Source organism: Ascaphus truei, chromosome 3, assembly GCF_040206685.1.
Source record: "Ascaphus truei isolate aAscTru1 chromosome 3, aAscTru1.hap1, whole genome shotgun sequence".
Classification (NCBI taxonomy): Eukaryota; Metazoa; Chordata; class Amphibia; order Anura; family Ascaphidae; genus Ascaphus; species Ascaphus truei.
The window spans coordinates 421,587,382-421,731,560 of record NC_134485.1 but is presented as its reverse complement, the minus strand read 5'-3'; the positions used below and the strand labels follow the sequence as shown (position 1 = coordinate 421,731,560).

Below are 144,179 nucleotides of genomic sequence, written 5' to 3'. Positions count from 1 at the left end.
AAACCTGATGCAGGCCAGTGCCTGTCTTTAGCATCCAGCTCTCTTCGCTGGAATGAGGGGAGAGGGGAGAACTGATCCAGCCTGCCCTTTCTTACACTCTGTTAATTAAGGTGTGGTACTCTCTGTAGTAAAAATTAGATGTATTCCTCCTATCTCCATCAATTACTGATGTAACAGTAACAGAAACAACCAGCCATCATGTTATTATTTGCAGCACAGTCTATTTATAACAGCTTTCAGATGCCAGGTTTCTGCTGCATAGAGATCAGTGAATCTTCCCCCATTCCTTCAGAGAATCAGACATTATTGACAGGGGGAAATACTGAAGTAGATTGAAACCCGGCACAGCCGTGAGTTACAGGGGGCACCTTAGACCTGAGCCAGCAGTGCAGATGGGGGAGCAATAGGGGAAGCAAAGGATTCTTTGGGGGTATTTGCCACCCCTGCTGTCCCCATAAAACTCCCGGGTTTGAAAGTTTTACAAAAAACATCACCAAGAGGTAAACACATTTGGAACAAAAATAAATATCAGCTACAGAAATCAGAATGTGGTTTGTTATTTAATCTGTTTGTCTCTGAGAAAAAATCAGCCACATACAGTAATATTTAGTGTGATCGTTTCAGGCCTCATTGACAGTAAAGTATAATGTTAAAGTTAAAGTATGCTCACTTACTGATACTGCAAATGCTCACTTCAGAATAACTAGTGCAGAGTAGTCCAGCTGTTCTCCTTGTAATATGTTTCTATTATGGGTTATATACCATTGCATTGTTATCCCTACTGGTGTTTTTTGTTTGCCAATCACAACTTGTTAATAAATTGAATTTATTTTTAGAGAGCCCTCTTTTAGGAATGGTGTACAACGGGAATACGAGTCTCTGTACAGATCAGAAGTTGCAGAATATGTGTAAATAAAATGATAATGATGTGTTACTATAACGCTTATGCTCACCACAAATCTGGACCAGACCGCGGGGCTGAGGTGGGGATGTGAAAACACCGACCGTAGACCACGAAGCCGGGTCCGGGTTGCATAGTCCATAGTCGTGCGTAGCCGGGTCAGGATTGGAGAAGACAGAGTAGTCCATAGGCAAGCCGGGGTCAAGGCAGGCGGCACAGGAGTGAAGGTCGAGGTCAAAGGCAAAAATTTGGTAACAGGAAAACTTCAGCGTAGGTGCTGCAACGTGGTGGGTACAGGAACAGGGTGGAAGGGAGGCCACGGGAAAAGCAGGAGAGCAGACACGCCACAGGAAACACTGAGGAGCAGTGTAGCTGCTTCAGCGCGGCGAAGGCTGTCAGAAGCTAGGAGAGTAGCACCGGGGGTACTGAGCAGGAAGGCCTTAGGATGCAGGAGAAATGTAGACACGCCACAGGAAACACTGAGGAACAGTGTAGCTGCTTCAGCGCGGCGATGGCAAAGTCTGTCAGGAACTAGGAGAAGAGGACAAGGCACTAGAAGGCCAAGTCAGTCCAAAAAGAGCTCCTTGTGGCAAGCACAGTTACTTGGAAAAAGTATTATGTTCAGCAACTTCCTGGGGGAAAGGGCACCAGCTAAATAGCACTGGCAGCCAATTGGACCATAGCTGCATAGGAGGCTGCAACAGGCAGGTTGCAGAGTAACACCAAGAGCAGGTGATTCTGATTGCAGGTTCAGGGAGCGATTTGTATGGAAGCTCTAAAGCACTGTAAGAATGAGTTCCAGCCAAACCCAGGAGCGGATCCCTTATCGTTATGTAGCATCCTGCTAGAATGTCCGTTTACCCTTCATGTTAGTCCTGGCAGTGCCGGGGTTAAGTCCTCACAAGTCTCAGACGTGTGTTAGTCCCAATAATGTTATTATTAGGTTGCACTTTCTGGGCACATGTTTGGCATTGTGCTAGTTCTAGAAGTTGCTAGATGGTTACATGGTATGACTAGTTGCAACAATTAATCTGCCCAGACACTGGGGAAGAGTGTTGGCCACGCCGGGTACAAAAGGTAGGTATCCGTCAATTTGAATCCAGACCCCCAGGGAAGACCTGACCCCATGGGGGAGGGATATCCCCACAACACCAGGGAAGACCCCAGACTCCAAATACCATCAGGAGGTCTCAAGGCTCTCCTAGCCAGTAAACATCTTTTATTTGTGTAGCTGAGCCCCCTCTTACTTGTGGTGCAGGAGGGAAGCTGCCAGGGTGATTGGAGCCGCCGGAGTTCCGCAGTAGACCCGGAGTGAGGGGGCCGCTATCTTAGGTGATCGCGCATGCACAGTGCAAGTTTAGATGTGCATGCGCAGTGTAAGTTACGGTGGCCAACTTAGGTGGCTGGATACAGGACTGTGGGACTACACGTCCCAGAATCCTCTAGTAGGAAGGAGATAGCTTTGGCGGGAAGAGAGACTGTGAGACTGTGAGGGGGGCAGCAAGGGAAGAGGACGTAAGTAAGCCCCTGGACTAGACCAGAACTTTACCCCAAGGCCCCGATCCCTACTAAAAGTAGTGTTGTAGGGAAGGCCCTAGATAGGGACCCTCCCTCAGAGATTCCTAACCCAAGTCACCACACCGGATGGACGTCACATGGCGACGTGCATTTTGTGGTCTAAGACTAGGCCACAGGCCACATCATAGACATTAGGCAAAACACTCCAGCTGGAGCTTGCCTCTCAAGGCGGATCGGGATATGGTGTGAGGGAAACATTGCAGACACTGCATCGTGGGACCACGGATGCGGCCCTGCTAATAGAAGATCTCCACAATTCCCTGGTAGTAGCAAACAAGAAGAGAGATGTTGATGTGAAGCACAGCCACGAATTCCAACTCAGCATGAGACCGGAAAGAATAATACAGATGAACACTCCAATCTTGCAACAGGTCAGGTTTATTGCAGGGTGGTGCAGCAAAAATAGGACTACACGAACGCACCTACACGTTTCATGCACGAGGCACTTTATCAACGTCACATCCGGTTGACGCAGGGCTGTGGGCGAAGTGCTGTAAGGGGGATCTCCGGCTGCCAGGACTTCATAACCCCGACTTGCACAGACTGGATGCTGAACACAGGATTCTACGAGTTTCGTCGGTACGACTTCTTCAGGAATTTATATAGCGCCATTAATGTACATAGCGCTTCACAGTAGTAATACATGTGGTAATCAAATAAATAACAGATCATGGGAAGAAGTGCTTTAGACATAAACGTAACATTAAGGAAGAGGAGTCCCTGCCCCGAGGAGCTTACAGTCTAATTGGTAGGTAGGGAGAACGTACAGAGACAGTAGGAGGGAGTTCTGGTTAGTGCGTCTGCAGGGGGCCAAGCTTTATGTATCATGTGTTCAGAATATTCACAGTGCTATTCATATGCTTCTTTAAGCAAATGTGTCTTAAGTTGGGTCTTAAAGGTGGATAGAGAGGGTGCTAGTCGGGTACAGAAGGGAAGGGCATTCCAGAGGTGTGGGGCAGTCAGTGAAAAAGGTTAAAGGCGGGAGAGGGCTTTAGATACAAAGGGGGTAGAAGAAGACATCCTTGAGCAGAACGCAAGTGTCGGGATGGTGCATAACGAGAAATTAGGGCTGAGATGTAAGGAGGGGCAGAAGAGTGTAAATCTTTAAAAGTGAGGAGAAGATTGGAGTGTGAGATGCGGGATTTGATCGGAAGCCAGGAGAGGGATTTCATGAGGGGAGATGCTGAGACAGATCTAGGAAAGAGTAGAGTGATTCTGGCAGCAGCATTTAGGATAGATTGTAGGGGAGACAGGTGAGAGGCAGGAAGGCCGGACAGCAGGAGGTTACAGTAATCAAGACGGGAGAGAATGAGGGCCTGAGTCAGAGTTTTAGCAGTCGAGCAACAGAGGAAAGGGCGTATCTTTGTTATATTGTGGAGGAAAAAGCGACAAGTTTTAGAAATGTTTTGAATGTGAGGGGCGAATGTGAGGGGCGAATGTGAGAGAGGAGTCGAGTGTGACCCCTAGGCAGCGTGCTTTGGCTACTGGGTGAATGATGGTAGTTCCAACAGTAATGTGGAAGGAGGTAGTAGGGCCAGGTTTGGGAGGAAGTATGAGGAGCTCTGTTTTAGCCATGTTGAGTTTAAGGCAGCGGAGGGCCATCCAGGATGATATAGCAGAGAGACATTCAGAAACTTTGGTTTGTACAGCAGGTGTAAGGTCGGGTGTTGAAAAGTATATTTGTGTGTCGTCAGCATAGAGATGATATTTAAACCCAAAAGATGTTATTAGGTCACCTAGAGAGAGTGTGTACAGAGAAAAGAGAAGAGGTCCCAGGACAGAGCCCTGGGGTACCCCCACAGAGAGATCAATAGAGGAGGAGGAGGTGTTAGCAGAAGAGACACTGAAAGTACGATGGGAGAGGTAGGATGAGATCCAGGATAGAGCTTTGTTCCGAATACCAAGAGTATGCAGAATATGAAGGAGAAGAGGGTGGTCCACTGTGTCAAATGCTGCAGAGAGGTCGAGTAATATGAGCAGAGTGTAATGACCTCTGTCTTTGGCAGCATGGAGGTCGTCAGTTATTTTAGTGAGGGCTGTTTCCGTGGAGTGAGCAGTGCGGAAGCCAGATTGTAGAGGGTCTAGGAGAGAATAGGTGTTGAGATAATGGAGCAAGCGAGAGAATACAAGACGTTCAAGGAGTTTAGAGGCAAAAGGCAGGAGGGAGACAGGTCGATAGTTAGAAAGACAGGTAGGGTCTAGCTTGCTGTTTTTGAGTAATGCTATGACTGTTGCATGTTTGAAGGAGGATGGAAAGGTTCCAGAGCAGAGGGAGGAGTTAAAAATGTGTGTGAGCATAGGGATTATAGTAGAAGCAGGAGGTTTTAGGAGATGGGAGGGAATGGGGTCAAGAGGGAAAGTGGTAGAGGGAGAAGAGGCAATCAACAGCGACACATCCTCCTCTGAAACAGTGGAAAAAGAGTCAAGGAAGGCAGGAGGAGAGTTAGGAAGAGGTGTAGGATGAGAGGAAGAAACAGAGGGGATGTTCTGACGTATGGATTACACCTTTTCCTTAAAATAGTCAGCAAAGTCCTGAGCAGAGATGGAGGAAGGAGAGGTAGCTGAGGGTGGTTTGAGTAGCGTATCAAAGACAGAGAACAGTCGGCGTGGGTTAGACTTGTGCATGTTGATTAGTGCAGAAAAGTAGGCTTGTTTAGCTTGCGAGAGGGCAGAGTTGAAACAGGATAGCATAAATTTGTACTGAAGGAAGTCTGCGAGAGTGTGAGACTTCCTCCAGAGGCGTTCAGAGGAACGAGTGGAGGAACGCAGCATGCGTGTGTGGGAATTTAGCCAGGGTCTAGGGTTAGAAGGGCGAGTGTGGCAGAGAGAAAGTGGGGCATGTAGATCAAGAGACGAGGACAAGACAGAGTTGTAGTTCCTGACCAGGTTGTCGGGGTCTGTAGCAGAGCTGAGAGAGGAGAGGGAGGTGCATAAAGTGGACTCAAAGTCAGGTAAGTGAATAGAGCGCAGGTTTCTGCAGAACCGGGGGGTAGGTGGAGAAGGGGAGAAGCGAGATAGAGAGAATGAGATGAGATGATGGTCAGAGAGAGGAAAAGGGGAAATGGAGAAATCGGAGAGAGACGTTCTTAGTGAAAACCAGGTCTAAGTAGTGGCCATCCTTGTGGGTGCTGGCTGCAGTCCACTGTTGAAGGCCAAAAGAAGAGGTTAGAGAAAGAAAGCGGGAAGCCCAAGGGAGAGAGGGGTCATCAATGTGGCAATTGAAGTCCCCAAGGAGAAGAACAGGGGAGTCTGGAGGAGAGGAAGAAAGAGAGCCAGGATTCAAAGTGAGAGAGAAAGGCAGAAGGGGGATGAGTAAAGGTAGGTGGCGATAGATGACCGCCACATGGACAGGGAGAGGAGAGAAAATCTGGACAGTGTGAGCCTCAAAGGATTGAAAAGCAAGAGAGGGAGGAATAGGAAGGGTTCGGTAACGACAGAGAGAGGAGAGCAGGAGCCCCACGCCTCCACCCCTGCCATCAGTGCGCGGAGTGTGGGAGAAGGAAAGGCCACCATAGGAGAGGGCAGCTTCCAGAGCAGAGTCAGACTGAGTGAGCCAGGTCTCAGTTATAGCAAATAGGAGCAGAGAGTGAGAGAGAAAAAAGTCATGTACAGAGAGGAACTTGTTAGAAAGGAAGCGAGCATTCCAAAGGGCACAGGAGAAAGGGAGAGAGGAGGGAGGGTGGCAGGGGATGGGTATGAGGTTGGAGGGGTTGACACCAGAAGGAGTAGAGGTTGCAATTGACAGGCAAGGACGAGCGCAGGTAGGAATAAGAAAGGGACCAGGATTGGGAGAGATATCCCCAGAAGCAAGGAGGAGAAGAATTGATAGAAAGAGGATGTGTGAGGATGATTTGTAGGGGTGTTTTTTAGTGCAGGGGATATAGCTGTGTGGTGTCAGAGGACGCAGGTAAGATAGGAGTTCATGTGAACAGAGAAATGGTGAAGGAAGGAGAGGTGGAGATATATGAATAGAGTTTGAGACATACTGAGGCTGGTAAAAAGAAGTGCAATATTTGAGAAGAAGTGAAGTCACAGCAAATATAAATGGTAAAGGCAGCATCACAGCAGTAATGATGCAGTCTGGTATAGATGATATCCTCCTTTCCAGCGTAGTTCAAATGCAGGAATCAGGGCCAGTTGGGGGTGTCCACTTCTTCCTCATTTCTTTTTAACTTCGTTTTAAACTTGAGTTGTTCAGTAGTCATGCCACTTATAATGGGCCACTTTGAATATGGGCTGCAGCCAGACTAGCTGTTCTGACTGGGTTTATATAGGCCTAAAAAGGCACCTGATAGTGTGGTTCTGTCTGCTTAATTAGCACATCTGAGGACATTCAAACAGATGGTTTTCTACACAGGGTGTTCCCTGCCTAGGTGGCAACACTTAATTTGATTAGGGGTAGACAGAAAACAACATTCAAATATGGTTTTTACCTAGCATTGTCACTTGCATATACTATATAATACACACAGCAAAGGCTTCAATGAGAGGATTTAGAGATGGTTTTTACCTGAGGAGAGAAGAAGGATAAGATCCATTAGGGTAAGAGTTCCTTCCTTTTAAACTTGAGTTGTTCAGTAGTCATGCCACTTATAATGGGCCTCTTGGAATATGGGCCACTTGGAATATGGGCTGTATTCCAAATGTTTGATGTCCATTGGGCTAGCATTGAACTGACATACAACTTAAAACTATCTGTTTATTAAAGTGTACAGTATGAACCACGGCTCCCACATCTCTAGGAATACGAAGAATAAGCAAGTCTGTTACCGTCTGCAATGGCTCCAAGCGCGGGAGGCCTCTGCATGCGCACCAGCTGCCATAACGGCCTCTTCTGCCAACAGTGACGTCACTTCCAGGACTGCACTTCCATCTCCATCAAGGCCATTTACTCCAAGAGAAATTTTCACTTGGCCAGCATACATGTTTCACTTCAAATACAGTGTATAGTAACATACTGTACAGTGCAAGTATCAATAACACCTCTGTGAACCGTTATTTGGAACATGATTCCGATGTGGAAACCTGATGGCGGTTCACATCAGATTGTGATGATACCATGGGAAAAAAATCTATTAACCATTGGTGCTTAAACACCCTTTGTGTGTGGGGTTTCAGCCAATACCTTGACCCCTTTTAGCATCCAGTGCGCACTAATGCACAAATAAGGTGCTCCTATAACAATTCAACTCGCAAAAGGGGGATTTTCTTGAAGTCAAAAGACTGTGAAAGTCAGTGACATTTTCCTCAGCAGCGTATCATAGAAAAAAAGAAAAACAACATAGCACAGATCCACTAAGAAACTAAAACGAATAAAACACATAAAAACGGACACCTGGAGGGCCTCTCACAGATTACTTCATTCTTTTGCGCTTTTCAACACATTAAAACCTGGTTAGTGCTATTGCAACTTCATCTGCTAGTGTCAGTTAGCAACACGCGCTCCATTTTACCAGTAGTGATATTGTGAGGTTGCACGACATCTCGTCAGTCTTTGAGGAATGGCAGAATATGGTGCTCGAGCTTCGGTTGCCTACTCGGTTGCTAGAGAAGCAGAAGAACTGAAATGAACCTTAACAGGGACAATCCTTATACACACTGGGTTGAAAATAGGAATATATAGAATCTTATTTTCAGTGTTTGTTAGTGCTGTGGCCACAACATGTTGGTATTTATTTAAATGAACCACGGCCACTTTGATGGAGACATCAAAAAACAACCATTTCAAGAGGTTTCCACTCCCAGCAGGGATGAGCTTATCATTTTAAGTGATTATGATATGGGCAATCAGCAAGATGACTATGATGGTATGTAAATGTAACAGTGTTTCCCTCAGGGCCCTTCTGATCCTGACCCCTATGTGAGAAACTGCCCCAGTTACATGTTAGTGTAGTGTGGTGCACCTGCTGGCTCACAGGACTCCTGAGTCTCCCGCTCGTTGGTAGTGGGGATTTCACCATGACAGGCGTATGAGGTAGTGCTGAGTTCTACTCACAGTTGGTACAGCGCCTCCATCCCTTCCAGATCCCCACGATAGCAAGAAGGGTCTATTGAACAAGGGCATCTTTTTTTGTATCACTTTTTTTTTATTGAGAACAACATACATCCAAATGATAACGACAATGGCATCTTTAATTGCAAGGTATGGCAGACTGCCCATCATAGCGGCCGACACTTAGCCGCACATTATCATGTTATCCATCTCCAGGATGGTTCCTTCTGTTCTCTAATCAAGTTGTCTTTCCACCTCTCCCCGAAGGGAGACCACCAGCTGTGCCAGAGCCCTGGACACAGTGTGTAATCTGCTTGTCACTTTGCCACGTGCCTCTCTGTCAGACAGACTTGAACTGCTGCAGACACTTGACCCAGCCTTGACACAGCAGCAACCAACCACACTACTTTTGGGAGTGCTGTGCAATATTTTTTTTTTTATTTTATTTTATTTTTTTCCCCTCTTAACTCTGTGCTGTTAATTGACCAAATGGAACAATCTGATTTATTGGGGCGGGGGGAGGGTCATGTGACTGTTTTAGATGTATAAAACACAGATTCCCCTTGCATTGGCAAGGTAGCATTGGCATCTTAAGAGTGATGCATTTAAAGTGATCATTTTAAGTGACAATAATAGTTAGACTATAGTTTGACTAGAGGTGACTGGAGACTGCATCCTTTCTACAAACTCTCTTATTCAAGGCAACAAACGGTGAGCTTATAATGACCACACTATGACCCCATGCGTGCTAACCTGCATATTTAACATCCCACCCCTTTACAACTTCTTTCACTGCAGCCTCTCCCAAAACTGACTGCACAAAACACTGAAACCCTGAATTGACTCTAGCATTGCAATGCAGCAAAACACTTGACAAGGAACAGGCCCACCCCTGCTGTTTAGTCTGCACACACTCACTTTGCTCACAACAGCTCCATGCAGCACTGCCTACCTCTGGCATAATGAACCTGCTATGTATTTTAACATTTTTCTTTCTCCTGGCCTCATGGAGATGTTACTCCCTCTATCCACTACAAACTCCTCCATCCTGGCCCACACCCAACATCACCATACACCCTGGACTACTCAAAAGCCTTGCACTATCTACTGAATGTTGGTGGAGAACCCTAAAAACCAGCACACCAACCACTGCTCACTCTAATGGCAAACACCACAAATTTACAACTTGCAAACCACTACCCACATTTCTACTCATACTATTACTCTCCTTAGCAGGTGATATTGAACCTAACCCAGGTCCTCCCATTTCTGCTCTGTCCCATGCCCCTGAGAATTCCACCTTTAAATTCCAAAAAGGGCTATCTGTCGCCCATATAAACATCCGGAGCATGCTGCCCAAACTGGACGAACTAAGTGCATGGTGCCTTATGCATAAACCCAAAGCCATCGTTCTTACAGAAATATGGCTAACCCCTAAAACCCCTGACGCAAATATCGCCATTCAGGGATACTCCATTTCTAGGAGAGATAGGTCAAAGAGAGGAGGAGTGTTATTTTATATTGCAGACACATTACAATTTACACTGTTAAATTGCCCCCCAAGCCCACCCTCTTTTGAAATTCTAGTTGGCAAAATCTGCCTCCCCTTTTCTAAGCCCATCTTGCTCGCTGGCGTCTACCGCCCCCCTAAAGCCCTCTACAATCCCTGACTGATATCACCCAGTTTCTTGGCTCCATTTCCTCTCTGAATGAGAAGAGTGAGCTGCTAGTTCTTGGGGATTTCAACTTCAATTGGCTTGACCCTAAAAACCACAAAATCCAGATACAACTCAAGTCACTTAACCTATCACAACTCATTTCCCTACCCACACGGACAAACCTGAAATCGCATAACCATTCCTTGCTAGAATGGATTCTCTCCTCAAACCCCAGCAGAATCCAATCCTCTGGCATCCTTTCTGATATTTTCAGTGACCATGCAATAGTGTACTGTGTAAGAAAAATTAAACCTCCCCATTCAAGCCCTAGAGTTCTCCTCATCAGAACATTTAAGAACTTTAACCCACAACAGTTTCTGGATGACCTTACCAACTGCCCATGGCACAGAATCGATTTAATTCCCGACCCTGACTCTGCGCTCGACTATTTCCAATCCGAGTTCTTAAAACTCTGCGATACCCATGCTCCACTACGCAAAATAAGGGTACGGGGGGCCCACCTTCCATGGGTTACACCTGACCTTATTGCACTCTACCAGCTCAGTGATACCTTGTGGAAAAGCTACAAAGTAACTGGCACTACCAAGGATCTCAATCACTACAGATGCATGCGGAATATGTGCACAAGGCAAATAAGGCACGCAAAAGCACAATATTACTCTGACAATCTCCACCAAAATACATCAAACCCAGCTAACTTCTGGAAGGTTATCAACAATATATTCCAGCCTCCTAACCATCAACAACCAAGTAATATCACTAAGGGGGATATTACTCTGACAAACCCCACTGACATTGCAAATGCATTCAATGATTACTTTGTGGGGTGTGCCACTAACTTATTAGCGAAACGCAGCACAAACCCCAAACATGAATCTCATCCTGGGAGTATCCCTACAGTCCCACCCCTTCCCAACACTGCCCACAATTTTCCCCAGTATCTGAAAAGGAGATTACACAAGCGCTCCTCAAACTAAAACTAAGCAGCCAATGCGGACCTGACTTACTACAATCTAGGTTCCTACGACTTGGTGCCCCAGCCATTGCCAAACCAATTGCTTCCATAGTCAACTCTATCCTGTCTGCAGGCCATATCCCTAAGACCTGGAAAACTGCCAGAGTTGTCCCAATCTTCAAAAGTGGGGACAAAAACACTGTCTCAAACTACAGGCCAATCTCACTCCTCCCAATTCTATCCAAAGTCATGGAAAAATGTGTCCACTCCCAATTAAGCGATTTCTACACCAAGACAAATTTCCCTAGCCAATTCCAATCTGGCTTTCGTCCCAAACACTCCACCGTAACTACCCTGCTAAAAGTTTGCAATGAAATCCAGTGGGGAATGGAACGGGGACAACTCACTGGTGCAGTATTCCTAGATTTTGCAAAGGCTTTTGACACAGTTGATCATGCTATCCTGCTTAACAAACTCCAGAGCTCTGGAATAGGGAAGCATGCTTTAAACTGGTTTCAGTCCTACCTATCAGGTAGATCCCAACATGTGTCCATCTCAGGCTCTAACTCGAACCCCCTGGATATCACTTGTGGTGTCCCGCAAGGCTCTGTTCTGGGGCCCCTACTCTTCTCAGTGTTCATTAATGATCTTCCCACAGCTTGTATGGAAGCCTCAATACACATGTATGCAGACGACACAATCCTATATGCACACAGCCATAGCTTCTCTGACCTTCAATACATACTTCAGTCTGACTTTTTGAGACTCGAAAACTGGATTTCCCAAAACAAACTGTTTCTAAACACTGACAAGACTGTAACAATGGTATTTGGGACCAAGACTAAATTTGTAAAGCTTCCAGCGACTGAGCTCCAGATTAGAACCAATGCCAACACCACCCTAACTCCTGTCACTAGTTTTAAATACCTGGGCTTATGGTTTGACTCCCACTTAACATTCGGGATGCACACTGATACCCTGACATCCAAAGCCTATGCAAAACTACTATAGGTGTACTTTACAGGAACAAATCCTCCCTACGTCTCCTGGTCAGAAAGCGTATCGCACAGAAGATGCTAATGCAAATGATCGACTATGGAGACATAGTATATGGCTTGGCACCCCAAACCCACCTTGGCAAACTTGACACCCTCTACAATTCAATTTGTCGTTTTGTTCTCCAATGCAACTACAACACACATCACTGCGAAATGCTCAAAGAACTAGATTGGTCATCACTAGAGTCTAGGTGCAAAGTTCACCTTTCCTGTCTTTCCTTTAAATTCTTCATGGGCAAGCTCCCCAGCTACCTGAACAAGCTCCTCACCCCTACCACTTGCAGCACTCATCACCTGAGATCAGACTCCAAAAGACTGTTCATGGTCCCAAGGCTCAACAAAGTATCCGGTCGTTCCTCCTTCTCCTACCGAGCACCCCATAACTGGAACAACCTACCAGAGACTCTCATATCCACCACCAGTTTAAGTTCTTTCAAATCTAAGGCTGTCTCCCACTTTAATCTTGTCTGTAACTGTTTCATGCACCCATAATATATATTTCTTTAACTGTGCACACAATGTCTTGTATATAATGTATACCCTGTTCATTTATGGAACTGTATTTGTAACCATGTATTATTTGTCTTAACTCTGTACCCAGGACATACTTGAAAACGAGAGGTAAATCTCAATGTATTACTTCCTGGTAAAATATTTTATAAATAAATAAATAAATAAATATAGGCTCCAGAAAGACCCACCTCTGTGTCACTAACAGAGGACACAGAGCATGCTGTCACTTCCTTTGCTACATATGACACATCACAGGGTTTGAGGGCAAACCTCCATGATGACTACTGGCAACCCTGCCTTCTTACCAGGGATTACTGCCAGAAAGAGAGAGATATGTACACCAATTTTACACATGGCTACAATCTCCCCCTGGTGGAATCCAACGACCCCGCTTGGGACCTAAATTTGCGGAACCTTCCTTCAGAAGCAACTGCAAAACGTAACAAATATACATTAGTACACATAATTACAGGAATACATCTTCCCATATGAACATAATCATATAGACCAATTTGGCATACAGCAGTACAGCAGTACAGCTTGAACTACTCCATAGGAGAATTTGAAACCTCAATAGTAATGCCTGGGATCAGGCTTTCTAACCTCCCTCCCATTAGCATCCTGCACTGATATGCTGTAACATCTAGGCTGCCCATTCTCTGGCCTGTACTCCATTTTGTGCATGTATATGTTGCGCCCAACACTCCATACCCTCCTAAGGTAACAGATCCTCTCCTCCGTCCTATGCTCCACATGGCTCGACTTAGACTTAATGTAGTCCTCTATAGTCTCTCGCAATCAAGTATCCCTATTATCCTCTATCTTCTGCATAAGAGGTTCGGATACATAAGGATATTCTAGGCCATGGGACCGTTTGTAGCGTGCAACTATGGCCCTTTCAGCCCTGCTGATTCTGATTAGCTTTTTATTTCCTGCCCTGCCTGGCAGTACCCATGATATTGACTCTTCAGGGGAAATCACATCGTATAAAATAGAGGAACCCCTTGGAGTGACTAAGCCCCTCTGAATTTCATGCCACCGTCTAACTACTTCTTCATGGCGTTCCTCGTCAGAGTATTCGCCCACACCCCACCAGTGGTCAACTACATCTCCTCTTATCAATATGAATCAAGTATGATCAAGCCAGGCTTCGTACCCCTCAAACATGGGAGCCCACCACTTGGTACTCTGCTCTACAGCCTGCTCTCTCACTGATACAGCTATTTCACTTTCCTCGGGCTCTCCCCCAGAAGAGACACCTGACGTGCCAGTGGATCTAGAGGCCGACCCAATACGTTTAGGCCTACCCCTCACATTAGTATTACAATCAGTAGAACTCATTCTTGAAGACATCCCAGACGGAATCATTTCCCTCCCCGAACCCTCATCAAAGGTAAAACATTCCCCCCAGTCCAGAGCTGACCCAGTCCGTTCCTCAGATGTGTCCCGGGACTCACCAGACCACCCTTGGCTAGATAGGGACCCGGATGACGACGTGACAGGGGCAGGGGTTTGGGCAGTGGCCGGGGCAGGGCAAAGGGGGAAGTGTGCTGGCGATGCGGTACTACGATCCGCAATTTGGCAATGCCCCGGCCGGTGCCAGGGCTGGGCAGATCAGGCTCACCCATCTTCTGTTTTCCCAGGCTCCGCATGGCCTGCTGGTACCTGCCCATCTCTTCTTCTGACAGCCCGGTGCTGCACGGTGGTCGTAGTGATGCTGGTTGCTTCCAGCCGGCTCCGCTGTGTCCGCCGGAAGTGACGTCATCGATCTCGCGGGATGAGGCGGAATCTTGGGTGGGGTCCCCCACCAGAACTTCTTCCTTCAGTTCAATGTCCAGCGCCGGATGTGATGGTTCGCTCCGCAGCTCCGCAGCTCCGCAGCTCCGCTTGGGCCTTGGCTGGGCCTTCCTTCTCCGCTGCCTCCATCGGAGCCGGTGGGAGGTAAGAGGGTATCTCGCCACTCCGCTGGCTTGCGATGAGGTCCTCTTCTCTTTCACGCTGGGAGTCGCCACGCCCGTGGGACTCATCGGCTGCTCCGGCCGTATCAGCGCAGGTTGTCGCAGTACATCTGGGCTCACCCGCTCCACATCACAAGTAAGTGGCTTGACTTGCTTTTCAGCACCGCTGTAGTGGCCCGCCGGTAGGCGCATCACCACCGATGTCGAGCTTGCTTGCTCCTCGTCCGACGAGGCAGACTCGGATGCCGGCAAGGGTACTTCCGCAGGGGACCGACAGCGAGGTTCCGGGTTCTCGCTGCGGTTGCAGGCCCCAGTCTCACTCTTTCCAGGCACCAACAGGGATCCCCATTCTCCGGGATCGGCCTTCTCCTGTTTTACTCTGGGTGAGGCTCCAGCCGTCAGCTTGGCTGTCTCTCCTCCCGCCTCCGCGGCGTGCCCAGGCACAAACGACTCCACGGCCCATAGGTAGTGTATGCCGCATTGTGGCCATCGCGCCGTGGTGCTGGCTTCTCCGCCGGGTAACCTGCATTGCATGCACAGGCACCACAGAGTTTCTTTTCCACCCGCCTGTACTACCAGGAAGCCTCCTGGCAATAGGTAGGGGTGTACGGCAATGTCCATTTCCCTCTTGGTTACACTGGTTAAGGGAGACACTCGGCACAGCAGTCTCTCCTGTTCACCAGCTCCTCGCAACTGAGGGGCAGGAAGCACACCTATAGCTCCTCCCTCAGTCAGCTCCGTTCGCCATTGGCAGATGCACGGACCCCTCCCCCTGGTGGATATCAGAGGAGGGTCCCACAGATTCACATGTTGACTCAGAGTCGGCTCTGAGCCTGTCACAGTCCAGGAGTGCGCGGCCACAGCTTTCGCGCCACTTTCCCCAGCAGGGTGGGGTTCTCTCTTTCGCGCCTCTCCCGGCCAATTTCTTGCAACAGCACTGTTTGCAAAATTTTCTTCTTCACACAGCCCACGCGGTCTCCCAGGGAAGCGAGAGCCGCCATTTTGGATCACGCTGCAATCCACATTAGCAGCAGGGGTTACTTGTTTGGTGATCACCGTCTGGCAATAAGATACTCCATTCTTTTCACACATGATAGCAATGTCCTCAACACTTTCCCCCAGGGTGGCACCCCGGGCTCCTAGGCAGGACAAAAACAGTGCAGCCACTGCTTTAGCACCACTCCACAGTAGACTAGCAAAAGTCCCTTCTGTATGTGGTACCTCTGTGGTACACACTCCACGTGCGCTCTCTCCGTCAGGCGCGAGCCGCCATCTTGGACTCTCCGCACCGCAGTCGCCATTTTTATACTTTGATTTCGATCACATATGGTGCTCCTCTCTGCTGGGCAGCCGCCATTTCGATGCAATAAAGAATGCCAGTGCACCTCTCCTCTACATGTATCTCATGTGTGTCTTACTTATGTATGCACTTCCTCAGGCTTGGCCAACTCTCTCACTGCATGCTGTCACGATCCTCCAGTATGTGCTCTGTGGTAAGTAGTCTGGTTACTGGCTAGAGTACTCTGGCGTTCCCATGCAGTACTAGGGCGTCCACCTACTCTTGGCTACACCTAGCGCAGACCCTCTCAGGAATTCCCTTCCCATGTTAACCAGGCTATCCCATCAGGCATCCTACGACTAGCTGCCTCAAGGTGACTAGAACAGCTATAGCCCACTTTACTCCATTCAAGGCCCTAGGGTGTACTTTGCGAGCGGGCCATCATGCTCCTGACTATCCTTAGGTCCCGTCCCATCCACAGCACGTCCTGGCAGCATACATCTCCTGTTTCCCAGTTAGCCCAGCAAAAGCCTGTCCTGATTATCTCAGCAGCGCCTCGGTTGTTAGAAGTAACCAGCTTATAGGATGTAATACGTTGTCTCAGGGATGGCAGGATACTCCCGGCGGGGAAAAGGAGAGGACACAGGAAAGGTGTAATACACTTTATACAGAACAATAAATAAAAAAAATAGCAAACACTTACAGTACAATTCAGCAAGTAAATGTGATCAGTCAGACCCCCAAGGTCAGGTTGTAGAAGGCTCAGTCCAGGAGAACCCATATTATCAGTGCGCTCCTTGTTCCTATTAAAACGCGTAGTTGCCGTTCCCCCTGGAAAAATGAAACTTTCAATTTAAAGGTACAGTATTTGATCTTGAGCTAAGAAAATTTTTCGCCTGCAGCGCATTCCTTTTATTTTTTTTTCCATGTGCTACGCTAAAAATATTTAAGGGGTTCCATTCTGTCGTCCAAAAAAAATATGAAAGGGTTTCACAACTACATTTAATTGGGAAACACTGCCCTATATAAAATACCCAAAAGTGGATTTCAGCAGTATTATTTTGCCCAAAAATGTTCTCTGATAGTTCCCAATGACTGTATATTTATTCAAAAAGTCTGCTGAATATTTTTATAAGGAGAGTTTGATATATAGTATAACCGTGAGAAAAAAAAAAGGGAAGGTGAGGTGAATGGGGGAAGGGGAACAAAGAAAACAAAAAAAGTGGGTCACAACGGGGGAGTATAGAGGGTGTTTGCCTAGAGTGAGGAGCAGGCTCGTGGTTCGTGTGTCCTATTAACTAAGGACTGTCTGGTTTGCACTACTCCTGATTTGCCTTCTCTCTCTGGTGTTCTCAGTTGTTGCTAGTTCACTAATACATTGTAGCTGTTTGCATGTAGTTTGTCCCTGAATAGATCTATACAAAAGTTAAACTGTGGATTTATTTTGCCAATTAGTTTAGGGATATTGTATGTGTATTTAATTAGAATATCACTTAGAATTTGTGGAGGGTCTTCTATTGTTTTTACTTAGGGTCAGTTCTGTTGTTGTGGGTTCTGGGGCTAGGGAAGTACCCTATTGTCCCCTTGGGACTGAGGGGAACGGGCCTGACGAAGGGACAAGTCCCGAAACGTTGCCCCCCTATATTCCCCCGTTGTGACCAACTTTTTTTGTTTTCTTTGTTCCCCTTCCACCATTCACCTCACCTTCCCTTCGTTGTCCCATCCTACTTTTCCTTTATCCCTTATCCTCCTGTACATCCCACGTATGGCCCTACCTATATGTTATCTGTTTTCCTAGTGTGGCGTTGTCAGTTGTTTGACTTATTTGTGCACTGATTACATTTTCAAATTGGTTATATACCAGTGACTTAGTATTTATTATTAGGATGTGCTGGATTTTCTTCAGTACTTTATTGTGTTTGAGAGGGATTGGGCCCTCTCTAGTCCGTGGCACCCGGCTTTGTGTATATTTATCAACTTTGTGTGAGTGCTGTCTATTACGTTTGTCTATAATGTGAATATTCGAGAGGAATGATGGGGGTCACCCCATAGAGAGCAAACCTCTAGATGGGGGAGGAAGCCTTGGAGAAATTCTGAACCAAAAACTGGAGGGACGGTTTCTGTTATAGATGTGGGGAAGAAGGAAACTATGCAAGTCATTGCCAGAAAAGAGAGAATCTACCTGAAGTGGTGAAGCAGTTTATCTTCTCTCGTTCTACTTTGGGAAACGACTTCAGAACCCAATGAAAGAGCATACCAGTCCCTGGGTGCAGAAAGGCTTAGTTCGAATGGCACCAGCAAGAGATCATCCTACCTCACATTTACCCCTTGGACTACTGAGCCCATCAGCACGAGTGAAGGTGAAGAATGAGGGACAAGCATGCAACGTACTCCTGGATAGTGGATCACAGGTATCCATTATTTTTAAACCCTGATAAGATCGGTACCTAAAACATTTGCCATTTAAACCTCTGGACGGCTTGGTTGTTTGGGGCCTCAGTGATGCCATCTATCCTTATCTATGGTATGTAGTGGTGAAGCAAAAAAATAACTGGAGTAGAAGGATCATTGATGGTGGCGGCCCTCATATGCCCTGAAGCCAGCAGCAAGGAAGAAACTAGAGCCATAATTGGCATGAATGCTAATATTTTTGGACAACTAGTAGAATGGTGCCAGACCATTGGGGGAACGATTATGGCTGGACATCCATCCCTTGTGTTTGAAGGCATACCTTCAAAGGCCTGCAGCCAATGCTCCTAAGCAGATATGCTTTTAAGTAGAAATGTTTAAAGTAGATATGAAGTTTAAAAAGGAAGTTCAAAAAGAAGTGGAAAAGTGGACAACACCTACTGCTTCTGATTCCTGCTTTTGATCTACGTTGGAAAGGAGGATATCATCTATCCCAGACTGCACATTTCAACACTTAACTATTGCTGTGATGCCACCTTTATTTTTTATATTTGCTGTAACCTCACTTATTTTCAAATTATGCACTTCCTTCCACCAGTCTCCTTATGTCTCTAACTCTATTCATATATCTCCATCTCTCCTTTCGTCCCCACTTCTCAGTTCACATGAACTCCTTTCTTACCTGTGCCCTCTGACACCACACAGCTATACACCCTGCACTAAAACACAGCCCTACAAATCAGCCTCACACATCCTCTTTCTATCCATGCTTCTCCTCCTTGCTTCTGGGGATATCTCTCCCAATCCTGGTCCCTGCCTTATTTCTACTTGCTCCCGTCCTCGCCTTCCACATGCAACTTCTACTCCTTCTGGTGTTAACCCCTCCAACCTCAAACCCATCCCCTGCCACCCTCCCTCCTCTCTCCCATTCTCCTGTGCCCTTTGGAATGCTCGCTCCCTTTCCAACAAATTCCTCTCTGTGCATGACTTCTTTCTCTCTCACTTCCTGCTTCTCTTTGCTATAACTGAGACCTGGCTCACTCAGTCTGACTCTGCTCTGGAAGCTGCCCTCTCCTATGGTGGCCTTTCCTTCTCCCACACTCCACGCCCTGATGGCAGATGTGGAGGCGTGGGGCTCCTGCTCTCCACTCTCTGCCGTTACCGAACTCTTCCTATTCCCCCCTATCTTGCTTTTCCCTCGTTTGAGGTTCACACTGTCCAGATCTTCTCTCCTCTCCCTGTCCACGTGGTGGTCATCTATCGCCCACCTACCTCTACTCATCCCCCTTCTGCCTTTCTCTCTCACTTTGAATCCTGGCTCTCTTTCTTTCTCTCCTCAGAATCCCCTGTTCTTCTCCTTGGGGACTTCAATTGCCACATTGATGACCCCTCTCTCCCTTGGGCTTCCCACTTTCTTTCTCTAACCTCTTCAACAGTGCACTGCAGCCAGCACCCACAAAGATGGCCACTACTTAGACCTGGTTTTCACTAAAAACTTCTCTCTGTCCGATTTCTCCATTTCCCCTTTTCCTCTCTGACCATCACCTCATCTCATTCTCTCTATCTCGCTTCTCCCCTTCTCCACCTCCGTCTACCCCCTGGTTTTGCAGAAACCTGCGCTCTATTCACTTACCTGACTTTGGGTCCACTTTACGCTCCTCCCTCTCCTCTCTCAGCTCTGCTACAGACCCTGACAACCTGGTCAGGAACTACAACTCTGCCTTGTCCTCCTCTCTTGATCTACATGCCTCGCTTTCTCTCTGCCACACTCGCCCTTCTAAACCTAGACCCTGGTTAAATTCCCACACGCACATGCTGCGTTCCTCCACTCGTTCCTCTGAACGCCTCTGGAGGAAATCTCATACTCTCGCAGACTTCCTTCACTTCAAATTTATGCTATCCTGTTTCAACTCTGCCGTCTCGCAAGCTAAATGTAGTCATGCCTAACAATGCTTACAGTCATCTCTCTTGATGGCAGCAAAACCTGGTAAGTTACAGGAATGCCAGAAGTAATCATGGAGGTTTGCCCTCACGCCCTGGTGAGGTGCCCTGTGTATGGATGGGAGTGGCTACATGTTCTGAGTCCATTATTAGTGACCTCAGAGATGTGCCTGCCCCCTGAGGTATATAAGGCACTGCACTGCCTAAAGTTAGTGTGGAAGGTTGCAGAGTGTGGTTGCTGCTAGTTGATGGTGCAAGGTGAAGCAGCAAGTTAAAGGGGCCCACTAGTGGAGTAACTAGTGGCACCAAGTTATATCAAGCCAGAGAAGGCCAACTGTGTCGAGGGACCTGGCACAGGGGTGATCTCCCTACGGGGAGAGGGAATCCCACTCCATTGGGAGGGCGTACCTTTTAAAGGGAATCACGGAAGAATGTGCGGCTGAGACCATGATTGTGAGGGTCAGCTGGCCCTTATCACCACGCACAATAAATATGGCTTGTTTATCAAGAACCCCATGGTGTGAGTCTGCAATTACTCTCCTGGGGCCCTCACCACCAATAAGGAGTTCCTCATCAGGACCATCTACCTGCATCTGCATAGATCCTGATGAGGTGGAGGTGCTGCACATGATGTAAGTAGGACTCGTCATCCACTACCTCAGATACCTGTCTAACTTGACATCCCCCAATACCATCAAGCGGGAGACTCAGAAGTCCTGTTGCCTACAGGTGCACCACCATACACAGACATGTAACGGGGCTGGATAGACCACAGGGGCCAATGTAAGATTGGGTGGGTCAGACCAGACACGAACAGGCGTTACATAAACAAGCCTACTTTTCTTCACTAATCAACATGCACAAGTCTAACCCACGACGACTGTTCTCTGTCTTTGATACTCTACTCAAACCACCCTCAGCTGCCTCCCCTTCCTCCATCTCCGCTCAGGACTTTGCTGATAATTTAAAGGAAAAGGTGGAATCCATATGTCAGAACATCCCCTCTGTTTCTTCCTCCCATCCTACACCTCTTCCTAACTCTCCTCCTGCCTTCCTTGACTCTTTTTCCACTGTCTCAGAGGAGGATGTGTCGCTGTTGATTGCCTCTTCTCCCTCTACAACTTGCCCTCTTGACCCCATTCCCTCCCATCTCCTAAAACCTCTTGCTCCTACTATAATCCCTACGCTCACACACATTTTTAACTCCTCCCTCTGCTCTGGAACCTTTCCATCCTCCTTCAAACATGCAATAGTCATACCATTACTCAAAAACAGCAAGCTTAACCCTACCTGTCTTTCTAACTATCGACCTGTCTCCCTCCTGCCTTTTGCCTCTAAACTCCTTGAACGTCTTGTATTCTCTCGCTTGCTCTATTTTCTCAACACCTATTCTCTCCTAGACCCTCTACAATCTGGCTTCCGCACTGCTCACTCCACGGAAACAGCCCTCACTAAAATAACTGACGACCTCCATGCTGCCAAAGACAGAGGTCATTACACTCTGCTCATATTACTCGACCTCTCTGCAGCATTTGACACCGTGGACCACCCTCTTCTCCTTCACATTCTCCATACTTTTGGCATTCGGAACAAAGCTCTATCCTGGATCTCATCCTACCTCTCCCATCGTACTTTCAGTGTCTCTTCTGCTAACACCTCCTCCTCCTCTATTGATCCCTCTGTGGGGGTACCCCAGGGCTCTGTCCTGGGACCTCTCCTCTTTTCTCTGTATACACTCTCTCTAGGTGACCTAATAACATCTTTTGGGTAATTATCACCTCTATGCTGACGATACACAAATATACTTTTCAACACCCGACCTTACACCTGCTGTACAAACCAAAGTTTCTGAATGTCTCTCTGCTATATCATCCTGGATGGCCCTCCGCCGCCTTAAACTCAACATGGCTAAAACAGAGCTCCTCATACTTCCTCCCAAACCTGGCCCTACTACCTCCTTCCACATTACTGTTGGAACTACCATCATTCACCCAGTAGCCCAAGCACGCTGCCTAGGGGTCACACTCGACTCCTCTCTCACATTCGCCCCTCACATTCAAAACATTTCTAAAACCTGTCGCTTTTTCCTCCGCAATATAACTAAGATACACCCTTTCCTCTGTTGCTCGACTGCTAAAACTCTGACTCAGGCCCTCATTCTCTCCCATCTCGATTACTGTAACCTTCTGCTGTCCGGCCTTCCTGCCTCTCACCTGTCTCCCCTACAATCTATCCTAAACGCTGCTGCCAGAATCACTCTACTCTTTCCTAGATCTGTCTCAGCATCTCCCCTCCTGAAATCCCTCTCCTGGCTTCCAATCAAATCCCGCATCTCACACTCCATTCTTCTCCTCACTTTTAAAGCTTTACACTCTTCCGCCCCTCCTTACATCTCAGCCTTAATTTCTCGTTATGCACCATCCCGACTCTTGCGTTCTTCTCAAGGATGTCTTCTTTCTACGCCCTTTGTATCTAAAGCCCGCTCCCGCCTTAAACCTTTTTCACTGACTGCCCCACACCTCTGGAATGCCCTTCCCTTCAGTACCCGACTAGCACCCTCTCTATCCACCTTTAACACCCACCTTAAGACACACTTGCTTAAAGAAGCATATGAATAGCACTGTGGATATTCTGAACATATGATACATAAAGCTTGGCCCCCTGCAGACGCACTTACCAGAACTCCCTCCTACTGTCTCTGTACGTTCTCCCGACCTACCAATTAGACTGTAAGCTCCTCGGGGCAGGGACTCCTCTTCCTTAATGTTACTTTTATGTCTAAAGCACTTATTCTCATGATCTGTTATTTATATTATCTGTTGTTTATTTGATTACCACTTGTATTACTACTGTGAAGCGCTATGTACATTAATGGCGCTATATATAAATAAAGACATACAATACAATACATACCAGCAGATGGAGAAAAAAAAACAGGGCTCAGAGAGAGGAGCCCTTGTAGGAGGTTATGTGGGCAGGACCCTATTCTGTGCAAGTGCCCCCCAACAACTAATAGACTATAACTGGAAAAGTGACACTCTGGTGAAATATATAGAAGGGACCACTGTCATGATAGATGATCCACCCCATGGGAAATACCCTGGCAGCTATTTGTAAAGGCCAGGGTGCTTTCCATACAGACAGAGAAAATAGACACACTAGAACTACAAGATAGAAATGAGAACACCCATGATGTGGGGATACGAAGAGGTATGGTGGTGGCTCACCTGAATAATGACGAGGTGATGAGCCCCGCACAAACGAGAAAATCCCATAGGGATAGATTGACCCCAGCTATGTTCATTTTTGGAGACAGTCCTGCTCCAGAACACTGGAAGAAATGGCTGCAAGAGAAGATGGCTCGTAGGCAAGAGGTTTTCTCCACTCAAGAGTGGTATGTAGGAAAAACCCATGGATAGGAACACTGGATCCAGCTTCATGATGCTCGCCCTTTCAGGGAAAGGTCATAGAGACTGGCCCCAGCTGATGTGGAAGATCTGAGACGACATCTACAGGACCTAATTGGGGACGACAGAATCTCAGAATCCCAGAGTCCATATGCATCACCCATAGTGGTGGCCCAGAAGAAAAATGGGGTGAGGAAAGAATGCTTATTGACTACCACACGCTGAACAAAAGGACCATTCCAGATTTATATACCATGCCATGTATAGAGGATGCATTGGATTGTCTTACTGGAATGGTTTTTCAGTCTTGGACCTCCGCAGTGGATATTACTAACTCGATCTGCAACTAGGATAAAGAAAAGGCCGCTTTTATATGTCCATTAGGGCTCTATCAATACTGCAAGAGCATACCCCAAGGAGCGTCAGGGGTCCCAAGTACTTTCCAAAGACTGATGGAACGTGTTGTTTGGGATATGAATCTATTAGAGGTATTGATATATCTGCATGACCTACTACTGTTTGGAAAGACCTTGGAAGAACACGAGGCAGCCTGATGAAGTTACTAGATCGGCTAAGCAAGAGACGATTACAATTCTTACTGGACAAATGTCAGTTCTACTGGACGTCTGTCACATATGTGGGGCACATTATGTCTAAAAAAGGAGTGGCTACCGACCCCTCTAAATTAGAGGCCATTTCCTGGCCTAAGCCCAAACAACTGACCGAATTGCGATCCTTTCTGGGGCTCTGCGGATATTACAGACAGTTCATTTATTACTTTAAAAAGGAGGCGGCCATGTTGATACCAGATCTGCACGGACCAGTGGTCTATCAGGTTCAATCGGGGATGACAGGGTGTGCACGTGGCAGCAGGGGCAGAGCGTTACAGTCCGGACGTGATCGACAGTTCAAGCACCATCAAAGAGGACCTTCCAAGGCTGTAAAGCACCCTTTTCAAAAGTACAGGCCTGCAACAGTTCGTACACAACGAGCTCCCACGGTGTGTCGGCACCATCACAAGCCAACATAGTAAGGATTGGGTGGATAATACACCACTGACACTGACTCACACCGCGCAGCGTCATTGGGGAATGTTATGTAACCCTTCTATGGTACCCCACCCGACATGAGATTGGGGGTACATTCCTTCTGGTCACTCTGAGTGGTCTGGGTGCTGAGACCTGCTGGTAAACAGGAGGGCTGAGTGCTCCGCGGTGTTGTGGGGAGAGCCTAGGACAGGGACAGGAGGTGTGGTATGGGACAGGTTACCTTGTTCTCTCATGGTGTACAGCGCCTCCAGCCAGCAGGGATCCCCTGGGGTCTCCAGAGGAGAGACCCCCACTGACACTCAATTCTCCATACACAGGAACAGGGACACACACAGCAGCCTCTTTTCTCTTGGTTCTTTATTCAGCATGGATGTGCAGACAGCAGACAGCAGACAGCATGGTGTAATCTCTGCCTTTCTGCTCAAGGCAGCTTAAATTCCCCCCCTCCTTGCTCAGGTGAGGCAAGAGGGGGAGACATTTTCTTGGCTTCTGATCTCTCTCAGCTCTTTCTCTAGACTAACTAATCCCTAATTGAATTTGGGAATATGTCTCCATTTGAATATCCTCAGGGAGTGTCTCTAGCTTTGAATCATTACAACTCAAAGCTGGATACCGATTGGCTCACACACACATCAGGGGGTGTTCCAACCCATATCCACCCTTTGGATTAACACATTCAAATGTTGCTTAGGCCTGCCCCTGAATATTGCTACATACTCAGAGCTGAAATGCAAAACAGACCAACTGAAGGAATTAACCTTTCCACTGCCTGTTCTAACTGGACTGACAGAGGAAAAGCCCAGAAGTATACATAGCTGCCGAAGGCCAGGCTATAGTTATATTGCATACTGTTTGTAGTGATCCTCGGCTGAGTTACGGAGGACATGGACGGTGATGAGGACGGCCTTCTTCGTGGCAGCCTGCAGGAGTGAGTGCAAGTTTTATTTATTTTATTTCTGCAGCTTAATGTTTTATTTTAAATGGGCAAATGCACTATTATCCATATCTGGATAATAGTAATTTTGCACATTACTGTACTGTATCTGTTATGGGGGAGGGGGTGTATTTATTTCCCATTTTTTTTTTTAACACACACGATTGGTAATGCAGGCCAGTGGGGACCTCCGGACTCCTGCTGGGACCACTCGAGGGCCCCCGCCGGCCTATAGAAACATTCCTATGCTTTAAAACAAAAAAAAATGTAATGTATGTTAGGGGGTATATAAGGGTTGTTGGGAGCACAGGGGGTGGGTAGCACATATTGCAAGGTTTATTGGGTGCAATTTCCACCAATAAAGCTGCTATTGGCCCTTCATTGCATTAGTGGATAGCCGCTAAGGTAATGAAGCTGCTTTAATGTATTTTTTTCTTTTTAATAGTGTGCAGGAGCAGGGGGTCTCATGAGCTGAACCGCTTTGATATCAGGCTCAGGGACGCCCTGCTTCCCAAGTTACAAGCCTCGGATGCCAGTGTCGCCGCCATTTTTAAAGCGTCAGCGTCACGACACGGGACATTTAAATAATGGAGGCGATACCGGCACCCCATATCTGGGCTTGTAACTCGGGAAGCAGGGGGTCCCCGAGGATGAAATAAATGCGGTTCATCTCGGGAGATCCCCTGATCCCGCACACTATTAATAAAAATGACATTAATGCAGGTTCATTACCATAGCGGATAGCCGCTACGGTAATGAATTATTTTTTATAGATGTGTGTTTTCATACTAGTGTACATGAGCAGGGGATCTCCTGAGCTGGACCGCATTGGTTTCAGCCTCAGGGGCCCCCTACTTCATGACTCGGGCCCCGTTATGGGGTGCCAGTATCCTCCTGCAGGATTTAAATCCCCCGGTCACGTGACGCAAGAGATTTAAAAGCACAGAGGATACCGGCACCCCATAACGGAGCCTGTATCTCATGAAGTAGGGGGCCCCTGAGGCTGAAACCAATACGGTTCAGCTCAGGAGACCCCCTGCATATGTACACTAGTATTAAATGTATATGTATACAGTACGATCGGCTGTAAGAGCCGTGCATGGAGACGCTTCACTTAGTGAATCCCGCGTCTGGCTTCATTTTTTAATCGTGGGATTACAAATTTCCCAATCGGCCGCAAAAGCTCACTGCTTAGAGAATCGCCCCCACAGTGTGGTACAGAACATGAACAGCGAATTTATAGTGACTGAAATCTGTCCTCGGCAAAGAAAAAACAAATTGTTTCTTTCTTTCACTTATTTGCTAGCAATACATATCGCTACAAGAAAAAGGATGTTTACAAACAGCTTACACAGTACTGTATGGGATATAGATTTTACCCACATCACCAATTGATACCTGTAATGTTTGCCTTGCCTATTCACCAATATACTCATGATGTACAGTGCGTACATTTTAATGATGTGTTTAAAATAACTAATGTAGGTTTTGTGCCAAGGCTGCGCTTACAGCGCCGCCGTCACGTGCGCTTATAGTAGAAGTGACGCGACGGAGCGACGGATTGGTCGCGAACGTGGAAGTCAAGTCAATTTGATTTTTTCCCAGTGACCCCCAGCGTGACGTCACCATCGCCGGCACGAAGCGCAGCCTTATAGTCACCAGTCAATTGAACAACTGCTGCACTAATTGACACACTCTTCTTTTTAATGAGCTCTCATTAAGGGATGTGTATTTTGACTGGCAAAGTTAGCTTTGCTAATTAGTTTGCTCATTTGTGGTCAGGCTTCTTTACCCTGTATAACGTGATGCAAGTCATTAAGAATCACAGCTTTGAAATATAAAGGCAGTTAGTATTGCTGTTGACAATTTTTAGTCTTACACTGTGTGTCTACTTATTTCTTACTTTGCCCCAAATAATACGCAAGCCAAATTTCTTATAGATTTGTACCCCTGGGATCCAGGTTATAAGCACAGCATTTACTGCTAACACATCACGGATATTTCTGAAAAAGTTTAGAGACGTCCCATATGACTACCACTAATGAGCCAAGAACCTACTACCTATTTGTATCTCTTGAGCGATAACTACCCAGGGACATGACTGTTCTGATAATGACCCACAAAGGATGGCAATCTACGCAATACACTTATAATATATCCAGTACAAAGAATAGCTTGCAAAACGTGGTCCCTTTGGGAGAAACAGATGCTGAGTCATAGCATTTCACTTTGGGACAACATTATGCCCTTGCATGGCATTTATCTATGCTTAATATGTAAATACCTAGAGTTGATGGAACAAACGCTCTTATTTATTAAGTATCAATTAAATCTCTGATTTGTATGCTACTCTTAATAGATGTACAGGCATCTGCTTGGTACCCAGTGACAATATTGGTAGACTACTTACAGTAGGCTACTTTTACAGCACCTTCATTTTAATTCTTCTCCTAGATATTCACCTCATTCTTTGGATGGGAGATACGTATTAATCCACAGTTCTTTAGTTAGAATTTGGATTTAGAGATGTCTATTGTTGATACAGGTAGCTACTGAACCACAACTTCTTGTGCTCTGGTATATGGATTCATTCAGTGGAGTTTCGGATACTTTATCTGAGATCCTGGCATGATACCTTTCCTTCAGCTGAGATTATTTGTCCTTGTAATAAATACCAAAAGATTTCCTGAAATAGGTCCAGCAGAAGAAAGTGCAGAGCATAAGGAAACATGCTCTACCAAATAATTCACTTAGCTGTAGACCACCCTAAATTTTTTTACATTTATTTGGCAAAATTAACCATACATCACTGTTGTGTAATTATAAACAGTAACTAAAACTTGAGAGTAGGGTATTTGGGCTAACAGAACTGTACAAGATCTCACAGAAGATCAAGGTAATTAAATAAAGGTTATCACCACTATTGAGCTGAAGGAGGTATAATCATCCTTAATACAGTAGGAGCGTATAAATTCCACAAAAATGGCCATAGAGCTGTGTGTGTCCGAGCCAGTGGTCGAGAGGGCTGATGCTGATAGTTCAGATTACTGGTTGTTGCTTCAGGTATAGAGATAAGTGAATACTGGCCACAATGTAGCTATCTGCAGTGCATTTGCAAGTCAAGTAATAATAAAGCCTCCGTGGTAAGTGAGGGTCACACACTCCCGCTGAGTATAGATGGATAAAGGCAGAGAGTCGGACGCTCAAACCGAAGCAGGAATAACAGGAAGCAGGAATAACACAGCTGAGGAGAGACCTGCTCTATCCACTGTTGTCTAATATACCCCACATGTTAAAACCCTACAGCTCAAAATGTAGCCCACCAACCATTACAGACCCATAACAGCGTTTTTTTTTAAAGGGAACTCTTTGCCATTGTGACCGAAATACATAGTCATACATAGTAGCAGGTCCCGAAACGCGTCAGAGTTACCATGTACTCTGTTTGACCACCTAATAAATTATTTTATTACCTGAAACTGGTTTGCAGCCCCCACTGTTTGCACGGCTGTGCTCCGCCATTGGACCCCATGGGACTACTCTTTCTCCATATACTTCTGGCGTGACGCACGCACTTATCAAAGACCGAGCTGCTATTCAAGTGAGTTCCTCACATTGACTGTTTATTATGGCATGTACCTTTGTTTTACTGGGGGTGTATACAGGACCTTTATGGTGTATATATAGAGATCTGTGTTATCCATCCAGCATCATTAGTACACTCCTATGTTTATATCATCCAAGTGAGTCTCCTATAGCATTCATATATGCTCTGGTGTCTTGGTTATATACCACTACTGAGTACTCATATATGCTCCTAGGACAGCTGAGCCCTGAATATTGGGATCATATCCCTCATCTACAACCTACATAGTCATACATAGTAGCGCTCTGGCTACTGTCACAGCCAAGTATGCAAAAGAGCAGATAAATGGTTGAGTAAATTTATAGTAAAAGGGGTCAAATCCAGGTGTGGCTTGGTTCTGCTTTGCTTCCTCTCTGATGGTGATCTACGGGGCTATCCGTCCTCCTAGACAATGAAGGGGGCCGGACACCGGTGGGGACGAGTGGCAGCACCCCACACCACCACCATCCAAGGGGCGAGGAAGAGGAAAGCGGGCGGTGCCGCTGGGAGGGATTGTGCTGTGGCCATTGTATTTTTGCCGCGAAGTCCTCCAGGATCACTGAGGTTTCGGTCGTCCCCCACCTCTCCAGAGTGGGCACTCCGCTGAAAAGAGGAGCAGAGCAGGCCCTACTCCGGCTCAAGATGCTGCTGGAGGACCGTGGTCTGATGGGCTGGCCGGCCCATGCTCATCAGCCCCAGCCACATGCCTCAAGATGGCTGCCGCCTGCACACGTCAAGTGAGGAGTAAAGGAGCCCAAGGGAGATGTGGCTGGCAATGGACAGGACAACTGCCTAAATGAGGTACTGTGACCACAGGGGAGCTACTACATGAGTCAAACAAAATAACTACATAACTCATTGCATCAACTAAATCTGCCCAAAAGTTAAATAAAACAAAATAGATACGCAAGGCAGCAGCAGAACTGTAGAGAATGCCCACTACAAAAAAAAAAAAAAAAGGCTGCAGCAGCTGAAAACACACTCCAGATATTCCGGCGGCTGGAGGTAGGGCCCAAGCACACGATACTGGCTTCAGGGAGAGCTGAAAGAGTTATCCCAGCTCTCCCCCTACGGCAGACGCAGAACTCCTGATCGCGACGGCCATTTAAAAAAAATTAAATTGCGATCCCGGTTATAACGCGGTCATATTGGGTGGACCCAGAGGACCGCGTTATAACGGGTTCAGCTGTATTATGAGAAATGTAATAAGATGGACAGACTGTTAGCCAATCAATCGGTTAAAGCAGAAACCGAGCCAATATAATATCAGCAACATTGGGAAGCAGGATGGACTAGTGTCACAGGACTGAAAAGTTATTAAAAAAGAGAGTTTAGACTATTTTATGAGAAATTATACAATATAGAAGTCGTGCAAAGTAGGACAAGGGAACATACAGGAAGACAGATTTATTTATGAAGGATATTCAAACTAAAACAATTACACCCGAGGCGAGAGAAACTTGATGCGGTTATAATGGGGGATGAGATAGAAAAAGTGGTGAAAAGTTCAGGCTCTGACGGACTACCACATATATACTATAAAACCTTTGCTAACTCTTTTATAGCGCACATTGTGAGTATGTTTAACACTTTAAGAGACTCTGGAAACCTATCCCAATACATGTCGGAAGCTCATATAACGGTTATTTCTTAACCAGATAAGGACCAATTAAATTGTGCAAGCTATCGCCCAATATCTCGTATAAAGGTAGATGTCAAAATTCTTGCAAAAATGATGGCGAACAGACAATGAATATTTGCTGGATCTGGTGAAGGGTGATCAATCCGGATTTATACCAAAAAGGGAAGCCACGGATAAGACTAGACGAATTATAAATATACTGAACCAGATTAATAAAACAGACTCCAGCCATGATATTATCTATAGATCCAAAAAAGTTATTCGATAAAGTGCAATGGAATTGTATGTTTAAAATGCTGGAACATATAGGAACGGGGGATATGTTTAGGTAGTATATAAAGGCATTATATAGTAATCCATCGGCAAAGGTCAAGGTAAATGGACAGGTCTCGACCTCATTTTAAATATTTAATGGTACGAGACAGGGATGCCCTCTGTCCCCATTGATTTTTGCACTAATAATGGCGCCATTAGCAGAATCAATAAAGATTCATCCAGATGTTGTGGGAGTTAAAATAGGTGAGAAAGAACATAGATCGCATTATATGCGGACGATGTTCTTCTGATAATAGCAAAACCTCTGGTGTTGTTGCCAAATATAATGAATGTTCTGGTCAGATATAGTTTAGCATCTAATTTTAAAATCAATTTAACAAAAACGGAGGCCCTAAATATAAATCTTCCAGCAGGGTTGGGGGCCCAAGTTAAAGAAAACTTCCCTTTCGAGTGGAAGAATAAGAGTATAAAATATCTAGGTACAAACACAACACCAAAAGTAGAAGATCTGTTCCAGGCCAATTATACTTCATTAGCAAAAACAATAGAAAACGATTTAAAAAGGTGGAATAAGAGTATTCTCTCGTGAATAGGTAGAATTAATTGTATTAAAAGGAATATATTGCAGAGGCTTATGTACGTGGTTCCAGATTATTCCAGTGAAAGTTCCCAAGCAGTATATTAGTATGCTTCAAAGTAAAATTAATACATTTATTTGGGAATTTAAAAAGCCAAGGACCAATACTAAAACATTGATGGCTACCAAACATCAAGAAATACTATATCTCGCTACACAAGTGAATGCCCTTTTTGAGTGGTTTCACTGTACTAAAAATAAACTTTGGGTGGAAATAGAAAATTATTGCAAATAGATAGATACAAATAAGGCCCCATGGCTTAGGAAGACAGATCGCCCTAGAGGTCTTTATGAGCACCCCACTATTGACACAGCACTATGTGCATGGGACAAAATTTTTAAAGATGAGAGAATCTCCATGTTCCCAGCCCCTCTAACCCCAATATGTGGGAACCCCGATTTCCCCTCAGGGCTCGACTCCAGGATATTTTAAAAATTGAGTCAAGTGGGTGTAGTTAGGCTGGGAGATCTGATGGATACGGGTAAGACCAGATGTTTTAAGCACTTTCAGGACCAGTTCAAATTTAAAGAAGGGGAGAGATGGCAATATATACAAATTTAACATTATATGAACGGAAAACAAAACAAAAACACATTAAGGGTGCTGAACCCTTTTGAAACAGTGCTGGTCTTGCGGGGTCCACGCGGGCACAATATATCGTACATCTATAGAACATTACTAGAAATTAATATTGAATCTAAACCAGGGTTTGTACTAGCTAGGGGAAAAAGCTGGGTAGGGAGAACTCTGCACTCGAATGGACACAGATGTGGGGTATTGCCAGCTCTTCCTCGATATCAATGAATATTCTCGAAAATATATATAAGATAATGTACAGGTGGTATTACACACCACAAAAACTGAAAGAATGCTACCCAGGAACTTCCAATAAGTGCTGGAGAGGTTGTGAGGAGGTGGGAACTATGCTTCATATCTGGTGGGAATGTAAAATAATAGAGCGGTTTTGGGATATGATATTAGAGCAGATTTGTAATATTACTAAGATTAGAATCCCAAAAGACCCGAGTATTACACTGCTAAACAGAGAAGGGGGTCAAGGGGCACAGCATTAGGAAATCTAAGGTAGGTAAACAGAGAACTAAGATCATAAACAGATAAGTATCTCTATAAATACAGAGCACAGAGCAAAAAAACAATATTAAAAGGAAGATAGAGAGCAAGATAGACCATGATTATAAGCTATAATGGGAGCGAGGTAACGAGACTGTGAAAGTGATAGACTGTCTAGGAACCTGACCAGTACACCAATATATTAAACATCAAGATAACCAATGTTACTGGAGACTGACACATACACACATAATAAAGGCCAGAGTGGTACATGTAAGGGGCTTTTATTAGAGACAGCGATAATTGTGACAGTCATAGTTGAAGACTTTTGCTGCCGGGTGGCTTCCGTCTGCCATGGTGAGGCCCTCGTCAAGGATCAGGTAATCCAGAAGCCAGGGCACATCTAATGAAAGCTTCTGTGGGTCACCAGCTCTCGAGCCAAGTGGGTCAGCCAGCTATAAATTACACTCACCCACTAATAACTTGTCTCACATTGGCCTGTATATAGCCAAGACCTTCTCCAGAAGATTTGCAGGCATGATTCATTGTGACTTGCGCAGTATCCACTGGTAAAAGCCTTGAACAGGTGAAAATAAAAATACATAAATAAGTAAACCGCTACTAGACCCGTACCAGGGAGGTGTTGAAACTGGACTTAAATTACGCAATTCGTATCCTTCCCATTTCTTAGAGGGAATTATTAAAGGGGGAACATTTGGGTGTATCTATTATTTCATCTGGAACTAAACACAAAAACTTTTGTTATATGATTAATCACTGGTTTCTCGGTCTCTTTACCCTGGGAAGCAGAGTAATATCACCACAGAACCCTTCTAAGTCATTTATCCATTATTATAGGCTAAAGCTGGTAAATTTTAACCAATAAGTAATGGCCCGGAATTTTTGGCAGCTTGCCAAGTTTTTCAGCCAATCAGCTTTCAGTTCTCAATCACAGAGAGTGAAATTTGCTCTTAGACAAGGGAGGTGATTGGACAGAATGCAGCAGCAAGGCACTGACTCCTCCCCCACCCTGCCTACAGAGAGCTCCACACAGGAGAGTGAGGAGAAAGGTGTGTGTGTCTGTGTGTGTAATCGGGGTCAGCAGAGATTTTTATTAGTGTGTGTGTGTGTCTTCTGTTAGTGTGTGTTTTGCGGGTGTAGAGGGGGCAGCAGTCTTGTTGGTGTAGAGGGGGAGCTGCAGTGTGTGTCTTCAGTGTGTGTTTTGTGGGTGGAGGAGTACAGAGTGTTGTGTGTGTGTGTCTGCAGTGTGAGTTTTGTGGGTGTAGAGAGGGCTGTAGTGTGTTTTGTGGGTGGCGGAGGGGTGCAGAGTGTTGTGTGTGTGTGTGGGGGGGGGGGGAGTTTACATGGGGGCTGCAGTGGGTGTAGAGGGTGGCTGCTGGTGTGTGTTTTATGGATATAGAGGGGGCAGCAGTCTGTTTTGTCGGTGTGTGTGTCTGCAGTGTGTTTTGTGGGTGTAGAGGGGGGGGGCTGCAGTGTGTGTGTGTGTGTGTGTTTGTCAATGGATGATGGAGGAGGGCTGCAGTGTTTTTTGGTGTGTGTGTGTCTGTGGGTGTAGAGGGGGTGCTGCTGTCTGTGTTTTGTGAGTGTAGAGGGTGGAGGAGGGCTGCAGTGTGTTTGTGGGTGTAAAGGAGGGGGGCTGCACAGTGTGTAGGGGGGGCTGCACAGTGTGTAGGGGGGACTGCAGAGTGTGTGTGTGTGTGTATATATATATATATATATATATATATATATATATATATATATATATATAAAGTGACAGTGTGTGCTCATTTGCATGTCATTTCCCAGAATCCCTTGCTGCAGTGGAAGTGCTGTATGCTGGGTGATAATGGTGAAAGGTGGGGTTGCAGACCTGCCAAAGACATGCAGATGAGCATACATTTGTATTTGCATATATATATATATTTTTATATATATATATATATATATATATATATATATATATATATAAAACGGGTATTCCCTTTAGTCTGACCCACCCAATCTCATATTGGCCCGTGTGGTCTAACCAGCCCCCATTACATGGTTGTGTCTGGTGGTGCACCTGTAGGCAACAGGACTCCTGAGTCTCCCGCATGATGGTATTCGGGGAAATGTCAGTCCAGACATGCAGCTGAGGTAGTGTGTGCGAGTCCTACCTATATCACGTGCAGCGCCTCCACCTCATCAGGATCTATGCGTCCGCTGGGAGAGGGTCCTGATGAGGAACTCCTTCTTGGTGGTGCCTACCACTGTAGAGTAACTTCACTCACACAGTGGAGGTATCATTGAACAAGACATCTTTATTGTTGCTTGGTGGGTAAGCTGCCCTTTACAGCCAGCTGTCTTAGCCGCACATATTGCTTTGCTGTCCCTTTGACAGGTACGCCCTCCCAATGGAGTGGGATCCCCTCTCCCCGTAGGGAGATCACCCCTGTGCCAGGTCCCTGGACACAGTGTGGCTCTCATTCAGCTTGCCGTAGAAATGGACCACTAGTTACGGCACTAGTGGTTCCTTTCTTCCTAATACACTCCAACTACTCAGCAACCACTAACTTTGGGCAGTGCTGTGCCTTATATACTTCAGGAGCTGTCACAGCTCTGATGTCCCCAACTGTGGACTCAGAGCATGTAGCCACTCCCACCCAAACATAGGGCATCTCACCAGGGTGTGAGGGCAAACCTCCATGATTACTGCTGGCATCCCTGTACTTACCAGGTTTACTGCCAGCAGAGGAGACAACGTCAGACCATTTTACATGGCTACAATCTCCCCCTGGTGAATCCCCACCATCCCGGCTGGGACCTAAATTTGGTGTACCTTTTTCCAGGAAGCACTGTAAAATGGAACACATAATTAATCAAAACAACATTTATGTTTTCATAATTATTAACATGTAGCGCTCACTGACCAGCAGAGGGCGCTCAAGGTTAGAAACAGACCTCACTATACTGTCTCCTAATAATAGTGGCGATGGTCTGGTTTCTTCACCTCCCTACCTGCCATGTCGGTCACGGTGATGCTATATTCCCGGGGTAAGCCACTCTCGGGTCTATATACAGCCTTGTGCATGTATATGCTGCGCCCGATGCTCCATACTCGCATTAGCTGAGAGATTCTCTCTTCTGCTCTGCACCCAGTACTTGTACCCCTTTTATTGATCATGTGCAGCTCTATGTCTTCTCTGAGCCACCTATCCCGGTGATCCTCTATCTCCTGCATGAGGAGTTTGGGGACATAGGGGTACTCTAGCCCATGTGAGTTTTGTACAATGGCCCTTTCTGCTCGACTGGCCCTTATTAGCTTAGTATTTTACGCTCTCCCTGGCAACACCCATGACAGGGGTTCGTCCGGTTCCACCGGATCCTCAAATCCATTGGGCCACAATGGCTCTATTAGCCCTCGACTAATATTGTACCACCGTTCCTGTATGGCTTTCAACCGCTCCTCCTCGGTAAATTCTCCCTTGGCCCACAAATAGTCCACCACCCCAGCTCGATCCAAGATGAACTGGGTCCTATCTAGCCAGGCTTCATACCCCTCAAATAAGGGGGCCCACCACCGGTCTCCCTAATCTCTTCCAGAGCTGACTCCACTGACTCCCTCTTCGGGTTCCCCCCAGGAGGACACCCCGGATGTCCCGCCAGACCGGGACTGAGATCCTACCTTCTTGGGCCTACTCTCCAAAGTGACACTTACGACACTCAAACCGTCACTAGACGCGGACACTTGCCGCGAATACCTTCCCCCTATCGAACCCTCATAGGAGGTACCACAGTCCAAGCTCCCTTCAGTCCGTTCATCCGACGTGACCCGGGAACCCCCTGACATGCCTAAGCTCGACGAGGAGCCGAAAGAAAAGGTGGCTGGGGCTGGGGCTTTAACTAGGGCCTTGGGTTTAACTAGGGCCGGGGATTGGGCATAGGGCCGAACAGTTGGTATCCACGGGGCTACGACCCGCTCTTCACCGCTACCTGGTCCGGTACCACCGCAGGGGCTCTCCGCTTCTCCGGTCTCACTGCTCTGCAGCTTCCACGTCGATCTCCCGCTCCTTTTCAACTCAGGCGATTGGCTGACACTGCTCGAACGAAGAGGCGCCGTCATCTCCCAATCCTTTCCGCTCTGCCCACCGGAAACGACGTCCTGACACGCACGTGTCTCGCCGCCATCTTGGGTTGGGTCCCAAAGCGGGACCTCTTCCTCCACGACTACATCCGGCAACGACTTTTTCCGCTTTGGCACCGCTTGGGCCTTGCTCTGTCCCTCCTCCGCCGTTGCCACCCTCGGAACCTGGTAATAGCAGGGGCTCTGCTTACCGTTCCTTGGTGTTGGGGTGGATCTGCCGCCATCGGAACCGCTGGTCACCACGGCCGTTGGACTTCGCCTCTCGGGCTGTCGCTGCACGGGCGACACTCTGCTCCGCTCACTTCCGACACAGGTGAGTGGCACTTGTTTAATCGTACTGCTACTGTGGCTCACCGATGGTGGGGCCGTCAATGCAGTAGAGCTCGCTGTTTCCTCATTCGAGGACTCCAACATCGCGTTAGGGCGCGGCATTCCGCTCGGTGATCGACGGTGAGCCCCCCTTTTATCACTGCGTCGGTGGTCAGTTTTCTCGTCTGGCTCGGGTTTGATAGTCGGGACCGATCCCTTTTCTCCGGGATCAGCAGACTCCCTCTAGAGCGCGCCGGGGAGTTCCGCAGCCAGCATGGCAATATCTCCCGCGGTCTCCACTGCCTGGACCAGCACGAATGTCGGCATTGGCCACAGGTATTGCAGGCCACATTGTGCACATCGCGCTGTAGAGCTCACAGCACCGCCTGGCAGGCGACACTGCAGGCACAGGCACGCCACTGTCTTTATACCCGCTACTCGTAGTATCAGGAAGCCTCCTGGAGCCGAGTAGGGATGGGTAGATATCAATGACCCTTCTTCGGATTTGCAGGCCATAGTCACTAGTGGAGGCACTATCACTAGTGGTCTATTCAGCTTGCTGGCTCCTCGCAACTGAAGTGCAGGGGCTGGTTTGCCAACCCCTTCCCCAGCTAACTCCATCCGCATCCGCCACAACCGGAAACCACTCCCCCTGGTGGAAACTGGAGGGAGGTTCCTCGATTTAATCTCATGTCCCAGCACAGGGGCTGAGTTAGTCATAGTCCAGTTGGGCGCGGCTCCAACTTTCGCACCATACTCCCCATCAGGGTGAGGTTTCCTCGTTGGCGCCACTCCTGGCCAATTCTCTGCACGTTTAGAATTTGCAATATTTTCTGCAACTGGCCCACGCGGTCTCCTAGGGAAGCGGGAAGCGCCATTTTGGATTGAAAATTCATCTCTGGTCATCAAATGAGGTAGCTTTTAACTGTTTGTACGTCGAATGACAATCCAGTCCATTATGTTCCTCATAACTCACAACAATGTCCTCTTCACTGTCCTCAGGGTTACTACCCCAAGGTCCTAAGCAGGACCAACACGATGCAATCATAGCTTTCGCACCATTCCATAACAGGCTCACATAAGTCTCTTCGGTAGCTTGTTCTTCCAGCAGGCTCACACAAGTCTCCTCTGTAGCTTGCCCTTCACCCGCACACATGCCATGTGCGCTCTCTCCTTCGACCTCCATCCGCCATATTGGACCTTCCGCACCGCGTGGATCCTCCATTCTTGCGGTCGCCATTCGGCCACTATATATAGGGTTATTGTACATGGAGCTCCTCTCTGCGGGGCAGCTGCCACACCAATACAATAAAAATGCCTTGTGCACCACCTTGTGTACCTAATGTAGATCTGACTCGTGTTTGCACTACCTCAGGCTAGGCTCACTCTTTCTGTGTCTGCTGTATCTCCTTCCTCCCAGTCTGTGCTCCCTACAGTGAGTGGTCTGGAATAGACTAGAATACTCTGGCTCTTCCATGCAGTACTTGCGGCGTCTACCTAATGTTGGCTAGCCTAGCGCAGACCCTCTCCAGGATTGCTGAACTACGTTTCCAGTTTATCCCTTTAGGCATCTTACCACTAGCACTACCTCAAGGGACTAGGACAGCTATAGCCTGGCTCCAGCCCTACTAACTCCTTGCATAATCCCAGGGCGTACGTGCGGCCTGCAGCTCCCCTGACTAACCCTGGCTCCGTCCCACGCAACACAATGTGGCAGCAGACACTCTCCCTGTTTCCCAGTGTGCCTAGCAAAAGCCTGTCCTGTTGACAGGTATCTCAGCAGTGCCTCCAACTGTAACGGGTATTTCCTTTAGTCTGACCCACTCAATCTCATATTGGCCCATGTGGTCTAACCAGCTCCCATTACATGGTCGTGTCTGGTGGTGCACCTGTAGGCAACAGGACTCCTGAGTCTCCCGCATGATGGTATTCGGGGAAATGTCAGTCCAGACATGCAGCTGAGGTAGTGTGTGCGAGTCCTACCTATATCACGTGCAGCGCCTCCACCTCATCAGGATCTATGCATCCGCAGGGAGAGGGTCCTGATGAGGAACTCCTTCTTGGTGGTGCCTACCACTGTAGAGTAACTTCACTCACACAGTGGAGGTATCATTGAACAAGACATCTTTATTGTTGCTTGGTGGGTAAGCTGCCCTTTACAGCCAGCTGTCTTAGCCGCACATATTGCTTTGCTGTCCCTTTGACAGGTACGCCCTCCCAATGGAGTGGGATCCCCTCTCCCCGTAGGGAGATCACCCCTGTGCCAGGTCCCTGGACACAGTGTGGCTCTCATTCAGCTTGCCGTAGAAATGGACCACTAGTTACGGCACTAGTGGTTTCTTTCTTCCCAATGCACTCCAACTACTCAGCAACCACTAACTTTGGGCAGTGCTGTGCCTTATATACTTCAGGAGCTGTCACAGATCTGATGTCACTAACTGTGGACTCAGAGCATGTAGCCACTCCCACCCATACATAGGGCACCTCACCAGGGTGAGAGGGCAAACCTCCATGATTACTGCTGGCATCCCTGTACTTACCAGGTTTAATGCCAGCAGAGGAGACAACGGCAGACCATTTTACATGCATGGCTACATATATATATATATATATATATATATATATATATATGAAACCAGGTGTCCCACCAAAGAGACAAAAAACAGCACTCAAGGTATATTGCAAAAGTGTATTTGAAAAAAAGCAGGCACATATATCCAATGTTTCGGTCCTGTATAGGACCTTCCTCAGGGGCGTGCTGCTATACAGGACCGAAACATTGGATTTATATGTGCCTGCTTTTTTTCAAATACACTTTTGCAATATACCTTGAGTGCTGTTTTTTGTCTCCTTGGTGGGACACCTGGTTTCCTGTTATTTTTGTTGAACAAGCACCTATTTCTTTGGAGCCTTTGAAGTGCCTGCTGTTATCTTTATCTATATATATATATATCTATATATATCTATATATATCTATATATAGATATATACAGTGGTTGACAAATTACCAAAAAATCTACTCGCCACCTAGTACCAAACGTGTGCTGCTTGGGCCAATATTTACTCGCCCGGGGGTTAAATCCACTCGCCCGGGGCGAGCAAATGTATAGGTTTGTCAAACATAGGTTTGTCGAATATATATATATAGAGGGGGCTGTGTGTATGTACAATTTCCTTTTAATAAACTTGCAGTAAAAGCATAAGATAAAAATCAATATGACTACAAAAATGTATAATTTTTTATGAAAAATTTAAAATAAGCCTACATTTAGCCTATAATAGTAATAATCCCCTCAGAACCGGGCATTATTGGCCAGTAATGCCGTTCTTCTGGAATTATTACTTAAATACTGTAGAGTCGATGGCTAGAACCCTTTAACAGACGGGGGCCTGTGTGTGGTTGGACTAGGATAGAAATCTATATTTTCTCCAAAACAATAATACTGTACTACTTTACCAATTTCTATACAAGTAAGCACTCAAATCCTAGAGAATTAACCCCTTTGGAAGAGTCAGCTTATGACATGCATCCAGTTCCCTTAATGGTTTTATTTTTGCATAGAATTTATAGTGAAGACAGCATTACACTGAGTCCCAGTCATGTAATGCAGGCAATGCATAGCAGGCGCTCCAGCCATTAACTGGTTCATCAGATCTTCCCCCTTTGCCATTCGATCCCTGGGAGGTTTGACAACTGGAAGTGACATTACTGTAAACGGAGATCATTAGAGGGGAAGCATATTTAAAATGTGTCATGTCATAGGCTAGAGGGACTAGTTAGAGAAGCAGAAAGTGAACACTTTCTAACAGAAAACAACATGTTGAAGCTTTCACCCTAGAGATGATGGATAATTAAGATGCAACACAGCAAAAAGCAAAAGGTCCAATGGGAGCAAAAGAAAAACAGCATCATTAATATAACTAACATCATGAACGGAATTAAATACTGTATGTATGTGTGTCCCTGTATCTCTGAGTGACTGTTAGTGTGCGTCACAGTGTGACTAGGTTTGTACATGTGTTGTTACTTTAAATGTGTGTCTGTGTCACTAACTGCATACGTGTGTGTGGAGTGGAGCTTGTATGAAATGGGGTGAAACAAAATGATGCCCTGCTTTCCATGAATACAAAACACAGCTACTGATTTAGCAAATAAAGATTTCCATTAATCCTCACTGTGTAAATGTGGGACAAAAAAGTCTCAGGATACAGCAAAAGTTAAAAAAAAACGAAAACAAAAAAACCACATGCAGTAATCCAGGTTTCTAACGTGGGGGTCTCTTGCTGTGAGCTGGTGACAGTCCAACACACGGAGTCTTCCCAGCATTGATTTTAAACCAGGGTTCCGGGGGCTTCACGGCTGATGTGGGGGGGAGAAGAACTGGCAGTGTCCCAACTGTCTCAGGCCCAGTGGCTTCCTGGCAGGGTCCACCTCCCTTCATTCTGACTAAGCCACCTGTGCTGAAGCAGGGAGATCCTTAATACCTGGCTTGTTGGTGCCCCTTGAGGACTGGAGTTTGCTACCCCTGCACTAGGGAAACATTTCCATTAAACTATATGCTTCTAAAAAGCATAGGCATCTTAAGAAAAGGCAATTTTTTTTAATGTGCTTTAGCAGTACAGTGTCTTCACTTAGTTTAATAAAGCCTTGATCACATACAGTATTACTGGACTAAGTGGATTAAAATGAAAAGTAGAGATCCACACTACATTTGAACCAACCCGTTGCACCAGCCCAAAACCATGACTGCTAAATAACTAGCACTAAATGCAAAACGCTCTTACCTACAGTATACAGGGGCTGGAAGGTGGTTGCAAGTTCGAACAGTGGGAGATCTGATGGATACGGATAAGACTAGGGGGCCTAAGCAGAGAGCAGCGAATTTTAAAATTGGCGAATTTATTAAAAAGTAGCTTTTTTGGAGAGTTTTATTCTCCATATGCAGAAAAGTGCGAATTCTGCTATGTTTAACATGGATGCGTGTGGCGAGTTTAAATTGGCGAGATGCGCGCTTCAAAAACGTGTAAAAACAGATTCGCGCCTTTTTTTTCCCTTTGCAATGGCCGCGAGCGGCAGCTTCTTGCCAATTTTTTCTGGCGAGGCAAAAAGGAGACAATCGCGCCATTTTATTGGCGCAAACAGCCGCTAGATGCCGTTCGCGCCTCTCTGCATTAGGATATTTTTAAAACTGGCGAGACTGAGGTTCTCGCCAGCCGCGAGGCGAGTTTTACAAATAGAAAAGAAAAAATGGCGCGTTTTTCGGAACTCGCCATTTTCTGCTTTCTGCGCGATTTTCTCCAAAAAATGGCGAATTTCGAAATAGCGCTGCTCTCTGCATAGGCCCCTAGATGTTTTAAGCACTTTCAGGACCAGTTCAAATTTAAAGAAGGGGAGAGATGGCAATATATACAAATTTGACATTATATGAACGAAAAACAAAACAAAAACACATTAAGGGTGCTGAACCCTTTTGAATCAGAGCTGGTCTTTTGGGGTGCACGTGGGCACAATATATCGTACATTTATAGAACATTACTCGAAATCAATATTGAATCTAAACCAGGGTTTGTACTAGCCTGGGGAAAAGAGCTGGGCACTGGAATGGACACAGATGGGGCAATGGAAAACATTATCACTCCCAATTATTAATACTACTGTTTCAAGGTTAATAAGTAATTTGCCTTTAACTAAAAATTATTTCCACTTACAAACCTTACCCAAGATTTCCCAGAGATTATGCTGTGCAGCAGCCCTGCACAGCCTGGAGAATAGTTTAGCCCCATTTCCATGAATGGGACTACAATCTTCTCCAGCACTGCATACGGCCTCTTCCCTAAAACCCTTCATTAGTGAACGAGCCGGCACCAGCATCCCCGTGAGCTGCAGCTTCCTCCAGAACAGTCATGGTGGTGAAATGGTCTGTTGCTTTGAACAATACCTTTCAGGGAGAGCTTACTGTATATTTAATTTAGTGCAAACTTGCACAACCTGTCATGCAGAGGCGCACAATAACACATCTTGCATTCACACAGATTTCCCCTCCCCCATTTCAACATAAAAGCAAAAAAAAACAACAAACTGTTTCAGAAGACACATTTAATTTTAGAAATGAAATCATATTGTCCTTCAACAAATTCTTATGCTAGAACACACCAACACAGATAGTGTTACTTTCAATGACACTAATACTAATAATGAAAACAGTGCATGTAAAAAAAATTGCAGGCAACACACGGCCTGACGTATACATTCAAAGGTTGAAAAACAAGAAAGTAACAATAGTGTAAAAGCGAACCATATTACAAAATAACGAACCATAGTGCAAAAAGCATAGAGATCTCACATTCAGGGCTGGAAAAGGCCATTGCAAACTTTTAAGCATTAATCTTAACAACTCCTAATGTTATCTAACGTCTAAACTTTAGTTATTGCCATTTACAGTATGTTGATCTGGTTTAAAGGTGCTTTAACCAGTTTAGTGTCAGAGCACTGCGTTGCTGGGTCCTCTTGTACTGAAGGAGTTAATATGTGATTTGGTGGACTGAATATGGCTACCTCCTGGCATAAAAGGTGACATGGTAGTAGGCCAGTGTTCGTAATGTCCTGTCATTTACATTAAGACTTCCCATTTGTAAGCACCCGTTGTCCAGACCATTCTGCTGCAATGGGGAGAACCACCTCATAAAAAATATATCAGATGCAGCAGGGATAAAACTTACTGTGCACTTCTGATTAAATCAGATATGGTTTAACCCTCTGAATGCTGGAGGGGTCAAGCCCTCAGAGTGCCACTACTGCCCCTCTGGCAAACCGTGTGACCTCATCGTAACAATATCCGTAAACGCGAGTTCTCTCCCATTCCCCTGCTTGTCAGGTAGCGTCCCGGAGAGCAGAACGCCATCTCCCCTGGAAAACAAGCACTATAAGGGTATGATGCAGCCACTACATGTATTTGCTGTGTCCTGGGACACCCCAAGAGTTCACTTATAATAACTGTGACAGGAGGCAGCAGTCACGTACGGTATGTCCGTTTTGAAGTGGGGATATGACCACAATACCAACAAATGGCGTTCTCTGACAATTTGGGCCCTTAACACTCTAGTCCTCAAGGGCCACCAGCAGGTCAGGTTTACAGGATACCCCTGCTTCAGCACAGGTGGTGCAGTCAAAGACTGAGCCACTGATTAAGTCACCTGTGCTGAAGCAGGGATATCCTGAAAACCTGACCTGTTGGTGGCCCTTAAGGAATGGAGTTGGCCACCCCTGCTCTAGTGAGCTTAGCATTTACCAACCCAGATTTAATAAGCCATCCCTCCAACACCTATTTTGCTTGTAATATTTCCAGTATATGATGCTATTTGGGGATCAATAGGACTATAAGTAGTAACTGCAGTAGCCAAAACAATAATACGCGGTAAAAGTAGAAATGTGGCTCTCTTCCCTATTGAAATGAGTGAAACTGCAAAAATGTGCTGGTAGCGCTCTCCAGCACTGAGTGCTACCACCTTTCAATGCTTCAGTACAGAAGCGCTGTTATCCTAGGTAACAGGAGGGTCGGCCCGGTCGCCTAGGGCGCAACGGTCCTAGGGGTGCATTGATAATAATTATTTTTTCCTCTTTATTTATCTTTTTTTAAATTATTTTTCTTTATTTTTTATTATTCGGTAATTTGGCGCACTTTTTTTATTTTGTGTCGCGCTTGGGATGTGGTTGCACTCCCTGCAGCCCCGATAGATATTTTATTTATCTGGGGCGCAAATTTTAATCCGGCATCTGGTAACAAGTATAGAACATCTGAAACAGGCATAAACACTGATGCATGCAACAAACCAGTGCTTTCCAACATGTGTTCAATAGAAACGTTGAGAGAAAAAAAAAAAAAAGAAGATTTGTAATGGTGGATATTTTCAGTTTTAAGACCAAATAATTGTTTGTTTTTGTCCTATGTTGCAATTCAATTATTTAAGCTGTTAATAAATGCAACAAGCTTATGCAATGTAAAAAAATGATACTGTATGTAACAGTTTAGGCAAACAAAGTGAAAGCCCTAGCACAAAGTCATAGTACTTTCATGTACATAGGACAGGGGTCTCCAAACTCAGTCCTCAAGTAAGACTGAGCCACTGATTGAGCCACCTTTGCTGAAACAGGGATGTCCATAAAAGCTGTCTTGTTGGCGGCTCTTGAGGACTGAGTTTGGAGACCCCTGACATAGGATAAGTGGGCTGGGGATCCAAGGATACAATAGATTTTTATTGGGTTCTACAATTCCAATGTACTCCAATAGCCAATGGGTTGACTTTAAGGCATGTTAATCACTTCTTAAAACGCAGTCAGGTGGTGTTAAAATAAATGTGTGGGAGATCCATAGGGTGAGAGTCAAAATAAAATCTGAAATGAATTGAAATACCAAATTGCAAGGCTAATTCATATAGGCTGTAGTTCAGAGCCAGATAATATGTATACCTGATATTTCGAGCGTGTGCTTTTTGTAGATCAGCCCAAACGTGTCCACTCTCTAAATGGATTTGTGTAGCTCCAAAGAATATAAACAACTACCCCACAAAGATTGCAGCTTGTGATGCTGCTATTGGAAAACTACAATTTGTAACTAATAATCGAGAAAGATCAATAGATACGATCAGATCTTAATAGATCAAGTGATTGCAGCTATACGCCTATTTTTATTGTGGTGGCCTTCAGTTTGTTATTTAGATTAAGGAGTGGAGTACTCCCCCTCTCTGACTTTCTATCAGGACCGGTAACCCTCCTGATCATCTTTTATCTGTAAGACGGGTCACATTTATTTTTCCCCAAACTACATTCGTGCTGGGCCGGGCAATGCGCCTTTAACCTCTTCACTGTCAAAACAGGAAACTGCATATCTGGCAGCACCAGGAACACAAGGCAAATACAGATTACATGTACGACTGAAACACGGGAATCATTTCAAGTCTTGTTCATGCTCCATGGGTATTCCCTTTAACCCCTTCACTGCCAAATGAGCCCTTCTGGCAGTAATGGTGTTAATTACTTACAAGCTCTACAGTATATATAGTGTGCTTGCCAAAAATACACATCGTACATACCTAGAAATGGATTTTGTTTATTTTTAAAATCCTGGATGTTTTACCTTTTTTTTGTTAAGATATATTTTAAGACAACACGCTTAATAAAACCCTGGAGCGGAGGGCCCCCTGTCAGGGTGTTTTAAAGATGGTTATCCTTTATAAAAATAAAAAAAACTTGCACAAATAGTGTTACTTGTAGTGGTGAAGAGTGGGGATTGGTCATTTCTTCCTTGTAGTAAAGTAGTCAACGAGGGCGAAGTAGTAGGTAATGCAATACCCTTTATTGGACCAACAGATGGCTTAGAAGTTACAAGCTTTCCAGCCCCACAGGGTTCTTTATTAGACATGGGTCTTCATCTGGGCTTGACCTGTGCGGTTCTAAAGCTTGTAACTTATCAACCATTGGTTCCAGTAGAAGGCGTTGCAGTCTTCTCTCAGCCTCTGCTACTTTACTACCTGTAGTGGTTTGTGAACTTTGCTGTAGGCCAGGGGTGGGCAACTCCAGTCCCCAAGGGAAACAAACAGGTCAGGTTTAAAGGATATCCCAGCTTCAGCACAGGTGGCTCAATTAGTGGCCCAGTCAACAATAGCCACCTGTGCTGAAGCCGGGATATCTTTAAAACCTGACCTGTTGGTGGCCCTTAAGGACTGGAGTTGGCCAGCCCCGCTGTAGGCCCTTAAGAGAACTGCACTCAAGGCGAATTCCATAGGTAGAATTTATTTTTTAAGTGGCTGGTGCTATAAATGAGAAATAATTCATAGCCCCCATAAATTCAATCTCCCAAAATAAATGACACGTTGCCATTATCTCAGTTCAGCAAAAATCGGGGTTTCTAACACAAAGTTCAGAATGTGCAATGACCCAAGAGCAGCTTTAATATTCAACAATAAACTCACTGTACTGAAACTATATACTGTATTCCTACAGATGCAAAGTACTAACGGAAGCTCAAACACCTGCCAACTGAGACTTGAAATAGTGACGGATATCTACGCTCTATACTGTACAAAACGCTATAATAGAGGCAGGACGGCTTTTAGGTTTTTTCCCTTATACAGCATATGTAGAAGTCAAATAAAACAGGTACAAAATAATAAATTAACACAAAACATCAAAACAGAAACCTTTCTGTAACAAAAAAAATAATGTCCCCTCACTCTTATAGCAACTCAGAGGATTGTCATGAAAGAAGCTTAACACGGGAGAGGCAAGTTTCCTATATTACAAGACCTCAGGGGCTGATGTTGTTCCAACAAGAGGCGTACTTAGCTGTTCAAACCCTAAGGCTACAGCCCCAGTCTTGCCTGGCGGTGCGTGCACCGTTGAAAGCCGCGTAGGGGAGCGATGGGATGCGCGGCATATCTGCCCTTCCATTGGCTGCACACCGACACGTAATCGCGTCACGGGAAGACACAAATTCTCGTCTTTCCCGAGGGCGTTCGCATGATGCCATTTGTGCACCCGCACACACGGCCACTGTGGCCTGCCCCATAGAGGGCTGTGCTGTGGGGCGCGTACCGCAGCCTACACTGGGGACTCAGCCTAAGGCTGCGCTTATAGTGCCGAAGAAGGCAACGCGACGGAGACGTCAGGCTGCGGTCACTGGAAAAATCAAACACAGATGACTTCCAGCGATTGCAACCAAGCCGTCGCGTCGCGCTTACTATAAGCGCATGTGACAGCTGCAATGCATTTGTTTCACGCGACGTTGCTGTCGCCGGCACTATAAGCGCAGCCTAACAATGTACAAATCATTTGGTCAAAGAGAGAGAGAAAAAAAAAAGGACATCTCAAGGAGGCAAATTTGTTTTCTCCCTGAGGGAAGGGAAATGGATTACCGTATCCCTTCAACACACAAGCTTATGTATTTACAACCATAACTGTTACAACTGCTCGACTCCTTTTCGTTAGAGAACCATCTCGCATGTAATTCAATTACTCTCACCTCATTAAAAATGAATATTCATTTAGCACTGTATAAAAAAAACAAAACAAAAAAAACCATATTCATGTCACGAGTAGTCCAAGTACTGACTTAATACTTGTGAAACATCAAGTAGCCATTTTAACAAGGGTGAGTGCAATTACAGTACAATTTGTTTTTTTGTACGGTGGTTTTTAGGTTTTTGGTAATGGGCAGCACACGTGTGTTTTGTGTTTGTGGACATATCGCTGAGTGTGAAGGTAAAGGAAAGTGCGTGTGTTTTTGGTTCCCTGGCACTGCTGGGTGGTGGTGCTTTGGGGCTTCCTCTGCAGACCGACGTTCTCACGCAGAGCGCCATATCAGGCCGTTCTTGCTGGGCTCCAGGAAGTTCTCCACGAGCAAGTCTATGACCTTCTTTAGCTCCTCTTCGAGGAACAATTTCTCCCTGTGGGTACAAAAGTGAAACAAATACCCATCAAATCGTTACCCTGTTAGGTATTTAATTATTTAAAGCAGTATAAACTTGAAATAGTCACGCTTTCCTACTCAGGGGGAATAATCACACTTGGATCCACTCACAGGTGATTTTTTCCATGGTTAGTGGGATATTGCAGTATGTGAAATAGTTAATGAAATACAATGACATCACGTGCTCCAATCTATTCCTCATCCCACAGTCCAATAAGGAAAAATATATATGTAGCCCCCAGCCCCGCTTTTAGGGACGACTAGTTAGTATAAGTGGTTAACAGTCTTAATGGGTTAACTGTGTAGGATCACTCAGGTTACTACCTTCCCACTTGTGTGATTCATGATGACTATGCAGAAAGGGATAGCCACTCATTTATGTGTTGTGATCAGTGATGTCACTATAGGGATGGTCTATATATACCCTTCCATGTTCTAGAAACAGGTTCCTCAGAGTTCAAACTGAAGCCTCACTGAGTCCTGTAAATGGGTTAATGTATATAGTTATGTGTATTAAGGATGTCCCACCACCATTTGTTTTCAGTTTAGGAACGTGCCCTATATAGTTAGCGCCTATAGTAAATGTCCCAAGATTATTCTCATTTGGGAACAGGAGTGAGCATGTGGCCAGCAGGAATTCTCAGAGTAGTATAATCGAATCGACCCCACCGGAAGGTCCTAAGTAAACTCCTGATCCAATATGCATGGACGAGGTATGCAGTACTGAGAGTGACGGAATACTGATCCTGCAGGACAGCGTTTATTCCCATCATAAGCCCTCTTGAGCCGGGGCATTAATGACACAATTCAGGAGATAGTTAGTGTCAACAGCCAAGGTAAACAAAGCATAACTACCATCCCAGCATAGGAGTGAGAGCTACCAGGGCAAGAAGCACAGAGTGGCCATATTATTTGCCACCTGTTACGGTCTGAACTGAAGCCTGTTTTTGTATGGTGAGCATTACCAACGGATGCGAGTAAAGCTTGTTTGTGCTATAAAACTTCCTGGCGCATGCACCTCGCTGATGAAGGGGTGTGCGTGTTTCCAATACAATGCCGATTTGTAAATGTGGCCTAAGGCCTCGGCCATCGTGCAAGATACGGAGCAAGCTACATAGCTCGCGCTACAAACAAACGTGTGTATTCCAAAACACGTGGCCATAGTTAGCGCGAGCTTGCACATGCACGTGAGATTCAAGGATACCAAAAGCACAGGAGACAAAATTGTTTGCTATTGCAGCGAGACAGCCTGGTCATGTGAACGGCTAACAGCCAATGAAAATTTAGTAAGCTATTCTGCCTGGATACTGTTCCAATGACTTTTTGTTAGTTTAGTTGTACTTACTTGCTGTGAGAATATGGACAACTCAACTATTGAAAATTTGATTTCTGAGGTTTACAAACGTGAACCTTTTTAATACCATGACAGAATTTATGGTGAGAAATTTCTGATGTATTGTCTATTACTTGTACAATGCATCACATTTTATAAAAAATGTTTTAACAAGGCATGTTTTCATGCATGATATATCGATATATCGATATATCGATATATATACACACACACACACACACGTCATGCATGAAAACATAACATATATTTATATATACAGAATACTTCTGGAAATTGCATGGCATTATGCATTTTATTATTTGCCAAAGGCGTGTTCTCATGAATGACACTTCCTTGACACGCGCCCCCCACGTCATGACCGCGCCCACCCCCTCGCTCGCTTTCCAAAATCCTACATTTCATCGCCGGCGAGGAAAGTTCGCGCGAGGCAAGTAGCACTGTAGCGCTCGCTTTCACTATGGACAAAGCCTAAATGTCTCTGCAGCTGATGAGATTAAAGGCGGTAAGGCTCCACTAGAGGGAGATCTTGTCCAACTATTGTTTGTTTTTGACTGGGTGACGAGTAATAGATTAGACTGGAGAACTTCACATATACATATATATTATATTATACTATGTATGTATGTGTGTGCTGTGCTTAACGTGGATATTGTACAAGACTTAATACAGGGAAGAATAGATCCAATATATGCATATTACATTAAAGTTAAAGCATTGGGGGGTGGGGGGGATGAGCCCCTGCCCTGAAGTGCTTACAATCTGTGTTAACTCAAGAAAAATAACACAAATTCCTATTTTCTGTTATTTTTAGAATGCCAATTGTATGAATAAGGCCGACGGGAAGAATTTCCTCATATAAGCGCACATGTGCATTAACTGAAACCCATTTCACAGAGACTTGGGATCTATTCTATTCCCCATCTATACATGCCACTAATATGCATAAATTGTTACTTTTTTTTTGTCATGTTACTATTTATATATATTAATAGAGTGGGGTTTCACTTGACCTAGTGTGTATGTGGGTTTCTGGGTAACGTTTGTAGCGGTCACAGGAGAGGACAAAATAAAAAAGTTATATCACTATATAGCGGCCTCAGGAGAAGAAACATAACTTTTATTTAGTTTCCTCTCCTGAAGCCGCTATAGAGCGATATAACTTTATTTTAATCACTATATAGCGGCCTCAGGAGAGGACACTAAATAAAAGTTATATCACAATATAAGGCTGCTGCAATTATCCCCAGACTTTCTAAAATACATATTTTTTGGTTCTACATATCAAGGCAATATTGGAATCCCCCCCATATATGCTGCTTTTTGCCCCAGAACTGCACCAGATTTGCCTTCACACATGAACCCAATAATGTTAATGCAGTCTCTCAAACTAATATGTGGTCAATAATCAAAAGGCACAGAAGGACAAGCTCTGCAATTAGCACAAGAGACGTGAATAGTGGACACTTTAATATTTAGATTTTATTGGTATTATAATAAAATAAATGTGCACATAAAAAAACAGACCTGACACGTAAAAATAGTCCTGGGTGGGTCTGAGCGAAAAAGTGGATCAAATCACTGGTGGTTGATTCAACCTTGTAATCCTAGTTCCCAATAACCATAGTAGTAGGCTATCGAAAGGGTTAATGTCTTAATATAGCCTTGGATAGCTAATACCACATGCTGCGCTTAAGGCTATTAATGTAGACCCTTTTAATGAGACATAGGAGCCCAGCTGGAAAGTCTGCCTGATGCATTACTATATGCATTACTATAGTAAGCTGGTATTGTTGCTTAATGTCTGGCAACAATGTGTCCAGTGAAATGCCTCATGGTAATCAGAGACCGTTAATATGTATTCGCTGTACAGTAGTAGCTGGTTGAGTCTCCGGTGCGGAGGGCAATAGCTCTTACACGAAGAGGCAGAGTGCATGTTTGTGAGCATGTGGTATCAGCTATCCAATGCTATATTAAGATATTAACCCTTTCGGTAGGCTACTACTATGGTTATTAGTTAGTAGGATTACACAGTGAAATCAGCCACCAGTTATTTGATGCACTTTTTACTCAGACACACGCAGGACTATTTTTTTTTTTTCTGTGCACATTTATTTTAGTATACCACCAATAAAATCTAAGTTTTAAATTGAACCCTATTCACGTATCGAGTGCTAATTGCAGAGCTTGCCCATCTGTGCTTTTAGGATTATTGAACCTTCCTGCTTGCACCTTGATTGTTATGTATTACTTTTTATTTATTACATCCCCCTGATGAAGTGTGCGCGTCACGCGAAACGGCGTCGGGGAATCGATTGACGTCACGATGGTGACGTCCAGGGGAGTGGCGACCTGAGCTTTCCTCCATACGCCAGTATAGTGGTTACTGGGCATTTTGAGCCCCATGCTACATTGTCCTTTTATGTCTCGGTGCAGCTCCTTGTCACACTGGACCGGGGGTACTGTACCATAGTAGACACTGTTTAATTTATATGACAGTGTTGTTCATTGACGTGGCTATGTAGTATGCCCCTTTGATTGTGAGTTGTAACACACACATCTATTATACATGCTCACAATTGGCTACACTAACACTTACACTATATTTATCCAGGTAACCCTACCTATTTATTGTATTGAAGGTAGGATTGGAGTGGGTTACTATATCTACCCTGATTGTTACTAACTGATACTATGGACCAATTGCTGGCAACTCCCTGAATGTACAGTATGTGCAAACAGGATACACCCGCTCACACGTGTGTGTATATATACTGGCTACATGCTATTTGAAGCAGCAAAAACGCTGATTTGCATACACACAATTTGGTCATCTATTGGTCACAGGTGTTGTGATATGTTACACAAATGGGGTCTGAGATTCTGTTAGGGTACTGATATTCCTAACCATTTTATCAGCAGAGTCTGCAGTTTATCCCACATACCTATCTTGTGACCATTACCTACAAGTGTTGATTTGTATGCTTATCAGGTTACCATCATACTTAGCTCTAGCAGGCCGCCACCCCCCATCATAGAGGATTGTTTAATAATTCACTGTATATAATCACATGCATTTTTAATATGATGGTTTAATAAAACTATTATTTTTCGTCACGATCCTACATGAACTGCATAGGAGGTTGTGTGTAAGTTAGTTAATTCGATCACTATTAGTGATCGAGATATTATATCTCTAGGAGTCGTGGTCATTATTGATAAAATCAACAGCGAGTGCATATTGTAGGATTTCCGTGGACCCTGTTAGGTCTTTTTGTAAAAATTCTCAATGTTCCCTACTTGCACCCTGAACTAAGTATCTTGGCAATTATATGATTGATTATACTAGGTTGAGTGGAATAGGTTATCGCTTTGGTACACATTTATTTTAGTATAATACCAATAAAATCCAAGTTTAAATTGTCCACTATTCACGTCTCGAGTGCCAATTGCAGAGTTTGTCCTTCCGTGCCGGTCTAATTATTGAACCTTCCTGCTTGCACCTTTATTTTTATTTATTACTTAGCTATTCAGCCGAGCAGGAGTTTTTCCTTTGTATTGCATAATATGTGGTCAACAATGGTTTTGACATTTCTGTGCTATAAAACTCTAGAGATGGGTTGTAAGTTTACAGGCTTTTCAATGCTCTTCAAATTGCCATTCCCCCCTAACGAGGAGAGACCATTGTCACGAAATTATCCTTTACCATTTCTCATGTTAAAAAAAAAAAAACCTATAAAGAGCAAGAATTGCATTTTGTACACTGGAATGCTTAATTTATGTATTTTTCAACCATTGTACCTTCGACCCTCACACAGCTGAATTTGCCAGCAATATATTTCTGGCCATTCAGTACCAAAGGGGTTTAAAAAAAAAAAAAAAAACCCTGTTCAGCTAAAATAGGATTAGTATCTAGGAAAGTAGGGGATCCCGGAGGCGAAATTAACGTGGTTCATCAGCACTGGAGACCCCCTTCTTCCAACGGGTCTAAACGGGTCTCCAGAGCTGAACCGGGTCTTTTTCCTTGGAATGTTCCATTAAAATGGCCAACTCCAGTCCTCAAGAGCTACCAACAGGTCAGGTTTTCAGAATATCCTAGATTCAGCAAATGTGAACCACAGGTCGAAGAATGAGCTACTGATTGAGCCACCTGTGCTGAAGTAGGGAGATCATGAAAACCTGACCTGTTGGCAGTTTGAGGACTGGAGTTGGCTACGCCTGCTTTAAGGTAATACAAATGGAATTAATTCAGAGACAGCCTGGCCCGATCCAAACCCTCACATTGTGACACTGAACACAAACCAGGCATCACGTTAAGGGTGGTTATACAGGAATGAAGGGTAAAGGCTGCATGGCTCACCCCTGCCCCGGTGTCCCGCACATCTCTGCATAGTATTTTATCTTGGGCTCTGTACCGCTCGTTCTCAGAGTAGCCACACAGCCGTTCTGAAATGTGAAGGTGATCATCTGGCTGCTTTTACTCAGCGGGAGTACCTGCAGGAGGCATGGAAACAGGCTTGGTGAGAATGGTTTAAGCAAGCGTAAAAGGTGATTATCGGGGTGTACACGGTTATTACAGCTGCCTGCCCAATACAGAATTAATACTGAAAAATGTACTTTCCTTTCCTACTTGAACAGTGAACCTGTGATGTTCGTGAACGTAATACCCTTGTGACTGCCAGACAGAAGATATATATATATATATATATATATTATATAACGATACATGACCTTTTCAAGAAGCTCTTGTATGCATTGCATTATAAAATACCAAGAAGGAATCGCTTCCTCATTCCACAACATGCAGACGTGTTTATCCAGAAAGCAGGGGGCGGGGGGAGGGGGGGAGACACTATAATACAAATAAGGGTGCTGGGAATCAAACATGCAGTAAGGTCATTGTCAGTAAAAAAAAAAAAAAAAAAACCAGCATCTGAATGAGAGCTAAGAGCTGATGCACACTGTGTAGACATGGGGTGCTCAACGCCAGTGCTCAAATTCCCCCCTCCAACCCCTACGGGTCAGGTTTTAGGATACCCCAGCTTCAGCACAGGAGGTAGCTCAATCAGAGGCTCAGTCGAAGAGTCTGATTGAGCCATCTGTGCTGAAGCTGGGACTGATTGAGCCACCTGTGCTGAAGCAGGAATATCCTGAAAACCTGACCTGTTGGGGGGGGGCTTGAGAACTGGAGTTTAGCACCCCTGGTGTAGAACAGGGAATATACAGCATTGCTTGCGTTATGGGGCTAATATTAGCCACACTTCAGTGTCTGTGGGAGCACCCAACAACTATGTAATCTACTATATAAGCACATCGGGATCATGTGATAAGTGCCTCAGTCCAGGTATTTCTCGAAGTTAAGGTGATGGAGGGAAGCAAAGTCACAGATTACCTGAAGTGAGATAAGTCTCACTGACCCCATTAGTTGGAGACTTGTCTGAGACTTGCAAATGCACAAGAGGTATTTTTTTTTACTGACCCCTTTAGTAGAAACCATTTCAAACGTTTAATACCTAAAACCAGAGACATTACATAAAACAGACAAAGATCAGTGCACATCCAGAAAAACTCTTATATACGGTACAGTGCCTAAATATACATGTATAAATAACTAATAAATAAAATGGTCTTTTAGTTTAACGTTTTGGCCAAATTGTTGTAAGCCCTTGAGCCAACTACACGGCAGACCACGTTTCAAGGGTCCCTACACTAATATAGATTCTTAATAACCAGTGCATTGCCAGGAAGAATGATTTATAATAAATCTGTCAATATTAGTTGCAAAAGTTCAAAGTCTGATTGAAGCTTTTATTGACCTGTACATTACCAGGAAAAGCACTCTGTAATAGATTTGTCACAATCATACTGTAAGCAGGCAAGTTCCCCTGAGAGTGGGAGATGCCATGGAGTGAGCTTTTAACCATTTAAATGTGGGAGGGAGTGAGCTTCAATTAGGTAGGAGGTTGCCACCCTAAAATCAGCTAAGACTAGCTGAACAAGAATTATAAAACATACAGAACACCTGTTCAGCTAGTCTTAGCTGATTGGAGGGTGGCAACCTCCTACCTAATTGAAGCTCACTCCCTCCCTCCCATGACGGCCTTCATCCTGGCAGGGGTAAGTCTATTTATTAATGTTTTGTGTTTTACTGTATGTTTGAATGGGCAAAACCGCTAAAAGCCATATTTGGCTACTAGGGCATTTGCCCCGGGGACGCCCTGCTTCCCAAGTTCCATGGCCCAGATATGGGGTGCTGGTATCTTCTGCACGTTTAAACGTCCTTGTCACGTAACGTGGGAGAATTAGGCTGCGCTTATAGTGCCGGCGCTAATAATGCACGTGACGGCGTGACGGAGCGACAGTGCTATAAAAAATCTGGTAGTCACAGATATGTTTTTTTCAGCCAATCGGAGAGCTTCTCCGTCCCTCTACCTTCCCCTTTTATGACGTCGCTGGCCTTGTAGCCTAAATTTGAAATTTAATTTCGCATTGGCGACGGGTGACATTGGTCGCGTCGCCGGCACTATAAGCGTGGCCTTAAACTTGTCAGAGATATCAGCATCCCATCCCAGCCTGTATCTCGGTAACCAGTGGGTCCGCGGAGCTGAAATGAATGTGGTTGAGCACCGGAGACCCCCCTGCTTCAGTTCTATGTAATTAAAATGAACACATTGCGAGCGCCTGTTAGAGGTGCGCAGCGCGAAGGACTGGTCCTGTCTGCTCTCACTGCGCAGCTCTTAAAGACCAGTGCAGGCCGGTAGGATTCACACAGCAGAAGTCCCATTCAGAAGCAGCGACCCCCGCTGTGTTAATCCTGATGGGAAATTCCCCCCTGCTCTGCACTTGGTGGTGACCAGTCCACACTTGGTCCACGGTTCCCCCGCTCAAGTGCGAGGCAGGGCAACAATAAATCTGACTCCATCTGTAAATAACTCCAAGTATTTATGGATAAATATAACATGAGAAATAGCTGCACTCGCAGTGTGTGTGTTTTGCATGTATTTTTTCAACACTTAAGAAAATCTGCTGAGCGAGCAGAAACATTGATATGTTTAAATACATTTGATATTTTTTCTCCATGATCCGATGTGCCTGCTTCCTATCACATATACACACACACACACACACACACATATATACACAAAATGCAAAGGAGCCCCACAGGACATACAGATTTCTTGTTCAGCTGGCTGCTGTCATAGCCTGTGGTCGCGTCCCTAACATGAAGAATCCCATATGGCCCACAGTACTCTGGATATTTCTTTGGTGAGCTGTAATTCCGCAGACGTTCAAAAATCCTTTTGATGGACGCTGGATCATAGCACAGGAAATAGGAAGTCTTTGAAATGTGATAACCATATCTGCAAAAAATAAATAAAAGTGTTATGATCATGAAGTGGCATTATCTGACCAGCCAATAAAATGTGTTTGAAAAGCATTGCAATGTGAAGCTCCACCCAGGGGAGATGCAGAGCATGGAATTATAGCAAAGTACTGGCCTGCAAAGCACAGGTCGTCGTGCAGAACGGTTTTATAGATGAGCAAGGGGGGAAAAAAAAGGGAGAATTACTACAGAATGACAGCAAGATGTTTCAAAGTGACTGAAAAATAAAGCCATGTTAATATGAGCTTATAATATACAGGCTGGCGCGTGCGTGTGTGTGTGTGTGTGTGTGTGTGTGTGTGTGTGTGTGTGTGTGTGTGTGTGTGTGTGTGTATGTATATATACACACGCTACAGTGCTCACTTGGGTATGAAGTGCATGTCAATTAGTGTGCTAATGTGAACTTAATTATTCTCTTCATTGTGATATAAACTGTGTTCAATATGCGTTATTTGGTGTCAAATTGATAAACAACGACATTTAAATATACATATAAATCATAGTGTATGCAACAATAATGCAAAATAAAACAAATACATTCAAATGAGTAAATTAAGAAAAATAGAACCAAGGTGTAGGGAATTAGATCCAATGGAGACGTAATAGCTTCAGGTGGAACCAAAAAGTTCCTTAAAATTCTAGATAAAGGAAAAAGCGCGTGCTCCATAGCAGTCAATTTAATTATTAATAAAAAGTGATTAGAAATAGAGTCAAGATTAAAAACTCAACAAAATGTAATAGTTCTGCATGCTGGTATTTACATTACCACTCAGTCCTGAACATGGGATCGAGCTGTCAGACAAGGGTTTTTTGTTTTTTTTCTGTGACCAAAATATGCCCAGTAGCTCTCCTGAACTAATTTTGGAATGCTGTAGACATATACTGTACTGTACCAAGATCTCACAAAAGCATACACTTTAGATTAAATCTAAATTGAATCTAGATTAAGGAAGCCAATTACACAATTGTTTAAAAAAAACAAAAAAAACACAAATAGTATTTAACCTGCTACATTGGACTATCTCTTTAACCTCTTGAGTGCTGAAGGGCCAGCGCGGATCGGGGTGGATCTCTCCTCCAAAAAGAAGCTGAAAACCCATGGGAGTGCCAGACCCTATGACGCGGTGGCTACATCATAAAGCACTGAAATGGTTAAACATGCCAAATTAGCTACAGTATACAGGAAGAAAAGGTGTCTGATATGGGAGGTATTTGCCTGCACAGCCTGTGTATCCAGTGTGGAAGGGGTTCTCAAAGCCAGTCCTCAAGACGTCCCTAACAGGTGATAGATAACCTGACAAACTTTAGCACCAGGGCCAAATAAGGAATGGTGATAGCACATAATGAAGTTATGGCGTAGTTCTTTTTCCCCCACGAAAAGCCTGGCGATATCCTATTATACTATATGAAAGGCAAGTTGAAAGACCCCTGCTCGACATGATACTTGGGCCCAGATCCATAAAGGGATGTCAAGCTTTAGCACGCCTTTGCTCTCATTCATATGAATGGGAGCACAGGCGTGCTAAAAGCTTTAACACAATGTGTGGATCTGGCCCTTAATGAGGATATTTGTACAGCTCCATGAATGAAACCAGCTCCCTCGGCTTACGTTTCGTAGATCTTGACCAGCTGGCGCGCCATGTTCATGTTGTTCTTGTCCAAATAGGATGCCATTTCTGCTACAACCGCAGCCGCGCTCACCCCATCCTTGTCCAACACTGCTGTCCCACACATAAAACCTGGAAATAAAACGGGACACACACACATGGCTCTGTGTACAGCGCTCGGCATTTCAAATGATGGACACAGAGCAGCAAAGAGATCCCATGCCTCACATTGATTTCTTCTGAGAATCGTATCTAGTTCAAGCAGCAACATCGATACTGACATACCTTTAAATCATGGTGTTTACCAACCCTTTCAGTTCCAGAGGGGGCTGTAATAGTAGTAGGCTTGCTGTTGGCACTCTGGCCTTTGCAGTGCAAGCCCCTCTTGCCCTGTGCTGGTTTATTTTTTATCTTTGTAAAACAATACATTTGAAACTGAACAAAACTATTCTTTCGTGTTAACAAAACGTGAATAATAAAACATTTATTCAACGAAGATGGACTGGAGAAAAGAGGGGAAAAAAAAGTAATAGCAACCAAGCTTTGCTATTAAATTTACACAGTTGGTACAAAAATAAATGTTATCACTTAAAATAGCACTAAAAAAAGGTTACCAAAACCATTTAGTCTATGAAAACAATGTACGCGTACCTATGGACTCTTCAAAGGCAAAGAGGACGGTTTTCCCATTCTCCAGCAGACTTTTCACTCTGTTTCCAATCCATTTGAACCCAGGCAGAGTTTCCTAGAAGATAAAAAGATCAGGACTAGGCTTTCTTACTCTGTGCAGCTATTCTTTCTAGAAACACTGCTGTTTCTGCTTTTATTGGGTCAACAGAAAAATGACACATTGATATACAGTGGGGACACTGTTTATTCTAATACGGCCGTAACCGCGGTGTAGGGAAATTTTCGGGAAGCCGGCGGCTCGTTTGGGGTTTTCCCCGGCGTGTGCGGCGCGTCACTGTGGCGCCGGTCAAACGTTTCAGGGTTCCCCGGCATCCCCGAAAGCTGCAGAGGCAGCAGGGGTAAGGGGGAAGCTGCGCAAAGCTGGAGCAGCCAGGGGTTCGGGGAAGGGAAGCATTTTAATTAAACACGCGGAAAGGGGAAGATGCGGCTCGCTCGCGGCTCTGTTTTGGCGCTAGCCGGGCTCCAGCTGAAAAAAGCCCCGTTCATAACGGGCAAATGTTAGAATAAACTGTGTCGGTGCAGTATGTCCCTTCAAGGTTCCTTCTTCAGGTGGAAGTACATCTGCGGATGTAAAGCAGAATTCCTCCATTACTACCTGATACTTGTTTGTGGACGATGCAAAAGAGGGGAGTGGGTCACAATTTAGACCCAATGCACGATAATATAAGCAGACTTCGTCTCCACCTGGTTCTGAGTGTTATTATTTATGGAGAGGGATTATGCCCTCTTCCGAGACGGTGCTTCAGGCACTCCCTGGCAGATAAGACCTTAAAATTGTACTACATAGGGTCCAGTTACCAATTGTTCTAGATGCATCTTCCTATCTGTGGACCTTTTAAATTCCAGAAATTGCTGGAACCTTGAAGGGGAATTCGGTATCTGCTGAACCAGGGGGCCACGATAGTAAGACAGCAGCAGAGCTACTACAGTACTTTTGAGAAGGAGCGTTTTATATTGTCAATTACAGCTTTCATTAGGTTTTCACTTTCTTTATATACCGACTTCTCATATTGACATCGTTTCTATCATATTCTACAGTATCTTTCAAGACCTTGGAGTATGACTGCACTTTGATATGCCTCAATCTGCAAGGAACCCAGTGCTCTCCATCATCCATACATCCACCAGAACTCAGCATCACACTGAAATAGAATGGTCGTCACATCATAAACTATACAACGGGTGGCCAACTCCTGTCCTCAAGGGCCCTTAAAAACCGAACTGTTGGTGGTCCTTGAGGACTGCAGTTGGCCACTCAATTATACAGACCATGTAGAAATTGATCAATTCCAAGACAGGCACCAATGAGAATGTTTTTGCTGGCTCCGTCTCAAGGTAAAAAAAATGGAATCCAAAGTTGCGCTCAAAAAACAAACAAAATCGCTTCACTGGCTGAAGGGTCAGCAAAGCATTGCTGGTTCACCTGTCAGAGAAGGGGATAAATCCTCAATGCAGACGACATTTTGTGCATACCAGACAAGCTTTGCTGAATGCCACAATGTCACAATCAGTAACAGCCAGACACACAGACGGCCTGTGATTATCTTTCGATAGTATTAGTGCATTTTGCTGATGTTTGGGTCCTAAACTGCTTCTACATCTCATGTCCTGGGTGACAATCCCATTAGGAACAGAAATGCAGCAGACAGCAATAAAATGAGGATCCCTTGAAATGGGTCTAGTTTATGGATAGGCTTTGCCCGATTGTCTCATCGATCTTGTTGGTTAGGTCATGAGAGCAAGTGGCAGGAGATCACGTGAAAGCTCTACTGGGTGGATCTCATCCATTTACTTGATCAAACATTATTGTGAGTTCAGTGATAAGGGTGTAGAGCCGTTTCATATTTATGATCTATTTACTTTTTTGCGAGCTGTAACACCCTTCGATGGCCCACAATATTGGAGCCTTTTTAGTTGTACTAATACAGAAGCTTATTTAAATGCACAGAAATCGATTGAAAGGATGCCTATGAAATTCATATACAGTTACAAAATCACAAGAACTTTAAATATAAAACGTGTTAAGATGTGCAACACCTGGCAGTAGATTAATCTGATGAGTGTTCTGTTGGAAACACCTTAGTGCAAAAAAACAAAAAAAACAAAAATGTGGAACTCTTTGGTTTGTTGAAATAATAATTTCTCTTCAGGACCGTTTTTAAGAAAACATTTTGCTTTTGCCATCTACAGACAAGTAAAATGTAGTACACGTGAAACTTGAAGCTCACTTCAAACTGGAATCCTTCCTTGGAGGCGATTGCACCGAGGATAGTGGACGAGACGGTGGTCGCGAGCATGTACACGTCACTCACGGCTGATCCCTTTGCACGGTTCTTTTCCCAGCAGAAAAACATCCACCATCCCAGCAGAGCGGCCAGCTCGTTACCCGTGAAAACTTTCCAGCAGCCCCTGCAAGACACATGGGAGTATCAGAAAAATGTGTGATAGGAAACCTCTTCGGGGCTGAAAGTATTAAAAGCATGCACTTAAATACATTGAGAGCTACCATCATATTAAAATACTGACTCAAGCCCAACAAAAAAGTTGAAGACATTTATATTTTTGTTACATTTCACTGATTTTTATGGAAAATCCCTGCAATGTTTTGCTGCATGTTCTTGAAGCATCGATAATTCAGGAATGGAAAATATAATGAAAATTCATCAAATGTTTGAAAAAAAAAAAAAAAACAGAACCAGACACTTAAAAGGGGAACTAGAAACAGGCGTTTTTGTATCCAGCAGCATCGATTCCTGCTCCAGAAGGGGTTTTGTTGCATGAAGCACATACATTTTAACAGGTGGACAAGTTAGAAGGATTTAATTCACGATCAGGGAAATCTAGCCTCTCAAATGACTTGCTGCTATGGATGACAATATATTGAAAACAAAATGTAAAATTAATATTAGAGCAGAAAAAGGAGACGCATACACTCAGTGTCAGTCAAGGGAAGGGAGGAAAATGTGAATGGCTTACGTGTCTTGCTGTTCGGCCACTGCTAGTCTGTCGGCATCTGGATCAGTTGCCACCACAACCCGAGCTTCTTCCTTCTCTGCAAGCCTGAGAGACAGCTCCTAGAAAAAGCAGAAGTAGTTTAATGCTATAGTTCAACCACAGGATAACGAATCATCGGTTGCATTGCATGGCCTTTTTATGATTGCTACTTGTATCATCCTTTTGTTTCTCTCTTCATCACACCACTTGGGTCTCCCATTGATGGGCTTTCTAACCCAAATGTACAGTTAGTGGCGAGAATGAAAAAAGTGCAGGATAAATGCAGGTTCTCTTAATTTAAGAAAGTAGCCTGTGAACATAACTGCAACTATGACCAATTCTCAGGATTATGCTCAAACTTCAGATCATGTTACAATAAAATGTAAGTGGTGCTACTCTACAGGACACCTTCTGGCGTGAGAAGACACCTTGAAATGGGCCAGAAGGTATCTTCTGAGGACAAAATGTGTCTTCTGGAATAGCCTAACTGAAAATATGTCCTCAAAAGGAAATCTTGGTATGAGCAAAGTGAGCGCTGACTGGAGGATCACAGATAATTACCAGTACACACTCTCCTTCCTCTGGATTTGGACATTTGACGGTTGAAAAATTAGGATCGGGATCCTTCTGTTCAGGCACTGGAATTGGTGGGCTAAACCCAAAGACTTTGAAAGCCGACTGTACGTAATCATGACCCACTCCATGAAAGGACGTGTGCACAAACTTCAGGGGAGTCTTCATATTTATCTCCCTGCAAATGGAACACGAGAAATTCAAGAAGAATGATATGGATGTTCTATACAGGTTACCAACATAATCTCTACTGGTTGAAAACCACGGAAGTGTGAGTTCTAAATCACATCATTGTTTTGAAAATACACTTGGATCATTGTTGTGTTGAGGAGAACATGAAAAGCTTCCAATAATGGATAACAATTTGTGCACCAAACATGATGGTGGTATCGGAGAACAGATTTTGCAATGACTTCTTAGAGCAGTGGTTTTCAAACTTGTTTTTGTTAAGGAACCCTATAATTATATTGCAAAATTCTGCGGAACCCCAGCCGTCTCTAATCGCGCGTCTGATCAGATGCATTGTAAGGAACCCCAACCCTCTCTAGTAGCGCGTCTGAGATCAGATGCATTGCTAGGAACCCCAACCCTCTCTAGTTGCGCGTCCGAGATCAGATGCATTGTAAGGAACCCCAACCCTCTCTAATAGCGTGTCTGAGATCAGATGCATTGTAAGGAACCCCAACCCTCTCTAGTTGCACGTCCGAGATCAGATGCATTGTAAATTCCCCTGTATTTGGTACAATTTATTTTCAAATGATCTGAAAATTGCAGGGAACCCTTTGGGAATGTCCGGGGAACCCCGGTTGAAAAACACTAACTTCGATACATGTATTAAAGGAGAAAGCAACAGTTATTGAACCTCTTGCTGGAGAGATGCACAATGGGCTAATACAGTGTTTCCCAAACTGTGCGCCTGGCTTGGCTAGAGGGGCGCCGCGATCAGGGCCGCCAGAAGCGGAAAACAAGGGCTGCTAGTTAAATTTAAAAAAAAAAAATCCTCTGAACCGGCGCCGGGTCTCCCTGCTGGCAGCGCCGGAAGTAAGCGAGAGGGAGGCCCTGCGCGTGCGCAGGAGGAGCAGCACCGGGAGACAGATGTCTCCCAGCTGCACTGCCTTTCCCCCCCCCCCCCCGGGCAAAAACCGCCACCACCCGACAGCATCGGTGCACCATCCGCAGCACACCGCCCCACCCACAGCACACCGCAGCACATCGCACCCCACCCCGCACTGACCTCCCACCTTCAGGGACCGGGCCGTTCAGCCACCCCCCTTTCCCGCAAGCCACCGGCCTGACCATCATCCCCAGGTAAATATATATATATTGGGGGTGTTGGGGTAATTTTTTTATATGTATTGGGGGTGTTGGGGTAATTTTTTTTATATGTATTGGGGGTGTTGGGGTAATTTTTTTTATATGTATTGGGGGTGTGTGATTGTGTGTATATGTATGTGTACATATATATATATATATATATACACACATTGTATCACACACAAATTAGGTGTTTTTTTGTATGCATTTGGGGGGGGGAGGTTGTATATATTTGGGGGGTGGGGATTTTTTTGTATGTATTCGAGGGTGGGAAGTTTTTTGGTATATATCTTGTGGGGGGGGAAGACGGAATGAGTGAGCGTGGGGTAATTGACGGAGGGAGAGGAGAGAGGGGGTGAGTGAGGAAAAGAGGGAGTAAGAGTGAGAAGCAAGGGAGAGAAATACATGCGAGGCGGGAGGGTGAGACGGAAAGGAGAGAAATACATGGGATGGGGGCTCGTGAGGTGTGAAATGGGGGGGCGGCGGCGAGCAATACCGCTGACACATGGGGAGGGGGCCTGCTTAAAATGTTTGTCCCAGGGCCCCACGATTTCTGTTGGCGGCAGGGGGTACTGGCGTCCCGAGCCCTGTAGTCAGGGGGCCCGGGCCCCCTGCGCGGCCGTGCACCTCGATAAATCCCGTCGCCCGGTCACCACGGGGTGACAGGATTTGCGCCAGGCAGCATGTTGGCACGCTGCCAGGATTTTTTTGGGGCCCGCAGCAAGCTCTATACGAGCTTGCAAAGCGAGGCCCGCCTCTTCCTGCATGGAGCACGTGGTGAGTACTGCTCCATGCCTTTCTTGCATCCCCCTTGCCCCCCGCTCCAAATTTCCCCCTTGCTCCGATTCACCCCCCGACCCATTCTGATTTCCCATCTGAGTGTCTGAGTGTCTGAGTGTGAGAGAGAGAAAGAGAGAGAGAGTGTAGAGATAGAGTGTAAGAGAGAGAGAGAGAGTGTGCGAGAGAGAGTGTGCAAGAGAGAGTGTGCGAGAGAGAGTGTGCAAGAGAGAGAGAGAGAGTGTGCGAGAGAGAGTGTGCAAGAGAGAGAGAGTGTGCGAGAGAGTGAGAGAGAGTGTGTGAGAGCGAGAGTGAGAGAGTGTGTGAGAGCGAGAGCGTGTCTGAGAGAGTGAGAGTCTGTGTGAGAGACATACCAACTGCGCTCTCCAACTGTTAGGTATGTATATACAACTTTGTTTACACTTTGGGCGCCGTGCAAAAATCCTGATCACCTTAGGGAGCCTTGAAAAAGTTTGGGAACCACTGGGCTAATATCTTCAATGCAGTATAGCCATCTTAAGGAGAGGCATAATGTCACTTTATTCCTTTGTGTGGAGGTTTATGTACCAAGACCGGATTTGAATACCTGATTAATCCAATTTAAAATAAAAACAGAATTATGTCCATTTTTATTTACAACTAGGTCGTAAAATATCAGTGTCATATTTATAATATACAACACACAAAATTGGGATACCAGCACACCTAACAGTTTTACAAAGATGGGTGAAGTACACAGTGCAATCGGGGTAAAAATAACAAATATGAACAAAAAATTAACTGGTTAACAATGGTCCGGTATAACCAGTAAAAAAGACCCTTACAAACATCATAACTAGAAGAAGCAACGAGACGAAGATAGCCCACTGATATGAAATTATATATTATATGTGTAATAGTTAAAAGAACTTTTAAATCGTACAATAGTAAGAAAATTATTATTTTATTACTATTGTACGATTAAAAGTTATTTTAACTATTACACATATAGTATACAATTTCTTATCAATCAGTGGACTATCTTAGTCTCGTTGCTTCTTCTAGTTACACTGCTATTTTGCATTCACTTTAGTCACATTGAGTGCTGTTATTTGGGGTCATTTACTGAATCACTGGTCATTCTGGACCCTTGTTACCCTGTTAATTTTTTTGTTAATACTGTAGATCATATGTGCAATAGTCATACCACAAAATAATACATTTTGTAACCAATATACAGTAATTAAACATATGTATTTCACGCAACATTTCTTCTTGCTACGTAGCAACTTAATTCGGTGCTAACAATATAAACAGACTTTTTAATGGTTTGCACAAGGTTTAACGTTACCAACAATTCTAAGTCAATTTCTACCTTTCTTGTGCACTGAATTTTTTTAAGTGCGTTATTAACACCTGTACCCACACAAAGCCCAGTCCCCTATGTAACTTGTACACTAAGCCAAGTCCAATTCTGCGCAACCACCCTCCCTCTCCACCCCCCCCCCAAAAAAAACCCACTGATAACAGATTGAGAAATTTCAGGTTAGTACACACAATAAGCACACACTAGTGCCAATTTTGCACCAAAAAACAGTTTTTGATACTTTTGGCATACTGTAGGCAAAACACACAAAAAACCCAGCAAGCTCTTTTTGGGAAACCCTGAGCCCCCACAAAATATATATGTATAGAAGTGTCAAATAGGAGAGCTATTGAGAGTGGCATATGTATACAACAAACAACAGAGAAGCCTAATGCTACATCCAACATGACAAAAAAACACAGTAAAATACTTATATATTCTACTGAAAAAGGGTCATTTAGTTTAACCCTTTGGCCAAAGCGTTGTAAACTTGCGAGCCACGACAAGGCAGACACCAGTAGAATGAAAGGACCTACACACTTGGGAAGTGGGGAGGGGCAGGCTTAAAACCTGGCAAGGAGGAGCCACTAACCTCCAAACAGCTGAGACAGCTGAAAATAAGTTAACTAAACACACAAAACCCCAGCAAGCTCTTTTTGGGAACCCCTGAGCCCCCACAAAATATATATGTATACAAGTGTCAAAAAGCTCAATAGCTCTCCTTTTTGACACTTATATACATATATATTTCCTTCCCAGATTTTAAGCCTGCCCCTCCCCACTTCCCAAGTTAGTAGGTCCTTTCATTCTACTGGATATAGGTCCAATGTGGTCTTTCTCCCTCCTAATAGAGGTAAATGAGAATTTTAATCCTAATAGAGATATATTAGTATTTTATCTGGTAGTGTTAGGACTTGCGAACAGGTGTCTGCCTTGTCGTGGCTCGCAAGCTTACAATGCTTTGGCCAAAGGGTTAAACTAAATTACCCTTTTTCAGGAGAATATATAAGTATTTTACTGTGTATTTTTGTCATGTTGGATGTAGCATTGGGCTTCTCTGTCGTTTGTTGTATACTGTAGGCACCATAGTTTTGCAGGTCAAATCTAAACCCTGGTAAGGACAGGCTGGAGTGGTACAGTCCAGACCAGTGATTGATGTAGAGATGTATACACACACACACACACACACACACACACACACACACACACACACACACACACACACACACGTGATGAAGATTGTACAGTCCTTAACGGTTTTGACAACAGGAGTGATAACTGATTGGTTTGTTGCAAATGACATCTTCAGAACTAAAAGAAGTATGGCGAGATGGATGCTGGGTATTACCCACAGAGACAGGAAAAATAATGAATGGGTTCAAAACCCAAACCTGACATCACAAGGGTGAAGAAATTAAAATAGCAGTAGACAACAAGAAGGAATGACCATCATTGGGCAAAGATGGTACTCAAATGGATTCCAAGGAAAATTAAAACACCATGATGATGATCAAAAATAAGATGGGAGTATGAAATCAGAAAATGTATTGTAGCAATGTGGAGAAGAGAGGTTGCAACAACTGTACTTGTAGATCATTGGGCGGGGGGGGAGGCTTCACCCAGAAGTGGATCAACAAGGGATGATTGGTGATAGGATGGTGATATGATGGAGACAGACACGCACACGTACAGATGTTCAGAAAACACCAACAGACAAAAAAGTAGAGGGGCAGCAGCATTCCAAAATAAAGTGTTCCAAAAACGTATTACTCTCATATATAAAATCTGCACACATTTCTTGCCCCAAGGAAGACCATAAGTTTGCTGGCTGAACAGCTGGCGATTTTATGTATGTGAGAAATTGGTATTTTTTGTAGTTTACAGGCATACCCCGGTTTAAGGAGACTCACTAAAAGTACATTCGCGAGTAAGGACATATCGCCCAATAGACAAATAGCAGCTCGCGCATGCGCCTGTCAGCACGTCCTGAACAGCAATACTGGCTCCCTACCTGTACCGACGCTGTGCGCAAGCGGGGAGACTATAGAGCCTGTTACAAATGTAAATAATGCATCAGTTATGCACGTATAGGACGATTGCAGTACATCGATAAGTGGAAAAAAAGGTAGTGCTTCACTTTAAGTACATTTTCGCTTTACATACATACTCTGGACCCATTGCGTACGTTAATGCTGGCCTGAGGAATCCAGCAGGAAGCTGGTTAATTGCAGCTAGAGACAATTAACCACCTGGCTCATTAGACAGGTAGACAAACCTCCTGCTTGAACTGTAGGAGATCTCTTGAGCACAGATGGACTGTGTTGCCCTCAAGACATCAGGAACCAGACCTCTATTCCAGGGCACAGCAGACCCTGGAACTCGCCAGAGGGTGCCCCCTCAAGAGACACCAAACCAGACCCAAAGACTGACAACAAAGGCCCACCTGCTTATAGGTACCTTTTTGGACTTTGTGGTCATAGGTTTGAAATAGTCTTATCCTCCCAGCCCTGCAGAGAGACTGTGAAAGTTAGATAGGCCTTACAAAGGGATAGGATGTTTATTTATTTTTGTGTTTCCATAAATTGTATTGTTTAAAGTGATGGGCTGAATAAAATCCATGGTTTAAATTTCCTCAACTCTGTCTGTCTCCCTGGTTGTATCTCTGCACAGGTCTCTTGCAATTACATTTAAAAAAATGTTCCCCCTTCAGCACCTTTCATTGCTGGAAAAATAAGATCCAAATTAAACCAAGATACCATTGCATTACCGTCACCTCATCCATGAAGTGTAATTCGACAAACTGCAGCCTGGCACCCTAAGCACAACTTCCCTAATTTATGCATCTTCAAAAAAAAAAAAAAAAAAGTCCTTAAGTTAATACAATTATTTAGATTTTTTCTCTCTTTTTATTTTTTTTTAGCTTCTTTGGTTTCTAGAGCAATTTGAATCCATCGATAGAGGGTCCTGAAAAACATATCCTATCACAGGAATGAAAAATGGTGCTAAAACCATGTTTAAGAGAGAATACAGCCATTTCCAGGGGTAGTCAGACATGATTATTTGTAGCAACTAGTGTGGATTGACATTTTAGAACCGCAAAAATACCTACTTTCTGTATCCTCATCACCATTTTCAGGTCACTGCAGATACCAGACTTGAAACCCATTACCTCTTAAGAAAAAACGGCTGTGTTTGAAGAACGAGGCTGGATCAAAACATTAGCTCATTTCAAAATGCATTGGGAGATTGCGGCTTTAAAATTACAGATATGTGACATTCTAAAATGTACGGGGTACTGTACCCTTGTTCTCTCCACTTTTGACTAGATTGAAATGTATGAAAGAGTGGGGGGATGCGACCAAAGTAAAGGTAAGATACATCACTTAGCAGCAGAGAAAGTTTATTTTTCAGAAGACACTCCGATAAACCCCTATGTTCAGTCAATAATCTCAACCTAATAATAATGGCTTTATTGAAACTTTACAATATTTGGTGGTATTATGAAAAAAAAGTGATCAGTAATAGTGGAAAAAAAAAAAAAAGGTGCTGGTCGTATTATTCAAACCTTGAGGACTCCTATATGATGCTTGGCCAATAAACTTCTCATGACTGGACATTAATTTTACTCATTTAAATCAGTTCGTAATAGGTCTAGTCTCAATACACTGATGATCAGTAATCTTCAACAAAACTCACTGTCTCTGCACAAACTTATACCAAGAGTGAGAGTGTAAAGTAGAGAGAAAAAACAGGGGAGTGTATATTTGAAATACCTGTGAAAACAAACCATTCTCAGATCCTCCATGTAGCTGTTGGTAATCTCTTTCAGAGGGTCCTTGGTAAGCGGGCTGCTGTCAGCTAGATTCTCCTTCCAGGAGTCATCCCATGGCTCAATGCTCTCTTCTATACACTTCAGGATCTCTTTGTCATGGGGGGATATGATCTGAGCAGCGTTTTCCCAATACACCTTGCGGAAAAAACCACGAAAGCTTCTATTGGTGTATAATTAAAGGTAGTCTTCTTGGAAGTATTGCGGCCTTAACTCATGTTAGTACCTTGTCCCCTGAGCATGTCCTGAGTTTTTTTTATACAGTATATAGCATTAAAAATCATGATCAGGGCATTCATCTCTAGCATCTGAGGTAATTTTTACCCTGCGCTGGGCTCCAAGGAAAGTGCAATTTTAACTTCCCAGACACTTAAAGCAGCAGCACAAACTGCCTCCCCCCTTTAATATGTGCCTCAATACAATTCACACAATGATGAGTAATTAGCGAAGTTACTAAATGGCTGTCAGTGCAGCAGAAGAGGACCAAAGATGTAAAGTTCTGTGGGGAAGATCATGTGACCAGACAGTCACTAGATATAATTGGTCCACTGCTAGAGAGGGGGCAGGGCTCAAAAAGGGGTGTGCCAGAGCCTGTCTCAGAAGAGGAAGGGGATGTGACTTTGTAAATGGTTGCTATAGAAACAAAAAAATCATTGTTACATTATAATACATTACAAATGTAATTCAGAGTTGTTTTAAAAAAATGCCACAATAATTTTCTCATAGTACAGAACTGATCTGTAAAAACACACATTTAGGATATTGCTTGGACTGCAACTTTAATATTTCAAATGTTTATCTCCTGAACAGAGCATCAGATTGAAAAGAAGAAATCTCTTAAAGTAAAACAAACAAAAAATGGAGATCAGCGCGGACGGCTACTTTAGCAATAGCTTCAGATAATTAAAATATTACCGCAGTTTCATGTTATGGTGAAAAATTCAATGAAACGCCTGTCCCCAATACAAAGTGTATTGGTAAACCGTCTCAATACAGTATTTTGATGATTGAAGAACTGTCACTGTGCTGTAGGAAGGCTCCTTTATGTGTTATCAGTATGGTACAGAAGACAGAAGACAGATGCAGGCAGGGGAAAGTGTACAGAATAAAGTAATATACAGGGCTAAACAAAGTGATCTGGGGTAGACTGATATTTAAGCATCTCCTGTTTTAAAATCTGTACTCCCCTTAGATTACAAGGGGGCCAACTGTCCACACGAGGTAGAAAACACTATACCCTCCTCAATAGACTAATAAAATATGTAGATTCAGAAGTCCTGATACCTTTAACCAGACATTAAAAAAGTTATGGTGAGTTAAAAAAAAGCGGACAAACCCTCCACCGTACAGTAAATAAAAATACCACTTGTGCATTTGCATGTCTCAGACAGGTCTCCAACCCTGGCCTTTCCCCATTATCGCTTAGCACACAGTGCTTACACCGCAGCCAGGGATTCTGGGTAAATGACATGCATATGAGCAGTGTGTCACTCTTTGCTTCAAATCCATGTAAACATGGTCCCCTATGAGCTTATGCCTGCCGTATTACACAGCTTTTTCAGCACAGCCTGGGTTAAAAAAGTGCAGCGCCAGGAAACTTACTCACAGGAAGCTTTTTCAAACTTTTGGGTCTCATCATTGTGAGGTTGGTTTGCCGAGCGATAATGGTGAAAGGCATGTCTGAGACCTGAAAATGCACAAGTGGTATTTTTTACTGTACACTGGAGGGTTTTGTCACTTTTTTTTACCCACCATAACTTTTTTAATGTCTTGTTATACCCACGTACCAGCTTCACGTGGCATAGCCAGCAACCAACCTCGCACTGGTGAGACCCAAAAAGTTGAAACAGATGTCTGAGTATGTTTACTGGCTTTGCACTTCTTTAATCCAGGCTGTGTACACTGTGTAATGCGCCATGCATACGCTTATACGGGTTCCCGTTAAAATGAATGAGAAGCAAAGAGTGACACACTGCTTATTTGCATGTCATTACCCAGAATCCCTGGCTGCAGTGGAAGCTCTGTTTGCCAAGCGATAGTGAGGAAAGACAGGGTTGTAGCCTGAGATGTGCAAACGCACTACAAGTAGTATTTTCATTTACCATATCTTCAACGGAATCTATGAAAAGCTCTCATGTTGTTGGGGGTTGGGATACTTTTTGAATGGATCAAATTCACACATCTTCAGGAGTAAGAACATAGAACTTAGAGCTAACAAAAAATTATTATTCACGAGAAATATGGAAATGTTGCATTGAATTTATATCACAAACCGGGTAATAAATGGTCTGTGTGTGCTACAGATTTAAATTAATTTCCAATGTATATTTTCCTATATACAGTACAGATGACTGTGTAGCTAGAATGTGAATTGTTTGCATGCCAAGCTCACCTTGTACCCGTTGTCTTCCTTGCGGTTGTGGGAAGCCGTGATCATGATACCAGCGACAGCTCTGAGCTTTTGAACAGCATAGGGCTAGAAAGTAGAAATACAAATCTGTGTTTAGGGATACAGTTTAGTAAGATTTCACAACTTCACACAATGAACGGCTGAATTTATGCACAATTCGGGGATCCTAAAGTAGCAGGTTTTGAACCAGGGTCTTTTAGGAGAAGGAGTAGCCCAGTGTTTTAACAGCTCGCATGCTCTGACATTTACTGAATGTCACAGGGGCCAGCACTCACGGGGCCATTGTGACCTTCAGCGAATGTCATGCCTTTTTTTGCTCGTTTCCCACGGAGGAACAATGCAATATGAACTGAAGAGGACGGGGTTACATTTGGTTACGTTGATTTGAATTCCAGTTTCAGCTTCCTGTGACCTTGAAGTTAAAATGTGTGATTTTCCCCAGACACAAGTTAAAAAATATTCCCATTTCCTTATTCAGTATATACATGGCCACTGTGATGTCCCAAACAACAAGGGCAGTGTCCTCAAAAACTTGTTGATATAGGAAAAAAATTGTCAGAGATAAATACATCTTACTTAAACCACATTCGGGTGTTTGATGAATCCCCTCTACTACATACAGTATTAGAGAAGTAAAGAAAGAAATGTTAAGTGGTTGCATATCTAAGTGTCAACTAGAGCCAACAAATACTGTTAAAAATGTGAGGATTACAGTCTCTCCATGAAACAAAATGCTCAAGTCGAAGAGCTTTGTCCCCATATTGGTAGTTGCCTTCGATTTCTTTAACTTTCAAATATGCAGTAGAGGTCATTCCTTCATCGATCACAATAATGTGTTGTAAAGAAGAATTCCTAGCAGAGTTGAACCTCGTTCATTTCAGCTCGGGGGACCCGATGCTTCCTGACCTCCGTAGGTGCTGCAGCTACTTCCCAATTCTTACATTTCCAGCGGTACGTGGGTCAGCAAGGAGCCGCGACTGATAGCATTCCGTGTGAGAGTTAAACCTCCATTTTGTTTATCCAGCCAATGATGGTACCGGGGGCACCTTTGGAGACAAATATCTCGGGAAGCAGAGCCAATATTAACAAGGGTAACCCGGAAGACCCCCAGGGAGGAAACCTGGGCAGATACATCTTTCAGTAAGATTAATCCGATTGTCAATTCTTGGAGTCAGGAAGGAATTAATTTTTCCCCTTAATGGGGTTTTTTGTTTGCCTTCCTCTGGATCAATAAGTATAGATATAGGATAAAGTATCTGTCTAAATTTAGCATAGGTTGAACTTGATGGACGGAAGTCTTTTTTCAACCTCATCTACTATGTAACTATGTAACTATGTATTTACTGCTCTGTCTTTTTTTATTCTGTATCTTGCTACTTTATGTTCATATGAGTCCTAGCCTGGGTAATCAGCGGTCTACACTTAATTTATTCACATTTCTTTTGGTACTACAGTTATAATATGTTTTTATTCATACAGCCAGTTCACCCGAGGTATAAAATGGTGTTGGTCTGTGTACTCTCACTCATCTTGACAAAGGTCCAAAGTGGAGAGTTCAAACAAGAACATTTCCTCCGAACTTAAAAGTCCTGCGAGTACCAGCATTAATTTTCTACTTTAACCACATGGAGTCGGGCACAAAGCTGTCGACATTGAGAGTGTTCTGCAAAATATATATACATATATACACACACACACACACACACTATTTCATACAAATGTGCGGAAGTCTGCACTGAAAGGTTAATCCTTCTGGGAGTTCGTTTATAACTCCAAAGCAGCAAATTAATTACTTATAATTGATCTATTCTAACACAACATACACAATTTGAAACCACAGTCTAATGTTTTCCGAGCGCCATAGCAACTGCTCCGTGTTCCAGAGCCAAGTGCAAACCATCTGTAGTTGTGTGAAAGAATCATCAGGTGATCTCAGCTGATAAACACATTAGTGGAGAAGATGTTCAAGGTAACAGAGAGCATAACAGGTCTTACATTTCAAGGGGAACACTGCTCTACCACCTTTTTATTATTTATATTTTTTTCTAAAAATGTTTTACCAGGACGTACTACATTGAGTTACCTCTCATTTTCAAGTATGTCCTGCAACGTGCTGGTTGGCCGCCTAGCATTGAAGGCATTAACCACAATACTGTACTAATCTCCCATTTTGGGTCGTATTATCAGAGTCCACCAAAAGGATCCCTTCTTTTAAATCCATAGTGGAAATGGATTGTAATCTACAGATTTCCACAAATGTAATATTTAAAAAATAATAATAATAATTAATTTTTAAACTTCAACAATGCATTAATAGGTATTCCTTCCCTCTCCAAGATACCGAACGGGAAAGGTGTTGCCGGTACTGTCCCCTCGAGGGGAAACAAAATGGAGGTTTACATCTCCCCTGTGACAATAGGATGCTGCAACGTCAACTATAGCAGAGGTTTGAAGCCTCCATGAAGTACAGACGGCACCTTCCCGGTATGTGTCCCGGGAACTGAAATTAACGCGGCTTTGCTCTTGTTGGCTTTCTGATAAGTACACAGTGGGAGAAGGGTAAGGAACACATTGACAAACACTTCCCCATTGAAAGGCCCCAATTAAATTCCGTTTCCAATTACATTTCCTCACACAAGGAAAGCATCGAACCGTGCGTGTTTATGATTTTACATTAGGTTGTTTTCCGATTGGCTACGTGGGCGTGTAGCTTTAAAGATCACATATCTCAGTGGAGAGCGAAGTTACGATCAGCTCACCAGTTTTCACTGGAATAGGGATTACTTTGGAATATACAAATTACCCACAGATGCACAATTGGTCTATTAGGAATATCAATCCTTGAACTTCTAATATACTGTAGTTAAACAATGAAAAACAGAGTCACTTACCACAAATGGAGTCGGAACGTATTTTGAAAACAGATACACCGGGACGCCTTTACTCAGGAGCACAGCAGCAGTGAGTTTAGCAAGCCTAAAATTACAGCAACACACTGAATTTAGATAGCACGAACAGACCTGACTACCAAATACTTATCTTATGCAGCATCAGAGCATTGAACAAATTAGTGCACTAGCCCCTTCGCTACATTGCAAAGCAAGAAGCCTCAAGGGGAAAGAAGTTATGAGATTGCACACTGTTGCTGAAACATTTTGCATACAGTAATTTTTAAAAAACGGGAATTTACCACATTATAAACACTGCAATTGTACACTTCAGGACTAACTAGGCACAGGGTGCCATTTGGTTTATAACACGTTTTCATGGGAAATTTAATGAACAAATTAGGTGCATCAGTAAATGGATTATAAAATTGCAAATCGTGATGGGAAAACAGATTAAAGAACAATGCCATAGCTGGTAGATTTTTGCCATAACGTCCTTTAAATATTTTTTAGAAAGGAACAGAAAATCAAAGTCTGAATATATAAGCCTCATTCCCTTACATTTTCCATAAATAAACTAGTTAATAGACAAGGTCTCATGCATAAATCCTCACTAATATGGACGTTTCACCCCTACCCCCCCCCCCCCCCATACATACAGTCTGTAACGAGGATACTCTCTGGAACGAAAATGAGTTGTTGTTTTTTTGTTTATCTCCGGAAACCTATGGCCTACATACAGATTTATCCCCAGTCAAAAAAAAACCCACAGATGGCTGCTGGCGATAAACAAAAAGTGGTGCCCTCATGTCCATAAGAGTGTGGGTAAAGGGAGTGAAGTTCACCCAGCTGCCATAATGTCTCCCCCCCCCCCCCACCCCCTCACAACAAGAATTTAATTGCAGGGAACTAAGGGAGTAGGTAACTTCAGAACGGAGGCACCAGAAGCAGAAAATAGTAATTAAAATCCTGGGGATTCAGCCAAGATTATGTGAGAGAGGGGAATGTATGCGTGGGTGATAGATATATACACACACCCCATGTTCATGAAAAAAGGGACTCCTTTTGTTTTTCATCATATCTTCTATATTTATTTCTCACTGAATCCCCATGGAAATTTGCACAATTGTAGGTCTGCCATGTAGATTAACACTGTATCAGAAGTACAATGTAGACGATCAACCGATAACATGAACCTACCATCAATTTAGTTAATTAAAACGAGAAATAGCAGTTTTTATTTGTTGTTTGTAAGTGTGTCAAACTGTTGTAATCTAATCAGAAACACTAAGATTACTAGAAAGTACGGTTCAAAGGGTGTGTTCAAAATGTCCTTCCGCTGAAATGAACACCCGGAGACGTGAACACCACTATCTGATTGCATAATCGATAACACATTGATCCAGATACTCCCCCACTCCTAAACGATATGTTGCTTTACAAATTTGTTTTTTCAGGTCCTCCTAGCGACCATCCATCAGGAGACATTTTATGGAAGCTGTCTGGACCATAATTCTTGCTTTGTTTCATGCACTTTATAACGTGCTTATCGTCTTCTCTAAACACCATTTTGTAACGATGCCCTAGATGACGTCATCACGCTTTCACCAATTCCAAAGAATATTTATTAGATTATCAAATCATTCTTAAATGTAATAATCTAAAGTGACAGACCTACAATTGCAAACGTTTTCATGTAAATGTATTTATTTCGCTGCAAGACATGATGAAAAATAAAAGGGGTCCCATTTTTTCTGAACATAGTGTTTATACAAGACGAAAATTTCAAATCCTTCAGCATGTCTATTTTGCCACAAGTCCAGAAGACCTCCAGCAACAAATCGGAGAACTTGTCAAAGTAAGAAGATGGGCCTCAAAATAAATCTCGGCAAGACCAAATGTGATGTTCAAACGGGTCCACTCAAAGATCGGGGTGGATAAAATGGAATACAACTGGAAGTTGAAGACAATGGCTAAAGTCAAGTAACAATGGATTGGAACATTTGAATGACAATAAGAGTATAAATATGGGATAGAGCGCATTCCCGAAGAAACAAGACAATATTTCAAGGAAACTTTCCACTTGGCATTAAGAGGAAAGTTTGACCAGTTTATTCTGCCCGTGCTCACGTATGGGTGTGAAACTTGGACCCTAATTACTGTACGAAGATAATTCGGAAGCTTCAGACAACTCAAAGAAGTATGGAGCGATGTATGCTGGGTATTACCGGAAGATACCCATTGAGTTAAGTGTATCTATCTTTATAACTCGTCATCATCATATTCATATCCAGTGCAATTGTTTATTTCCTCTTTTCTTCTTATTCATGATTGCATAGCCCACGCAACCCAGAACGCCCAAATATCTTTCTTTTCACATTCTACGTCTGCTACTTCACTGTGCCTTACACTGGCTACCCACCCACGCAGAATCATATTCGAGGTTCTGGCACTATAAAGCTAGCCATAAAAACGGCCGATCTCTACATTTCCAATCTAACCCACATAAATTCTCCCAAACGCCCAAACGCAGTCTCCCTTTCGCTCGTCATCTCATGGCTGAACCGCCCCCAGGGATACAGGATATTAACAAACATTACCAGGATAAAATAAAATCATGTACGTCATATTTTGGTTTGCTTTTCTTAATCCCTTAGTTTCAGCCTATAAAACGGATTACAGTCAAATTCAATTTGGTCATATATGGGACTGCGCCTGTATATTAGAGACAGATACAGCGTGAGCCACTACATCCGTTTCAGATCTGCTCAAACCGGAGCGCAGGACTGTTCAACAGCTGTAAATAACGGGATACTTCTCACAAAACTTTTGCATCTGTTCTGCCAAGAGACCCTTCATCATGAACTCATAGCCGTCTGTTTTTAGAAGCAGTATCCTGTCACTGTGGGCAGCAGGCTGCTTTATTTACTGCATTAACATTTAGTGCTGCTGCTTAATGCTGACATCAGCAAGGTCAGGGGTGTCTGTGCTCTGGCAAACCCTGCAGGAGCCAATTTTACGGCAGGAGGAGGACAGTGACAGGAGGAGGGCGGTGATTTTTAACAGTATCTAATGTGTAGGATCCATGGAATTTTGCAGCATTAAAGCTGCAGACTAAGCAATATCCTACATGTGATTTTTTTTTTTTTAAATAAATCAGGTGTGTACTATGAGAAAATGCATGTCATATTTTTTTTAAACCACTCTGTAAAACATTTTTAATGTAGTTTAATGTAACAGTGTTTCTATAGCAACCATTCCCATGTCACATCCTCTTCCTCTTCTGAAACAGCCCTGCCCCCTCTCTAGCAGAGCACCAATCGTATTTAGTGACCGCCTGGTCACATGATCTTCCACACAGAGCTTTGCATCTTTGGTCCTCTTCTACTGCACTGACAGCCATTTAGTGAACTCCTGAGCCGAATCTTCGGCGATCGATCATAAACTTAGCGAATTGCTTATTGTGTGGATTGTATTGATGCACATATTAAAAGGGATATATATTAAAAGGGATATATATTAAAAGGGATATATATTAAAAGGGATATATATTAAAAGGGATATATATATATATATATATATATATATAGATATATCTGGATATATATATGGATATATCTATATATAGATATATATCTATATATCTATATATCTATATATATATATATATATATATATATATATTTTTTTTTAAATAAAAAACCGGCAGCTTGGACTGCTGCTTTAAGACATAACTGCGACGGTGAGGGGTAACCAGGCTCACAATAAAGCTTGTTTGGTTACCTCTGATCCATGAATTGGGGGTCCAGTGTCTGCTCTTGAGCCCAGTAACTGTTTGTTATGCCCTTCCACGGATGCCAGCAAGCAGGGTATGAGTTTCAAGGGGGGTTTGCGGAGAAAGTGTTGCTAGAATGTGTCTAGGTAGTCGGGGTCCAGAGTTGCTGGATACCACAAAAATGTACCCAGGAATTAAGCCCGATTCCCGGATACATATAGGCACATTGTTCCGTCAATATCTCCCTTTGAAAACGCTTGCGCGAATCACCGCTAGGGTTCCCTGCTTCAGCACAGCCCAGAAAGGTAAATGGGGCATAGGTATGCAAGGTGCCCTGTAACTATGAGGTGTCCCTAGGTTAAGAGGGATACCCAGTTAATGCCCAGGTCACCCAGAACAGATATAGGGGTTCTGGGGTGCTCCAACTATATATAAAGGGGAGTTTTAAAATCCAGTCCAAGTCTATTTGATCGTGTGGGGAGAAAATAGGCTAGTAGAAAAAGTGCAGCTTTCTGTTCTATTCCCCATAACCAGAGACTTAGGACATTTTATTAACATTGTGTTTAAGATAAAATGTACTGTTGTGCACGGTAAATTAGCTGAGACTTTCAGAACCAATGTTCTGACAGGCTAAGGGGGCTACCAACTTGGTGCCAGTGAGTCTGCCAGACATCGGAGATGAAAGCCACCAGAGGATGCCAGGTGTGAAGACCATTTGGGTGGCAGGGAAGGGCTCAATTACCCTCGTTTTGGGATGAATGGAAGTCGTCCGGACTACCATTTGCCCCATCAGACTTGGAGGAGCTTGGAGGAGCCTGATGTAGCCGGTAGCATCTGAAAAGTAAGGGACTAAGGTGGCAAACTTGCGCATTTCCCTTGGCAGATTAAGATTCCCAGTGTACCCGGCTTCAGAGACCAACATCGCTCTGATTGGCTGTATTATTTTGTGAATGAGTTCCAAAATACTATGAGAAACCCCAGAGCCAAATCAGTTCAAGAGATTCTCAGCGCCAGAACTGTGGCGGGATTTTTGAATGTGTTAAAAAGTGCTTTTGCGCGAATAGCAAGGCACCGGGTTCAGAAACATCTAATATTTTCTAAGTCCAGCTTTTTGTGGCCAAGTGGTCATAAATGAACGAAGCGGTCGCAGCTGGGATTTCAAACCGATTTTAGTTCCAGGACGTTTAAAACCAAGTCCCCGTCAAGGTAAAGCTCTGTTTTAGCGTGCACAGCAGCTAGGAAAGTCTATTTTTTTACACCAGTTCCCAAGTAAGTGTCTTTTCTTACGTAGTATGTGTATCATTGTGTGTATGCCTTTTCGTGCAAATAAATTAACCTTTATTTCACTTTACATGTTTTGCTCAATGTACGATCCTGGTAAAAAGGTGTAAATGCCTGGTCTCCCGTGACAATAACATTACACTCAACTGAAAAGTCAATTACCATAGAAGCACTTAAAGAAAAAAGGGATAAGGTTTTGGTCCTTGTAAAGATGCTTTTTTGCTGAGTGGTTGTGCTACAAATCCAGCGTACAAAGTGTTACTGCCATCTAGAGTTCATATGACATTTTACAAGTGCCTGTTTTTCCTGCTGGTTATCAGAGGTCATCAGATCAAAACCTGGCCAATATTAAGTGATTCATTGTCCATTAACAAACATGTTTACAGTGACATAGACAACCAGACATGCCAAGAACTGACCAGGACATAATTTCAAAGTACCCTGGACAGAACAAGGTGTGACCAGGAGAGCATTACCCAGGTCTCTACAGATTTACTAAATAGAAGCAAAATCCAATCTGATAATATTCATAAGCATAAATATACATTTTTGAAACGTGAAGTCAGGCGGATTAAAATTATACTAAAACGTGTCACGATATTGATGATGGTGCAAAGGTCAGACATTCATTTGCCGCTCAAAATGAGGAGCAACCTAGGCAAGACTGATTTCTATGTCTTTGGCAAACTCATGCGAACGCAATGATGTGGGTCACATTGTTCCAGGGATTACAGAAAGAGAGTTATGGGCTATTTATTTCTTTTAAAAACAGTGAACTATTTTGAGTTAAAAAAAAAAAAAACTGTGCTCCATCATAAATGTCACAGGAGATGGATGGGGTGGAGAGAAGATCACACCCACAGAAAGGTGGGACTCATCTTTGTAACGGAGGCAAAGTGAGAATGAAAACCATTCAATTGTGATATGAAACTTAGAGGGTGTGCCTTGCCAATAAATGCATGGAGTCTGTTATTTTTACCATCGTGCCTCTTTGAAGGATAAGATATTGTAATCAGGTAACGTATTTAGATTTTCTGTTTTTATCATGTTTTCTGAAACGGTCTGCATTATTATACGATATGTTTTTGTAACAGTCTTTTTCTATAACCAGGCACTGCTCCACTTTTTCATATATTAAGTCTAAAATGTAATACGGTAAGTACTATCTTTGGCCTTTCATTTGAACCTATTAACTGCATTTTAGGGCATATTTTACTACATTGGGTTATGTGTTAATTACATATTTTTTCCTATTCTTCAGGATCCAAGGACTCTGAAGGTAAGAGCAGGAATAATTCTCGGTGGTGGCAGGGTATTGAGGTTGAGTGGGACATTCTTGTAGAGATATTGTTCATGTTGAGGACCCTGCTGCGAGGTAAAGGAGCCAGCAGGATACACAAGTCACGTGCTCACAGGTGCGCCATACTCGAGTTTCCTACCACGGACAGCTCATTGGGGCTCCGGAATAGTTTATAACCCCTTTTGTAGTGCTACTTCCCCCATTGACTTTTTAGGTATAATTTTATGGTATATGGTTTAGCAGAAATGACTGGGCTAGCAAAGGAATAGCGTTTTTTCCTGTTCATTTGTGGCTGGCGGAGCATTACACAAAAGTTTAACCCATGGGGGTTAGTGGAACAAGGAGTGTGCTTACAACACGGGTGATAATCAAGAATGAAGGTGTTTGTCCCAGGATATGTAAAGTTTGTTACAATTGCTACCTAGACGATACATCACTTCATTGGCCCACAGACTCTTACCTCTTACTGCTGCAGCTGCTGGTCACTTGACCACGTGTGTCATACCCAACCACAAGGCCCCTCTGCTTCAGATCTGGGAAACATCTCTCAAGGTAGTGGTACATCCCCTGCACAAACACAATGATATTCAGTGGGGAAATACACCATGGGACCGTACCATACAGAATTTGAGAGTATGGCTTAGTTCCGCTGGACTAACAAAATAAAACATTTAAATTTTTAATTAATTAAAGAAAAGGTAATTTGGCAGGATTGCCGCTTTAACTCTCTGGCTGTAAAGAAGGACAATATACAGTACTGCTTAGTAAGAGTTATGGGCAGGAATGCACAGGAAAAAACACACACGTCCCGGATATAAAGAAAAGCTTCCGTATCAGTGGTTTGTTTCTCACAATGTCACTTTCAAATCTGTTTACCACAAATGTTTCTGAATCTTATAGATAAGTATCCGAGTACAAAACTGTTTCAAAGGGCAAATTTTATGTCAAGGCTATTCCAGAACAAAGCTGCCTTTATTGTTTAGCTAGAAGCTTTGGCCTCTAATTTATGTATACATTGTCACCTGCTCAAATCCTTTAGTGTATGTGGGCCTGTTTCCCACACGTTCCATTTCTATACCAGCAGCCTGCATGTTGTAGCATGGCATTAGATGGCTCAGTGACAGTTTGCAATCTAGTACATTACAGCATAACCTGGTGCTGTGTCATACAGACTGAAATAGATCTATAGATCCGTTTTGAAAGTTCCATTTGGACAATTTCTCCAAATAGACATTTACCCACCACCTTCTCTAATTCTTGTTCCCCAACAGTGGTCCCTCCCCTTCTGCCAAGACAAAAATAATGAAGGTTGTTTGCTTCACCTTCGTTTCCCTCTACTGTACTGTACATGACCCTCCTCTCATTAGACCTACTATAAAAAGACTTGACGGGGCCCTGGGATGAACCCTTTCAACTCTAAGGTAGACACATCACATTTGCAGTGATGGCTCCCTTGTAATATAAGAACAGTGCCTAAACCTTTTAAATATAATTTATCCCGGACAGTGTTCTCTTCCATGGTTGGGGGCTGCTCTGGACATGCATTGTGAAGCAATAAACTAAAAGCAATAATATTATGGGAGCTTGAGGAACAAAAATGATCTGTCATTCTCATGGCTCTTTATCTAACTGTACATTTTAATAAGGACTACTAGGCGCTTAAAAGAATTGCTGAATATATGTATTTTAATAAAAGGACAAGTGCAGAGGGTGCACTTCTAGTAAACTCTAATTCCTTAAACTTTGTATTACAATCCTTGTGTAATGCAAATATATGGTTCTCAACAAACGATTAACAACCTCCCACTTACCCAATAGATAAAGGAGTGTTTCAAACAGCTGATTATTTTGGGTCCCCAAACCCATGCAGGCACCAGGGATCATTGTACAGAAACCCAATGATGCTGCCACAGAACAGGTAGAGGTTGTATAAATGGGTAAATGCCTTGGGCGCAGATGGCTACAATTTTCTCATCACTGCTGAACAGTCTTAACATCATTCTATAAAAATACAGATGCAGATCCTCCAGCAAAGAGAATTTGTCCAACTGTGCTAGCTCAAGAAAATGTTTTCTACATCAGTGTTACAACTTTGCCAAGATTAATTGATACAAAAAGTTGTTCCCCTTGCACAAATCTGTAGACATGTATTGGCACATGCCTCCACCAGGCCTGCTGCACAAAGTCTGTGTGCAGGCTTCCCCTGCATGGGACATTCTGTGTTATGTTTCAACACAATCTGTGCACATGATCTTTACAGTTCAAAAAACACGTACGTATTCACAGTGCACAACGTAATAATATAACAATGAGAATGAGCGCTTCAGACATAAAAGTACATTTGGAAAAAGGAGTCCTTGCCCCGAAGAGCTTACAATATATGTGGTAAGTAGGAAGAACATACAGAGACAGTAGGAGGGTGTTCTGGTAAGTGCATCTGCAAAGGGCCATGGTCGATGTATGAGATGTATAGTATCAGCCACGGAACTACCCATATGCTTCGTTAGAGAGGTGGGTTTTAAGATGGGTCTTAAAAGTGGAGAGAGAGGGTGCCAGTCAGATATTGAAGTGAAGGACATTCCAGGGGTGTGGGGCAATGAGTGAGAAAGGTTTAAGGTGGGAGAGGGCTTTAGATACACGAGTAGACAGAAGACACTTGAGCAGAAAGCCGGGAGAGTTTTTTCAGCTGGAAAGATGTGGAGACAGATTTAGGAGACAGTAAAATGATTCTAGCAGCAGCGTTTAGGATACATTGTAGGGGAGACAGGAACGCAGGACAGTAGAAGGTTTCAATAGTCGAGACAGGAGAGAATGAGGGCCTGCGTCACAGTTTTAGCAGTAGAGCAATAGAGGAAAGGGCGTATATTTGCAATGTTAAGGTGGGAAAAAAACGACAGGTTTTGGCTACATTGTGATTGTGACGAAGGAGTCAAATGTGATACCTAGGCAGCTGCTGCTGACACTGGGTGAATGATAGTACTGCCAACAGTAATGTAGAAGGGGAAGTAGGGACAGGCTTGGGAAGAAGTATAAGCAGCTCAGTCTTTGACATGTTAAGTTTGAGTCGGCGAAGGGCCATCCAGGATGATATAACGGACATATTCAGAGACTTTGGTCTGCACAGTAGGTATAAGGTATGGGGTTGAAAAGTAAATGGTCTCATCAGCATAGCGGTGATATATGAAACCAAGAGATGTGATAAGGTCACCTAGAGAGTGTTTTTAAAGGGAAAAGAGAAGAGGTCCAAGGACAGACACTTGGGGTACCCTACAGAGAGATCGATAAAGCAGGATGGGGAGGTGTTGGCAAACGAGACACTGAAAGTGCAATGGGAGAGACAAGAGGAGATCCAGGATAGAGCTCTGTTACGGAAACCAAGAGTATGGAGAATGTGAAGAAGAGGGTGTGTACAGCATTAAAGGTTGCAGAGAGGTCAAGCAATATGAGCAGAGTGTAATGACCTTTGTCTTTGGCAGCTTGGAGGGCATTAGTTATTTAAGGGAGGTCGGTTATGATGGAGTGAGCAGTACAGAAGTCAAATTGTAGAGGATCTAAGAGAGAATAGGAGGTGAGAAAATGGAGCTAGCAAGAGAATAGAAGGCGTTCAAAGAATTTAGAGGCAAAAGGCAGGAGGAAAGCAGGACAATGAGACAGGTAGAGTCAAGTTTGCCATTTCTGAGTATGGGTATAACTGTTGCGTGTTTGAAGGAAGAGGAAATGGTACCAGAGTAGAGGGAGGAGTTGAAAATATGTGCGAGTGTAGGGATTAGAGTAGGAGCAAGAGGTTTGAGGAGATGAGAGGGAATGTGGTCAAGACTGCAAGTGGTAAAGGGGGGGAGAGGAGATAAGCAGCGACACATGCCCCTCTGTGAGAGAGTTAAGGAAGGCTGAAGGAGAGTTAGGAAGAGATGTAGAGTGTGAGGAGGATACAGAGGGGATGTCTTGACAAATGGAATTCACCTTTGTTATAAAATACTCAGCAAATTCCTGAGGTGAAATGTTGGAAGACAGTTCTTCATAAATGAAATTATAATGTACAGAACTTGAAAACCTCACAGATCTCATCTTCAAATGTTGACAGCTCTGTACACTATACTGCTATTGAACACTCATGTAAGTCCCAAGAACGGAATGGGAAATTGGTCGCTGTGAGATGGCCGCAACCCAAGTCCCCTCGCCAGTGTTTGGCCGCAGAGGGACCATCCACAGCAGCCACTCTGCTGCTGGCCCCTCCGTCGCCAGCTTCTATGATAAGGTAAGTTTTAGGGTAGGGGTTAACTTTAGGAGTTTTTAGCGGTTAGAGTAGGGGCTTAGGGTAAAGAGTTTTAGGGTAAAGGGTTAATGTTGTTAGGGTAGGGGTAGCACTAGTATTGGGGGTTACGATTAGGGGATTTTAGGATAAGGGCCAAGGTTAGGGACTTATCTTGGCCGGTGGTAGAGTATTCCGGAGCGAGGTCACTTGCGGCTATGCGCCAGCGGTCACGGTGAAATAGCCACGACCAAAATGTCGTAGACCACTCCTGAGAATGTATCACAACTCAACAAATCTACACTTCCCTAGGATTAGCATATGGCTACTTGAACCTCTGTATATCTGGGACATACATCAATATATAAAAACCTATCAACATGGCTAAAATAACCAACACAAAATATTCATTAAAGTAGGAAAATTGATATGGTCATATATTTTTATAGTGCCTTTGATGTCCGGTTTTACTTTGATTTTTTTTTGTTTTCCCCATTCTAAATCAACTCTATTTTTCTTGTTACCGATATAAATCAGCAGTTCCCCGTCTATATTTCAATATTGCCTTGTCCTTCTGTGTCAAAAGTTAGTTCAAAACACTGGCGCTGACCATAATCTTTTGTTTACTAAACTAAACCCACATCGGGCATGTTTAAAATATGTTGCATGCAGCTATAAATCGGATGTGTCAATCCTTTCAGAAAGTAGTGCAGCCCGAAAAAAAGACAGCTCTCTATTGGCACCAAACTATGAGATCTGTATAGTCAGAAGAAATATGAGGCGTGTGTGCCAAAAACACTAATTGGATTGCGTAGGATGTCCTAAAATACAGAGAGTACATAAAATTATTAGGATCTGCATTGAGGCAGCTCTCATGTTCTCCGGTGTCCTCTGGTTACAGTCACCTGAGCTCAGCTTTTAGTATTCACAGAGAGGAACCTTGGCTGAAGCTGCGTTGCCAATGTAAAATGTCAAACCATAGTGAAAAGTAACCCGTCTCAGTGCTTTTATTTATCCTGATCAGTAACTGTGGAGGTAATTGCAGCTCAAACAAAACTTTGTGCCACCTTCAAAATTTTAGGCAAAGTAATTAAAAATCAAAACCTAGCCAACCGTTTTTCAAGAGAAGTCGGCCTGCACAACGGCGGAAGGAAAGAACATGCAGAACAGAAAGCAACCGCGTGTTATCAAGTATGTTTCAGGCCAGCACCTTGGACAGTGATCAAGACACTGAACTGTATGTCAAGGAGCAATCCCTGTCGTTTGCAGAAAACAGCCAAAATATGTCATTGTCTCCCTTAAACAAGTATCATTTTCATCTCTAGTAACCTCCCCCGGCTCCTGGAATATTTGTTTAACTGCATATTTAAAAAAAAAAAAAAAAACAATATCTTAGGAACCTTGGGGTCACTGCAGCTAGTAATAGGACTGTGCAGCATCAAGTTCCAAAATGAAAGCAAACATTTGGTCATTTTGGTTTCTTTGGAAAATGAGCAGAATTGTCTTTTCATCTGGGCCTAAGTGAGGGTGGGGGAGGCTCATCACGTGTTCTCTCACCCCTACCCTGCTCAAGTCCAAAATAGATAACGAGAGAGGAAAGAAGGTGGCATTGCCTATGCAACCCCCTTTCTGCAGTTGTAGTAAAGAGAAGAAGCAGGCAGAGGAGATCAATCACATGCAGAGAACCACCACGCTCCCTGTGGCTTTAAGAAATCAGGAAGCGTTACTTCCATTAAGAAAGAATTTAAAACCTGCCTTTAAAAACAAAACATGGCAAACAGACACCAATACCCTTGCAGCTTTCCTGCTCCCATTCATGTTTCCCGCCCTTTGTTATTCTTCCTCGTCGTTCTCCTATACATTTTCTTTCGTTAGGTCTGGAATGTGTGACCTCCCTAAATTCCTACACGCGTTAGAGAACATTCTAAATAATAATAATAAATATATATATTATACATACATATAACACACACACACACACACACTAAACATATTGCCGTCATATATCCATTTGAGTTCTAGGAAGGCCAGCGTCACAAAAACACAGTGTATTGTTGTTCGGGCAGCAATTACAGCTACACAAAATGTGAATGAGGATCTTCTATTGGGAACTTGCAATCGGAAATCCCCAGGTCCAAGAGATCATGAACACAAACTTAGCCCCAGCATTTCCAGGATCGATGCTAGTCAACGATGGATGATGGACGCTGACATGAAGCTGCCTACAAACCAATTATTCATTAATTGTGACCTATTGGAGCCAGCAAGAAGTTAGAAAGCAACAATCTTGGAACAAAGCAATTAACCTCAACCTAACAAAATACAGTAGCGTTTGTCTAAAACTGGATGCTGTCTGCACACGTGCCCCAGTCCTACGTTAGCACACCATCTCGTTAAGACCCCACCCCAAAAGAAGGATGCAAAAGTGCTAAATGAAATAAGTCAACAAATTCATCTGACAGCAAAAGGCTAAAACTGATTGGTTATAATTTGGTTTTGTACTATTCATTTTACAGGTGTTTCTAATAAAATATTATGGGGGAGTGAGGGGCACACTGGGGGTTGTACTGTATCGCTCAATGATGATGGATTGTGATGCTCTGAAATAACCGAATGTCCCACTGCCATTTATTAGCTGACACTAACAAACTGCACAATTAATTAAAAGGTCAATCCCTCTTAGGACCAAAGTGAACTAATACCAGTGACATGTTTATGGTCCCATCTGGGTGAGCTGAGATTTGGGAGGAGTGTGATTTCTGATGCCATGGTGTGTTCAGCAATTGCTTGCACAGCTTGTCCCCTCTCTTCCCCTCCTATCTTTATTGGCCCTCTGATAAGGACAGGGTAAGCCAAGGGTAAAAAAAAACAAAAAAAAACACTAGGCTGACAAAATAGTTCCCCATTCAGAGGCCCCTAAGAAATTTAAGTTTTCGATCTCCAGAAAAATATGAAATCCACCAAACTTGATATATTAGCCAATTATACTTGAATCCTTTACAAAAGGCTGTTTTCCTCACTGGCCTGTTGTGATTGCCCCATTTAAGCATGTATCCAGGACGTGGGTACCATTAACCTGTTGCTATTGTATCACGGTTATTCCCCGTTTCCAGCTGCTTACCTGTGTTGTCTGTATGACGGTGAGGTCGTTGATGTAACAGAATCCCGCTCCCATGGCGGAGCGCAGCCCAGCGGTGCCAAATGACATCCGGCAGCACAGCCGTTCTCGCAGCTCCTTGTTCATCCCATTCTGTAGCAGGGTCTCTATCTGGGCTTTGGTTTTAGGATTCTGTTAGGCAAGTAAAGAAACATATACATAAAGACACACACTCTCGCCAGTGCATCTACCTGTATATCAGACACCAGCCCCCTCTAAAAAAAACACCATGCTTACACATTGCAGCTATGTCGCTTCGGGGAGCGGACATAAAAGAAATACACCAAGGGGTCAATATACTATGAACTGACCGTTTTCAGACGAAAAACCCTATAGAACATAATGGGGATACTCCCCCCAAAATGGCCGCGTCTAAGTAAATTGCATCTATCCTCGAGCTGTAACTTTTTAGCGGTCAAAATTGATCTTAAACAGCAATATCCTTAATGCTTTAGCCTACATAAATTAGGAAGGACATGGAAGCAGCTCTTCTGGGAACTTCAGTGAGAAGCAGGCCACAGGCTCAAAATAACATACAATCGTTTTAAAGGGGCAATAAATAAATACATTTAATTAATTTTTTTTTTTTAAATATATACACACAATACTATATATATATATATATATATATATATATATATATATATATATATATATATATATATATATATATGTTTTTTTATTATTATTATCAATCCAATACTTTATTGGGAACCAGGGATCGCTCAAATCAGTCGGTGTTATTCTTACCACATACCTTCATCATAGTACAGAAATATTTGTTTTCAACATTTGAAGCTACATTTTTACTTTGTAATGAAAAAAGAAAATAGCATTGTGCCAACAATTAAAGTAGGTCACAAAACAGTGTATGTATGAAGTGTCCAATAAAAGAAGAAAAAGTCCCACGTTTTGCATTTCTTCATTTGTGTCAATACAGTACATGCAATTTTTGGGGCGGAAAAAAGTCTCTAGGTCCAGATCACCTGAAGTTATTGCAGACAGAGTGACCAGGCTGAAAGTGGAGGCACTACGGCCGATACAGGCCAAGCAACTGCAGGGAACGAGAGTGCTGGATGTCCTGACTTGACTTTCTAACAAGGACTGAGTGAAAAGCAGTCTCAACCTCAGAAGAACAATATTATTTATTTTATTAGATAGTTTTTTTTATTATTATTTTTTGCGTTATGGCTTTTGTATTATATAATATCCAATATTTGCTTTACATTGCTCCACAGTGTTTAGTTATTTTATGATGTTTATGGATACTGGTCTTTGTATTAATTTGTATATGTTGTTATGTCTTTGTTCCTCTCTCTTCTCGGGTGCACCCCCTCTCCTCCGTGTTTTCATTTTCACTGAGGGTTTGTGTTCCAGGGGAGGTTTTTTACCTGGACACAGGTGGGTGGTGCATTTGAGAGTGAGGGCTATACACAAAGAAAAACCCGCACAGCTGATGCTAACCACAGTGAGGTGCTGACTGGATGGAGACTGATTGTATCATATGGGAGAAAAAAGAACCCAGTCTTCCAGCACTCAATCACAGCAAATGTAGAATTGTAAATTTAAAATACTTTATTAATAACCAAGAATAAAAAATAGGGTGTTAAAACTTAATTAAACGGTGTATTACAACAGCACGTGACTGTGTCCAATTATAACCCACCTAGGGCTGGGTGGGTGGATGTAGTAATAAAATCCCTTATAGATATTCGGGATTAGACTGCTATATGTTATAGCTTCCTAAAAGGTATAGGAAAGGAGCCTATAAGAACTCACCCAGAAAATAATGTCAATGTTAGTGTATCCGGGCATGTGGTGCACACTCAGATGATACACTAATGGTGCAAATGTTCTGTAGTATAGTATGCAAGGTCAGACCGTATCCACCCCTATTGTGAGAATGAACTGCTTACTGCGTGGTATCTCCAGCGTAATCGGCGCTAGGTCTCTTGCGGAGTCATAGTATGCCCACATAGTGAGGTAAAACACAGGCTTATAGGCAAATATTTAGGTGAGGTATATATTAGCATTCATCAGGTACCTCCACTGTGTTTGTGGTTGCTACAGCTGAGATCAGCACTGGTTAAATGGGGCTAATAATTACACATAGCAGCTGACAGAAACCGTGAATCTACTAAGCAGATAGACACACTGACGAAATGCCAACAGTACCAGCTAATAGGGTGTATGTGGGGTTAAAGATGGGATGGATTCAGTGTACAATCACCCCACCCCCCTTCCCTGTATAGCAGCTATATACCTAATGCCAGTTTATAGAGGGGCCGGTCTAACTGTAAATCGCATGGTCCCCTATATCAGCGCTGATCTTGGTTATATCAGCGCTGATATGTTCGAGGACATGCCTGTCTGTAGGTGAGTTGAATAAACCCCTAGAGGTAGGAGGATCACGCTGTATGGTTACAAAGCGCGATCCCGGCTGAACATGCACGCCGGGGGAAGCCGCAAATCTCTTAACGCGGATCAATATCCATCTGCTGTTAAATGAGAGTGAGGGCTATAAAGAGCTGAATTAAGACCACTGAAACTACTCTTTGATAAAGCGCCCTTGGCGAGAAACACGTTAGAGGTTTCTCGTTTTAAACTAGGCATGTTTCAATAAAGTTGTTATTTTTTCTATTGGCCTCCAGTTCGACGCTTTTTGCTGTGCTCTCAGGTTTTCCTTTTTCCTCAACCTCAGAAGATAAGGTAGAGGAGAATATCAAAAAGAGAACCAGGATTTGTCAATTTCCATTGTTAGTTTGTTTACACTCCAACCACGGTCTCAACCTTGGAGCTAAAATCTGGGACTCTTTTTTTTTGACCATTTCGAATAAGTCACGTGTGTGAATATATTCTTATTGTTGGTTTTTATTTTCCTTTTTAACCATTTAATCCATTTTGCAAATATATACAAGTGTTCTCTATATTCAGGGACATATACTGCCGCGGCCCCTTTTATTCTCCAACATCTCCGAATTTTTCCGGGATTTTTTTCCGAATGCCACGCACTGCACTGCACTACGTTCATGCCGCATTCTGACCGCATTTATACCGCATTCACACCCGCGGTTGATATGTTTATTGATAATGGTTCGCATTTAATTGGTTGCAATTCTTCACGTATCCGCCAAATGGCAGATATTCATGAATTGTAATGCGCATGCGCTTCTGTAATGTGTCGACTTGCAGGTGTTTAAAAAAATACAACAGTGGTCCATTGTAAATTGGCCTTGGGACTGAAGGAAAAAGTTACAATAATGTATCAATTTAGGCTTGTCATATTAAAAAAAAGACAAGCACAGTTTCTTGTCTGTTTATTGTCCTGAGTCCCGCCATGAGTGCACAACTGCAGTCAGTGTTCCAAAAACCCGACAGAACGTACGCTTATTTAATATGGGCCGCGATCAATGCAACAGATAAGATGGCAACAGTTGTTCAAATTTATCAGTATTTTAATCAAAAACTATGACTATTAAAAATTTTCGCCAGATGCTCATGTGTGGAAGCGTGCAATAAGGAAAAAGTTATGTAGCGATCCGTGTTTTTTCGTGTTGATCCCGATGTTATTGGAGGGTATTGGTGTGTATCACCGGGTTTTTCCCGTATCTATGATCATGGAGACTGCAAAAGGCGAAAGGTAATCTTTAAACCAACTAAGAAACATCAATCACTGGCAAGCAATACGACAGCGACAGCGGCAGCTTCCAATAACCGTCCGACCGTCAGTGAAAACCTGGTGACCGGCAACCCTTGCTGTCTGTCCCCGCCCGGATACCTGCAGCCTGAGCCGGATTTCGCGTACAATTTCGAGCAAGCTTGAATGTACCCAAGCGATTTCCAGCCTCATCAGCTGACTACAGGTGTAGTAGTCCCGCTGTAACCTGTCAACGACGTGTATGATCAAGAATACGGGACTGGCAGTGGCTCGGCGCCAGCTGATTGGCAAAGTCTATGGTGAGTAATGTTGCCGTATTTTATTCTGTTTTTTTTATTTTGAAAATATCAAAGTCAACCGATTCTCCTGTAAGCAATATCATTGGCTGAGCGGCTTCTACAGTAGATACTGCACAATTGGTGAAAAGCTAGGCGCATGCGCATTGGAACCTTCTTGAAACGCATATGCGTGTCATCACATCGACGGTAGGCGCATGCGCATGTGAACAGGAGACGCCCCCCCCCCCCGCCCCCGAGAAAATGATTGGTGGGAACTTCTTTAGGGGACTGACTGACCATTACAGTAAAACTTTTACTTTTGTTTTTCCTCAGAAAAGAAAACGTTGTCATCTCATGCGGAAAACGGCAAATGGAGGGATTTTGAAGGATAATATCGCTTTGTGTAACAATGCCTGCACATTGCTGAATCTGAAAAAAACGGAGTCTACAGTTTAGTGGCCGTTGTTATTGATTAGGATAGAATACTGTAACTGAGAGCTTCATAGAAAACCGGAAACAGTATGCTGTTATTTTCAGACCATATACAATACTTTTTATATATATATACTGTATAATAAACCCGAAAAAATAAGTATGCATTTATTCTACATGTATTCCAGTACATGTGTATTCTATACCCGTACAGCATGTATTGTTGTAATACTCGTGATGTACAGTACTGAGCATGCCTACAGTACTGTACAGTATGTTCTAGAAACACTATTTTGTTACAGTGTAAAAGGAGACAATGGAACAATTTAAAACAAATCAACATTTTCTTTTATTGGTGGAGTAAGTACAAAAACATTTATTTACAAATACAATGTAAAAACATTTTAAGTGTACAGCAATTCAAAACATCAACAGGTGTATGGTTTACTGCTAGTGAAAACATTTATGTACAGAAAGTCAAAACATTTACAGTCAGTCAGGTCTGCACAACTCCAGTCCTCGAGGGCCGCAAACAGGCCCGGTTTTCAGGATAACCTTGGAAACCGGGCCTGGTTGCGGCCCTCGAGCACTGGAATTGTGCAGGTCCTGTGTACAGTAAGTAAAAACATGTCTTTAGTAATACAAGTTAAAACACGCAACATCTCCTTTATTAAAGTACAGAAAGTCAAAACATTTACAAAAACATTTACAATAAAATAAACAGTTGAACAGTCACGCAAATTCGATCCCCACCAGATTGTCCTTCCAGGGCCGATGCCTTGTATGGCGCAAAATGCCATTAATGGAGTCACGAACGATTTTCATTAAAGGATCTGTAATTGAAAAATAGCGCCGCAATTCCTCCACAAAAGTCCTTCTTAAATTTTCAGGAAGCGCCCCTTTTTCGCAATTTCCTTTGTAGTTCACATTGTAGGCCCACCCGCAGTACACCAAGTAGGACACGTGGTGCTTAAAAATTAACATGGCATACTTCTGGGGTAAACCAGCACTCATCACCCTATACTTCTCCGAGTGCCGGTGGCAGCTCGCGCAGGATGTCGTCGGGCACCGTATCGATGCAAGCGTATGTAGGTTGGGTTCTGGAAGCGGGTGTGCTTGTGGCGGCAGGCGAGGGTAGGTTGTCTGGGAGGAAGCTTTCCTCCTGTCTTGGTGGCCATGTTGTCTCCTGGCGTGGTCTTGATGGGGTTGTCATGTTATCCTCCTCGTCAACGGCATACATGTACACAAATTCTGCAGGTGGAGGGGGTGCGCTTGGTGTTGGAAGGCGGTCGAAGGTCCCATTCATCACATCCATGCCACCCTCCTGCTCCTGCGTTGGGGATACAGGGGCACGAACACCGAGCAAATTATGTATCCCCACTATGTCAGTCTCTATCTTCTCCATCCGTTGATCCATCTTCTCCATCCGTTGATCCATCTTCTCCATCTGTTGATTCATATTTAGCATGGTCTCTAAAAGCAGATCTATCTTTACCAGCACAGTAGAGTTCCCGGGGATATCCACACATAACCCATTCAGCATGCGGTCTAACAAGCTGGTTCTTGTGCATGGAGTGCTGTGGACATCTGGGTGGATGGGTGCTACGGAGGATGAGATGGGGGTTCCATGGAGAGAAGCGGCAGCGTCGTCGAAGAAGGATGGAGGAGGTGACCTGTGGATTTCCGGGAGAGAAGCGGCAGCGTCGTCGATGATTGATGGAGAAAGCGACCTGTGGATTTCCGGGCGAGAAGCGGCAGAGTCGTCTAAGCGTAATGGAGAAAGTGACCCGTGGATTTCAGGGGCACCAGCGGCAGTGTCGTCGAAGAGCAGTGGCGAAGATGGGCTGTGGGTTTCCGGGAGAGCGGAGGCAGCGTCGTGGACGAGTAGTGGAGAAGATGGGCTGAAGATTTCCGTGAGAACGGCGGCAGAGTCGTCGAAACATAAACGAGGAAGTGGCCTGCGGGTTCGATGGGTTGGCTGACATTTGTTTTGCGTTGTGTGTACATCACCGAATTTCTTCCTGACATAAGGCTTATGTGTATTAAAACCCTTGGCCTTTGGGATCAGCAGAAGGTTTTCTTTATTGGCCTTAGCCTGTCGCTTTGGCCCTGGCTTGGAAACGGCTGCCGCCTTTCGCTTTTTCTGTGTGACAGGCACGGCAGAGGTGAGTGGCTTCTTGCGTCCGTAGAATCGGGGTTTATCCATGGAAGAAGATGGCACAATGCAGTATCTGGACAAGGGCAAGTTCAGATACAGATCATCGAGTGGGAGGCTATGCAAAGTGTGTAACCTTTTATGCATGGCGACGAGGTACAGGTGTTGAAAGTGGGCATACTCTAATGTGAGTCATTAACGTATAAATACACCATCCATTTTGTGGATTCACTGCACATTGAATACACCGACTAAACATCGAATATACATTCTTGTGTTTGTATTTCTTTCTACTCGCAGCAATGCGTGTTAAAAAGATTTCAAAGGATCTCAGCATGAGAATTAAGGAGATGTACACGAGCGGACACCGAATTGCAGATATCCAACGCTGGTTAGCTGCTTCTGGCCTCGTTGTGCCATCAAGCACCATGTGCTATCATGCACACGGAAAAAACAAACAACGCACAAGGACACCAACGGTAACTAACGCGTAAGTATATTTATATAACTATATAATACAGTATATTATTGTTTATATTGCTGCATATTAATAGAACTATATATTGTGTAGATCTCTCAATTTAGACTATTTTTACTGCAAATGATGTGCTGTACTTGTGGCCTACTGCACTGTAACTTACCGGATTGTTGTTTTTCTGTACACTGTAGGGAGACAAAATAAGTGAAGAGAATGATGAGAAGAGTGCATTAAGGGTCAAATACACTCTGCAGCAAAATCACAATCTTACTGTATCCGAGACCAGCATAAAGAAGATGAGACGTAGAATTGGATGGAAATATGGACGTGTGAGGTTAGTACTGGACAGTACAGGAGGTAAAAGTGTTGTTTAAGAAACTGTACTTTACCTATAAAATTATTCCTTGTCATTACAGAGCGTACCCTATGATAAGGGACATTAACAAGATCAAGAGAGTGGTCCAGGCCCAGGCATGGACCGACAGTGGAGAAACTTTCCAGGATTGCATTTTCACTGACGAGTCTACTGTATCGCTGGAGAGATTTGCCACCTTTGCATTCCACAAAAAAGGTCGCATATCTATGAAGCCGCGTCCAAAACACCCAGTGAAGATGCATGTGTGGGGTGCCATCTCTAGGCGTGGACCAGGATGCATCATCATCTTTGAAGGTACAGTAAAATATGTCACACGCTTTTGCCTTATTCACTGTACTGTACTAGTGTGCCGTTTTTTGAGCACTTTTCTTTTCTTGTTATAGGAATCATGAATAAAGCTTTCTTCCAAGAGAAAGTTGTGCCTGAAATTGTGGAATACATCACACATGAGCAACGATCCGAAGCACACCGCGTCAACAGCGCATATCCTTTAGCGCGGTATCAACTTGTGAAGATGCCAGCGGAGTAAGTGCGGTAACCGTGTCTCATTTTTTCCCACTGTTTTTACTGTGTACTGTATCTCTTTAGCTAATTGTCCTTTTTTTCCCCCTCCCTCCAATGACAGATCGCCAGACTTCAATCCTATCGAAATGGTCTGGCATGAGCTGAAGGACCATATCCGAAAAGTCATGAAACCCTCCAAAAAGGATGAGTTGGCGCAAGGCATACTGAGTTTTTGGAATGATGTAATCACCGTGGAACGATGCAATAAATATATTGACCATATTGCGACTGTGTGATCGCGCGTAATGGGCAAGCATCAGGAAAGTAGTATGGAATAGTACTGTACTGTAGTATTGTAAGTACAGTATGATACAGGTAAGTATGGCACAGATTTTTTTCCCCTGAGAGAGCAGCACCAGCCATCTGGTTACAAAGTATTTAACAGTAGTCACAGTATACAGTAGTTGCAGTATAGACTAGTTTGACAGTACTAACTGCATACTGTTGTCCAATATGGAGTAGCTATACAGTACACAATGCCATAATACAGTATGCACCCAACTGCTCAATTATTTTCTTTCCAGAGAGAGCAGCACCAGCCATCTGGTTACAAAGTATTTAACAGTAGTCACAGTATACAGTAGTTCCAGTATAGACTAGTTTGACAGTACTATACAGCACACAATGCCATAATACAGTATGCACATAACTGCACTAATTTTTTGTTTTCTTGTCTTTTCAGAAAAAATATATCCAAGCTGTCAAGATGAATAAATAAAAACAGCAGCATAAGGAGTATTTAGTAAGGAGAACCAAGTGAGTACATCCCCCACCATCTGTTCATTAACAGTTTTGTAATAACAGTATTACACTATATTTTATTCTCTCGCGGTAAACTGCAGATCCAATGCGTCTGCAACCATTCTTCTCTACATTTTTACTTTAAAATATAAATGTAATTTAAAAAAAGCCTGCAACTTGTCCGCAGTTCCGATGTGGGAGAAGATTGCAACAACAAACCTGTAACATCGGATGAAGAAGCCTGCAACTTAACACATTGTCATAACAATTTCTCAACTGGATTAAGTGGGATTGCGATACCAGGTGCTGTAAATCAGTACTCCTCCCTACATAGCTCCCCAACCCTTTTATTTTTGTTAATGGACTGGAGTTGAAAGGTCCTCTGGAGCTGAACCCACATGGTCCCCGAGATAAAAGTCAAAAAGAAAGTCTTAACTAATGTTGCAGCTTCCTATTGGCCCAAGATTTGCCAGCCATTTTGTTTCCATTGGGGGGAGATTTGAAGTGCCACGGCACCAGAGTGGTCATGAGAATGTGGCATCCCTTAAACCGGAAGCGGATGAATCCTCCCCCGTCCATTTTCCTGCACTTACTCGATCTCCCCTAGAGATCAAGCAATAAGGGCATGATGTAATGATGTAGTCACTACACTATCATTTGAGATCAGACTCCAAAAGACTGTTCTTGGTCCTAAGGCTCAACAAAGTATGCGGCCGCTCCCTCTCTTACCGTGCACCCCGCACAATTTACCGGAGACTCTCACATCCGCCACCAGTCTAAGTTCTTTCAAACTAAAGCGGTCTCACATTTTAGTCTGGTCTGTAACATACATCTAGAAAATAGATGATCTCTTCCTGTGTCTTGTATATAATTTATAACCCTGCACACTTAATGTACCATGTATTTGTCATCATAACTCTGTGCCCAGGACATACTTGAAAACGAGAGGTAACTCAAGGTATTACTTCCTAGTAAAATATTTTATAAATAAATGTCATGGGGTCACAGCTGTGCTAGACTCCATGATGTAGTGGCTACATCTTGGGGCTGCAAAAAGTTAAACCAGGTAACTGACTGGAAAAACCAAAAAGCAGGAGTAGGGGGATTACTGCATTAAACATCTTGTTGTTTTTAAATAAATCTGTGCTGATTCTTTCAACGCCTAGTGCAATTTTTAACGATTTCTTTTAATGTACCGATTATCCTTTGGTTACTACAGCAACCATTTAGAAAGTCACATCCACTTCCTCTTTTGAAACAGGCTCACACACACACACACACACACACACACTTTTGAGCTCTGCACTTTGAAACACAACAACAGATCTGTTTGTGATACGTTGGCAATAAACTGCAGTCTGTCTATTACTCTGAAAATTGTAACAATAATCACTTAGTAATATAATATTACATATCAGCTGCAGCATTTCACAAACTCAAGCAGAGTCAGGCCGCACAGTCCATGGTGAGCGCGACCTTGCTCGTGGCTTCTCGCGCGCCTGTAGCTGGAGTCATTTGTGGCCATGGGGTGGACGTGTCAGAGGTGTGGCCACGATGTCACAGCGCTGGTTTGTTCTCATTGAGTGAACTGCTCACGTGACCCGGCCGTCGCGCTACAGAAACCATTTTGTCTGATCATGCATCGCGCGCGCACCATGGCCTGCCTCAGAGGCACAGCATTCTGATCGCACCGCGCGCTCAGCATGGACGCGGCCTAACACTTTGTAGTATAATGTTACAAATCAGCTGCAGAATTTCACACACAAGCACAGAGTCAGAAGGCAGCCATTTAGATAGGCACACAAGCAGGATAATGGGTGATCAATCACAGGAGAAGGAAACGCACACCCGGCAGCTTAGGTAATTATTTCTCACTAAAGCTACTCACATGCTGCACATAAATAAAAAAACATTTTTAAAAAATGAAGTGAAACCAGGACTGTGGCTTTAAGTATAAGTTTCTGGAAAACACAAAAAATGTATGTAAAAATAACACAAACAAATAAAATACTTTAGCGTTCCCTCTAGATCTCAACAAATGCATATGTTTCCATACCGCCATGTGAACTAACACCAAAGCCCCAATTCAATATGCAGTGAGGCCATTTTTACCTCTTTGGGGAAGATTTTTTGAATGGATCTAAAATCTTCCCTGACAGCGATAGTAAAGCAGTCATCCACTGTGTGTACCTGATTTAGGGGTACTGACCCCCAAAACGTTGTGCGTTTACTGGATTGCTGCACAAACAAAAAGAGCATATCTTTTCACACATGTTCGAGTAACAATTTGTATGAGTGCCACAGATCCATTGCAATTTTCAAGTTTATACATGATGCAGGGAGCCCTGCACAAAATCGGGTTTACACCAACTCAGGACTACTACTGTACTGTGAGTAAAGCAACAAAAAATGAGTACAGCCACCAAAAAAAACATGTATTCTTCTGAGATGACGGCTTTACAGCATATTGAACAGAGGCCCAAGAGAGAAACAAATAGGCAACAGGACAGAGCAAAACAGGAACAGAATCTGGTGGAGGGTAAAACAGGAGGAAAATAAAAAGTCAACTCATTTCAGTAGGTGTAACAGTGGTTACATACTGTATAGTCAGTACAAAACTCTTATTTGCAATAAAAATTAAGCATGCTATATACACACACACACACACACACACCAACCACCACCTAAATTGGCTGAAACCCAGGTCACGGCTGGAGTCCTGGTCCCCGGTATTCCTCAGAGAGCCTAAATGCCTAGTTATGGTCCAGCAACATTGTAACATATTATGGATGTCATGGGAGAGGGGGTTTGGCCCGGTATTAAAGGGGTTACACCCCATTTGGCCACCCCCTGCTCTCACTTGGGAAGCAAGGGGTTAACTGGACTGCGGTCCAGTAATGTGTTTTACCCTGCTTCAGAATCCAAATGTATAGTCTCCTGTAAAAATGTATTGTTTCTGTTCCAGTGTTTGCACCAACACATACACTGGGATTGATGCGGGAGGGAAAGGGTTAAGGTTAACTTAGTGTTTATAGCCCTTTGTTCCAGCCTTTTCAGGCTCCATTTTGCAGCCTTCCATAGGTCGCCGTTGCAGCTCTATGCATTCCAATAGCAGATCTGGCGGTTTTGGACCTGTTTCCAGCGAAGACCAGCAGGTGGCGTCCGAGAGGAGGAGCAGCGGTTTCCCATTGTAAGTCAATGGGGCCATTGACTTCAATGGGGATTGCTCGACGCCGACCTCCAGGAACAGGTTGGCAGCCATCCAAACCGCAGACCGCAAGAGTGGAAACATTTTCTAAAAGAGAGCTTTGATCACTGTTAGTTCAAGTTCAACGACAAGTGGCGTGGGAAACTCAGGTTCTAGGGCACCCAGAAATAAAATTATTTTTGCCCCTAGGAGCTCCCACACACGACCCCCATCGGGTCCGGGAATGAGGGACCCCCGTAAAGGGTCGCACTCATGAAGAGGGTCGCGCCATTGACTTTAATGGCGGAGCGGAGGTCCCATTGAATCCAATGGCGGCGCACGCCCATGCATTGCCTATGGCGGCGCCGGCCATTGATTCCAATGGGGAAAAGCTGCGTGGCGTTAAAACGGCTAAGTCCAAAAGGGTCAAATGTGAAAGTCCCTATCTCCGGTTCTGTGAGGACCAGAGGGCTGGGATTTGGGTCGCATGCAGTCACCGTTCCGGCTTGACTGCATGGCCATTTCCAGCCCTCTCCGAACAACCAGACGGAGTATGGGTGAATGTAAAGAATTGTGATTTTTCCCATAGACATCAATGGCGGCGTTCCTCCATTGAAAGGCTATGGCGGAGAAGCCCCATAGACGTCAATGGCGGAGTTGCCCCATTGGAAGTCTATGGCGGCAGACCCCATTGATTTCAATGGGAGAAGAGTGAAAAACCGAGATTCATTTTTAAAGCGAAGAATCCTGTATTATAAAAGTGTTTTAAACTGCATTTGTGTATCTCCGGTTCTGGGGGTCGCAGAGAGCTGAAACTTGGCCACTATGGAGAGTCCCCTCCGGCATGAGGGATTGGCAAGTATCAGCCCACTGGGCCCAGCAGAACCGATTATTTTAATATGTGAAGGTATTAAACTATGAATTGTATTTTGGGTCTCGTATACAAACTCAGAGCCCATCTGGTATGGTAATGTCCAGGATAGCAGACCAAATGGTATATCATAAACCCTCTGATCAAAGGTTGACCGCTCTGATTGTATACAATAGGGCGGAGGAACAAAGGGCCTGAGTGGTCTGTAAGTGTCATAATTCACACTTACAGATTAGGAAATTCCTTTGTAGTTAGGAACTCCCTTGACAGCCAGGTGCCCCAAGGTTAAGGGATAAGACTGAGATTGTATATAAACGAGGCTCAGCCCATACCCATTGTCTGTGTATTTTCGTGATGTCTACAGCTGAACCTGTATTATGGAAGAAATTGTCAATCCTGTATCCTGATGGCTTTCTTGTCCAAACCCCTTAAGTAAGTGTATATTTTGCCTGTTATTTGTATATTTGTGTGTTCACCTTCATTAAGGAATAAATTATATTTTATCATGTCTCAGTCGTGTTCAGTTCAACCCAGGTATTTTGGTGTATATTACAACCTGTCATAAGTTACCGTGACAATGGAGTCAAGACTATCCTTTCAAAACAGGTCTTAGAGCCATTTTCCGCTCTCCAGGTAACTAGTTTCTTTTTGTGCGCTAAACCCCAAAGCGCCTGGTCTTTAAAAAAAAAAAAATTACCACTATTAAAGGCTTGTGAAAAAAGAAAAAAGGAAAAAAAAAAAAAAAAAACTTTGAGTAGTATGACACTTTTTATTGGACCAATACCGGTTTGTGCGTACAAGCTTTCATAACCTCAGTTATTCAGTTTTGGAGACGCAAATAGATCTCAAATGTTGTAAACAGCACATAAGGAGGATTATAGATTATAACTACTGTACCTCCGATAAGGTACTAGGTGAAATTTATGGTAAAGGGACATCACAAAGTGCCTTTGCAACAATTAGCCGACGTGGTTTCCAATTTAATTTTGCATTTTTACACATTTGTCATGTGAAATCTACATTTTTAATTAAGATTTCTTACATAAGATTTATTTTATCTGGCACCCTTATCCTGTGATTGTATAAATCACCCCTATGATTTTTAAATGTCTATGTTTTTAGTGGGAGATAGGGAGGAGAATATGTAATTTACGAGTTTTCTGAAGACAGCAGTTACGTAGTTGACATTAAGGACACCATGTAATAGAACATTTGGCTTTCATCCAAAACACGCAACTAGATTACAACCAAGAGGGGAAATAACTCATTTCATGAACAGTTTCCTCTATGTAATGAGGGCAGACTACACTGATTCACTAAGGTCCTTGTCCACTGAAGAGAGAAAATGTTGACTTGCTGGCACAGCTACTTGATAGGGAAGTTATACAGAGCATATGGCATCTGAAAGATGAACACTTCTGACATTTTCTACATGAAGGTCAGCCAGCTTCCAATATCTGCCCTGCCAAAGAGACTCGCTTTAGCACTAATAACAAATGGCAATCAATCCATACTACACATGTATAACCACATATGGGGAATGAAAGCAGAAATCCCTTCCAAAGTTAAATGAAAGCTTTGTATATACGGTGATGAATTCTTGTTCCCAAATACATATAGATATTTAATTCCTATATGTATTTTCCTTTTTGTTCGCCTTCTGTTGCAGCCACATTACATCAGTCCAAGGCATCTCAGGAATGAAGAATGGAATAAGACCAAGAAAAAATAAATAAATAACAATATATATATATATTATAACTGATATAAATAACGCATTTGTAACAGACTCTATAGTCTCCCCACTTGTGCACAGCTTCGGTACAGGTAGGGAGCCGGTATTGTTGTTCAGGACATGCTGACAGGTGCATACGTGAGCTGCCGTTTGCCTATTGGGCGACATGTCCTTACTCGCGAGTGTACTTAAAGTGAGTGTCCTTAAACCGGGGTATGCCTGTACTTCAAATCCATCCAATTAATATAATAATCACTTCACAAAACAATCATTCTGACCCCAATCTTCCCACTGGAATGCTCAGCAATTGCAGAAACAGTGTGACATGTATTGAGGAGAAACTCCTGTTCATTGATGCTGTAGAGTGAATAACACGAATAATCATTCACTTTACAAGTGAGCACGCTTCACTTGTACACCATGCAATCAGTAAACCGTTAATATTTAGTGGAGGCTAGTCGCCACCTCTATCTGACCACTTCCTTCGCTCAGTGTCTTCATACAAGGAGGGAGCGAGGTCTCACGGCACAGAAAGGCACCCCTTCATTTGACTGGTACAGTCACTTAAGTTGACGTTTGTGTTTTAAAGGGGTAAACAACAACTTGGCCACCAGTGTTCTCTCGCCCCCTGCAAGGGCAATAATATAAAAGCACACACACCCTCAACATACCTCACAACACCAACTACCACAACTAATCTAGGGGCTTCCTTCTAAGGTGTCCTCTGTTCTCTTGTTCCCAAACAATTGTACACATTTGACAGACTCCTAGTGTAACCGAAAAGTGTGGTTAAAAGTGCGCCCGGAAATTAGGATAATCCCTTTAAAAAGGTAAATAATTCAATTAGAGCTCAAAGATTTATTATGATTATTTTATATTAGTACTTTTTACATTTTAGAGTTAATATAGCCAGACTGGTTACAGTGCTTGTACAAAGATTACTAAATAGGAAGGAAATTAAACAAAAAACGTATACATTACCATGTGAAGCTTTGTGGTAGGTATCCTGAAAGGGATCGTGAGGAGACAGTGTGAGATCCCCACATGCACAAAGGCATCCCCAAGATGGATCTAGTGTTTCAGATCTCAATCTTTATAGCCATCAACTATTTAATCCAGACCCTTGACCAGGCTTGTCCTGACAAACATCTGACACTTCCCTTATGGACAGTTTAACAATCTGAGAGATGTATTTTATTTGTTATTTAAGAGTATAAAATACGCTATAGCTCACTCTACCAGTAATTATCAGATTCATTTTACCAGCATCACAATGTGCAAGGTAAAGTCTGTCATACACCAAAGCACTGGAAAAGGATTCTTTGAAACCTTGATGGTGAACTGGATAACCTGCAACTGTTAATAGGGGTGCCAGATTGAGAACTTCCATGAGGACCGGTGATGGTGACATACACATAAATGACACAGCAAAGAGTTGTACAAAACTAATAGCATGCACAAATTATTTTAATTCATGTTGGCCTGCAGAAGACCAAATGCAATTGCCCTCCAGGTATTCTATTTGGATCGGTTCCAAAACTCTTTTACATTTCTTTTTGAAGTTACATAGTTTCACTTGCATTCAGATACTGCATCTGGCTCCCACCTGCTAATGTTAGGCATAACTAGGGTTTCCAGTTTTAACTGAAAAACCCAAACTGAGTGTCTTGGACTTTCGGTTAAAACCGATAAACACCGGAAATGAAGCATCTTATGGCGGCCTGTCCACATGTAGAAGATGAAGGCATCACGGGGGAGAATGGAAAGTAAAAATAAGTGCATTGATACACACCAAATTCAAATGCGTGTCAATTTTTTTTTTGCTTTGTCAACACTGATGAGCACCGATTTAAAAAATAAATAAATAAAAATGAACCCATGAAACCAAAAACAATTAACAAACAGAAAACTAGAATCCGAAAGCATAATCAGCTGGTCTACAAAACGATTGTCCTTGAACTATTGAACTACTGAAAAAAGTGTTTCCTTAAAGCAGAAATACTACTTTCCAAACCTTTTTCTTATTTTTATGCGTAACGCACGTGACAATGTAGAATTCTATATTCTTACTTAAACTAGCAATCGTTTGGTGCTCCTGTTATACATCTGTAAAAAGCCTGGTCGTGTGCCTAACGAAATGGCCGCCTTCTAACTTTGTGCTACAGTCTGTGAAATGCCACATTACCAAGTGTAACACATTATTGTTACAGCTTTCAGAATAATAGACAGTCTTCTGTTTGAAGCACAGCAACAGATCTGTTTGTGATACTTCGTTGCCAAAGTGCAGAGCTCAAAAAAGGTACAGAATTGATTTAAAAAAATAAAAAACTATAGGATTTTTCATGTTTTGCTGCTTTAATTATTTTATTACGTCAGAAAAAAACACACACTGACCATACCTTATCTCTGGTAAAGCAGGGGAAGTTCTCCTTTCGCTGGTTACTCCCTGATTGCCCTACAACACAGAATCTAACATTTTCCTGGCAGCTTCCCCATTACTGCTCTTTTCCAAATAACGTACTGTATGCTTTCCACTTTCCCACCACAGATCTGTGTCATGCACAATACAGAATGAAGAATTTAAAAAAAAATAAAAAAAAGTACAATTTATTCCAAAAAAATTCAAAGCCACAGGAGGTGATCAGATTGTTCTTACAATTGCTGTTTTTCTTTTGTTCACTTTTTCATCTGCACTTATATTGTATGTGTGGAATGCCTAACCTTGAGAAAGGCAGTATTTGACTGCCGAAACGTTGGACTTTATGGCATATTAAATCTCCTTTGAGTAAGACCGTGTGCCTGCTTCTTCTTCTTTGTACTGGAATGCCTAACCAACAGAAGCATTACATCCTACAAAAATATAAAACTTGAAAATGTCGAACTTGGTCCCAGAAACTTGCATGGCAATTAGGGCAGAATTGAGCTCAAACACCCCTTCTCAGAGCTCAGTGAGCCTCCCCTGTAAAATTTACACCTTTCCAGGATGCACAGCGTAAATAGTTCCTCTCAAATGGGGTTTAAAATATCAAGTACTGTACACATTAAAACAGCAAAGTTTTTAATGGGCCCACCACTCCAAATAACACCAAAATAGTTCTTTAAAATAAGTAAATATTAATAGAGCACCCCAAGGTCTAATTACTGTTAGCCTCCAATGGTTTGTGGTCCCTGTTTCCTGAGCAGAACATGAATTTGATGAATTGGAAGCGCAAGTATACTCAGCACTACTTTCATTTAATTGCATGTTCATTTTAGCTTTTTAGGTCTCTTTAAGGACCTATAAAAAAAAGTTATACATCTATGGTTTAGTGCCAATTGGGCCATGTCCTATAGTACCTTGCACAAGTTAGATCAGTTTACCGGGGCTCAAAATAAGACTACCCCCCAAAGTACTATATATATTTTTTAACCTTCTGTGAAAAGCAAATATCTTGAACTACTAGCTAGCCCCACTGCTAAATAAAACTTGCAATAGAACTGTATCAAATTTTTTAGAAAGCAATGAAATATGCAGTCTCACTAAGAAACATTGAAGATACACACTGAATAAAAGAAAACACAAGTGCGCACCAAGATATGAGAAATGAAGTGTATTACAAATAAAAGATAGTAACCACTTACATGAATAAAAACTTTAATAATCCCCGATCTCTATCATAACTTCTTTGGTAGGGCATCAAATAGGGTATGCAGGGGCAGTGTCAAAAATCGCCTGATGAAGTATACTTTCATATACGAAATGCGTCGCGAATGGTGTTGCTGGCTTATATTTATGTCATAGCCAGTATACACACACACACGTGTTTTTTATTCCGATCACGATTACAAAACTGAAACGGACAGGCATCCTAAGGACAGCTACAGGGGGCTTCATTTCCTGCGCATGCGCGCTACGCAATCCACCACGCTGACACTCGTGGAGGTCTGACAGCGTTACAGCGCAACAGAGACAGCCCCAGCGCGCGGGATTGATTTCTGAGGATTGACACTGCCCCTGCATACCCTATTTGATGCCCTACCAAAGAAGTTATGATCGAGATCGGGGATTATTAAAGTTTTTATTCATGTAAGTGGTTACTATCTTTTATTATTTGTAATACACTTCATTTCTCATATCTTGGTGCGCACTTGTGTTTTCTTTTTTTCTTGGATACTTGGCATCACCGTCGGAGGTCTCCGTTGGGATCCATCTTGGAGGTGGGGGAAGACACCTTGAACAATAGGAGCAGCAAAAGATCAGAGAGGAATTATCATTCCACATCCTTAAAGAGCAAGAGCGCGGACTGGACACTTTCTCACTGATACACACTGAATACATGGATTTATTTTTTTCAATTATTTCTAGTGGGGCATCAAAGAGAACTGAATATCCTTTAGGGAGCTTTGATTTCCAGGGATTATCTGAGAGATCGTACATTTATCAGAGCTAAATAATATCTGCAGTACTTGTGCCAGACGGAGCTTTCAAATCCTCAAAAAACAAAAAACAAAGGTCCTGTGACCCACAAAACTCTGCACCCGGCTCAAACCAGAAAACAGTCCTATTAGAAGCAACAGATTAACCTCTTCCTCTCTCCCTATAGAACCATTCAGTAGATGTTTTTTAAATGAAATGTGCTGATTGTGTGAAAGTCTGAACCTGCTTGTTTAGGATGTCACGTGACGGAATGCTTTATTATTTCCTGATTTTATAGAGAGGCAGAAGCGACACCGCTTTCTCTCTTTTTGATTCGTTTTGCTCCAGGGACCCCGTTTCCCGAGATACTTAGCTCAGTTGGGGCTGCCGGTAGGAGCATAAAGTATTGTGATGCTTCTTTTAGAGAGGGGATTTCTAAACTTACTCAGTCAGCCCAAATTATGGGTAAATATCACAACCTACAACCAAGCTACAAGGTGTATTTAAACATTCCTTATAGCCATCTGATCAATAACTAAAACAACATATACCAAATGTCCTTCCAATGGCTTTGATCCACTTGGTGCTAAGTGCAATAGAATTTGAAACAAAAAAATTTTTCAACAAAAATGACTTGAAGACCAAGTCCCAGATCCACAAAACCATTCATATGGGAGGCAAGCTGAAGCTTAGGAACCTTTTGTGGACCTGGGCCTCAGATGTTTAAAAAAAATAGTCAGGTAACTTTACCTTTCAACACACACATTCCCAGCTAGCTCAAACTCCTACACCCACCACATCATGAATATATATTTATGTCAAAACGAATGCTACTGAGCGTGGCAAATGTATATACCAAAAAAAGGGGAGCCCAATGCTACATCAAATTGACAAAACATGTGATAATAAGTATAAAGTTAAATACTTCAATAATAATAAACTTTACTTTTCAACTAGAAAGTCATCTACACCAGTGCACCAATGGCAAAGAAAGTGATGAAAATGTTTCTGAAACATTTTCATCTAAAGAATGATCAAATCATGATAAAGGTTATTAAATATTAAACGCATTGAATTGTGCATGTAACCAAAGCATTTTATCCAGATGGGAATGCACATATGCAGCCAATCAAGTTCCAACAAGCAGAAAGCAATCCCTCATTTAACAACTCAATCATTCATTATTTTTAGCATTTAAAACATGTTTAGTATTGATTTAGTCTTTGTGTTATAATGTACTGTATTTAATTATTTATAAAATGTTTCACCACAAATACATTGAGTTACCACTCGTTTTCATGCATGTCGTGGGCACAGACTTATGATGACAACACATAGTTACGTTGAGTGAACAGAGGTTATACATTATATTTACAGAATTTCAGGACAGTCCGGGATATGATAATGGGCGTATGTAACAGTTGACAGCTGAAGTCTTGAAAGAACTTAGCCTGGAGGTTGGTTTTGAAAGTTTCTGGAACGGTGTTCCAGGTGTGAGGTGCTCAGTAAGAGGAGGAGCGACCTCCTTCTTTGTTGAACCTTGGGACCGTGAACAGTGTTTTGGAGTCAGATCTAAGGTGATAAGTGCTGCATGTGGTTGGGATGAGGAGCTTGTTCAGATAATCTATTACAGTAAGACTAGCAAAAAAATGCCATTACATATGCTGTAGAATATAAAATACAATTCTGGGGCTGGTCGGGGCGTAAATAGGAGATAAGAGTGCAGCGGGAATCTCACAGTCATCAAGAGTGAATTATAGAGCTGGTGTTAAAAATAAAAATAGTATGTAAATAAACAATACTATGGTACCCAATTCTAAAAATGTTTTATATCAATATTTCATCCGAATTGAATTGCGTGATCGGGACAAAGGGAGATTAGATGAAGGCCATTTTTTACCAAACGAAGTGGGAAAAAACACTACCATGTAAGTGGAACAGCCCGTTTGAAGCATATCAAAGTGTGTCAGGTTACAATAAAAGTGAAATATTTTCTAAATCTAGCCACTTGTGTTTGACTTTTGGTTCCATCAACTTTACACGTAAAAGCTTTTCCAATCACAACCACAGATACATACTTGCAAACATGCGGCCCAATTTAGGACCAAACAGAATTCATGACGGTTATAAAAACACACAAGTCTTAGATCATTTTTGAAAGATTATCCAGACAATATTGAGCAGCAGGTGGGTTCTCACAGCCCTAAGCCCTTCAGTGAATAAGTCTGACTAGCTAGTCATTGGGGTGCAGCGAATAAGACTGACAATTACAGCTTCATCCAGCAGCACTGCAAATACTGTATTACTATTGAAATAAATAAAGGGATTGACCTTATCAGGATAACAAAAAAAAATGTTTTAAAGTGATGGGTGGCAGGCACCTTGGGGGCCCCATATGAGGTACGCTTTATGGAATCAGGTTTTCTAGGGTTCCCATTAAATACATTTAGACCAATAAAGGTACAATACCACTATTTCAAGCCACTCTGACCACTGGATATGTATGCGCACACACACACACACACACAAAATGATAGTTTTACATATACTTCTATGCTAATGAAGAAAAACCAAATGAAATCCAAATTAGTGGTTGAGAAATCCTTTGCTTCTGCGCAGCAATCGTTTGGAGACTGCCTTTATGTTTTACTCACAATGTAATTTCGGTAAGCAAGAGGATGGCGTGCATTGTAAGTCATTACTAATAGCTCTGCTCCAGGCGTTTGCTGGGAGAGCGCAAACATGTGCATTACCACTCCTTCCTCACCTGGCGTTTCAGACAGCAGCATCAAGGGACAGCACAGCTATGTGCGGCAACAGATAATGCACAAGTCACAGTGATTAGTATTAGCCTCCATAACGTGATGCTGTATAGCTCTAAGATGTGCTTTGCAGTGTCATGCTGTGTGGATTGGTAACAGTCTATAGGAGCGTTACAAGCAACGTACAGTATTGTGACAACATATAAAATCTGATGTTGAGCACTGTCATGTTGCATAAATCAGTAGTGGTGTGTGACATTGGTATTCCTAGTTAATATATAATAATACAAATTGTCATTGTATACATCAGTGGTGCTCAACTCCAGTCCTCAAGCAACCCCCCAGCCCCAGAACAGGTTAGGTTTTAAGGATATCCCTTAAATGGCTTCTGATTGAGCCACCTGTGCTGAAGCAGGGATATCCTTAAAGCCTCCCCTGTTTTTTTTGGGGGGGGGGTGTCTGGAGGACTGGAGTTGAAAAGCCCTGTTATATATCAACAGTGTTTATATAACGGAATGTTTTATATTACAAGCTAAGAGATGAGAAGATTTCCGCTGGCAAGTTATACTGTATAAGCCCGGGAGGTTATCTAATGTGATTTTGTCATGAGACATGATGGGTGTTGTGAGGAGTTCAACGTGTTTTATTGTGTTGTGTAGCATCTTCCCGTGCTGTGCTTTGGGCAGCATCCAATGTCCTCCAACTGTACTTACTTAGCAGGTACTGTACCTCATTTTTAGGCCTTGTACCTAATAAAACCAGGTATACCAATTGTCGGAGATCTGTCTGATGGATACTCGTTTTCTATTAGCAATAATCAATTGCCAATAGGATGCCAACACAGACAGCCACTAGGGGTCTGTCTAAGGAGTTAGAAGTCAGTCCAATGTCGTGTTTCTAAATGTATGACAATAAGAAACCAAAGTAGGGTTTCTCTCTGATTAAATGTATTGTGCCTCTCACAAGCAGGAAACAGCGGGACAGGAACAAACGATTACAAAGAAATATATTAAACCAAACATATACAGTATTTACTACTGCGTGATTCTTGTATTAATCATGCATTTGGGCAACAACTCCTCATCAATATTATAATTCCAATTGTTCACAAACATTTATTCTAGAATACACTAAATTGGTTGTTTTTATTCTGTGTCTGATAAAACCAAAATATATTACCATATTGACCTTGATTTTTTCTTTGTTTAACATTCCAATCATCTCACCCCCCCCTCTGTGCGCTGCTGGGCATCTCACTCCCCCCACCCCCCCTCTGTGCGCTGCTGGGCATCTCACTCCCCCCCCCCCCTTCTGTGCGCTGCTGGGCATCTCACACACTCACACAGCCCCCCCCCCCTCTGTGCACTGCTGGGCATCTCACCCCCCCCAACCCTGTGCGCTGCTGGGCATCTCACTCTCCCCCCCCCCCCTCTGTGCGCTGCTGGGCATCTCACCCCCCCAACCCTGTGCGCTGCTGGGCATCTCACCCCCCCAACCCTGTGCGCTGCTGGGCATCTCACCCCCCCAACCATGTGCGCTGCTGGGCATCTCACACACACACACTCCGCCCCCCCCCCCGTGCACTGCTGGGCATCTCACCCCCCCCAACCCTGTGCGCTGCTGGGCATCTCACACACACACACTCCGCCCCCCCCCCCCCCCTGTGCACTGCTGGGCATCTCGCCCCCCCCAACCCTGTGCGCTGCTGGGCATCTCACACACACTCCCCCCCCCCCCCCCCCTCTGTGCACTGCTGGGCACCCGCTGTCAACCACGTTATGTTTTGTTGCTGGGCTGTTGTTTATATCGCCCCCGTGTGTGGTTGTGTATCCCCTCCTGTGTGTGGTTGTGTATCCCATCCTGTGTGTGGTTGTGTTCCCCCCCTACCCCCCCCCCCACCACCCCCCGTGTGTTGCTGTGCAGCGCCGTCACGTTGCTGTATTTAGCATCTCCTCACCTTATCCCACCGGAGCCACCGGCACACGGCCGTGTCCAGCTGCGGGTCCCCGGTGGACCTGGGTATCAGCAGGTTGGAGTTCACATCTCCCACAGCATCTCCCATCATCATCATCGCCGCCCCGGCTACAGCGCTCACTGACCCGTGCCCCCCGGCCACAGCGCTCACTGACCTGCGCCCACCCCCCGGACACAGCACCCCCCGGACACAGTGCTCAGTGACCCGCGCCCCCCGGACACAGCACGGCCGTTTACTGAAGCGTCTACGCCACACACCGAACCCACTGCGCATGCGCGGAGCAGAACACAGAGACGGCTCTATTGCTGCAGCGACCGGCACTACGCATGCGTGGGCTTCAGACACCTGACAGTTTACGACGCCACTTAATCCCACGAGGTTGTCACTGCGCATGCGCTGGCCAAGTGCTCCTCTAATTGAAGGGGATTTTAGATTCTCCTGGATATTGGGCAATAATAAATGATAAATAAATACAACCCTGTACCTTACAGCAGCAATCCTGCACAAAAAAAAGAGATAATTTCACCAAATTGGACCTGGTTGGGATCCATGATCAGATTGATCCGCGTTACTTTCAGCTCGCGGCTCCCCTCAGTTATTGAGATAATTACCATGCGAGTGTGAATTAAACATGACCGCTGCCTATTGACCAATAGGAAGCTGCAACTGCATAGCTAGGGTGGCCAGGTGGGGTCTCCAAAAATACTGGACACAATGGTTAAAGGTGTGACACACGCGAGACACACACGCACCTCTCTCCACTCCATGCTGTTTCCTCCTCTCCTTGGCCCCACCACCAGGCTCCTGAAACCTCCTTCTGATTGGCTGCTGCTGGGTAATCAGCATGGAGGAAGCTGCCCAGCCCCCTAGCAACACTGGCTCTCTCCCTGTCCGGGGCAAGTCCCGTGGCCCCCCAAACTGGTCAGGTCACTATGTCCAGGGAGGTAATACTGGTGTAACCCTTTTATCCCATCCCCCCCTAAGTGAGATGGGGGTTGCTCTGCTTCTGGGTTACTACAAACTGTCTGGGTGCTGCAACCTGCTCGCAACAGGAGGGCTGAGGGCTCCGCGATGGTGTGGGGAGAGACAGGACAGTGACAGGAGGGGGACAGATTACCTTTGTTTCTCCAGATGGTGCAGTGCCTCCAGCCAGTAAGGATCTTCTGGGGTCTTCAGAGGATGGACCCCCCACTGACACTCCTTCATGCAGAGACAGGAAGCCACACAGCAATGTCTTTCTGTATTTTATTTAGCAGACTCCATGATAAAGAAGCAGTAGCAGCATATCTCTCATGCAGTAATCATCATTCCCGCTCTCCTGCTTTCTGGGCCTAAGCTGTAGAATATCTCCTCCCTCCCCCTGGTAGCATGGTGAAGAAAGAGACAGTTTCTTCGTCTGTTGTCTCCTCTCTTTCTCAGCTCACTCTCTACTAACTGGACACTAACTGGACACTAACTGATAATTTAAGAGGCATGTCCCAATTTGAACATCTCAGGGGAGTGTCTCTAACTCTGACTCCTTACAAGCCAAAGCCGCATACAGATTGGCCCACACACAGCAGGGGCGTTCCAACCAATATACATCCCTGGGATTGACAACCTCAGAGTTGCAAGGCCCGCCCTCGAATATTGCTACAACATTCAAGGCTGGCAGCGAGGATGTAGAGGAGCACAGCAGCGTTTCTTGGCAATGTACCAGCTAGTGGATCGCCAAAATGAGGGTAACTCCAAACAGGGATAAGTATTAAAAGGGTACTTTAATGGTCAGTGCAAAAAAACAATGGTAGGAACGCACCTACGCGTTTCGTCCGTAAAGGACTTTCTCAAGGTGTAAGGAGAGGTTCATAGATGCATCCTTATATCCACAGCCATTTTCGCGCCAAAATCGCGGCATTTATGACGTCATCTCCATGCGACCGGTAATCTCGTCGCTACTATGACGCGCGCTAGACTCCTTACTCGCGCCCATAATGGAGAGAACGCATAAAGCGCCGTGATTGGCTGAAAAAGCCATAATATTGAATACGAAAACTTTAATCAAAAAAATGTCAAACACACATATTATACATAGAGAACTCATATAGACAAGACCAATGGATATCAGATTCAGCTTGTCCCCTTAGAAAAGGAGAAAGGCAGACAAAATCAATCAATAACCCATGAAGAAACAAAATTAAATTAATTTTTTTTTAAAAATATACTTAATATGGAAGCTTTGTTAGGAGTAACCAGATCAGTGCCTACAATTGTACATACAGTACTAGATAAGTAATGGTAAAGGTTAACAATCCTAATCCTTGGCAACATACAAAGTATATAAATAATTGGGTTAAGGAATACTAAGGGAACAGGGAACTCTCATTCCCAATCTCAATATATTGTTAGAGCTGGAATCATACACTGAAGACGGTATAGATAAACTAAATATAACCTATAATTTAGCGTATTACTAATAGTATGCAATTATTTCTTTGTACTGAATCCAGCAATCAATATACAAGGTGCACAGAAATACTCATGATAAGTTGTAACACAAGTGATTAAAAAATCAGACACAAAGGAAAAAGTAAAAATACTTTTAAAGGAAACCATAAGACAGAACATGTAATAAAAACTAATCAAAAAGAATAATTAAGGAGAAAGAAAATGGGGGAAAAAAAGGAAATACCGGATATTGATACCTATGGTATATAGTAATAATATATATATATCTCATGTGTGTTACACATGTTGATATTTAGATATGACCAGTATTATTAAAAGAGAGTGTAATCTCCATAATTATCAAAAAGTTTAAAGAGAACAAACAATTAGACCCTTGATGATGCATAATTGTGATTTGGCATAAGCATATATAACAAAGACATCATTCCATAAATGTATAGTCATTAGAAAAGACCAGAAACGCAAACATATATAAAGGAAACATCATCTTGTGATTATACATAATCATTAGAAAAAAAAGGATAAAAATATCCTTATCCTCAGATATTGAAGATAAATTGACCAGAGTGATCATAAGCACTTCAGACTCATATGTGTATTAATAAACTAAAGAGAGTAACTACAGAAAATGCGTAAGATCCCAGTCAGTGTTCATACCGTGAGGCACCCTGGTCCGTAATGTGAAGATCCAGAATGCCTCACGGCGATCCAACTGCAGGGTTCTGTCACCCCCTCGGATTGAGGGAGTGACTATTTCAATACCTTGAAAAGAAAAATTAGTGGGACCCCCTCTATTACAGCATGAAAAGTGTTTGGAGACAGGGTGACTAAGATCTCCTTTGGATATGAGCCTGAAGTGCTCCATCATCCTGGTCTTGAGACATCTGGTCGTACGGCCTACGTACTGGCACCCGCACCCACACGTGATCAGATAAACAACAAAAGTTGAGTTGCAGTTAATAAACATCCTATTTTTATGAATCATTCTGTTCACGGTAGACGTAAAAGTATTACCTTGTATCATCTTTGGACATATTTTGCATTTGTTACATTTGAATGTCCCTTTTGGTAGGTTTGGGTGTTTTGTATTAACTTTGTTAAAGAGGCTTGGTGAGAGGGTATTGGCTAGAGTTTTAGCCTTTTTGAAGACAACTCTTGGACCTGATGAGACTATTGGTCTTAAAACAGGATCTAGGCAGAGAACAGACCAATGTTTTTTCAAGATATTCCTTATCTGTTCTCCCTGTTTACTGTAAGGGGTAATAAAGAGTGGGCAATCATCCAGGGTGGGCTTCCTAGGGGACCGCTGGAGCAGGTCTCTCCAGTCCATGGCTGAGACCTCGTTAATTGTTTTAACCAGGTCATGGTGATTGTAGCCCCGCTTGATAAAGCGGTCATATAAATCCCTGACCTGGATATTGAAAGACTCATTAGTGGAACAATTGCGTCGGAGTCGTATTAGTTGGCCCTTTGGTATACTTCTAATTAGGGCTTTGGGGTGGCAGCTGTTAGCGCGCAAAAAGGTATTCCTAGAATTCGGTTTTCGGAATACATCAGTGTTGATTTTAAGTGAATTATTGATATATAAGTCTAAGTAGTGTATGTGATGATAGTTGAAAGTGTAAGTGAATTTAAGATTAAAGTTATTAGTGTTAAGTGTGTGGATAAATAATAATAGCGTAGTGACATCACCATGCCAAATGAACAATAAGTCATCAATGAAACGACGGTAAAATAAAATGTGCTCCCTATAAACGTTCGCTTCTCCAAACACGTGGAGCGACTCCCACCAACCCATGAAGAGGTTGGCGTATGAGGGGGCAAAACTTGTCCCCATAGCCTTTCCACGCGTCTGGAGATAGTGAACCCCATCAAACAGAAAATAATTGTGAGTAAGTAAAAACCAAATTGAATCTATAATAAAAACCGATTGTGCATGTGAGAGATCAGAACGATTGAGAAAGTGTCTAACAGCTGTCACCCCTTGCAAATGGGATATAACTGTATACAGCGACGTGACGTCAAGAGTCACCCATAAACAGTTTTTTTTCCATGTGATATTGTCAATTTGTTTAAGGAGGTCTCCGCTGTCAAGGATAAAGGAGGGTAGTGACCGAACCAGCGGTTGCAGAAAAGAATCCACATATCGTGAAACACCATCTCCCAAAGACCCAATACTAGATATAATAGGTCTCCCTGGAGGGGAGACTAGTGATTTGTGGATCTTCGGGAGATGGTGAAACACGGCCGTGGTGGGAGTGGAGTTGTAAAGGAATTCCTTTTCATTATCAGAGAGGACACACAGAATAAGACCCTCATCAAGTAGATCCCTCAATTCCTTGAGAAACCTAGTTGTGGGGTCCGATTGCAGCACAGCATAGGAACAAGTATCACAGAGCTGGCGTAAAGCCTCCCTGTGGTAGTCATCCCTATGCTGCACTACAACCGCTCCCCCTTTATCAGCATTCTTGATAATAAGTGATGTGTTAGATTTTAAATCACTGAGTGCTTTTTGTTCACTCATCGTCAAGTTATTACTAGAGTGATCGAATGCTGGAGAGTCAAAGGTAAAACCCTTGTGTAAAAGGATAAGGTCTCTTTCAACAAGATTTTCAAATGTGGTCAAGAATTTACCCTTTACAAATGAAGGAAAGAAATGGGATTTCTTCTTCAGACCCGAATCCCTTCTGCCTAAGAAGGTATCAGGATCGATGTCTTCCGTGTCAACTCCACTCAATTCCTCCATATCCTGAATGACACATGATTCCCTGAAAGAAAGCATATTAGACATATTATTCATCAAATCAACACTCCCATTGTCTGCATCTATAGGTATCTCCGAAGCAATCTTGTTCTTATCTCTGAAGAACTTCTTAAGGGTACATTTTCTAATAAATCTATGTAGGTCCACTACAGTATCAAATATCTGAAAGTCAGAGTTTGGGGCAAACTTGAGCCCTTTGTTCAAAAGGGAGATTTCATCTGATGTCAATTCAACCTTTGAAATATTGATGACTCCATCATTTTCTGACAATTCCCCACTTAAGTGTTCATTTTGCGTTTTTTCGTGGACTCTTTGCTTCGGTCTTTTATTGCCCCTTCTGGTCGCCTTTCGTTTTTTGAAGGTCGATTGGCCTCAGATTCTGAATGGTGCCCATCATGTTGTCTGTAATCTCGGTCAGAGCCATCCCTCCCCCAAGGGTTGCGTTGCCCCTTAGGTTTTTGTTGATGTTGCATATCTCGTCTCTCCGAAAACGACACAGAATTCAAGGCTGAAATACACATACAGGCCTAAAACTGGATTTAAGGGGGAAAAAACTCCAACGCACAGCCCCGAACAAAGTAGGTCCCACAAAACTAATAAAAATATATTTTTATTAGTTTTGTCGGACCTACTTTGTTCAGGGCTGTGCGTTGGAGTTTTTTTCCCTTGGATCTCTCTGCACTCTCCTGGCTGCACGCCCACCAAGAACTACAGGACTGGGGCAATACAAATTGTGAGTAGATATTCCTCTTTCTACCTACCTCTGTACTCTCCCAATGAGGCTGTAGGTCTGATTTTCTTCATATTTCAGCCTTCAGGGCTAGAGTTCTTGTTAATGGTATATGCTACATTATGAATACATACCTCACTAGCCCCAGTACCTATTTTTCTACATTATTACCTAAAGGATTTACAATATGATTGGACTTTTATGTTGGAGCGCATATCACTAATTGACTAAAACTGGATTTAACCTTTCCACTGCCTGCACTAACAGGACTGACAGAGGAAAGGTCCAGAAACAGAAGTAACTGCCGGGAGGCTATGTTACACTGGTATACACATACATGTCCAGTATTACCTCTTATTTTTTTACTGGACAGTCCTAATACAGGACAGTCCTGTTCAATACTGGACACCTGGCAACCCTGGACACACGTCTTCCTACTGCAGATCTGCCTACTCTCGTGGCCCCACAGTGTGGCACGTTTTTTCCCCCCTTTTCGCAGTCACAAAGGGTTGTTGCACAGTGAGAACATAGGGTTGCCAGGTGGCTTCCCCAAAAATACTGGACACAATGGTGAAAGGTGCAACGCGCTTGAAAAGTCGGTGGGGAGGTAACGTTATTCATAAATGATCTGACCGTTACGTCATTTTTTCAAATTTCACTCCCAAGTATGCACCAATTTGCATTAATTTGCACCATTTCCTATTGTATTTCGTTAAAAAATAATTCCTGGGATGGGTCTGGGGACTGAGCGCCTTTCCCAGAATTTTTGTACAGAAACAGAATATGAAATGGTGCAAATTGGTGCATACTTGGAGTGAAATTTTGAAAATCAGATCATTTATGAATAACGTTACCTCCCCACAGACTTATCGAGCGCATCGCACCTTTCACCATTGTGTCTAGTAGTTTTTTTTTTTTAATGACATACCAGTCAGATAATTTATAAATAGCATACAGTATCTGCAGTCATACAGGCCCATGGCAAGCAATAACTATTATACATAAAATAAGATTGTTGCACCCCTCTTCATCATCTCATCCTCCCCTCAACCTCTCACCCCCCTTCCCTCATCCTCTCTCATCCCTCTTTCTACATCCTCTCTCACACCCCCTCATCTTCTCACCCCCCACCTCTTCGTCTCTCACCCCCTTCCCAACGTCCTCTCTCACCCCTCCCTCTTCTTATGTCACCCCCTTCCCCTCTTCCTCTCTCACCCCCCTGTTCCACTCTCACTCCCCCCTCCCCTCTTCCTCTTTCACCCCCCCCCCCCTCCCCTCTTCCACTCTCACTCCCCCCTCCCCTATTCTTCTCTCACAGAACAAATACACACAAGACAGCCAGAGAACACACAAACACAACAAGACAGGCCAAATACACACACACCCCTCTAACACCTCTCCAGTCTATGTTGTTTCTGCATCTCCTTGGCTCCATCCCCAGGCTCCAGACCCCTCCTCCAGATTGGCGGCATTAGCCAGCAGTGGTCAATCAGGATGGAGGAAGCTGCGCAGTCCCCTAGCAACTGCTCTACTTTCTCCCTGCTCGGGGGAAATCCCGTGGAAGTCACTACGTCCAGAGAGGTAACACTGGACACATACATGTCCAGTATTACCTCAAATTTTTTTACTGGAACGAGTGTCCAAATACAGGACAGTCCAGTTCAATACAGGACACCTGGCAACCCTAATAGTGCCCTACTTTTGGGGGCAGAGGGGTGGAAATCCTGTAATTGTACAGGAGGGTGGGAACATCACACTGGGGGCATCTTCAATACTTGGCATGTCTGTTGGTTGCCCATGGGTAGGGTGACTAGATTTTCTAACGTAAAAACCGTATTTAAAAAAAGTCTCAAATTACATCACTTAAAAATAAATATTATAATGGTAAAACAAATAAGACAAACAGCACCACCTAAATTGATAATAATGCTGAATAGGACTAATATAGATAAGGAGCAGGGAGAAAAGGAGTCCCCACCAACTCCAAAAGGGTAATATATTGAAACAAATAGCAACCCCGCACTCAAAAATACTTAAGTCAGAAATACTTCAAAATAGTATATTTTACTCATAAATATGAGAAGTGAAATACTGCACAATGTAAACATACTGATAACATAGCAATCTAACATAGTGTGAACAGGAAGGACAAACAAATAAGGAACAATAAGGGGAAAAAAAGGAAAAATAAGAAAAAATAACACAATAATATTTACAAAAGTGTCAAGGGGGCAAAGCTCTTTCTTCCCATCCCTGTATTCTCTTGCCCATTCTCTCCTCCATCCCTCCATTCTCTCTCACATTCTCCCTCCCCCATTTTCTCTTCTTAGTCCCCATTCTTTCTTTCTCTCACTACCGTTCACTGTCGACCAGGGGGGGGGAGTCCATCTGGGCCCAAGTGTCATACGCCGGATGTTGTGACTGACTCCCAGGTCAGACTGCTGGGGCAGGCCTCTTCCTCTGAAGCCCGGCGCCCCTACCTCCTGCTACTGCCATCCTCCTCCGCTTCTTCTGCTGCAACCACCAAATCTAGAACGTTTGAAAGATTGTCGGGACACCGGGATGTTTGCTGGAAATGCGGGACATCTGGTCACACTACACGTGGATCCCCATATTGATATTCCAACTTGAGCTCAGTGAACCACTTTCAGCTAATCTGGCAGCCTTTCTTCCATATTGAGGGTGACCGTCCCTTACTGAAGTCATTATGTTGGACTGTTCCAGTTTACCGCTGCAGCGGACGTATGCGCCCCCCTTTTCCATTGCGCCATTATATGAATGATTATAACTAGCCGTGCATGATCACTGCAAAGGATGCCCTGATTAATGTCCTTCTGGGCTGAAACGTTGGCTATCTTTGCGCTCGTAACTTGTAAATTAAGCAGCATTTCCTCCTCCCCAAGTAGCCTATAAGAGTTTAACTCATGTAATGTTAATAATAATAATACAACAAGCGACAGAGAAGCCCAATGCTGCATCCAATATGACAAAAATACACAGTAAAATACTTATATATTCTCTTGAAAAAGGGTCATTTAGTTTAACCCTTTGGCCAAAGCACTGTAAGCCTGTGAGCCACGACAAGGCAGACCCAGTTCACAGGTCCTAACACTACCAAATAAAATACTAATATACCTCTATTAGGATTAAAATTCTCATTTACCTCTATTAGGAGGGAGAAAGACCAACATTGGGTCTATATCCAGTAAAATGAAAGGAACCTATTTTCAGCTTGAGCATTGCAAAGTCCGAAAGCATAACAAGATACTTATAGTGTCCATCACGCGTATTGAAAGCCGTCTTCCACTCATCACCCCGACGAATTCTCACTAAATTATAAGCCCCTCGTAAATCCAATTTGGTGAAAATAGAGGCTCTTTGCAACCTGTCAAACAGTTCAGAAATGAGTGGTAATGGATATCGATTATTTACCGTGATTTTGATGAGTCCTCTGTAGTCAATGCACGGATGCAATGTTCCATCTTTCTTTTTAATCAAGAAAAACACTGCGCCAGCAGGAGAAGGAGACTTCCAGATGAATCCCCTCTGAAGGTTTTCCTGAATGTATTTCTTCATGGGGCGGTTCTCCAGAGATGACCCAGGATATGATCCTCCTCTGTGAGGCACAAAAGATGAATGGGACAGTCGAACGGCCGATGTGGAGGCAGCTCCTCAGACTGAACTTTGTCGAATACGTTGTGAAAGGAGGAGAAGATACTGTGTAAATTGGGTTTCTCTTCAGACAGCACTGAAGCAGCAGCCAGTGTTTGGGAAGGAACGGAACAGTTCCTTAGGCATCGTGAACTCCAATGGACGAGCTGACACTCCGCCCAATCCAAAAAACGGTTATGAAGTTGAAGCCACGGTAATCCCAGAATTACAATTAGAATTGCAGTGGATTACGTTCAGTCGAATCTTTTCCGTATTGTCCGTACCTGTCTCCAACTGTAGTGGAACTGTCTCTAAGGAAATGAACGATGGTTGTAACGGTCTGCTATCGCTTCCCAAGCTACTGGAAATTTTCTCTGTACCAATGTAATGCCATGTTTCTCCGCGAAACTTTGGTTGATGAAATTACCGCCTGACCCAGAGCCTGTTTCCCGTGATGGAATCCTCGGTCAATTTGATAGACGGCATCAACTTAGTAGGTAGACTGGAGGGAGAAGTATTTAGTGTTACCAGTGTGATTCTCCCTTTTCTCACTGGGATTTGGTGTTTCCCGACTTATTGGGACAAAGGAGAGCCTGATGTCTAGCGATACCGCAATACATACAAAGACCGGAACTGTGTCTGCGCTGCTTCTCGCAGACCGATAGGCTATTACACCAGAGCTGTATTGCCTCCTCTGGATCCAAGAAATCATCGGAATGGGAACCACTGAAAGAGTAGAAAGAGAACGTGTACCTCGGCATTGAGCCCTCTTGGCTCTTCTCTCCAGTAGGCGCAAATCCATCCGGATACATAAGGTAATTTAATCTTCTAAGCCTGCAGGACGTTCCAGCGCGGCGAAATCATCCCTGAGATTCTCCGTAAGGCCTTGCCAAAATACTGCTACCTGTGCTTCATCGTTCCATCCGGTCTCTGCGGCGAGGGACTGGAATTCCACTGCGTAGCAGGCCACAGTTCGAGTGCCTTGAGAAATATGCAGGAGGGAAGAAGAAGCCATTACCTTATGTCCTGGGGTGTCCAAGACCCTTTGGAACTCCCTCGTGAAGAGAGATATGTCACTGGTGAGGTCCTTTCTTCGCTCCCAGATAGGAGATGCCAAGGCGTCATCAGTTAAGAGGGACATGATGTATGCGACTTTAGAACGTTGACACAAAACGAGAAGGTGTAAGCTCAAATTGAATAAAACATTGGTTTAGAAACCCCAGACAGCTGAGGGGATCCCCACCAAAGCGATTCGGCATAGGGAGTTGTGGTTCAGCAAAGGTGTGGGTAGAACTGGGAGTCAGGACAAAAGGTACTGGGGGAGCAGGTTTGGATACTGCACGTTGTACCTTGTCTATACTGGATTTCAATTGATCCATACATTTGTTGTTCTGCTCTAGGTACTGTTGCAGGGCCACCAACAGAAATCATGGGGCCCAGGACAAAAGAAAGTGGGTGGATGACTGGGTGAGTGAGTGACTGGGTGGGTGGGGGAGTGATTGAGTGGCTGGGTGGGTGGGTGAGTGCCTGGGTGGGTGAGTGCCTGGGTGGGTGAGTGACTAAGTTACTGGGTGGGTGAGTGACTTGAGTGACTGGGTGGCTGACTGACTGTCTGGGTGGGTGTGTGACTTGGTGGTTGTGTGACTGGGTGGGTGACTGAGTTTGGTGGGTGACTGAGTTTGATGGGTGACTGAGTGACTTCACTGAGTGACTGAGTGGGTGGGTGACTCTGGGTGGGTGAGTGACTGGGTGAGTGACTTGACTGGGTGGGTGAATGAGTAACTGGGTGGGTGACTGGGTCGGTGGGTGACTGGGTTGGTGGGTGACTGAGTGACTGGGTGGGAGTGTGACTGGGTGGGTGAGTGACTGGGTGGGTGAGTGACTGAGTGACTGGGTGGGTGAGTGATTAAGTGACTGGGTGGGTGGGTGAGTGATTGAGTGACTGGGTGGGTGAGTGACTGAGTGACTGGGTGGGTGACTGGGTGGGTGGGTAACTGAGTGACTGGGTGGGTGGGTGTGTGGGTGACTGAGTGACTGGTTGGGAGAGTGACTTTGACCGGGTGGGTGACTGTTTGAGTGACTTGACTGGGTGGGTGACTGGGTGGGTGAATGAGTGACTGAGTGGGTGGGTGACTGAGTGACCGGGTGGGTGAGTGACTGAGTGACAGGGTGGCTGGGCGAGTAACTGGGTGGGTGAGTGACAGGGTGGGTGAGTGATTGAGTGACTTGAGTGACTGGGTGACTGGGTGGGTGACTGAGTGACTGGGTGGGTGACTGACTGGGTGGGTGACTGACCTTGACTGGGTGGGTGCTGCTTCCTTGCCCCCCAGACACGAGGTAGGCTCAGGGGGTGTGGGGGGGGGGGGCACAGGAGGTAGGCGGCTGGGGGGAGTTGAGACTGGCGGGCTAATTCCGCGGCTGCTGCCTGTCGCCGGAAGCGGGCGTGCAGGGGAAGATGTGTTGGCGGGCACGCGGGGGAAGCTGTGTTGGCGGGCACGGGGGGGAAACTGTTGGCGAGCGCGCGGGGGAAGCTGCATTGGCACGCACGGGGATGCTGGGTTTGCGCACGCGGGCTCACAACGGCGCTTCCCCTTTGTCCCACGTTTTGAGCGGACACCCTGCTTCCCTGCGCATGTGCGCCGAGACCTCAGCTCTGCATGAGCACGGGGAATCGTCAGCATTTTTTTTTCCTGACTCACGGGGCCCGGGACACCAACACCGGCAGACCCACCCTGTTGGTGGCCCTGTACAATTGGTGGCCCTGTACTGTTGGATTTGATTAAATCTATTGTTTTGCAGGATCAAAACTCGACAAACTTCAGCGGGGTCCATGTTTGCGGGGCTGAGCATACTGTAACGGGTGGTCGCCATGCCGAGGTGTGGATGTTGAAACACCGACCTGGAGTCATGAAGTTACATCCAGAATGCAGATGCGTAGTCGTGGATAGCTGCGTCAGGGTTGGAGAGGTGAGAGTAGTAGGGGTCATGCAGCCGAAGTTAGCGTAGTAGGTATCCAAGCCGAGGTCGCGGTTAACTGTACGGAAACACAAGGCACGGCATGGATAACAGAGTGCCTGTGACCAGCACAACCTCACACAGTACAAACTGTTATGCTCAGCCAAATTGCAGAAGCAAAGACTGAGCATATAAAGGGCCTCATGCAGAAAGTGCCGAAAAAAATTATCGGCATTGTTTTGAACTCGCCATGTTTTTGCCGAGTTGCTCTCACGGTATGCAGAAAGGCCCGACTAGCAGTGAGAACAACATTTGCAAACATGGCAAGTTGCCGGCGGCGAGATGACCTGCCCTCCGAGAAGAGCTCACCTAGCGAGATATATCTGTTGCGGAGAGATCCGCCTCTCTCAGCGATAATCTCGCCGGGAATAAAAATATAAATGTTATTCCTAGTGTATTGTAGCAGGGGGTCTCCGGAGCAGGACCGCTTAGGTTTCAGGTCCTGGGACCCCCTACTTGCCGAGATACAGGCCCCGTTATGGGGTGCCGGTATCTCCTATGCATTTAAATGTCCCGCTCACGTGATTTAAATTCTGCAGGGGGATACCGGCACCCCATAACGGGGCCTGTATCTCATGAAGGAGGGGGTCCCGGACCTCAAATCAATGCGGTTCTGCTCCGGAGACCCCCTGCACATCTACACTAGTATCAAAACACATATATCAATAAACAATAATTCATTACAATAGCGGCTATCCGCTATGGTAATGAAGCTGCATTAATGTAATTTTTAGTAATACTGTGCGGGAGCAGGTGGTCTCCCGAGATGAACCGCATTGATTTCAGCCTCAGGAACCCCCTGCTTTCCGAGTTACAGGCCCTGATATGGGGTGCCGGTATCTCCTCCATTGTTTACATGTCACATGTCACGCGACGTGGACGCAATAAAAATGCCGGCGACACTGGCACCTGATGCCCCATACCGGGGCCTGTATCTCGGGAAGCAGGGGTCCCTGAGCCTGAAATCAATGCGGTTCAGGTCAGGTGACACCTACTACCACACACTATTAAAAAAATACATCAAAGCAGCTTCATTACCTTTGCGTATATTCGCTAAGGCACTATAGCATGTTTATTGGGGATAATTGCCCCCAATAAACATTGCAATACAAAACCCGCCCACCCCTGTGCCCCCAACAACCCCTATACCCCCCTGACGTACTGTACATAACATATCTTAATTTTTTTGGATGCACAGTAATTATACTATAGGCCGGCGGTGGCCCTCGGGTGGTCCCCGCAGGTTTCAAAGCAAGATGGCCACCGTCACATGTTACTTGAGCCAATCAGATCATGGAAACTAAATCCCCAATCTTATTGGCTGTAGTAGACCATGTGACAGAGTTTTGAGGAGAAAAGATGTGACGTCATCCAAAGGGAGTCACATGGTCTACTACAGCCAACCACATTGGGGATATACTTCCCACGATCTGATTGGCTCAAGTACCACGTGACGGCAGCCATCTTTCTTTTGATGACATCATCTTAAACGGTGTAACGGTCGTGCTCGCCACAAACCGGGGCCGGACCGCGGGGCTGAGGTAGTGATGTGAATACACCGAGCTTAGACCACGAAGCCGGTTCAGGATTGCGCAGTCAGTAGTCAATTGTAGCAGAGTCAGAGTTGGAGACGGTAGAGTAATCCATTGGCACGCCAGGGTCACGGTTGGAGACGGTAGAGTAGTCGATATACAGGCTGGAGTTTGGCAACAAGGAATCAGGTACACAGCGCTTCAGCGTAGCAGCAGCACTGCGGGAATGGCTTCTGCGCGAGGAGTGGGAGCGGCCCATAATGAAGGCCTCTGCAAGGCAGGAATGCAGCAGACCTCAGGAATCAGGAAGCTTAAGGTTAGCGCTGGAGATCCAGCGCTTCAGCACAGGAACCAGGACACGGCCTCTGCAATGGAGATATACAGCAGGCCCCAGGAACCAGAACTCTGCAGGGAGAGAAGGCAGCAGGCCTCAGGGAACAGGTAGCTGAATGATTGTGCTGGGGATCCAGCACTTCAGCAAAGGAAGCAGACCTCTGCAGCTGGTCTCAGGAACAAGGTAGAGTAGCACTGGGGATCCAGCGCTTCAGCACAGGGAGCAGGCCTCTGCAACAGGTCACAGGAACAAGGTAGAGTAGCACTAAGGATCCAGCGCTTCAGTACAGGAACTGACCTCTGCCAGGGGTGAGTGCAGCAGGTCACAGGACCAAGGCTAAGGCAGGAGTGTTGTGGCAAACACTGTTACATTCAAGTGAACTTGAATTATGCTCAGCAATGAGTCAGAGGGAGAGGCCGGTATAAGAAGGGCAGATAGCCAATCCCAAGACAGGGGTGTGTGGGAATTCCCCAAATGCCAGAGCAGAGAGACAGAGCTGCAGTGATTGCAAGCACAGGTGATATAATTGATTGCACTAAGGGGAGGTTTGTTTGAGAGTTCACCAGCTCTGCTAGAGTGAGCTCCCACCAAACCCAGGAAATGTGATGTCATAGGCCTATAAAAGCCTATGACGCCTGATTTTAGAGCAAGAAGCCGAGGAGGAAGGACCTCCTCTCCAAGAAGAGGAAGGGGGTGTGCTGGACGAAGATACAGATGAAGAAGAAGAGACAGACGAAGACCCCGAAGACCCCAGAAGACTGACGATATGGATTACAAATTTACAGAAGAAGAAAAAGAAAGAAGATAAAGACTTTTTTTTTACCTGGTTCCTGTTGCGTGGGTTGATTCGAGAGCATGTGGTGCCCCCAGGATTCGGAGGGTGAGGTCATCTAAAGGTAAGTAAAAAAATAAATGTATAGTATTTTATTTTGACAGGTTTTTGATTTTTTTTTAATGTGATTGTTTTCTTTTTAATGCCCATTTATTGCCCCTGTGTTTATGTATGTCCCTATGGATATACATACATACATACATACAGGGACAATCAATGGTTGTTTTTGCAAATGCTTTTTTGGCTTGTATTGATGTATTTTAAATGTATTTTGCTTGTTTGTTTAGAAATGTTTGTGCAATGTAATTTTTATTTTTATTTAGTTAGATGTAATTTTGAGTGGTGTTTTCAATAGTTTTTTTCAGGGGGGGCTTGCTTTTTAATAGTGGCTTCTTTTTGGTAGTTAGATTTTGGATGATGGTGGTTACTTTGAACTTTCATTTATTTCAGAATGGTTTAGTTTTGGTGTTTTAATAGGGAATTGTGTAATTTATTTTGGGTTGGATTAATTGATTGTTGGTAATTTATTTCTGTTTACTTCTTGCTTTGTTTTTATTTTATCATTGTTTGGGTGGTATTGGATCTTGTTTGTAATTATTTCTTTTAGTTTGAACATTAAGTGGCATAGTGTTACATGATGCACAAATTATTTGCATCATGTACCCACTGTACCAATCAATTGTTTGATTGGCATTTGTTATGTATTTAATTGGCTAAGTGCTGTGTTTTATTTTGACATGTGCTGTGTTTTTTATTTGGCTATGTGATGATTTTATTTTGAGATGTGCTGTGTTTTTTATTTGGCTATGTGATGTTTTTATTTTGAGATGTGCTGTGTTTGATGTTGCTATGTGATGTTTTTATTTGGGCATGTTTTTGTAATCTTTAACCATTTCTTATTATATTGGTTAATCATACCCATCTATATATATATATATATATATAAAACTCAAAAGATGTTTGTCTGTGGGTTTGTGCTCGCTCTCATTGGCTGCCATTGGCTGTCAAGCTCTCCCATTGGCTGACTGCGGGGCGGGCCTTGGCTGTCATTGGCTCTCATTGCTTAACTATGGGGCGGGCCTTGGCTCTCATTGGCTCTCGAGGTCTCTGAGTGCAAGGCAGGGTGACGTCATTAAAAACACACAGAGAGAGGGGAGATACATATATTATATACACATACACAGAGAGGGGAAATACATATATTTTACACACACAGACAGAGGGGAGATACATATATTATATACACACAGAGAGGGGAGATACATATATTATATACACACACAGAGAGAGCGGAGATACATATATTATACACACAGACAGAGGGGAGATACATATATTATATACACACACACACAGAGAGGGGAAATACATATATTATATACACACACAGAGAGAGGGAAGATACATATATTATATACACACAAAGAGAGGGCGGAGATACATATATTATACACACAGACAGAGGGGAGATACATATATTATATACACTCACAGAGAGAGGGGAAATACATATATTATATACACACACACACAGAGAGGGGAGATACATATATTATATACACACAGAGAGGGGAGATACATATATTATATACACACACACACACACACACACACAGAGAGTGGAGATACATATATTATATACACTCACAGAGAGAGGGAAGATACATATATTATATACACACACAGAGAGAGGGAAGATACATATATTATACACACACAGACAGAGGGGAGATACATATATTATATACACACAGAGAGGGGAGATACATATATTATATACACACACAGAGAGAGCGGAGATACATATATTATACACACACAAACAGAGGGGAGATACATATATTATATACACTTACAGAGAGAGGGGAGATACGCCGCTGTGAAGGGGGGGCACACATAGTTGTTAACAGGGGGGGAACAGAGCTGTAAAGGGGGGGGGGAATCGGAGATGTGAAGGGGGGAATGGAGCTGTGACCGGCGGGGGGCCGCAGCTGTGAAGGGGGGGGGGGGCGACCGGAGCTATGAAGGGGGGGGCAGAGTTGTGAAGGGGGGGGCGCAGCTGTGAACAGGGGACGGGACAGAGCTGTGAACGTGGGGGGGGGGGGGAACGGAGTTGTGAATGGGGGGGGTTGGAACCAGAGGTGTGAAGGGAGGAGGGCCGCATATGCATGTGCAGGGGGGGGACCGGATTGCTGTGAACGGGGGAGAAAGAGAGAGGGGGCAGAGAGGGGAAAGGGAGAGAGAGAAGTGAATGGGGAGAGAGAGAGAGAGAGGGGGGAGCGGAGAGAGAGGGGGAAACGGAGAGAGACAGGGGGAGCGGAGAGGGGGGGGGAGCGGAGACAGAGGGGGAGCGGGAAAATTACATCCCGGGCAACGCCGGGTATATCAGCTAGTATTATATATATTATATATGGGCATGATCTACCCACTGTACAAATGAATGGGTCAAGGTTGAGTTTAGTTGCCTGGGGAGGGTGGTTAGACCTCCTGGGTGGGTATCGGGGCAGGATACCCACCTTAATTACTTTCCCTGTTATTAACCACTAAGGTAATTAAGGGGCTAGGGGACATTAGAATGTATTTGCAATGTATTTTTCTGGAAACAGAGGACAGGGACATTGCAGTATCCTGACGAGGACAACCATCATATTGGCTGTGGTAAGTAGAACTGTATTTATTTACTTTATTTATGCTGGTTAATGTGTTTAATAATGGGCAAATAATCTATTATCCATATCTGGATAATAGTTATTTTGCCAATTACTGTACTGTATGTGTTTGGTGGTGGTGGGTGGGGGCGGGGAGGTGTACAGTATTTATTTTAATTTAGGCTTAAATGTATGTTTTAATTTTTTACATACAGGATTGGTACCGCAGGGCTGCGGGGACCTATGGAGACCAACTTAGGACCCCCGGACGCCCACAGGTACGACCCAGGGACCACCGGACGCCCACGGGTACCAACTGCGGACCCATGGAGGACACCTGCGGGGAAGAACCAGAGGCCCCACAGCTCTGGTGGCCCTGCGAAACCTCAGGGACCACCTGAGGATCCCAGACCTCTGTGGGAACCACCTGAGGGCCCCCAGGCCCTGTGGGAACAACCCGAGGGCCTCCAGACACCTGCGGGGATGACTCGGGATCCACAGACACCCGCGGGACCACCTGGGTACCACCATTGGGGCCCGCGGTGACCCACGGGTACCACCTGGAGACCCATGGCGCCTAGCAGGGACCACCCGGAGGCCCCCAGGCACACGTGGGCACCCGCCGGGGGTCCACTGTGGGGCCTGCGGACACCTGTCGGAACCACTGGGGACCCCCATTGGCATTGGGTATTAAGCCTGTATGTAACATAATAAATCATGTTTTTATGGGGGCACAGGAGGTGGATGGGTTATGTATTGTTTATTAAATATGTGTGAGGATTCAGGGATCGCGGCATCCGCGCCCTGGTCCCCCTTCTCCTGCGGTTACTCCGGCTACCGTGGCACGCGCCTCTCGCTGGCGTCACTCACCTTCGGCGGTCCTGGGGGTTCCCCGCCGTGCTCTGCGTCCTCGGATGCCCGCGGGGTCTGTATTCCCGCATGCGGCCGCCGTGTTCCCCAGCCGCGCGCCTGAACAGCGCGCGCCTGAACAGCGCGTGCCGGGTGAGGTTAATTTATTCACTGCTCTTGCAGTGAAGACCCGCCCCCAGCACACTAAGAGGACCTCCTACCAAGACAAGAGTCCTCAGCTGCCTACCAATCAAGGGGACCTATCCAGGATAGCTCCACGCAGTCCTCCAGGCCTACCCCCACCTCTGATTGGCCAGTCACACTTTATAATGCCAGTCCTTCCTCTTACTCATTGCTCGACATAGTTTTCACTTGGATTACTACTCTGGCGTTTTCTCTCTTATTCTCTCAGGTTACGACTTGGCTTGGCGGACGTCTCTCTCTGGCTCTAGACCCCTGCTTGGACAAACGACCTTCCGGAATTCTCCAATCCCAGACATTGGCTAACGGCAACGACAACGGCATTTCTACACCGGTACCGGCAAGTATTGCTAGCTAAATACACCTGGCCTGGCAACGCCAAAATCACCACACTCCGGACACGCTCCCTTTGCTGCGGGTGCGTGCTTCTATACGTTCCTCACCTCAGTGAAAGGAACGGGTCTGGTCTGCGGGCAGCACCGGCGTAACAATATGGTAATGTATATTGTGGGGCCTAGGAGGTGGGTAGTGGGGTTGTTCTGTGTATTGTTTTTATTGTGGGTAGTGGGGGTGGGTGAAGGGGGTATTGTCCCCAAGGATGGGTGGTTAGGCCTCCCGGGTGGGTAGTAGGGGTGGGTGGTATGGCCTCCCTGGTGGGTAGTGGGGGAGGGTGGTTAGGCGTCCCGGGTGGGTAGTGGGGGAGGGTGGGTTAACCCCTTAATTACTTCCGCGGTTACTAACCGCTAAGGTGATTAAGGGGTTAGGGGACATTAGATTGTCGCTTTTTATTATTGTGTATTTTTTGCAGCACCGGAGGGCATAGACGGTGATGAGGAATAGGATGACCTTCATCGTGGCAGCCTGGCAAGGGTGAGTGCAAGATGTATTTATTTTATTTCTGCTGCTTATTGTATTTTAAAAGGGCAAATGCATTATTATCCATATGTGGATAATAGTAATTTTGCCCATTACTGTACTGTATGTGTTAGGGTGTGGGGGTGTATTTATTTAAAAGTATTTATGTTTTTTTGGGGGGGGCACACAATTTGTACTGCAGGCAAGCGGGGACCCCGGACACCCGTGGGGACCACCCGAGGGCCACCGCCGGCCTTTAGTATAAATCCTGTGCATCCCAAAGATATGTTATGTATGTTAGGTGGGTATAGGGGTTGTTGGGGACACAGGGAGTGGGTGGTGTATTAGATATTGCTATATTTATTGGGGGCCTAGGAGGTGGGTAGTGGGGCTGTTGTGTGTATTGTATTAGCCCCAAGGATGGGTGTTTAGGCTTTGCAGGTGGTAGCTGGAGGGATTAACCCCTTCATTACCTTAGCGGTATTAACCGCTAAGGTAATGAAGGGGTTAAGTCCACCTGAAACCCCCGCAAGGCCTAAATACCCAGCAAAGGCCAAATACCCCCTTAATCCACCCCTGCTACCCACAATAGCCTGGCTTAGGTGGTTAACCCCTTCATTGCCTTAGCGGTTAGCCGCTAAGGTAATGAAGTTGCTGTAAATGCATTTTTCTTGCATCTGATTCATGCCGGGGGTCTCCAGTGCTGGTATTAATGGGTACCATCTCCGGAGACCCCGGCATCAATACAAGGCAGGAAAAAGGCCTGATTTTTTCTAATTCCCATCTCGCCGCCTTAGCCGAAGCTTCTCCCCACCTTCTTGACAACTTTTTGTGGCGGGACGATTTTGAGAGGAACTCGGCATTCCAGAGTGGTGATCAGCTGCAATAAGCCGGTCGGGGCTACTAGAATACAGCGAGTTTCAAAAACTGGTGACGAGCGGCGATAAGTGGCTTATCGCCAAGCGGCTGCCCAAAAAAAAAATTCTGCAAAAAAAAAGGCGAGTTTTGCTCTTATCACCAGCTTCTCGGAGGTTACTGTATCACAATAAGCATTTTTTTGCGAGAAGCTGGCTATATGTGGCTTTTCGACGCTTACTGCCCAAAGAGGCCCAAAGAGTGAATCAGCAAATGGTAAACTGCTGGTCAGCAGACGCTGAAAGTGAAACGAGAGTGTTGATTTGTAGTTGTGCAGAGTGCACACAGCAGGGGCTGATGAGAAAAGCCTGCAGCAAATCAGAATCAAACTCTGGAGCGGAGCTTGTACCGATTCTCACAGACAGAACTTCACCTGCACGACAGAACTTCACCGGCACGACAGAACTTCACCGGCACGACAGAAACTCACCTGCACGACAGAACCTCACCTGCACGACAGAACCTCACCTGCACGACAGAACCTCACCTGCACGACAGAACCTCACCTGCACAACGGAACCTCACCTGCACGACAGAACTTCACCTGCACGACAGAACCTCACCTGCACGACAGAACCTCACCTGCACGACAGAACTTCACCTGCACGACAGAACCTCACCTGCACGACAGAACCTCACCTGCATGACGGAACCTCACCTGCACGACGGAACCTCACCTGCACGACAGAACCTCACCTGCACGACAGAACCTCACCTGCACGACAGAACTTCACCTGCACGACAGAACCTCACCTGCACGACAGAACCTCACCTGCACGACAGAACTTCACCTGCACGACAGAACCTCACCTGCACGACAGAACCTCACCTGCATGACGGAACCTCACCTGCACGACGGAACCTCACCTGCACGACAGAACCTCACCTGCACAACAGAACTTCACCTGCACAACAGAACCTCACCTGCACGACGGAACCTCACCTGCACGACGGAACCTCACCTGCACGACAGAACCTCACCTGCACGACAGAACCTCACCTGCACGACAGAACCTCACCTGCACGACAGAACCTCACCTGCACGACAGAACCTCACCTGCACGACAGAACTTCACCTGCACGACGGAACTTCACCTGCACGACGGAACCTCACCTGCACGACGGAACCTCACCTGCACGACGGAACCTCACCTGCACGACGGAACCTCACCTGCATGACGGAACCTCACCTGCACGACGGAACCTCACCTGCACGACAGAACTTCACCTGCACGACAGAACCTCACCTGCACGACAGAACTTCACCTGCACGACGGAACCTCACCTGCACGACGGAACCTCACCTGCACGACAGAACTTCACCTGCACGACAGAACCTCACCTGCACGACAGAACCTCACCTGCACGACAGAACCTCACCTGCACGACAGAACTTCACCTGCATGATGGAACCTCACTGAAGATGGGAGGATTTTAAATTTGAACTACAGAAATGCCATATTGTCTGTAATATGTAATATGTCTGTAATTGACACTAACTGCATAGCTAGCACCTAAATAGTTAACTGTAGGCAGAAAAATGTAAAAAGGTCATAACACATAGGGGCCGTATAAATATAATGCGGTATATTTGTTATGTACAAGAACAGGGTTATCGGAAGGTTAAGAACTGGGCTGCACTCTCCTTAAAATTGGGGAGGCATGGCATGACTAGATAACATAAATTACATGTGCAAGGAATGTGGATAACAAGGTATGTTATCTATGAGATAAAACATATTAAATTGACAGCTACAAACGGAATAACAAGAACATATTTGGGCGAGTCCAGATGTGTAACGCTCGGCCTGCCCACAAGCCAGACGACACCCCGGGACTGAGATGGAAAGGAGTAATACCACACACCTAACAGTAAACGGGGGCACGGCCGGAGTGTGTAAGTAGCGTAGATGGTCCGGGTAACAAAAATAGAAATGATACCGTACTTGACAGCTCCGGCGAAGAAGGGTAAAGTTCGTAAGCCAATGGTCGTGGATTGGAGAGAGCAGCGTAGTTGAGTGTCCGTAAGCCTGGGTCGTGGAGTGGAGAGAGCAGCGTAGTCGATTGTCCGTGAGCCGTGTCCAGGGGTTGTAGAAGTCTGCAGCGTTGAAAGTCCAAAGCAAAGTCCAAAGGGTTCCAGAGAGCAGCGTAGTAGAGTCCAAAGCAAAAGGTCAAATCCAGGGAGGTCAGTAGAATTTCCAGGGACAGGAACGGCCACTGTAAGACAAGAGAGGCCAGGCAACAGCAGATAGCACCAAGGTACAATAGCTATGCAGAGCAAAGAGGAAATGGTGAAGGGGGACTAAATAGGGGGCTGGGACCAATCAGGGGAAAGGGGAGTGACAGAGGAGCGGCCCGAAGAAGGACCTGATAGGAGAGCAGAGTGTGAGAGTTTGGGACCAATCAGAGTGAGGGGAGGGACAGCGGAGCGGCCTGAGTAAGACCCAGATAGGAGAGAATTACCAGAGGCGTTGGGAGTGGTCTGAGCAAGGGGAGGAGCGGAGGGACGGACAAGGGAAGGAACATAAAGGAAAAGAGGACCTGGGAGGCGTAGCTGATGGGGCAGGGGCGTGCAAGGTACGTGCGCCGCGTCAGAGGAAGCGGAGAGTGGGTGAGACATACCGGAGGATTTGGGAGTAGTCAGAGCAAGGGGAGGAGCAGAGGGACGGACAGGGGAAGGGTCAAGTGGAGAAGAGGGACCTGGGAGGCGGAGCTGACGGGGCAGGGGCAGAGACACGCAAGGTGCGTGTGCCGCGTCAGAGGAGGTGGAGTATGACGCCCGGCGCCAACTAATGGCGGCCTGGGTCCGTGCGCCCGTAGGGGTGACGCGCGCGACCGGGATGTGCGGGGGTAGCCGTCAGTGGCGAGGGACGCCGCCGGGGAGCCCGGACGGCCTGTAATAAAGGTAAGGAGGAGCTGGAAGCGGGTATACCCACAGCGCGGATCCTTACAAGATGTCTGTGAAGGTATAAATGTTCGTTCTCTCTCGTTCTCTCTCGTTCTCTCTCATTTATCCTTTACATTGTATCTATTCAGCATCTACACTGGCGACACACTTTATTCGAGCTTGGCTAGTCCCACGAATTCGGGTATACCCGGGTGTATTGAGGTTTGTGACTGTTTTCTGCCCGAGTGCATTGGGTTATTTTCCAAGCAGGGATTGAAGCATTTTATTCCCGCTGGCTGCAATACTGCACAGTATATATATATATACTGCATTAAAATTCATGAATTTATGCCATCTGGTAGACACGCGAAGCATTGCAGCCTATTAAATCCTAATCATTATCATTTAACAGATCAGCCGCCCATCAGCCAGGCATGAACCCAGGCTGGGAAGGCAAATGCAACGGGGCTTGTCAGAGGTGAGGAGTGGCGCATTCCAGGTATCTGCCAGGTACATACCGGGTATTTGCTCGAATAAAGTGTGTCGGTGCAGTACTATAATTTTATATATATTGAAATCATAGCAAAGAATGCCTGTAAAGACGTATATGATTCTGATTGCTTTCTATTGTCTCTTAATAAACTATTGGACCAAGAACCGATCCCTGCAATTATTTACTGAGGTGGAAGTACCTATTTTCACTCACCAGTATGACAGAACCTCACCTGCGTAACGGCACCTCACCTGCTGTTACAGTCGTGTACGTCGCTGTGTACTGTCCAGGAGACAGACCCGCTAGGCAGAGGTGGAGAGAAGTGACCGACCCATACCTAGGATCCGAATCCTGAAGAGTAGAATCGTGAGGTCTGGGTTCGAGGTCAGGAGAGGAGAAGGTAGGATGTTCGAGGTTACTGTTCTGGGGTCAGGGCTGGAGAAAGCAGGTTTGTCGTGGTCACAGGCGGGGATAAGCAACAAGGAGAAACAAGGCAGGCAGGATAAGGCAAAAGCAGGAGTCCAGGGAAACAGAACCTTGCACAGGCAAGGAAGAGAGGGTAAGGAATCCTAATATGTTATTTATATGGAAGGAAAGTAAGTCTACAACTTATTCGCAGTGGACAATTGTTGACTTAGAACAGTTGGACAATGGCAGGGTTCTATTCCCCGTTTGCGGGCCGATTTCCCTTCCACCTAGCAACTATGTCCGACCAATCATCCTATGTCTGGCCATTCCTCCCCCATGAGTGCTGGCCACAGAGCTCCATCGTACCGAGTTCCAATGACCAGCTGTGGTCTCCCATCAACTCCCTCTTGGCATTCACTTATATAGGGCTTGAGCAGCTGCCCAGGGAGTGACTGACAGATTGCAAATGGATGGAGCTCTGCAGACAGCATGCTTGGAAGGTTGAAGTGTGTACATCTATTTATGTCTTTATATTTATATATGTACATCTATGTACAGTATGGCTTTATATTTATGTATGTACATCTTTGGATGTCTTTATATATATATTTTAACAACTTCATCAACTACAACAACTCTGAAACTGTGAGAACTAAACGCTCTGATAATTTATACTCTTCCTATCCTTCAATACCTGGGAAGTCTCTCCTCTTGCATCTCACTATGCCCTCCCTATTGCCTGTTCTGTTTACTGTTTCCTCTTTCCTTTGTAAATGTTTCTGTTATCTCCAACTTCCCCACTCCCCTCCTATCCACATTTCTTCATCTCTCCTCCCCTCCACCTATGCCTGTGCCCATACACTGCACCATTATTTAAACACTTCTCTCCCAACAACTTTAATCCTCAATAAAAAGCACACCCACAAATTCTCTATTCACACCCTCTATCTACTTCTTCCTGCTGCTGGGGATCTCTCCTAATCCTCAACCCAGACATAAACACACCTGCTCCCACCCACGCCTCCTTGCCACCTCTTCCCCTGCTAATTGTGTTAATACTGACTAACCTTTAAAACTCGCCTCACAAATCAAGCATCCCAACAACCTGCACTCATGGCTACTGTCCCACACCCACAGTCACTCCTACCAACTACTGTGGCCAAGCACTGCCATCCACTGCATTTATTCCCTCACCTGCTGTCTCTATAAGTCTCCCATCATACCCCTTAGATTGTAAGCTCTTCGTGCAGGGATTTCCTTTCCTATTGTCTGATTTTGCTGCACTTATTGTATTTCTATAATTCCCTGTACTGTATTCTTTGTGAAGCGCTGAGTACACTTTTGGCGCTACATAAATAAAGACATACAAACATACATACATATATGTACATCTATGTATATCTTTATATTTATGTATGTACATCTATATATGTTAATTATGAGTGTTTTGGATTTTTTCATTCAGATTGTTTGATATCCCAAATTGTTTGAGATTATTAAAACCAGTTCCACTTATTCTGGGCTATGTGAGTAAGTATATTTTCTGGCTAAATTAGCACCTGATGCATTAAAAAAATATTTCAGCGTCCTTAAACAATTCAGGAAATCAAACAAGGGTGCTTAAAATAAAAACATGGCGCTATTTCGTAATGATTATTTGAAGAGTGAATCTTTTAATTATGTAACACCTTATCGCAGATAGGGACCATGTGGGGAAATACACTTGTGTTACCGGGTGTGGTGCGTTACCTGATAGGCTCACAGAAGACCTGAACCTCCGCCACTGGGAGCCTGGGGTTACCTGATGATTCGTTGAACACAGCGCCTCCACCTGTAAGGGTTCCTACCTGAGTGGGATGGTCCTCTTACAGGAACCACAATAATAAGAAACGCACACAGTGTATGCTAACAACTGTTTTACTATTGCAACTACTAAAATATATATATATATATATATATATATATATATATATATATCCATATTAAAATCATAAGCCGCCTCCAGAACAAAAAGTAACGTATTAGAAAAGCAGGAAAGAAAGTAAAGAATACAGCATGTTGCTGATATATTGTGAAGGCCACAATGGGGTTATTTTTTTATTGTCTATAAAGCATCGACCCTACATACCGCACTTTATAGCCTCTGCATATACAATGTCAAACACAGAAAACAGAGGGACAATGGTTAAGCTTAGCACCTAGTGAATCTGGGCCTGCACATTATTTCGGGAGGCATGGAATAATGAGGCATCTTTGTGCATTGCAGACAGAGTGAGAGTGTGTGTTTCGGGAGAGGGCACCGTAAATATTAGGGTTACCATGCCAGTAAAATGATACCACGTATTTCAGCGGAGCTCAATCTTTTTTCCCTGTTCTCCCCTGTCGACTGTCCCCCTCTCCTCGCACCCTCCAACCCCCCCCCCCCTCCGGCTTAACTTGGTTCTGACATCCTGGCGTCATGATGTCACAGCAACGCAACATCACATGACCATGCAGCGTCATTTCTCGCCGTGTTGCCATGGCAACGCGTCACCAGGAGCGACTGAACTAAGGTAAGGAGAAGTTTACAGAGGCCTTGCAGCTCCCCCGGCATTTATTTAAATGCCTTCGGGTAGCGCGCAGGGCCTCTGTAAACCCTGCACCCCTGCAGTGAATCTCGCTCGCCCCCACTTTTTTGCACCCTTGATCTATTTCATATTATATGAACCATGTTGTGTGGGAGTTCTTTGGTTGCCTGGCAGCTGTGGAAACTCATTATTCTCTTTGTTGTTCTTGTTTGATCTGTTCTGAGATTCCATAGCAACAAATCATCAAACAACCATAAATTAAAAATGATGAAAGTGTAATAGTTTTTCGGTGGGTACTTATCCCAATCCTCTTTTTACATGTGAAGCAGGATAATGGCACTGGCGCATTCTGCTGTGCTCAGACACATTCTGATTATCTCAGGCAGTTATAGTACAGACTGTCTACACTGTCATATACTTCAACTCAATGGAGACTTGATATTATGGATACCTTAAATATAATTGTAAGGGGGTCACCCCGGTTCCCCTGATCTTCCTTTGCCCCCTGCCTTACCCCTGTGGCAGTGGGGGAAGGGGACGGCGACTTCTCCCGGTGGGCGCCGCCATCTGGGCCGACGCCGTTTGGGTCCTGATGCTCGCGCATGCACAGAGGGTTGCGCATTCACAGATAGCCGCTGCGGCCATGTTGTGGGTGACGCGAGGTTCGCGCAATGCACTGAGGTTGGCAAGGGTAGCGGTGGCCATTTCAAGTGTGCAGGAGCTCTGGGTGGTTGCGCAGGCGCAGTTAAGCGTAGCGGTGGCCATTACAGCTTCGCACAGGCGCAGTAGAGATCACGCATGCGGTCCCCATAGGAAAGAGGTCATGAGTGTTCTACATCTCCCAGCAGCCTCTGGGAAATGCCCTATGATCCCTGTCACCTGCAGCCAGACAGCCACTAAGGCCTCGTTCAGGGTGCAGGCTTCGGAGGGAGGGCATGCTGCCGTGCGAGCTGCCGTGGGACACAAAGTATTCAAATTGAATACTGGTTGTCAGGGTAGCAGCTGCCCTGTCTCCGAAGCCAGGAGTTGACGCTGGCTACAGTTTCAATAAACGAAAAAATCATTTTTTGAAGCTGCAGCAGCGTCACTGGGACCTCGGCAGCCAATGAAATCATTCTTGAGAATGATTTCATGACTGCAACTTGGATCCCTAAGCTGTTGTCTGTAGCCCCGCCCCCTCCTCAACTCCTGAAAATGTCTGCTGGTGATGAACACACATCGCCCAGCAGACTGCCGCCCTCCCTCCCGAACGCCCGCCCTCCAACTCCTGCCTCTGGCACCCTGAACGAGGTCTAAGGCTGACAGATTCTCATGCTGCAAAGAAGATACAATGTTGTGTGCAGACGGGGATTGTTCATTCAGGCTGAGGACACCGAGGGGGAAAGAAGGGGGGCAGAGAGCTGCGAGCTTCTGCCCTAGGCCAGAAATCCCCAGGCTAGAGTTGAGGCCCTGACTCCCCACTATTGAGGGTGGGTGGTCACAGGGACAGGCCCTAGGATAGGAACCTGTCACATTAGAGAGAGAGAGAAGACCGGGAAGGGGAAGAAGAAGGCGCTTAGTGTGCAGAGAGGCAAGTAGCCTCTACACTAGGCCTCATACCCCTGGCCCAGTTATTATCTTTGCCCCAGTTTCTTGGCTGCTTCAGGGACAGGCCTTAAGGAAGGAGATCTGCCCCTTTAGCTGTTTGGTTAGTTAAGGAAGCACTCAGTGGCGCGCAGCCTGATTCCTGGGTCTGGGATCAGACCCTCAGTTATATAGAGACTATCTTTACGGAGGCCACGCCAAGCAGTGACTGCGGCCTTCCGGCTGCAGGCGACACCCTGCAATGTATAGACGGTACAGTGCATGGTGATATTATCCACGCTGGAATTCACCCCACGCATAGGAGGACATCACGTCGGATCAGGCGGATCCAGTCCAGTTGTATAGCGGCACCCGTGGCTGGAGCCCTGGCAGGTATTTATAAGTAGTGCACCAACACGTCAAGGGATAGCGCTATCTCCAACACACGTGGGTGGGATTGGACATAAGGTACTTTGGGGAATACCTATGTTGATGTGTGCACCCAGAGCACTTCCATGTGTGTGGTTATATGCATCTTGCTGTGTGGTATAGTCTAAAAGAAATGCAGATATTGTACACCTTAATAATGTGTGTGTTGTGTGAAGAGTTTATCCATGTGTATCACAATTTACATTGTGATACCATGACTGTCCTCTAGGGGCTGAATAGGGCAGCTATAGGACTTTTGCAATGCACAGAGGTAATCTTACCTAGAGAAAAACAGCAGCTGAAGCTAATCAGCCTGGTCTGAATGAACTGAATGAGGAAGTGTTTTAAAAGACACAGGAAGCTGACAGACAGAGAGACTGTTTTCCCCAGAAAAGGGGGGGATAGAAGTGCTCCCCAGTTATGGAAGATGGTTACAGAGGACCTACAGAGGAGTTTCTCTGGGCTCAACGTGGGGCTGAGTTCCCCTAGGAAGGAAGGACGACGAGGCCGTGCAGAAGCAGGGATGTCTGCTCCAAGGGACTGACAGATAAGCAAACACACTTTATTGTTGGATGCAGAGACTGTGTTACATTGTTGCATATGCCAGGGCATGTTTTGGCTTGGGAACCAGCTTAGCTGGCCATGCAGTTAGTGGGGGTGAAAGCTATGGTGCAGTTAGCTTTCCCTAAAGGGAATATGTCTTACCTTTACAGAGGCGACACGTTTTATTTTAAATCGGCTAGAGCCGCAAGCCGGGAGGTTTCCCGGCTTTCTAAACGAATCCCCTCGGCGTGCCGAGTGTCACCGATGCGCAGTCACGCTTCATCGGGTGCGTGCGCGCCATGCGCGCGTGCCCAGGGTTTCCCGAAGGGAGCCCTGGTGTCCTCTAATGTGGGGGACGGCGGTGGGGGGCTCCGGGGGTCCCGGTGGACCCGGAGATGGGAGGGGGTGCCTCGATCGACGAACCGATCCTCCGAGGCTCCGGCGCGCGCACGGGACACCCCGGCGCGCGCACGGGACACCCCGGCGCGCGCCCGGTTTTTGTCGCGGCCGAGACCAGGCAAAAGTTAGAATAAACTCGGCCGCGACAGTATGTGTTGTTTTGATTTAAAGGGACTGTGGCTTGTTAGCATATGATTTAATCCCTGTAAATAAACCCCATGTAAGAGAAGTATGACGTTTTCTGCCTTTATCTGGGACTAAAAGATATGGTGTCGGCATCACAAAATACACACACATACAGTACATATAGCATTTCCAGAATGTGAAAACATCTATATCGTGGATTCATTCTTCAAGAAGAATCCAAATAGAAAATAGACATGGAATGGACCCAACACAATCAAGAATGAAATTGACTAAATCCTAACTAACAAGAAATACGTGATTGAAGATTACATAGTCGTAGGCTATTTTTACACAAGAAGAAACAATAAATAAATAAAGCGCAACAAGTAAGTGATATAAAATAAAATAATTCTTTCAAAATGCTGCCTGAACACCAGCGGTCTCCCAAACCGCCAAAAAACACCAATCCAAACCAACAAGTGTTCCTGGCGCAGATTGAAATGTGCAATACAGAGTGCCAATACCCGCAGTGATTAACTAAACACTGATACTACACAGTACTGCTCTCCCATAGCCCAAAGAATCTTCTGGTGTAGGAACTCTTTCCAGACCTCATATGCAGAAGGAAACACAGATGCAAAGACAATAGTGCATTA

General features: G+C 44.4%; 1 protein-coding gene across 2 annotated transcripts; it reads right to left on the bottom strand.

Moving 5' to 3' along the window:
- Positions 1-43,422: 43,422 nt before the first annotated feature.
- Positions 43,423-113,509, bottom strand: PGM2L1 (phosphoglucomutase 2 like 1). Of its 2 annotated transcripts, XR_012800055.1 has the most exons (15): positions 113,320-113,509; positions 89,694-89,861; positions 82,784-82,890; positions 75,971-76,055; positions 73,062-73,145; positions 70,614-70,807; positions 63,393-63,582; positions 62,814-62,911; positions 62,066-62,246; positions 59,799-59,892; positions 59,150-59,279; positions 57,328-57,517; positions 54,517-54,650; positions 47,675-48,782; positions 43,423-47,643 (listed from the first exon to the last, which is right to left on the bottom strand). XR_012800055.1 is itself a non-coding variant. In XM_075592775.1 (14 exons), the coding sequence occupies exons 1-14, from the start codon at positions 113,431-113,433 to the stop codon at positions 48,680-48,682; spliced, it is 1,872 nt and encodes a 623-aa protein (XP_075448890.1). In that variant the 5' UTR covers positions 113,434-113,509; the 3' UTR covers positions 43,423-48,679. The 2 variants fall into 2 exon arrangements, 1 of the variants encoding a protein (XP_075448890.1); XM_075592775.1 differs by having other exon boundaries at positions 43,423-48,782.
- Between the last annotated feature and the right edge of the window lie 30,670 nt (positions 113,510-144,179).

What these genes read in the sequence shown, in the direction of transcription:
- PGM2L1 (XM_075592775.1), bottom strand. Translation starts at nt 113,433, where the DNA reads ATGATGATGATGGGAGATGCTGTGGGAGATGTGAACTCCAACCTGCTG. An exon ending in AGAATGGTTTGTTTTCACAG is followed by an intron (nt 63,583 to 70,613) that starts GTATTTCAAATA and finishes TTCCATTTGCAG; the next exon opens with GGAGATAAATATGAAGACTC. An exon ending in TGCGGGACACCGGGGCAGGG is followed by an intron (nt 48,783 to 54,516) that starts GTGAGCCATGCA and finishes TTGTACCCACAG; the next exon opens with GGAGAAATTGTTCCTCGAAG.